The 120,516-nt window shown below is 45.1% G+C and overlaps 2 protein-coding genes across 3 annotated transcripts; both read left to right on the top strand.

Moving 5' to 3' along the window:
• Nucleotides 1-8,209: 8,209 nt before the first annotated feature.
• ANTXRL (ANTXR like) lies at nucleotides 8,210-71,262 on the top strand. 2 transcript variants are annotated; one of them, XM_076338673.1, is made up of 18 exons: nucleotides 8,210-8,578; nucleotides 20,810-20,881; nucleotides 21,014-21,085; nucleotides 23,214-23,295; nucleotides 23,399-23,432; nucleotides 25,530-25,609; nucleotides 25,725-25,793; nucleotides 25,986-26,066; nucleotides 26,173-26,233; nucleotides 32,978-33,076; nucleotides 35,393-35,462; nucleotides 36,619-36,697; nucleotides 41,001-41,096; nucleotides 41,821-41,859; nucleotides 44,998-45,096; nucleotides 46,779-46,946; nucleotides 48,138-48,218; nucleotides 66,070-71,262. In XM_076338673.1, exons 1-18 carry the CDS (start codon nucleotides 8,418-8,420, stop codon nucleotides 66,298-66,300), a joined length of 1,674 nt encoding a protein of 557 aa, XP_076194788.1. In that variant the 5' UTR covers nucleotides 8,210-8,417; the 3' UTR covers nucleotides 66,301-71,262. The 2 variants fall into 2 exon arrangements, with proteins under 2 accessions (XP_076194788.1, XP_076194789.1); XM_076338674.1 differs by lacking the exon at nucleotides 46,779-46,946.
• A 13,461-nt stretch (nucleotides 71,263-84,723) lies between these two features.
• LOC143160355 (annexin A8-like protein 1) lies at nucleotides 84,724-98,844 on the top strand. Its single transcript, XM_076338076.1, has 13 exons — nucleotides 84,724-84,795; nucleotides 84,910-84,956; nucleotides 89,155-89,245; nucleotides 89,512-89,606; nucleotides 90,832-90,945; nucleotides 91,802-91,892; nucleotides 92,525-92,604; nucleotides 93,235-93,294; nucleotides 93,833-93,926; nucleotides 95,691-95,786; nucleotides 96,034-96,092; nucleotides 96,969-97,091; nucleotides 98,459-98,844. The coding sequence occupies exons 2-13, from the start codon at nucleotides 84,936-84,938 to the stop codon at nucleotides 98,513-98,515; spliced, it is 981 nt and encodes a 326-aa protein (XP_076194191.1). The 5' UTR covers nucleotides 84,724-84,795; nucleotides 84,910-84,935; the 3' UTR covers nucleotides 98,516-98,844.
• The last annotated feature ends 21,672 nt before the right edge of the window (nucleotides 98,845-120,516 follow it).

The raw sequence follows: 120,516 nt of genomic DNA, 5'->3' as shown, positions 1-120,516 counted from the left end.
AAAGTTGAAGTGGGCTCTCTCCTGATGCATGGTAGCTGCCCCACAGACATGCAGAGCTGCCTCTCCAAAGTAGATGTGGATCGAATCACTTCTCCAAGACCACCACAAGTATGCAACTTCCACTCTTTACCTGAAGCCCAGGAAGAGAATGCCTGAGATTGAGCATCACACCTATCCTGATGAGAAAATAACTGAAATTTGAACAAGTCTCAGTAGAGTCATGTACCCTAGCCCCACTGACTTTCAGATAGCAGCTCAGCACCAAACTTCCCTATGTTCTTAGAAAATTTCCACATCGAACCCCTGTTTCTACTGCCACTATCTTCCATGGCAGGAAACGGGGTAAGCAGGAGAGGAATGGACTATCCCACATAGCAGGAAAGCCTGGTTAATACTAATTTGCTGGGGTGTGTGATGCAACAGTATCTGCATAGCTCCATGTGAAGCTTTCTTTGATTTAGCAGACCCTGTAGTAAACTGGAGGTTTTAAATCTGGTGGAACGTGAGCGACAGAGTTGCTGAGGTCTCTGTGCCACACCTCCCAGTGCTTGAATACAAGAAATGCAATGCAGGCCCTGGGAGGGCTCTTGATGTTTCAAGCCGGACAATGAGCAACAGTAACACCATGCTGCCCTAACTAGAGAGGATGAAATATCTTTATTTCTGCTATCCCAGTGGTTCAGACAGACTGGGTCTAGGAGTTTGGCTCCTTGATGTGTAAAATGTCAATACTCCTTTCCAGTTGGGTTGGCCCCAGAGGCAGAATTAGTGCTTCTGTCTGGCACTGCGTGTGATCTAATGGACCCTGGTGGATGGTACTGGCTTGTACAAGTCATTCATAAGTCAGACAATCCACCTGTGGATAACGAGGAGCTGACTACAGCTGTGTAGTCTGCTGGCTTTCAAAGACTTAATTTTTGTGTGCAGGGCACTGTACTGAAGGGCTGAGTCTTCACTGGACTACAGCTGTTCTGTCTAATGGAAGCATTACCTTTATCCACCACTTTGCTCTTGTGGTTTCAAGGCCTAAGACCTAAAAACAGGGTTCCTGTAGGATAAGGGGAGCATGTTTTAACTCTTCAGCCAGGACTGAGGATTATCAGACTGTAAATGTTATGAATTAACATAATTTTATCTGCATAGTACATGCAGTACACTGTATGGATATATTTCAGTTCAGAGCACACAGTATTTCATATTCCAGACCCGAATTGTGCTAGTGGTCACCTCAGAGACTTGGTCTGGTTTCTGCTCCTGCTGCTCTGGCATTGTTCACCATTCAGCAATAGACATAATGCCCCAAAACGTCACAGGAGTTTTGAATTTTACAGGGGACAACCAGGAAGGGGAGAAAGCAGATGTAAAAATGCCTCTACTTTTCTCACACACAAAAAAGCATAAAACAAACACGCATTTTAAAGCAACAAAGTTATTCCATGGAAGGGGGAACAGAGAAGGCAACTATTCATCTGTCAACATAGTGTAAGAAAGTTAACTTGTCACACAGATGTGTGTATCCACTTTCAGCAAAATCCTTGTTTGATTCACGTAAACAGGAGCCCCGACCGTGGCAATTTGGGCTAACACATTTGTTCTCACACAGATTTGTGCATTTGTTCCTTCACCCAGGCATCCATGCAGACAAAACCACCATTCCCTATGTGTAGCCACAGAAAATGGAGAAGCAAGCAGCCAGGCAACCAACCAACCCAATCCAAACACAACCAGACTGAACCAAACACAAACAACAGACTGAACCAAAATGTGTAACTTGTGAAAACAGTCACAAATCATTTTTCCTCTCTCTTCATACAGTTCACATTCATGTCTCCTTTTCACAAATTAAAAGAAATTACGTTATCTGATTGACGTTCGAGATCTATAAGGTACGTTCTTGTTTAACAGTCCTGCTATTTATTTTTGGTAGCTCTCAATTTAAAAAAATGTTATATCTGTTCAAATGTTTCTTTCTGACAGGAAGCTAATATATTGGTGTGTAAGCAGATACATATATATATGTACACATATATATACACACATGCATTCACAACTATACATATAGCTATACATACAGCTATATAATCTTTTGTGATTTTGCATGTTCATCATCTCTATTTGAAGAGAAATATTTTAAAACTAAGAGCAGTCACTTTCACATGTTTAATACCGGAGATTTCTTCAAAAGTACTAAGTAACATTAACTTACATTAATCTTCTTTATATTAATGCTAAACTTACTACATAATGTCACCTCCAGTAACAGCAAGTAAGTGAGCTGAAGAACACTATGTAATGTGAAATTGTGGAGAAAAACATAAACAACTTATTTTACACTACAGTGAAGCAAAGAAACCTTTTAATGGAAAGCTAATTTTGTAAATTAAAATAGGTCTGACCTAAACTAATTTGTTTCCCAACAAAACACTTTGTTCTTTGACCTGGTGTTTATTAATAGCATTTTCAAGTAACATATGACTGTGCTGTAGGAAAATTATATTAACTGATTCACAGCATTACAGACATGGAAATATCCACATATAACATGCTAGGATTTAGCCAAGTAATTTCTTCTGCAAAATCTTCTGTACAATCTATAATTCTTTACATAGAATTTATTTTTGTACTTTCTCATCTGGTTATATGTTCTATTATAATAGAAGCTAAAGTAATATTTTGACTTTACAGTAATATTTCTATGGCTATAAAGCTATTTTATCTATAAGATGATAGCTCTATAGAGTTCTATAAGGCAGCTCTACTTTGCTTTGAAATACCGGAAGGTGCTTAAATACCGAATAAATTTGCTTTCTGAAAAAGCAGCTTATGCTTTGGTGTAGTTTTACACATTAGAAGAAATAAATCTTAAATTTAACCTCTCAATCTTCCTATTGCCTAAATAAATCCCTCTCTCTAGTACCAATTATATTTAATAAATGGTAACAAGAGCTGTCAAGCACTAAATTTTGCATTTTTAAAAGCCAAAAATAAGGGATAGCTCCTGAGCAATAGTTTATTATTAAATTCCGAATTTCATGCATGAGTGCAACTGCTTTTTATTTAAGAGCAACCATATTAAAAATATAAAACTATTTAAAAATCATGCCTTCCATCAAGTTTTTATTGACATTTCTTCCAACTAGTACCTGTCTGATCACAGAATAAAGACATTAAAATGCTTCAAACATCTGTAGTGGACTGAATCCCTACAGAACCCTTTCCACGGAAGGATTTGCAAATGTAAAGATCAATGTGACATTTTAAAGTGACAACAATAGCAGTTTCTAACTTACTTAACCAGTAGGAAATTTCTGCTAAGATACAAATAGAGAATAACAACGTGAGGCATTCCAAAGAAAGTTCATCAATTTCTTAAAAGCGATTAGACCCTAAGCAGGTACCTAAAGCCGCCACGATGCTCTGATCACCTGTCGAAGTTGGAAGGATGAGGAGAGCTGTAACCAATAAAAAGGGCAACTGGTGCTCGAGAGGTCTCGGCTAGAGAAGAGGAGCCGGGAGGGAGGAAAACGGCTACTACCTTCGCGGTTGCCGAGGGGGGGGCCGCCTCCCCCCCTCTCCCCCCCGCCCTGACCCGCCTCCGCATCGCCCCCCGGCAGCCCAGGGACGGTACCCGCCGCCCCGGGGGCTCTCCCCGGGGCCCCTCGCTGCCGCACTGAAGCGGGCGGTGACAAGCTCGGGGTTAAGCACTAGTCACCGAGGGGCGCCCCCGCGCCCTCCCCTGCTCCCCGGCAAACCCCCACGGGGCGGCCCGGCCCCGGCCCCGGCCCCGGCCCCGGCCCCGGGCGCGGCAGGTCCCGGCGCTGCGGCGGCGGCCGGGCCGGTCGGGGACCCCCCCCGGGCCGCCTCTCCGCCCCCGCCGCCCCCTCGGTGCGCACCGGCCGCCGGCACGGCCCGAAACGCCGCGGCTGCCCGCCGCCGCCCTTACCCGCTCCGGGAGGGCAGCGCAGCGCTCCGCGGCCGCGCAGCCCGGGCGGGAGGGACGGCGCGGCGCTGCCCGCTTCGCCGCGCTCTGCCCGCGCTCTGCCGGCGGCGGGGCGGCCGCTCCGGCCCGGCCCCCCGGGCCCCCCCGCCGGCCCGCCCCCCGGGCCACCGCGGCCCCCTCTGCCCCGGCCCCGCTCACCTGGGGGCCCCGCTGCGACCTCTCCGCAGACAGGGGCTCTCCGGCACCGGGGTCCCCGCCGTGCCCCCTTTTCCCGGCCCGCGGGGCGCTGCCCTCTCCCCGGATCCCGCTACGGCCGCGTCCCCGCAGAGCCCTCACCCCACCGCCGGGGCCGCCCGGCCCCCCAGGAGCCGCGCCGGCAGCCCCCCGCCGCCGCACCGCCCCAGCAACGGCGGCATCCTCCTCCCCCCGCGACGGCTCCCCGCCCAGAGCAGACCCCGGGAAACGCCTACCGCAGCGCCTGCCCCCCGGCCCCCCCGCCGGCACTGAGTCGTCCCCCTGCCCCGGGACCCGCTGCCAGCCCCTCCCGCGGGGGGCGCGGAGCCCGTCCCGAGGCAGAAGCCGTCCCGGGAGCGGCTGCGAACCGCAGCGAGGGGGGCTCGGAAGACGGACGGGATTTCCCCTTGTAACGGTACTTCAAAAAGAGGAGTTTCTTTTAAAGTTTGGGGGGGGGGGAAACCCAGACAAAACAAAACCACCTCCAAAGCCTTCTTGCCAGTTGTCCTTTAGAGCATCTGACAAGGCTTTTAGAATATAAGGCTATTCTGGGAGCTGCAGGTATTGACAAGAATGGCTTAAAATGAGAATTACTCCTTCATGGAAAGTACTCGCAGGATACAAAATTAGGAATTTGTTTGAGGTAGGAAACGATTTGTGGCACAGCTGGTATATAAAATAAAACCATCAAACGTCTTGTCATAATCAAATATTCCCTAAATCTGGACTAGCGACATTGCTTTTGAAAGATGTCGTTCCATATAAATGCCTTTAACGCCTGGTAGAAAATTCTTACGAACATGTTGACAAATGAAATAACCCGGGTTATTTGATTAGTGTCCATGTGATCTGAATATTGGCTTGTATTGGGAAAAGAAACGTCAAGCCTTTAATGCTTTTGAAAGGGTGGATTTTCGCTGCAATTAAAGAGTAATCTTATACCAATGAAGAGAGTGAATCACGCTCTACGTGTTCTGTGCTACAGGGATTAAAGAGGATGAAGTCGAGTTCGTGTTTTCTTTTAAAATTCAGCTCGGGCAGAACGAACAACGTTACAGAGCACCACGGGGGTTTGGCAACTGACCCACCGCTGTGGGAAGATCTCCATCCCACCACCCTCCCAGGGACGGGTTTCTGTGCCGCTGGCACCTCTTAATATTGCTTTGGAAACACTTTCTGATTTGGGGTGCAGGTGTCAGGAAACCGAGATGAACAATCCCCGCTGCACTTCGTGCCGCAAGAGTTTATATTTTGGCAGGCTTTATGCAAATAGCTACAGAAGGCGTAGGGAGGGACAATTAGACGTTGTCACCTGCCGTACGGAGCTTGAATCACTGTGAGACAGTGCGCTGAGGTAACCTGTGTCCCAGGGTAAGATCCGCATCTGACGGTCAGCTCAGCCGATGACGGGTTTGGTTTTCCTTCCAGCAACACGCGAGCCAATGAGCCCGGGCGCCCGGGTCACCGGCAGTCCCGGGGCTGCGACCGCGGCCCGGCCCGCCCTGCCTCCCCGCTCCCTGCCTCGGACAGCAGCGCTAGCCCCGCACGCACCTCGCTCCGCTTTCGGACCGGCCGGGATTGCGCGGTGCGAGTGACAGCCACTGGCGGGGTCTTACGGCAGCTCGGAAAACCTGTTTTGTCGAAAACAGGAGGCTGCGGCGCCGGGAGGCGGCTCTGCAGAGGCAGCCCGCAGCCCCCCGCCGCGCCCGGCTCTCCTCGCAGGGGCTGGACGGGCAGGGAAGGGGCGCCGGCAGAGCGCCAGCCCCACGTTCCCCGGCGTTTTGTCGGCTCAGCACTGACCGTGGCGGTCGCTGGCCGGCGCTAACCGTGGCGGTGCCGTTTCTTTGGCGTACGCCCGACGAGCTAAGGCCGCGGCGGCTGCGGGGGAGGACGGCTGCTTCGGGCAGGGGGTAGCGAGGGCGGCCGGGACGCGGTGCCGGGGCTGCGGCTCCCGGGGACCGTGCGGGCCGCGGACGCTAGTGGGCACCGTCGAGGCCGAAGCCCGGCGGAGCGGGAGGAAGGGGGATTCCTGCTGCCCAGAAGCCGCTTGCTCATTTTTTGTGAATGTCACCAGGGAGGATGTGGGTTTCTTGTATTTCTCCATGATCTAAGTAATCGCTGGGTCCCAACTGGCCAGTGCACAACAACCTTTAAAGTGGTTAGCTCGAGCAGCGCATTCAACGTCTAGCTGTGCGTAGTTAAAGCTGGGCGAGCGGCTGAAAACTGGAGCATCCTTTAATCTTTTCTTGATAAGTTCCCGGCCGCCGCCGCGGTTGGACGTGTCTGAACTCGGTCCAGCACAGAAACCGGGAACTGAAACCTAGATGCTTTTCCCGCAGTGCAAACTTCGTTTCAGACTTGCGGGCGGCACCCTACACCGCACAAAACACGCGAGGGGCTGCTGGAGGGGTCCGACGGGGAAGGGGCTCTGCGCGCCGTCTCCACGCGTGTCCTTGTCGGGCGCAGAGGGAAAGGGCCCGCCGGCTGCGGGGGGGCAGCCCGCCGCCTCCCGAGGGAGCCGCACACCTAGCGCGGAGCCGGCAGGGCCCAGGACAGAGCTGCCGAGTGCTGCGGGGAACCACCCCACAGGCTCGCACCTAACACCCCGCAGCCCTTCCAGCGCCTCCCCGCAGGGCAGCGGGATGACCCCCGCCCGGGTGGGCCCTGCGCCCCCTCGGGTACCAGCTTTGTCGGGGGGAGGAGGTGTCACTTTTTGCTGTTGGCACGTAAAAGCGGCTCCTGGCCGGAGCGTTATCGCTCGCTTCCCGGGTGAAGAGGCCCCCAGCGAAGCGATGGGCGTTTTGGGGGCAGTACCGATGGGGCAGCGTGCCAGCACCCCTCGGGGGATGGATTCCTTCGACCTTGACTCGCGTTCAAAAGCCTCCCCCCAAGAAAGACAGAGAAACGTCTAGTCCCAACTCTGTCACGCAAAGTGACTCCGCTCGCATCCCTCCCCGTGGCTCTTGTCATTAATTAGGGGCTGCAACGGGTGTGGGGGAGGGGGAAGCGGCTGGAAGCCCCTAATTATTCAAATTTTGGCGACAGCATCCAGATGAGCTGGGTCAGCTCTTTAGGGCAGTGCTTTGTAACCTGTGTGTATCAGGCGGGGAGTGATTATCCTACTGTGCAAAGCCTCCATTAAGAGATTTCGTTTCGTCATTACTCATTGCCTGCAGGATGTGTGCAGACCCCAGTGTCAGTAAACTAAGTTTTTTCTTACCACGGAAAAGAAACAATTTGCTTGCGGCAAGAGAGAGTCGTGAAAACCTGTCCTTACGCCCACCCCCCGGCAACAGCCTTTTTAACTGCACTCACCTCCTGCAGCTCAGTTTTTCACAAGTGCCCCCTCGCCTCGTTCCTCCACCCCCGGTTTGTCACAGGTTTTGGCAATGAGGCCCATCATTCCTACAGCGACCTCTTTCCGCCCCGGCAGCTAGCGCCCCTCAGCCCCAGTCGCCTCAGGACCCCTGTCGCTCCCAGAGTCCGCGGGCGAGAGGCAGAGCAGGATCCGCAGCGACGCCCGGGGCTACAGCTAGGCTGCCCCTGCCCTCAGCCGGGCTCCCCTCCCGCCGCCGGCGGAGCCCCCCTACCCCTCTCCCCCCCCCCGCCCTGCCCCGAGGGCGGCCGGCGCGGAGCCGCCTCCGCGGGGCAGCGCGCACGGGCGGCGGGGGCGGCTGCGCTCCCTTCCCCGCTGCGGCTGCCAAGCGCCCCGCGGGCTGGCCCGAGAGAGAAGGAGGGAGGGACGCCCGCCCTGTGCCCGCGGGGAGGCGGCGGGGCTGGGGCGCAGCGGTCCCTAACCTCGGTCCCCCTCTCGCAGCAGCCTTTCTCACCTCGGTATCCCGGAACAGGAAAGTCCCGGTTCAGCTTTCCCCCATAAGATCCTGTCTCCCCCCTCCCTCTGCTCCTTCCTGCCTCTGGCCCTTGCGAGAGGAGCCGCTTCTCTCCGTGCGGGACGGGGCTGAGCCGCTCGGGGCAGCCGGCGGGGCATGGGGACGGGGCTCTGGGGACCATCCGGCCGGGCTCAGCCCCCAGCCCTGAGCTAGCAGTCCTGTGCCTGGCGGGCAGGGCTGCCTTGAGCACGCAGGGTTGAGCCGAAATCCTGAAGTTCGTAGCTTTTTTTTTTTCCTCCCCTCTTCTTTCTCCCCCCCAGCCCCCCTTCCTCTGGTGCTTCCAAAGAGCCCGTAAGGTCTGCAGTGAGAGAGAGAGAGACTGGGGGAGGAGGAAGAATTAAGGAAGGGAAAAGATGGCGAGTTGCAGGAGCAGCGTGGAGAAAGCAGCGGTTTTGTGCTGCTTCTTGCTGGCAATGGGGAGCCTAACCTCCTGCGCCCGGCTGGAGGAGGAGGAAGAGCAAGAAGAGCAGCGCTCCTGTCACGGTGCCTTTGATCTCTACTTCGTCCTGGATAAGTAAGTGACAGTCGCATTTAAAAACGTTTATTCACCCTTCAGTGCCTCCTTGCAGCAGCAGGGACGTTGTTTCCCCTGTCTCCCCGGGTGCCTTCCCCCACCTGCCCTGGTGCCAAACAAGATGTGTGGGGCAGGATCCTTATTTTTTGCTCCCCAAAACTTGCATGTTTCCCAAGCGGAGCATTTAGGGGAGCACTGTGCTTTATCCTGAGTTAGTTGCACATGCAAACCTGGGAAATCGGGTCACCTTCAGGTTGTGGTGCGTGGGCTGTGAGCGTTGGATTTGAGGGGATGTTGGTCAGTGTCCCCAGCACTCCTGGAGATTGGTGTCAAGGCTCGGGCTAAGTGCTGAGATGTCACCTGTGGGATTTAGCAGCGCCAGGGCTGTGCAGACCCACCTAAAGTTAAGATGAGACTGCTTGTGTGTAGTGGTTGCTTTTTTACAGACTCACTGTAAGGTTTTATAAAACTTGTTTCTGCTCAACTTCTTTGGAATTGTCTAAACCTGTGTTTGAGTTGCATCTATTAAAATAGGTTGGCAAATACTTTTCTTTAATACTATGTTAGCCCAATTTAGGTATGGCCAGAGGGTATGGTTAAGCTCACATTCATAGGCATGTTATAGCAAGCACTAGCAAAGTGAGTGGTAAAGTGGTACACCCACAGGTGTTTTTCAGAAGGCACAAATTTCTGTTTCTCCTGGTGCGCTGCTCCAGCTTGATAGCCAAGGGTTAAACTCAAGGAAGAAATTGTTAGTCTCCCACATATACTCAGTGTCATGGTTGTGTTATCTAATACAACCTGGGTTACGTATGTGACATGGTATTAGGAAAGACTGAAGCTTTTTCTTCGTGATTCTCACCCATAAGCCAGGTATGAAGGCTGCATTGTGCTGTTTCCTGGTTGGGAGAACTGTTCAGTCCATCAGACCTTCTGCACAGCCTGCACGAGGCAAAAAAACACCATCACTCAGGAGCCAGTATATTCCCGTATTCAAGAAGAAGAAGAAAAGTGGCTTTAAGTAGTGATTCTGGTTTTAGAGCAAAAGGATCCGAAGACCAAAGGCATTCTGCCTTTCTGAAAGATGCACTAACACACTGTGTGGTTGATTTTTGTTTTCTTTCACTAAGAACTTGTTCCTGAAGTAACCTGCATGTCTAGAAAGAGCTCTGTGGGGGGCTAGTGTCAGTTCACAAATTCATTCTCGCCAGGCTTTCAAGAAGTGACTGGTACTGTTGTTATGCTCACTTCCCCTATTGAATTCCCTGTAACAATAAATGTTGGTGATTGCAGTACGGGTTCTCTCTGTGACATGGTATCTATCTTCCACAGTGCAATTGCCTTCTCTAAAACGGCATTGTGTACCCCTAGCAATCACCACACTGCGTTCCTATGCTACTTTTCATCTGTAGCTCAGAAAGCACTTTACTGCTGTGATCGCTGTTATCATTCATGTTGTATTTGGGGAAATCAAGGCAGAGAAGAGAGTGACTTGCTCAGAGTTACTGATACGTCAAGCAGTAGAAAGTTGGTTGTGTAAGCAAGTTGCTCTTCAGCATTGTGGACGTGAAATCATACATTTTCTTCTAGCAGGCTGCAGGTCTTGTATCTTGGCTGAGGTGCTATCTACTCAGTACATTGGTCCACTGGAGACTGGATCTGATTACGGTTGAAGTAAAAGTCGTGCACTTCGGCTCCAGTGGGAAAATTCTCTTTGGCTTCAGTTGCAAACTGAGTCTTTATGCCGAAAGAGGAACCCTTCGTTAAAAAGCTGCAGTAAAAGTTACTTGGGCCCCTGGATGGTTTTAGAATCCATCCCTGCTCCTACCGAGTCAGTGGCAATGCGGTGGCAAAGCTGCTTTTGGCCTCGATGAGATTGCATTACGATCCATAGGGGTAGTATGAGAGTGCCAGATCTGAGGAGCCATAGGTCCCATGCTGCCTTCCAGCTGTAACCAAATGTATGTGGTACTCGGGGTGGGGGTGCTGGCTGAGAGGGTATTTAGTCCCAGCTGTATTCTCTGGCACAGCACAGAGCGCTTTATGGAGGCAGGGAGCATTGACTGAGTGGGTAGGCTCTGGATCTTGGGACAGTTCAGCAACTAGATAATCCATTAGTGTTGAGAAGGGTCAGGGTATTCCTGGCAGGGAGAAGGCAGGAAGCCAGTCAGAAGCAGCTGGTCAAATCTGAAAATGCAGTGGACGCATTTTTTTAGAATTGGATCCATGCTGATACATATCTGGGAAGAATTCTGGCTCTAACTTCTAATGGGAGAATCCCCAGAAAAACCTAGCCCTATACACTACAGAGTATCCCCACGTGGCCTGGGGATTGCCTCCCTTCATTGGTGCCTCACCAGTCTGGAGTTAGATGCATTCAGTCTTAATTATCTGTCTAACAATGGGATTGAAGCATTGGCTCTGTGAAAACTCCAGGCTTTAATCCTGTGACCCTGTAGCGTGCTCTTTAGCTGAATGACAGGCCTTGTCTCTGAAGTCAGCCTGGGTGAACCAAATGACTTTAAATCTGCTTTGCTTTGGTTCCCTATAGAAAGATGTAATCTCACATCAGTAGGAGGCAAATTGGAAGAAGGCAACAAACCTTTCTCCTTATGCATCTAAGCACTGCGTGTTACTGCAATGACTTTATTGGGGCATGATTTTTCTTTTTCATTCTGCCAGGCAAAGTCTGTGGGGATTTAATCCTGCAGGCAACAACTATCAGATGGAAAAGATCATCTGCTGGTGAAGTTATTGGTATAATATATATGCTGCCAATTAGAAAAAGAAACTCACTGATTTCTTACAGTTTTTCTCTAGTTGATTGCAGCCCTTTACGCTAACTCCATGGGATAGGCAAGATCAGAGCAGTGGAACTAAGCCTTGGATGTCCAAGAAGCTGGCATGGTGAAAGGGAAAAGCAGCATGTATGGGAGGGAGACCTGCCACCACCCTCCTTAGGATTGTCTGACCGTGCCAGAGCCACATCGGGACTGCCTTGTCTCTGGGGATGCTTAAATGAGCAAATCTCTTGAAGCTACGAGAACTGGACATTTGCTGGCTGCAGAAGCGGCTGCCTGGAGTCTGCAGTCTTGTGCTGTCTGTATGTCATACTTTACGAGTTATGCAGGCTTGAGCTTATTTAGAGGTGTAGTGGAAGCCTTTAAAGTAGCATACTAAAGCAGCAGAAATTTTTCTCTTTGCAGCTAAGTCACTCCCTCTGCATGAGGTGAGGCAGTGTACTGTGCAGCTGGCACACCCATCTCTCCTATGGCATGTGGTAAGATCAAGTCACATGTGATATCAAAGATCTCGTTTACCTTTAAAGAAGCATAGGTCTTAAGCCCAACATAATGGATAGCTGAGTACTTCTCACTTGCTTTGGTTGCTTGATTTGCTTTGGTTGTCCAGGTGCATGAAGAACTTGTTTCAGTCCCATCCCAAACTGCCGTCCTCTTAGGGACTTGATTGCTTGACTATTCAGGCCTTGTAGTGACAGTCTCATGCTTGAGCATGTAAATAACTCTCTTTCATCCCTGCCTTGCTGTTAACATCCAGATGTTGTTCGTAATCATATTGAAATGCACTTGCACAGCAGAAAGGATGACTGACCTCTAGTGTTTCCTAATTATAACAGTGCCTGGTAGCAGTGTTAGGATTGTTTATTAGTGCAACAAATAGAAACCCTTTTAAAGTAAGGACTTATAACTGCCATAAATATTTGCTCCTGGCGATGCTTGACATGGCAGATCTGAGCTGCAGAGCTGTCCGTATTTTGTATTTACCAAGTATGAAGAAATTTTTTTTATTATTTTTTGACTGTAGGACAGGATGGGAAATGGGGAGGAAAAAGAATGTGAGATAGTTGAAAGTATTTTCTCACTTTTCCTGCTGGGATGTTTGCTAGGAAATTGTTTGGATTTTGAGGAAAAATGAGCTGCACAGCCTTGGGAAAATGTTTTCTTTTTCCACAGCACAGACCATGGCAGTGCAAATGTCTTGAATAAGGCCCTGGCAGATTTACTTTTAGAGCAGTGACTCTAACTCTTTTGGCGGGGGGCCTCGCCTAACTACCCTTTCTCCACTCCTCATCTTCCCCTGACCTGGGTAGTCCCTCTTCATGGTACTCCTGTCTCTTGAGCCTACAACAATATTGCCTTTCACATCGGTTTTGCTTTGTCTCCTGTGCTCCCAAGAGCATCCCTGTCAACAGCAACTTTGGTAAAAACATCAGTACAATGTGGCCAGTCAAGCCTTCTCGCTTGTAATCCATTTTCCAGCTGCCCCCCCTTAAACTTGGTAAGCCTCACTGCGGAGGTGAATGTCACTGGTAGGGAGCTGGCAGGGAAGAGCACAACCTCTGATCAGATGGGAAATTAGCTACCCTGTCCCATCTCCTTCCTGGTTTTGGCTTTTGGGTCCGTGCCCCTCCCCCCCCCCCCCCCCCCAACCTCCCCTTGAAAAGACAGCTTTGTGGGGGAGGGAGGTGTCGGGTGGGAGACAGGTCGATACTTCCTAACTCACTTCAGACAAGCCAAAAAACCATGAGAACAAAAGGCATTTCAGGAGCTGCTATTCTGTGCCAGCTTTTATCATTTTAAGGCAACTATAGTGAATTGCTGATCTCCGCATACCTTGTTTTTTCACAATATGGCATATTTTAAGCAAACAAAGAAGAGAGTTTGGTAAACACGTTTTGTGTCCCCCTTCCCCCTCCCGCATTATTTCCTTGCCAATGATTTGAATTAATTTAGCACTCATGAATTACAAGTACTAGCGAGAGCAAGTATTTTTGGCCTTAGGCTCTCACTGTAGCCCTCTCCCTTTCTTCCCATGTCCACATAGTCCCAGTCCAAGAGTGTTAGGATGGAGCTGAACCTGTGGGAACTTCTGCAGCTTCCCTCCGTGCTGTCTCGGTCCGATGCTGTTCTGTGTGCTGGTTTTACGCAGCGTGTGAGAAGAGTGTGGCTAGCAATGTTGTTGTGGTTGGAAATTGGACTGCTGGCAGAGTGCCTGAACACATGTTCTGACACCTAATTTAATTGCATTTGAAAATCTCATCTTGACTGACTTAAAACACTGCTGGACTCCCTTTTCTGTAAGCAAGAATATCTACCTACTGCAGCCAGACTTCAGTTCATTGTGAGATGTAGGACCTGATGCAGGTCAACTGCCGATTGAGAGGACTTGCTGTCTGAATAAAAGTATCAGCTTTGTTCCTTAGATGGCGTTGATTACAATATATGTATATTTAAAAATAGTTGTGTCTATCTGTCTTCCTCCTTTTCTGTCTGACTTCCCCCCATCCCCTATAATGTAACCACATCATCTACATCACACCAAAAGCATGCCCAAAAGCAGTATCTTTATTGTTTTCAAAACATAATCTGTTGGTATTTTGCCTTTGTATCTTTCTTTGTTGTGGTTATATCGCAGCCAGTGCTGTGATTTTTTTCTTACAACCAGGTATAATTGCTTGGAATGTTCCAAAGGAAATTTTTATTCAGCTTCAGACCTATGTTATTGGAACCAGGTTTTATTTGTTTGTATTTTGTCTAATATTATTCTGCCAGATTTGCCTTTTGGCAGGAAAAAAAAATTCAAGAAAACCAATTCTCCTCCCCTCTGCCCCAAGAAAAAAATGCTTTATAAAGCACAAGGCAAAGCTAATGGGTAGTGGTTATTTGACATAAAATGTGTACAGTTAATGGGAAGAAAAAGCCATGGCAGCTTGTCATTTGCAGTCTATTTATGCATGTAACTAAATCTGATTTATTTGGGTCTTGAGCCAAGGAAGTAAACCGTAAGATTCCCACTGATCTGGGATTTTGGTTTGTGTGCGCTCAGTGATTGAGAATTTCGTTACTTTTGTCTGAGCTTGCAGACCAAACGCTGGTGTGAATTGCGATTTGAGTTTGTGTGAGGCGTAGTAGGACTGAACCTTTTCATCTCAAATGTGGAGAAGATGCAATGACTCCTGTGAGTTATTAACGGTGCAAGAGCTGTATCTCCCTGCTCCTGGTTATCATTTGCACCTGGTTAAGAGTGTTGCGGCGTGACTGGGATTGAGCGCTCTGCTTTGCTCCCCGTGATGTGCTGAAGAGGACCAGGATGCTGAGAATGGGTCTTCCAGGCCTGGTGCTGCTCAGAGCTTTACAGGGAAATCTGAAGCGGTTGGATGCAGTCTGAGCCCAGCTTCTGAATTTCACTTTGTGCTCTTTTGGTGGCTGGGTATGTAGCAAGAGCTATAGCACCAGGTGGATAGGACTTGTGGATTGGGTGGATTACTGTAGGAGCAATGGGCGATGTTTTGAGGACTGACTTACAGAAGTCAGTAATGTTGCTGCAGATCGTCAGTAGTTTTACAGGAGAAAAGCTATCTATAAAATTAATGGTTTTGGTCATGAAACCTTTTGGATTCAAGTACTTTGGGTCCTGTGCTTGGGGTGTCTGCCTAGGACTAAGAAATCCATTTTCCAGTCACTTCTCTCTACCTTTCCCTCCCCATTCCAGGCTTTGTCTTATCCATTAATGTTACAAGTACTTTGAAGCGAGGGCTGTCTCAGAATGGCTGTTTCCGCCACTGTTTCTAATTGCCTTTGGAGCAGATAGTATAAACTAGTCCTTCCTTGCCTGTATGAATCACCCAGTCGAGGTCCCTTCCATGCTTGCAAGAAGGATTGTTTGGGAGAGGAGGATTCTTGTCACTTTGAATGCTCTGCTGGCTCAGAAGGGAGCAGAGGGGTGGATGAACACACGCGTGTATGTCTGAAACCACAACAAACTAGATGCCCCAGGGTTTGCTTTTATTGTAGAGCCGTTATTAGCCATGTGCAGGAATTCTGTTGTCTACAATGTGGTTGTGGCCACAAAGAGTTCTCCAAATAACAACAACAAAGTGCCATGTTTCTGAGCAATGTGCTGTACGCAGGGCCGCCATTAGCTCGAGGGGATAGAGACTTCCAGGGACCTGCAAACTCAGTGGGTGTTGTACTCCCCTGACACCACACTCAAACTGAACCCAGCATCAGTAGTAATGGGTCTGTTTCTTGCTGCGGGATCTCTGGAACTGCTGCCTTCAGCTAATCTGTAACAGAGGCAGATGTGCATGGGGGAGCAGGGGGCAAATAGGACAAGGGGCAGCTCTGTATCTTCAAGGGGTTTCACTTTCTCACTTTGAGCAGGGAGGAAAGGCTTTGGGTCCTGCTGCCTTCTCTCTGTGTACGTGGTAATAAGAATATTTACTGTTTGGGTAGTGCTGGAGTATTAACTTTCACTGCTAAACTGCAGGTCTGATGTATATTGCACCAGATTGATCTGTACAGGCTTCTGACAGTGAATTTAGCTGTAACTGTGAATCACACGTGTCCTAGGACAGACACGTTACAACTGACCCTCCTGGTTTTTGCCTGCTGAAGTAACTGGGCTGAAAGTGGCAGCCCGTATGCCAGGGTTGTGCTGCTTGATTTCTCTGGGTTCCAGCTTCCACTGCCTCTGGGAGCCTGTTAGGAAAGAAGAGGAGGTTTCCAGCCTGTCTCGTGCTTTGTTGTCTTCTCAAACAGCAGTGAAATCCCACAGATTGAGGCAGATAGGACTCTAACATGCTCACTGTTTTTATACTGACAGAGAGCTCCGCTAAGCTAGAAGGAGTCACTCCAAAGTAAGCAGGAGCAGAATCAAGCCTTGCAATCACATCACTTCCTTCCACCCCCAGAAATACTCACTGACCGCCTCTTTTCCCCTCCCATCAAGCAGTAGCAATGTGAAATTCAGGAAAACAGCAGAAGCAGGAGCTGCAGCAGCAGCTGCTCCTCCAAGCTGAGTCCCGATGAGGCCGGCAGCACATTCCTTCCTATGTTGTGGTTTGCTGACTCTTCTCTTTGTCTCATGTGTAATGGGAACAGAGCTCGTGGAGCGGGGAGCACGCTCACAACAAATAGCTCCTGTGGGTTTTTTCACTTCACTTGGGCCTAATTCTGATCCCAATTGCATAGGTATGAACCTGGGGAAATTATGCTATTTCTCTGGACCCGCTCCAGGTTCACCCCAGTGGAACCGGCAGCAGAAACAGGCCCTGAAATATTTTCTGTGGCGCTCCGGCTACCCACAGCAGCTTCTTATTGCTTTGCGTTTTCCTTTGCCGTAAGAACTATGTAACCTCCGAGGGCTGAAACCTCACTGTCCCGCTTGACTCCGAAAGGCACACGAACTGCTTGTAAGCTGTGGGTCACTACCCACAGAGGTCTTTGGCTTGTGGGGCTTGGTCCTTTGCAGAGAACGTCAGGCTCACGGGGCTTCTTCAGCGGGGAGAGTGCAGGGAGGGAGCCCGGGGCTCGGCTGGGGGGTGGTGGCCATTTTGATTGATGTGAGGAGTTGAACCAGGTAGCTGATGACCTGAAAAGCAGGAAATCTCTAAGGCATGAGCCAACAAGACAGGTCCAGCCGTAACATCGTCTTTCTTTGCAGACAGCCACAGCTCTGGCTTGGTGGATCCACTGGTACAAACCTCCGCAGCAGGGTATGTAGGGTTCCCTGGCTGCATCGCTTCCCCATGGCTTCCTCCAGTTACTGGTGAGGGTGGACGAGTGTGTCTCATGCCCAGTGATTTTTCTGCACAGTGCTGCTCTTTTGTTGTGCTTCGTTTATTCTTTCCACATTATTTAGAAGTCTTCACAGTTCCTCTGAAATCTTACAGGAGTGTATTGTTTGATGGCCAAAGAGGCCAGGCAAGGAATCTGTTTGTGGTTATTTACTGGTGGCAATTAGAAACAACACGCCAGCTTTGTCTGAGGCTCCTGCTAGCACAGGTACGCTGATTCAGGAGCTGTTTGTTCTTAGTTATTGTAACTTTCTAAGGGAAACAACAAAAGCACCGAAACTGCTGTAAAAATCATGCTGTGTGCATGTCCAAGAATAACCTGTGGTGTAGAGCATCACTGAAAGACGTGCTTTCTCTAGGCTCGGTAACTGTGGAGTTAAAAATGAGTATGGCTTTCAAGTATCGGCCATGGTCAGAAAGGAGTTTAGAGTATGCTTGGAGCCTCCCACTTGCCACGGGAAACCCAGGCAAAAACCTTCCAGTCTGATCTAGCCATGAAGGGCGGCAAGTTAGTTTATGCTGCCAGCAAAAGTGATTCTGCAGTGTGAAAAATAAGATCCTAAAAGCAGTGAAATGCCTCAGGATTTTCAATAGTGTTGGGCAGCTTCTGTTTGTCAGTGTTGGGAGTAGTATTTGGCAACTTAGTATATAGTTTAGCAAACATTTTATTGTTGTAAATTTTTGTTTAATCTGCCGTTACTGGTTTTGCGGGTTCAGGCCTCTGGGGCAACAGATGAAACTATATCAGGAGAAACCCCAGAAGCCTCCAAAACACACACACACACACACACACACACACACACACACACGAAACAGCAAATAAATAGACTTTACAAACAGGGATATTTAGAGGCGAGTTTGGGGGGGAGGGGTGGGAAATCAGGTTCTTCTATAAGCCAGGCCACCCCCACTGGTGTTCATGAGGGGTTTGACGTGACCACCATCAGTGGCACTTGGGCATCATTTGCAGTGGGCGGTGACACGGCTGGTCTTTTGAGGGACGTGGTGGGGAAAGTGATTAAGTGCCGACCACTTCACTGGTACTCTTTTGAAACAGTTCGGTTTTCTTGCTAGTATGGCTTGTCCAGCCTTGTCACTTCCCAGCTGATAAGCAACATGTGGGTGCAGAATTCCTCCTAGGGGAGGAGGAGGCCCTCCGCCATGCTGAAGGGCCTCTCCTCAGCAGGGTTGTAGCTCAGTGGTGTAGAGCCAGGTGCTCTCGGAGCACAGTATGCTTCCTGTGAGGACTAGCCCGTGGCAGAGACCTCCCTGGCTTTTCAGAGGTGGGCATCTATAGATTTATTACAGCCAATTCTAGTTACTTTTAGTCTCACTGGCTGTACCCTTTCCAAGAAGGGGTGTTTCATTGTAGTCAAAGTACATGGAAGTGCACAGTATTAAGTTTACCCGTACATTTTCACTTTAAAAGTCTTCATGTTTTTCCACCATTAGCAGGTTATGATTTTCTTGAATTTTCAGTGTCTAGGCTGTTTTGCCAAGCTGTTCTTTGCCTGAGGGGTAGATAAATAAAAGGGGGGGGGGGGGGGGGAAGTAATTCTGACAGTCCTAAGAAGGTACTGGAAATGATTTGTTGCTGTTATAAAGAAAATTCGTTGCTACTTTCTTTTTTGGATTGCATCAGTGCCTCTGCAGCTGGCAGTAGAAATTTGATACCTCATCCAAAATAGGTCAGTCTTTTCCAAGTAAGAAACTGTGGCTATTCTATATAGGGAAGTGACTCCATTGGAAATTAGCGGAATTGGTCTTAAGTAAGATGGCAAGCTCAGAATGAAACTGAAAGTGTCAACCCCGGGGGGGGGGGGGGAAGAATTAAAAAAAATTAATTAAAAAAAAAAAAAATTGGGAGCTGTAAATGCATCTTGCATAGATTAAAGGAAAATCTGTTTGAGTTTAGCATGCTTAGAGATTTAGTCTGGGACTTTCAGAATTATAAGTGTTGGAGTGCCTCAGTTCCCTTCTGGAAAAGCAGTGCTTAAAGTACATACCTCACATCTGCATGGATTATTTTTTAACGATGTGAAAAGGGTTCATTTGCTAATAGTGCTGGCACCTTTCATTGGTGCTGTTCAGGAAAATATAATCATGTCACATCCGTTGCCTAACACCTATAAATCAGAGACTGCAGAGGATCCAGATCCTTGATTCGAGCAGTCTCTGGTGCTTTGTTGCCCTCCCTCAGTGCCTGGCAATTTCTTCACTCTTTGATAACCAGTTTGTTCTGTGAATGAATTGCCAGCTCTCCAGAAGAGCAGCGTGAAAGCACAGGGTTACACAAGCAAGCTTATCCTAGCTTATGTACTTCAGGGGTCTCCTTTTGGTCCTTGTCTCTTTATCTTTGCTCTTCTCCTCCACTCCACCAGCACTGTTGCAGGGCAGGCAGTGCCATGTTATGTGGGCTTCGGTACGCTGATCTCTACCTCGTGTACAGGGGCAGAGGTGACTGGCATAGGGTCGCTTGGAAAGCCCGTAGTAGAACTGAGAATTGTAACATGGGATCATTTTGTCCCCTTTTTTAAATCTTTTTACACAGAAAAATGTCTAACAGCAGTTAGAGGAAACCTACTGCTTTACAGTAGTTAAATTTCAGAATTTTTTTAGTTCTGTGTCTAAGCCCCTGCGATCCTTCTGTATGTGCTGCTGTTTTATTTATCTTTCTGCCTAAGACACCCGATACATGAGTTTGCCTGTCAAGGAAGGCGAATGAGCCATTCTCTCATAAACACCGCAGTCCTAGGGAGGGTTTTTAAAATCGTTGTCTTCTCGTGCTTTGTAGCCTATTTAAAGGCTTGAAAGTGTATGGCATAGATCCACGCGGTAGAAATCACCTATCATTTACTGTAGAGTTGCTGCGTGCAAGGCTCTGTTTGAGATCTGAGTCCCACCAGACTGTGGGGGTCCCTGAGAATGTAAGACTAAGCAGAAAAAAGCCAGGGAGCGCCAGTAATGCAGTTTTATATATTGGGAACGGCAGCACGAATATGTAAGTCTGTGCATGTAACTAAGTTGCCCCGGTTTTCACAAGAAATCTGTAATGGAGCCAGGGATTGACTGTCCAGAATGCTAGTCCAGCGAATTAGCTACGAGCACTGCCTTTCTCTTCGGAATTACTTCAAAAGTCTTCTCTCTTGAAACAAACAGTAATTCATGGAAACATTCTCCCACGCATTCTGGGAGAATAGATCAGTCAAGACTTTCTGTGTGGCTGCAAGGGCAGAGCTGCTCTAGGAAAGTAAATAAGCTGTTAGCAGATGATATAGTGAAGTCAAGTAAGATGAATTAAACTAGAAGAAAATATTTATATTTTATGTTCTAAAAGGAACAAAAGCAGATGGAAGAGTTACTGAACTTGTTTCGAAATTGTCTGGTAAACTATTTCAGACCTATTTCTACTTCTCTTTGGGTCAGTGGGTTTTGTCATGATGGTTCCTGTTACAGCTTCCAACACAACTGCTGTAGAAGCCTCAACAGAGTTAGCTGCCTCGTGTCCATAGACCTTCAGGGAAGTTGTGTCCCTAACCACCTTTGGAGTAGCCCAGGCTTAAAATTCAGAGTGGAACAAGGAATTTTGCTGTGAAATAAGATGAATGTAATCAATTATGTTTTGTATGCAGGTCTGGAAGTGTCAGAAATCATTGGACAGAGATTTACTCTTTTGTGGAAAGCCTAGCTGAGAAGTTCATAAGGTAAAGTTTTCTTAAGATGATATTTTAATTTGCTATGTATATAATTTTTTCATTCACTGCTTCTTAGCAAAAGAAAATCTGCTGAAGTAATGTGTGCCTGTGACGTGGATCTGGCTTGTTCTTCTGTTTCAGTCCAATGTTGCGGATGTCTTTCATCGTTTTTTCTTCACGTGGCACTACAGTCATGAAACTAACAGAAAACAGGCAAGTACTCCACAACTTTCATCCAGAAATACCCTCTATCCCTTCTCTCAAGCAGCGAGTGGCCCCAAAACCAGAATTCAGAGCTCTGTCTCGGTCCTCGGTGTGGCACCAACTGAAGTCTTTTCCACCGTTCCCAACTGGAAGAGGGCTTAGAAGGCCTTTGGGTCTCCCGTTACCATTTTTCAGCCTTATAAGAGAAAGGCAGCACTGGGCTGTCTCTTCTTTCTTGCAGTATTTCAGGGAGAAACTGTGTTTCCAGTCAAGGATTCATGTATGTCCTTGCTGTCCTCAACTACCCAAATAAGGGTGGTTTTTGTTTAAGAGAACTCAGACCCTGAGTTGATGAGCAAAAGACTGTATGAAAGTCCTACAGTGGCCTGAAGCCGTGAACTTTATGCCAGCAGCCAGTCATACCCAGTGCTGGAGCACTGCCTCGCCAGGCTATCGCACCCCTCTTCTGGGCTGCCTTCAGACAGCACCCGTGCCAGGGGTGGTATGCGCAGCCAAGCGACAGGCTTCTTATGAAAAGGAGAGTCTGAGGCTGGAGCAAAATTCTTGTTGCCACCTTCACAACCAAATCCTCTTTTAAAAAAAAAAAAAACAAAACAGCAACAACAAAAAAAACCCAACTCCCCAAAAAAACCACCAAAAAACCCCCCTGCCCCAAAAAACAAAACAAAAAAACCAAATAATTTTGGCTTTAATTTGCCTCACACGTGGAAATCCCTCTCATGGAGGTGTTTCTAAGTATTTTCTTTCATTTCAGCTTAAAGCCCTTGCTTTTGCTACTGCTTCTGTCTGTGTGAGAGGGCCTCAGTAGTACAGTGCACCCTATAAATAAAGGGACCTGTGGTGCAGTCTTGAAAGAACAACCCCCCCTCCATTTTGTACCCCAGGGCATCACCCAAAGCCAGAAACCCTGCCAGGGGTCTTGCATTTCTGCTGGCTCCACTGAGTTTTGGCTCAGGTCTCCATCTTGTACCTTGGTGACAGAGCTCAAACTTGCTTACTTGTCCCAGGTGGATTTGCTCTTTGCAAGGTGGAAAGTAGACAGGAACCCTGTGGCAATATGTTGAACGTGGTCTTAGAATGTTCCCTCTCCTAAACTCCTGTTCTCTGTATGGATCACCATGTGTGCCTTTTCAGCTCGTTTTATACTTAGAAAGGGTAAAAATGTGCTTTTTTTGCCCTAAGGACATCCCCAATCCCAGCTCCTGATTCTACCTTCGTCCCACATAGACTCCTGTTTTCTCTGTAATTGGGGTTGTGCTGCCTAAAATGCCCAGCTGCAAAATGGAGCTTAGAGAGGCTCTCGCTATCTTTTTAAAAAAGGATGCCCCAAAGCCTCTGGGGCTGGTGTTTGGACTTCCTACATGTTGTCTGTTGAATATTTGTTTTGTGATTAGGCCTTATTTGTGTTCCATTAATATATGAAAACTTTGCTAAGGATCAACGTCTTTTAGTGGTCAGTCATCAATTAAATTATTAATTTCCCTAAGCGATCATCTTGGTTAACCACATCTTGGTATGTGTTTGTGGAGCAAGAAGCTATGCAAGAGGGGTCATGGTATCAAAGTCCATCTCTTACCAGGGAGCAGTCTGTGCCCCAGGAAGGTTGATCAGTCCCTGGTCTAGGATAGGAAATTCTCATCATTCCCGTCCTGTTCTCTTATCTTTTGGCCTCTGTCTTTATAATGGAAAAGTCCTAATCCCAACTGTCCTGATGATTGATTGAATACAGAGTTTTTATTTGTCCTGTTTTCATGACAGGGTCATTAGTTTTTAAATTCTCATTCCGTCTGTGGTTTGTCAGAGTTTAATATCTGGTATTTGCTTTAATTCAATCTTATCCTGCCTGACAGTGTACGAGAATGGGGGAGCAGGGACAGAATTGCACCTTTAAAATGTGTTAGTCCTAACATTGTATCATATGTCCGGTTTTGTGTTCCCATGGGTGTTTGGCTGAAAAACTGTTTTTTGAAAAATCTTGGGTTTACCAATGTTTTGGCTGGTGTGTATGCACTCTGTGCAGTGTACTGACAGGGTGCGTGATCTAGGTGTGGTGCAGGAATATCTCAACAAAACAGAACTTTTAATAAAACTTTCTCCTGTTTTTTCTTCTCCAAAGGGAAGCCATAAGACGAGGGCTCGACATTCTTCAGTATGAAGTGCCTGGAGGAGACACGTTCATGCATGAAGGATTTAAAAGGGTACACATCACAGTACCTCCTTTCTTTGATTTATACATGTAAACTTTGCTTTGCCTGCTGCTGCTGTACTTAAGAGCTAACAATGTTCTACACTTCGTTGCAGGCAAATGAGCAGATTTACCATGAAACCTACGGAGGTAAGCATTGTATATCACTCATGTTATATATCTGCATTGAAAAGACAAGGGTGATGGTTCTTTATATGACCTGCAGTAAACCCGCCGAGAGAAGTGTTGGAGAAGGAATTGGTGTTACACAATCACTACATTCCATTTTGACTACAGCTCTACTTTTAAATGCATGATTCATGGCTTATTGAGACCAGAGGAGACCAGTATTATCACAGATCTGACCCAGTGCAGAATACAGACCAAAGCATTACAGCCAGAACTGCCCGTCCCGCACCCAGGGGACAGGAATACCCAGATTTTCCTGCGCCCTTCTTTCCTAACGCGCTCAGCCCTGTCTGCCTTGTGTGCCCAAGTCCCCGTTCTCATTAGTGTAGGTATGAATGCAATCAGCTAAGACTTTTGCATCAGTGTGAATGATTTGGGATCAGACTCCGAGTTCCTAAAATGTAAATTTTCACTAAATTTCAAGAGGGAAATGTATTGGTGTTTTCGTCCATGTGAAAGAAGGCTTAATGAGTTAAGCTGAACACTTCTTGCCTGGTTTGTACCCTGGTGTGAGGTTGTTTTCTCATTTGTGGGCTGATGGTCTCTTTGGAAGATGGAGAAATGGGTCGGTGCCTTTTTGATAAAATAGGCTGTGAGTGTAGAGTCTTCAGCAGCAACTCTCTGTGGCTTCTCAGACACTTCTGCCAGCGAAATCAAGAGTCTGGAAGAGTCCAACTGAAAACTATTTTACCTCTTCATAACATATAGCTAAGAACTACTCAACCATTCTGTAAGTTGATTAGGAAGGAAAAAGGAATAGATAAGATCTGGATTTATAAGCTAAAATATCAGGGAAGAAACAAGTGTTCAAAAGAAAACAAAATAAGATCTCCAATTTTTCAGCCTTTTTCAAGCATGATGGGCAGAAAAAAAAATACGGGAATCCAAGCTATTTTTCCCCCCCAAGTTGCAGGTCATTTTTTTAAGATTTATGTCTGTGTCTGACATGACATGGGAAGGACTGCATGGCATAAGAAACCTGTCAGAACTAATCGGTCTTTAATTTCAGACAGTATGGGGAAAGACACTTGAAATTGTAACAGATTATTTTGAAAAAATGACAAATACTTCCCTAAAAGTAACATGTATGTGTATTAGTTACTTTGCTTAAGAACTATGGCTGCAGAATGGTTGATTGAACCATAGTTTGCACATTAATTTGGTTTAATTTTGTTAACATGTTGCATTTTTCTAGGTAGTATTGTATTCTATACTGCATTACGTATATAGCTATCCAAAGTCTATGCAATGTTTTCACTTAAGCTTAGCTGGGATATGAAATGTCTTATCACAAGACATGAATTTTCTCCAATGGACCTGATCTTAAGGTTTTCACACACTCAGAGTTTCTATGAACTTCACTGACAGCTCTTGTTGCTCGAGAAGTGCAGGACTGAACCCCCTATAGAAGCACGTTTCGTGCCGTGTTCAGTGGGGTTGCTCTTTGAAAGTCTGCTGGAGGGGAAGGTAGGATGGCAGGAAAGCTCCTTTTGCAGAGGTATCTCTTACCGCCATCTCTGGGCAAGGTTTGTGTAGACATGTTTGTCAAGAGAAGAGAGGAAACCTCTCCCTCTCTGCGGATCCATTTTGCCGCTTCTCCATGCAGTCGAGGTGTAATCTCGGTAGGTGCTATATTTTACGCAGAACAGAGAAGTTTGTGCATGGACCTTGTTAGAGCAGTACTCCCCCTTCAGTGATGCTTATCATTCCCATCCTGTTCTCTTATCTTTTGGCCTCTGTCTTTATAATGGAAAAGTCGTAATCCCAACTGTCCTGATGATTGATTGAATACGGAGTTTTTTTTGTCCCATTTTCATGACAAAGTCATAAGTTTTTAAATTCTGTATGAAGGTGCAGAGGTTTTGGCTTATTGCATGCTATTATGCATCTGACCTTCAGCTGATATATCTCCAATAAAGTCCGTACAAATTAGGCTGAGTCTGGCCTTACGGTTTTGTATTTATTTGTCAGCAAAAAGGAATGCCTCACTTCAAACTTTCTTTTCATTGCTGAATCTTGTGTCATATGTATGCAATCTGTTAACTATCCTCCATGTAGGAGTTCGGACTGCTAGCGTGATTATTGCTCTGACGGACGGAGAATTGCAAGACGTTCAGTTTTATTATGCAGAACAAGAAGTAAGTCACCTTCACATTTACCCAGACTACCTTATGTCAAACCTGTAGGCATTTACTGTTGGCTCCACTGATTATATGGCTTTGCATTTAATGGCAATTTTTTTTTTTTATTTAGGCCAACAGAGCCAGAAGCTTTGGAGCTATTGTTTATTGTGTTGGAGTGAAAGATTTCAATGAAACTCAGGTAACTTTGCTTGCTTTGTTTTTCTGTTATACTACTGCACAAGTAACAGCATCAGATGAAGGCATTTATTTAATTACTTGAGGCATAAATCATTTCATGTCAGTATGATGTCTTTTAGCAAGTATGAAAGGGCCCAGTTTTGTTCACTGTAATTTTGTTTTCCTCGTGATTTATGATTGTCTTTCTTTGCAGCTGTCAACAATTGCTGACAGCATCGATCATGTTTTTCCAGTTACGGGAGGCTTTTATGCCCTAAGAGGAACCATTGATTCAGTAAGTTGGGTATTCTGAAACCCAGAAAAGGGCACCCTTTCCTGTATTAATAAAGCGTAGATAAAAATGATTGATTACCAAAAATGCCATTATCTAAATCTTTTAGATTCTCAAGAAATCTTGCATTGAGATCCTAGCGGCTGAACCATCGAGCGTTTGTGCAGGAGGTGAGTTTCCACAAGAACAGTGTGATAAGGCAAATGAATGACAGTGATGAAATGTCAGTAACTACCTAATGCGGTATTGGAGCTGAAGCCCGTGGATGTGTTAGAGCGTCCCCTCGGGCCATGGCTAAAGCTCTGTGTGTCCCTTCTCAGCTTGAGAAAAAAATTGTGCTGATAAACACGTAGCTGCTGCGGCTGAATGCCAGCTTGGAGAGTTGGCTGAGGTAGCACTCCGGGAATTGGGGATACTGCTTTTTGAAATATCTGAGAGAAGGAGGAGACAGAAGTGATGTGAAGTCAGACTGCCAGAGGTGTTTTAGGGTCTAAAGGCGACATCTCACAAATTTCTGGAAAGACTGCGTGCTTGGGATCTGCTAGGACTCGTCAGCAGTTAGAACAAGATTTTGCAAAACATTCACAGAAATTTCGGGTTGTTTGAACCAGGTGTAATTAACTGCATAGGCCAAGATACCTGATGCGTTTTCCAAAGTACTAATGTTTTACTTATTTGCAATGAAAGAACCGTTAGTGTATATAGTAAAGGTGAAGAATCCCCAGAGGAGCTGTTGATAACTTCATGCCTTTCATGTGCAGTATATTTAACTTGGGTTTGTTCTGGTTTACGTTAGCAATTCTCTTGCTGTGTTTTTGCCTACTTAAGAGGCTATTGCAGCAGAGTAAGAGTGACACCATAAGTTTGCTGGAAGGTACAGTTTGCAGCATGGCTATTTAGATCTGATGTTACTGTCTTGTGTTCATTTCCTTATACACTGCAAAAATGAGCACATAAAAATAAAATAGCAATGATGCTTGAAAGCTGACCTTGAAAACAGATAAAAATAGGAAACTCGGGAACAATCTAATAAATATCAGAGAAGAGAAATGGTTCACTCTTCATTTCCACTTGTCGATCGCAATATGACCTTGCCCTGAGTGTTTCAATTTAAAATGAAATATCCTTGTATCTTTTGAACTATTCCTAAATATATATTTGTGGACTAGACATTTGTGATAATTTTTCCACAGACAAGATTTTAAAAAAGGAATGATTTTGCTTTTAAAAATCTCCTTGTGGAGTTGATCAAAAACAATTTTAAAGCTTTGACATTTCAAAGTTTTTTTTAATTTCATAGTGAAAAATTCTTTCTTTTTTTGCTTGCTTATTGTATACCAGGCAACTTTTTGTGCAGCAGCTTATTGCAAGCTTTCCTGTTCAACAAAAATTGCATTTAGCTACGTGAAAATGTGAGTGTTCCAATAGGAGGGATTTCAGTAGTACTCTTGTAATTGTTTAGAACAATGTTAAGAATATTGGAAAGTTGAATTTGAAACCATTTTTTCAAATGGAAATTTGAAAATATTTTTCTAAGTATTTGAGAAAATAAATTTTCAAGAAAAGATTTGCCTTTCAAAAATGGATATATTTCAGCAAAAAGAGTAAAATTTCTTTTTTTCAAATTGAATCAGTTTGATTCCTGATTCGTGAGTTCAAACCATTTTTTGCCAAGCTTGTTAGGTAACTAGTTTATCACAAATGTCATTAAAAATACACAAGTGCGCTTAAAAATAGCTTGTCCTCTTTAAAAAAAAAAAAAATTGTTGCATTATTTGCATCTGTAAAAGTTTTTCGTTGTCTTTGTGGCTTTCAAATAAGATCAATATAAATCAGGCAGAACCAGTTTCTGTGTATTGCTGCTGATTCAGCAAAATACCGGCACTTGTGTTTCACTTAAATTCTGAGGTTTGTTCTGTCCCTGTTGACAAAGCCGTCCAGCAAAGGCTGGCACACGGTGAAGTGTGGTGCTGAATCACCCGGGCACGAAGGCTTGGATTCACGTGCTTGAAGGTTTGCTTATAGCAGCAGGGAGCTTGAAAATAGGAGGAAGCCAAAACTGCAGCTCCGAATGGTGCATACTGTCGTGTTAAATGGTCTTTAGCACCCAGAAGCAGGCCTGTAATGGCTTTTATTATGAGTCTAGTCCTGCAAGCCTGAAATGAACTCCTGCGAGAGGTTTTACAGTGTGAGGCTGCAAATACTTACACTTGTGCTTGGCTTTATTGTCCTTTATTATCACACTTACTTCACCATAGCCAGAGGTTCAGCTGTGTGCACCACTGTCTCCTGGAGGGAATCTCCTGGGATTGAACAACACTTTTCATGGTAGTGTGAATCCAGATCCTGAATCCAGTTCACTGGACAGTCAGATATAGTTCTCTATGTAATGTGATTTATTTTTTTAATGTACTTTATTTGGACTTTAATGCAAAAAGTACTGAAGCCTATGAAGTCATCTCAGAATTTTAATGCATTTTAAATTTCGGTAATTACTAATGTAGTTTACTGATAATGTATAGGTAAGATATATAGCCATTGAATCCTGTGTAAAAAATATATACACACCTGCATTTAGAACTGGCTGAAAATTAGAACATAACATTTTCTAGAAAAGCAACATTCCTCCTCCTTTTTTTCTAAGTTAGGAATTATTTTTTTTAAATACGTAATTGAAATTTTCATTTCAAAATTTTGATCAAAAAATAGTAGACCTTTTGAAAGAGTGCAAGATGTTATCACATTCTCCAGCAAAGAAGCTTGCTTGTTTACAGCCTTGAAATGTGGCTCCGTCCATGCTTTTTGTATGAAACTTACTGAGTGAGGGGGTGATAATAAATTTGGCTTTTATTTAGCATTATTACTAATTTTTAGAATCTGGCATGAGATCATGAGGGCTTTGTGTTGCTCAATGGAAGCCAGTTGTGATCAGGGCTTAGAGCAGACTCTGACCCACTCCTTGTCACTGTTCTTGCAGCTCCTAATTGCCACTGTGTTGGTGATTACTGGTGATCTTGGCTTCATTTTTGACTTGCCAGAGGTTTAGTAGATTGCTGATGAAACGATTTCCATGTGGGATTCTGTGATGAAGCTACCTGGCAAGTCCATTTACAAACTGATCTTGTCCCGTTATGACAGCTATCTGATGCTTAATGCTTTCTGACCCTGCAAATTTATCATCCTCGATCTGGAGAAATGTAGTTGGGTTCTTCCCGTTCCCTCTGATTTAAAGTGACCGAGACATGCAGCCTGTAAACAGGCTATCAGTGCAGAATTGGAGGTGCCTCATATCGTGTTTGACAGCATCATTGCTTTGATTATGCTTATGGTACGCAGATGTGATTGAAAGGTTTTGTTGGATGTGGCATCCTACTGGCCACATCAACTACCAGGTGTGGATGCAAGCCGTCAGCTTCTCATCAGAGTCACAGAAGTGAAGCCGACAGCGCAGCCAGCGCACACCAGCTTCAACCTACCATCTCGCTGCCAGCGCCGCCTGGTTATTTCAGTGCTGACCTTTTTCCCTTTGCTGTCTTGTCAAAAGCTACAATCTACGATCTGACAGTAACTAAGGAAGAAAAGGACGCAGCCAGAGCCAGGGTGCAAAATTAAATGGAATTAGCCATTTCAGCAGACCGTCATCCAGAACACATTAATGCTCCAGAGCATCCGAAGGGGCAGACTTCTTAACAGCAACAACCAAATCCAGTACCAGCTGTTTACATTTCCATGCAAGCCTGGTATTGAGACTATATTGTCAGCTTGTGTTGGTGGACAGGTTACTACAGAGTCAGTTATTCACAACTGACTGTGCAGAGTGGCAGTGACGGTGGAAAGAAGGGCAGGAGAGTTAAACTATCTTGACAAGACTAAACTTCTAAATGTAGCTTTTACCTTTGCTGTTTTGTGTTGAAAGTCTCTTACTTACTGCCTCTTTTTAAAGCCACTGCAATAGCTATCAATTCAGCTTTTGTGGATGCTGCCTTTTAAGACCGTCCGTTCAGGAGAGGGGAAGAAAAAAAATCTACCTGCAATTTTATTTCAGCAAGCTACTTTTATAATAGAGAATTGAGAGACAGAAGTTATCTTAGTTGAGTGTTCAGGTCACTGTGGAGTGGGCTGGCTACAAGCAAGTCTGGGGTAATGCGTGGTCCCAGGCAGGTAGTTCTGGGGCAGGGGCAGAGGCCTGGTTGCCCTCCGGGCTGGCCGTGACACTCAGCTCTGCTGGCAAAAAAAGGGATGCTTATCAAGAATAACTCTCAACATATCAGCTGGGTTAAATGTGGAGTGGCTCAAGGCATGAATCAGAGTAACTCCAGATTCTTGCTGGAGTAAGAAGCAGCTGAATCTGCCCTACAGTCCATTTTTATTTGTTTAAAGGAGTGCCCTCCACCCCCTGTGGGAACCAGGAGGTATAACCCTTCCCTTAAAAGAGAGGCCAAATTCTGATGCTGGCTTTGTCTGTTTGGCTCTTGATGTGCTCAGTGAGGTCTCAAATTTGATCATCTTTCTTCAGCAAAGTGCCAAAGCATGTGTTTCACTTTAATATGCACTCCAGTAGATATTTTCTTTTTCCCCTCCCAAAATATCTTCTCTGATTTCCATGTTCCTTGCAGCCTGTGTCAGTTCAGAGCACTGCTCTAAGGGAAAGTTACTATGAGGAAAACCAGAGTGTGGGTTTCCAGCGCTTGATCGTAACTTGTCTGTGCCTTGTCCAGTTCACCCGGAGTTGCATTAGACCTCTATGTAGTGAGAATGTGTTTTTGGCAAGAGCAAGCTGTTTGTATGGAAAAGCTAAAGCGCTCCACATCCTCATGCTAGCTTGCCTTGAAGTAACTTGATAGTGAAGAGCAGGCAGACTATGTCTTTCAGCCACTTTTGGGCCTCATGTAGGCCAATTACAAGTCCTTCCTCCAAAGCATACAAATAACATGGCAGTGCATCATGTGAGATGTTATCAAAAGCCAGGTCTCATATCACTAAAAATTAGGTACCGCTCCCCACAGTGCTATCAACATTGTTTTCCTTTCATTTTTAGTATGTTGGTCAAAGTATATTGATAACGCATGTGGACTTGTTCATGGCTTTACTTGCTGCTAGTGGAGAACTTCTATGCAGTTTACTCATTTTTCTATGTGTAGCTTGAAGATTATTTGGTCCTGTGTTGTGCTGGTCTCCCCCTGCTATTGGGCTGGTCTCAAATGCTGCTCAGCAGCTGGTATAAGTGAGCTCTGTGGAGGATTCAGCTAAAGCAGGAGATTTATGTGTGAAAGTGCAGCTTCTTCTGGGCTTTCCCTTGCTGTGTGCCGTGGGTCTCAGCCGTCAGCTGGCTTCTTGCGTGCAGCATCAAAGGGAGTTTCAAAAACACATTTGGCACAGAACAAACTTGCAATGTGTCTAAAGATGTCTGTGCTAAAGATGTTATATCTGCGGTTAGTGTAGCAGCTACAATGCATTTTGTGACCTAGAGGGAAGTTTCCCTTGCCATTTCCCCTCCTGGTGCAACCTGTGCCTAGCTTGGCAATTCAGGCTGGCCCCGAGAGGAAGGAGACTGCGGCTCGGTGTTGGGCTCCACCTGTGTAAAGTAAAAGGGAAGGAAGAGCAACAAACAGTTGTGTTGTGCTGTTATCAGAGCTCCAAGAAGTGTTACCCATATAGGTTACTAAGAAATAATTTTAAAAGCTTGCTGTGGAGAAGCTGAGAAACCAAACCAGGCTTCTTAATACCTTCTTCCACAAATTACCTTTCCTGTTTCTAACTGTCCTGGGTACACTGACTCAAGGGGGTTTCACAATAGATGTAAACTCACCTGATGCTACCACCACTTGTCTCTGTCCCTTCCATTCTCCTGCACATTTCTATTCCCAACAGATGCTCAACCAGGCAGATCACCTTACTGATCTCTCTGGCAACAAACAGAGGGTTACTTTTCAGGTGTGTGAGCAAGCTCAGTGCGCTGCAACGTGATCAGTGGTGCCAACGGTGGAGGGTGTGTGCAGTTGGGATCTCACTTCTGACAGCAGCCTTCCTAGGTTGGCTTTACTCAGATGTGAAACTGCTCTGTCAGTAAAAAGACCATTGAAAGGTTGGCTGAAAAAACTGACAATGGTTTTCCTGTTTGAATGAACGAATCACAGTAATGACAAAAACCACAGGTGGCCTCCCCGCCATCACTTCTGAAACAACAGAAGTTGAGAGCAACTGAAGGGCAGGTTTGGGAGTGTTTGCTCTGGCCAGCAGACAGTGTGTCTGATGTGGCAGGTCTCTTCTTGTGCCACTGGTGGCTTCTGCTGCTGGGGCAGTGGTGTGGGGGAAGAGCACAAAGAAAATTGCAGCACCTGGGTCTTTAGTTATTCCCACGCGCAGCAGATGCTAACGGGGCTGTGCACAGGCTCAGTTCTTGTATGGACTGAAAGATTGTATTTTTCCAGGACTTGTACCAGATGCAAAGCTTCCTCTCTGATTCACATGGGGGTTATGAGGGGAGTCCTGTTTGTCGGCATCTGTCTGAACAGAGCTGCTGCTGAAAGCTAAGTGCAATCTGCTGTGGAAAATGGAGGAAGGACTGGTGCTTATGGTTGGCAAATGTGTCTGGCCCAAAAGCCATGGAGGAACCGTGAAATGACATCAGCCATGTCAGGCTCACGGTATTACTGTGGCACCTTTAATTAAGGCATTGGGGGTCAATGGGATGCTTGCAGGAGCTACCTTGAGATGAACGTTGCTCTGTGAAGCACCAGTGCCACTATAGCACTCTTGACCATTGCTGCTGAATATTGAGAGTGTCAGTGTGAATGTTTTGTTTCAGGCATAGGGCAGAGAACAGCCATTGTCATGTTGTAATTCAGATCACTCTGGAAGGAAACACTGTATTTGAGCTATTTTTCATTACTCTTCTGTATTTTTACTTACAGAATCATTTCAAGTTGTGGTAAGAGGCAACGGCTTTTATCATGCAAGAAATATCGACCAGGTACTCTGCAGCTTCAAGCTCAATGACAGCCTTACTATCAGTAAGTTTGCAGGCTGGTGTATTCCAGTGCCCCCTGTGGCTGTGTCACCTCATGAGTGACAGAGGTGACACAGCCCACCTCTCGTCCACGGGGGAGTCTTTGCAGTGGATGTGGGGGGAGCTAGTAGGGATCTACACCTAACAGAAGCTTGAAATGCATCTTTATTCAACCCTGTGACCTGTAGGCATTGTGTCGTGAGGGCTGACGTGGGGTGTGCTGCTGCACAATGAATTTCAGCATCATTGTAATGGTGTACGTGGGTGATGCATACAGCCAGTGAGGTCCGGGTATCAGGATTTAAGAGGGAGAAATAAAATTGCTCCCTATTCCCTTGTTCATCACCAGTGAAAAAGAAATAATGCTATCTTGATCCTCTGGTGATATCTTCAGACTCTTTATTCACCAACTCAGGAGACGCTCACCATAAAGCAGGGCCCTCCCAGGCCTGCTCCGTTCCTCTCTGATGCCAGTTGCTGGTCTCATCGCAGCGAGCATGTAACGCCGAAACTCCCTGCCATTGCTGTGCTAAACAGGGTCTTTTGTTTGCTGTCTCAGCAGCCAGGCAAAGGACTGAATGGCCAAAAAAGATTGAGGGTCCAGTTTCTCGGCACTCCTCTCTTATTCCTGAGAAGCAGTGTATGTCTGGCAGTGTGAAGCACAGCGTGGGGAGGGGAGCTTTGCTCCTTTTCTGTATACGCTGCCCTTGTTGGCTGAGCACAGTAGAGGCTTTCATATCCTGTCGCGGTCAGACTGGTGCCTTCCCTAGCAGTAAATTCACTTACAAGAGGGAGCACATGAATTGCTCCTTCATTTCCCATCCTAGTTGCCTACGTGGAGGCTGCATTAAATAAACTCTGGCGGTCTTGCTCTCATTCCACTTACAGATGCCCTTTGCCAGGGATTTGTTTCTTGTGGTTTACCAGGTAGACAGACTTTTGGTTTTTTTCTTCCTTGTCCCTAATGCACTGGCACCTTGACTGGACTTCACACAGTGGGTGCTGACCTGGACCTGGAAGTACGCAGGAGGAAAACTACCCTAATTCCACATCTCCTCCGTGCTGTGTTCTCCTTGGGCTAGGTCTGCAACAGATGCGATGAGATGCTGATCTATGCTGGCTGGCTTTTTTCCCCTCAGGCTGGCCCTAAAACATATCACTAGAATTTCCATGGTCTCATCTCTGCCAAAACAGGGGAATGAGCTTTGTCTTCAGGTGTGCTTGGGGTGGGTGAAGCATGAAAGAACAACTCTCCTATCTGTTGTTGCTCGAGTTAATTTTTTTTCCTAGGTAGAAAGAGTAATCAAGCCTCTAAGGCTTAAATAAGCTGGCAGCTTTTTTTACCAGCCCCTAATTCACTTGGGTTGGACTTCTGTGAACCAGTCTTTCTCTGGACTAGCACCTTAGCTGCTTCGGGCCGTTTGGAGCTAAGGTGTGGTCACAGCAGTGACTTGTCTGCTCTTGTGCCTCAGCTTATGCACTTTTAGTGGAGTGGCATTGCAGGATTACTGCTGAGCCTCTTCTCTGTGTTCATGGGACTTGGCTTTCTGGATGTGGCTTTTGAAAGCAACAGGATTAGCACTGCTGACTCTTGGAGCAGCAGAGTGCAGGGAGGCAGAAAAACACCCATGACCTTGCTTTTGACTCTGCCTGCATCAGACCTCTATAAACATGGGCTGCTTCTAGATGATGCTGCCACAGAGGGGAGGTTGGGGATGGGAAAAGCAGCAGCTAGTGCAGGACAGGTCCTCACAGTAACATTAGTCATGGCCCCTCTCTGCCCGTCTCCTGTGTATGACCAGCCATGAGTTTTTTCTTTTCCTCTGGTGTCTGTCCACTTCGGCTCCACCCCGTCTCAGTTCTTCCTTTTCCCTGGGCTCAAACAGTGCAGCCTTGGCTTCTCCTGTGTGTATGTGTTTGGAAGTGGGTAGGCAAAAATTGAACCCTATACTTTTGACCCCTTGAGTAACTTGTGGGATCAGAGTATTCAGTATAAGTAGAGTTTACATGCGCTTGTCAGATAGACAAGATGAATATTGCTCAAAACTGGCTTCAAAATGGCTGATCACTGCTGTCAGAAACAAACATGTACTTCCATTTCTTAGCTGTGGTATCTCTAGCCTGATAACATTATATTGGCATCAACAAGAATGGTCATCCTATTACTGATTTGTAATCAGTACCATTGGGGAATATTGGTACTTGCCTATATACTGAATTTATCTGTGGCTCTCATTGGTGTCAGTGCTTTTCCAGGGGGTGGCCTGGTTGGGACAATTTCTCTTTTTCATCCCTGACAGTTATATTAATTTCTTTTCAGATGAAAAGCCGACCCTTGTTCATGATACTTACTTACTTTGTCCTGCCCCAGTGATAGAAGATGCTGGACAGTAAGTATTGCTTTCCAGCACGTGTCGAGAGAGCAGACTTCTGGATGAGAATGTCATTACTGAGCCAGGCTAATAAATTTGTGCGCGTGGCAGGATTACCTCCATCCCCTTTGTGCTAAATCCTCTCCTAGTATGAACCAGCATAGCTCTATTCAATGGTGGGTCTTTAGCACAGCTTAACCAAATGCCTTGTTGGACCATGGTCCCGTGTCATTGAATTATAGAATGGTGATTTCTCCTCTGTTCCTATATCCTGTTTTTTTCAGACCAAAAGGTAGTTGAATTCCAGGCAAACTTTTCATTTTGATTGAAAAGAGATGCTTGATTTGAATTCCTTTCTGCTGTTGTAGATGTTGCTTCCTGTGTTTTGCCCTGCTCTGGCTAGTGTTGGTATTTTTCAGCTGTTGTAATCCTGCAGACTCCTGGGAGATATGGCACAAGGCCCTACCTTCCCCCGGGTGATCTTGTGGGTGCCTAAATACCGTACTGGGGGTGAGGGGGAGTGCCTCCCTCCCCTTTCCTATTTGTGGGTAAGGGAAAGCTGTTTGGTGGGGTTTTTTTGTGGGTTATTTTGGTCGGTGGGTTGTTGGGGTTTTTTGTGGTTTGTTTTTTTTTTTTTTTTTTTTTCCTCAGATGATATTGGAGGATGGCTTTCTTGGATATTGGAAAATGTCTAGGGCCAGATTCTTCTTTAATTTCACTGTCATTTCAGTGTTTTTAACCCCTTGACCTTAGTGCAGGTATTCTGGATTTACTTGGATATAAAAGAAAACACATTCTGGCTCTTTAAGCTGCAGAAGGGGTTTAAAAAAAAAAAAAAGCCTTAAAGTTTCTTGTGCTATCTAGGGTAGTATTGCAAATGTCTGAGACTTTGTTATGACTCACTGTCCTAGTGCCCTTTGCCCCAGGTGGGATGGAGGTTTTTTAATAAAGAGCATATGCCCCAACTCAATTAAGCCAACATAAAAAAGGGTAGCTCTTGGGCAAGCAGAGAGACAAATGCAGGTAAGCACCTGAGGCCATGAAAATGCCTTGAATCAGCAGGACATTTTATCCATGCGTGTTCATGAGCCAATGGCTAAAACACAGCCAGAATAAAGGGAACAATGGATATAAAGATGACATTAAAAAAAAGTGTATCTGTTTTGTGCTTTAGGGTGGTTTTCCTACAAGTCAGCATGAACAACGGGCTAACGTTCATCTCCAGCTCTGTCAGCATCACCAGCACACAGTGTGTAAGTAATTGCAATGGGGCTTGACAGAGAAACCATGAGATCTTGGAAAGAGACGGTGGCTCTTCAGGCAAAGCCTCCTTGAGTGAGCATGAGCTCTCTACAGCTCCTGCATCACAGTTATTGACTGGATCCCAGCAGTTCTTTGAAAAATAACCAGAGCTAGTTAAGATTAAATTGTTACTGATGATGCATGGATCATGATAGATTTACTGAATAAAAAATTACAACAAAAGGCACCCTGCCCATTCCTGTCCCAGGAAAGGGAGATCCTCAAAGCTACGATCTGACTAGAAGGGAATCTGGGAAAATGAGGGAAGGAGCATCAGGAAGTAACAGGCTGTTGAGCTTTGGGATCCCTCATGGGATCTGGAGTGAAAGGTGCAGCTGCCAGGACTTGGATCTGGAAGGGCCACAGCATGGAAGGTCCTCTAAATTTACATGGTTATTTTTTGGTTGGAGCTTACAGCATTTGTTTTAAAGCACCACAATTTGTCTTTACTAGTTCAGGATTCGCTAAGGCATTTCTACAGTTTTAGTGACAGGAGCTGGTTGCTTTTCTCTTGGTGTCACAGGGCATGACCAGAAAGGGATAGCAGCCTCAGATCCCGGGATGAGCTTCTTGATAAAAGGCTGCTGCTTAGGTCAGCCGAGGGAGAATGTGCTGCTGCAGGACAGCGATGGCTGCGATATGACCTTCTCCTGGTCAAAAAGACCACCTATCCCCAGGTGGCGTGTCAGGGACCGACAGCTAGAAGTGATCCTTTATCAAAATCTGATTTTAGAATCGAACAATCAAAATGAAGAAGCTGACTACTAGATAGGCAGTCGTCTTCCTTGCCTTGGAGTAAAAATAGGTAACGCCCATAGCCGGTGCAGGCAAGTATGGTGGCTGAAGATTTGGCCTTGTGCTTGTGCACTAAACAGGTTTGCTGAAGTACCTGATAGCAAACACTTTGTATCAAAGTTGAGCTTTATTGTTATTAGTGTCAAAAGGACTTTTATAGCCTACACCAAATGCTGTCATATTGGTTTGTAATCATTGTTGGCCTTTTTGACAGCTGCAGAACAGAGGGGCAGGAATGAAGATAGAGGCAGTGACTGGAACTTGCAAATCTGATTATCTGATGTTTTCAGCAATGAAGCTGGGAAATCTCACACCAGATTGCTGGAACAGTCCAGGGTACAGGGACTTAAAATTTGGCAGAGATGTGTTTGCTGCTTCACCTGATTATTTTTATTTTTCCAAAACTTTCCTCCAAATCTTCTACACTGAAGACTGATATTTTCACATTTTATTCTCTCTTCTACCTCAGGTACAATAAAACCTTTTGAATCTGCAGTGAAACACAACTGTTAACTGGTGCATTTAGTTACCCATATGTAACTTACTTCTGATGAAGACTGAAGTTTTAGCCCTAGCTGGGCTTCCTACGGGCCAGAACACGGACAGAGGAAGCTTTCCTCTCAGTAGCCTTAGGATAAAGAGAGGGATCCAATCTCCAGTCCTGTCAATCTGACAATTTTTGACCAGCCTCTTGCAGATTGAATGTGAAGGAGGCAGGGAGACTGATTCTCAGCTGGTACAAAAAAAAAAACCTGTCTCACTCCAGTTATATCCCATAAGCAGGGAGGTTGGCAGTTCAGTTTCCAACTTTGTCTTAATTTCACGCATTTCGCTCTTCTCGTTTTAGAGACTCCCTCCATTTCCTTTCCTCTCCCGTTTCCTTTTCTGTGGGTGGCAGTTAGCTGGCCTGCTCAGCTCTCCTCCCCAGCTGGCCCTTCTGTCCTTTCTGTACAGTAAGTATCTTCTCTTCGCTTTACTCCTAAAGCCTCTGTGTGATCCCTGTGCTTATTTCTGTTCAGTTGCATGAAGTCTGCTATTTCCTTTTCAAATTCCAGCTTCACTACGATGCTTTGTATATTTAATCATTAAAAGAGAACTCTTTAGCTTCTTGCTGCCAGCAGCTCCCGAGCTGCTGCTAGCAAATGTCTCAGTGATTTATATGAGCACTTAGCATGGGAGAAGCAACGCCTGGGAACAAAAGCTACAAAACAAAGAGGTAATGTGTGTTTGGAGTAATAGTAGCAGTGGTATGTGCATCTGTGGCTCATGCACTGCATTGGTGCTGTGCTTGGACTTGTTTTTAAGGAGTGCGGCAATACCTCTTAAAGTTATGCTTGACTTTTACTCATCCTTTTCTCAGCAAACTGACTTCACTGGGAATTCACGCTGCCCACGTGTCTGCTTTCCAGATGCGTTAGTGCTACATGGGGCCATGGGAGGGCCAGAGAGGGGGGCGGCAGCAGCACTGAACCGCAGCCAGGTAGTGTGTCTTCTAACAGGACTCCTTTGAGCAGGGGGTCTGGCACGTGTTGCAGCACTCGGCCTTGGCTTTCAGCTGCTCCCTGACCAAATGAATGAGGTGAGCTAAATAGTGTATCCCAAAACAGGGCAGTTTGCATCTATAACAAGAAGCCACAGAGCCGTGGAGGGATGGTGGTGCTGTGACACAGAGATATGGGAAACTGGGCTACCTGCCTAAAAGCATGGAGTAGGAGCCGTGGTTGTTAGTCCTGTCTTGAACATGTCAGTCCTGACAGCTCTAGGATTTGGCCTGAGAAGGAACTAGGTACCGCACAAGTCAGCCACTCGGGATCTCACCCAGACTGTGCAAAGCTTTTACCAGCTGGTATTTTCTTTTCCATCCTCAGCCTTTTCATTGTCTGAGGGGAAAACAAACCCACTTGGAACAGTGAAGGGAACTCCTGTTGTAAGAAGGGGCTAAGCATCACTTTCTGGTGTCATGCGAATTCAGCAAGTAGTTTCAGATTTAAGAAGGTGAATCTCATGGACTTCATCCTCCATAAATCTTCTTTGGAATTTGCTTTCTTTCCATTTATCCTCCCACCTATCCTTCTTTGAAAATTTCTTACAGCTTCCTCTCTAGCCAGCTCCTATTCCCTCAGCCTGCTTCACAGACCTTTCTTCAAGCTCTTTTCACATCTTCCTAGTCCCAGGCTCTTCTCTAGTTTGCTGCCAGGTTTTGCCTGTTGTCTGGTACCCCTGTTGCTGGTGAATTGAACCTCTTCTCAAACTCGGAAAATCTACCATTGAAGAGGTTTCTTTTCCCAATATAAAATAAATGGCTGGAGCACCAGAGCTAGTCTTAACCTCATCCCAGAGCCCAGTGCAGTCCAAGGAAACGGCACATCCCAGCATGCCACTGCCTGTCTGCAACAAATGTTTAATTTCCAAAAAGCCATGTGCTCTGTATGTTCTGCAGGGGCCAAGCAGCATGAAGACCTGCTTTTCTGTAGTCATCAGAGCAATACACAGAGTTAATACCTCTTCTGAACACACTGACATGTAATGCTCTGAGTGCAAAGAATCTATCAAGATTTACCCAGGAAAATCAGAGCTGTGATTCTTTTTGGTTGCCTGGCTGCTCTGAAAAGCTAATTTCAAGTGTTAACACTTGAAATTTTTTGGATTCTAGAAATTTTAAAGAAAATTTAGCTTTGATTTTGAATGTAGACCCTTAGCTATCCAGCCCCAGAGTCCCACTGTTCTCTGCAGAGAAATAGATGGAATATAGGAATCGGAAATGCTTAAGATCATGATTACAGCATCTCATTAAAAACAGTCAAACCAGCACTAGGAAGCATACAAAGAACCAGCAGCATTAAGGACTAGTTTGCATAATCACTCAGGCTGGGGTTGTGTGTGCAGTTTGAGTCAAGAGGCAATACAGGCAGGCTTGGGAGCTGATGAGGCTGAGCGAGTAAGTTGTGATCCGTTCTGTGATGTTGACATGCGAACAGTTACCCATAAGCTCTTAGCTCCAGTATTCCCATTCTTTGAATATCAGCATTTGCATATTCTGCATTTCTAGTGGTGAAAGGTTACTCTGCACACCTGAGTGTCTGTGGTCATGGAGTTTGCAACGCCCCTCTGACAGTATTAAGGGACCTGTCAGCACCAGTTTGGGAATGGTTTATATATGAGTTTAACATCCTTTAATCTAGTGGGCTGTAAACGTACCATAAATTTATACATAAATTATACATATACACACCACAAACAGGAGGTGCTTCCCTGAATCATGACTTCAAATACAGACTTGTCACACCAAATACTGATGTGACCCTAATGATGATAATAGTGATTGACTGCACAATCTACCTGAGACCTCATAGTGAGGGAAACCTGGCTCATTTTGCCCAGTCTAATTGTGTAACTTCAGGGCTCCTGCCTTGTTTGTGACATGTGCAGATAACTCAGAAGTAATCATCTCGTTTGCAGCTGACTGGGACCATCCTTTTCATTGCTCTCCTGATTCTCTTTCTGCTGCTGGCTCTGGCTCTTCTGTGGTGGTTCTGGCCCCTTTGCTGCACGGTGGTAAGTACAGGTTTTTATTCTTTTGACTTGGTTTCATCTCTTCTCTGCAAAAACACAGAGTTAAAGGGTTGGAGTGGGTGGTTAACTTTGTTTAAGAAAAATGCTGCCAGGTTTGTAAGGCCCTGATTCAACAAATTGCTTAAAGTGCTTGTTGAAGTGACTCTGGTCTGGGTTTTTGAATGTTGCAAGGCCTACGTGATTTTGACACTGAATGGGAAGTTTAAGTGAGCTCGTGAACATGGCCCAAGTTTCTGTAGTGATCGAGACCTCCTTAGAACAAGATTTGAAACCTGCTGCAGAAAAGCGTAATGGAACTGATTTACTGATACGTGCATAAGCTGTTACGGTCCTTTTTAAAGACAAGAGTTAGGCTTTCTTTTTTATTCTGAGGAGCTGCAGATTCTGAGTGAATGTTTTGCACTAGCTTGGTAATTATATGACATTTTTAAGGCAGAACTACCAGAATATGGAGCTGTATTATGAGTTACTTAATAGGGCACTTCTTGACTAATCAGATAATTCAACGTGATGGATTTAGCTTCTCATCTGCATCTATTTTATGCCATCTGAAAAGCAATGGGGCTAATGAGAGGATTGAATGTGGGGGAATGGAGCAGGGCAACTCACCTGTGATATGAGTGAGAAAACAGAGACGACAGCGTTGAGATGGATGAACCCTACCATTATCTCAGATTTCTCCCATTGCTTATACGTTGTGATACAGGTGATCAAGGAGCCGCCGCCACCACCACCTCCAGAGCCTGTAAGTATGCTATTTTTGAGCTGTTGCACTGTCTGCAGCCACTGTAGTGTATTGTGCTGCCCAGGAACGTCAGCCCTGTAGGTGTCTTAATGACACCTTGAAGGCCATGAGGGGCAGTCTCTTGGGTCAGGACAGTTATTTCTGCCTTCTGGCCTCTTTATATACACACAGCAAGATTATTTCCATCCACAGAGAAAATAGTTGCATAACTCGGAAGTCCACAGACCAACAGTTCCCATGGTATTTTGTGCCTTCTGCCGCGCATCAAACAGGCGTGTAGGCAAATCTTTGCTTCTCAAGCTGTGCTGAAAGCTGTCCCTCCTCCAGTAAAGCTGCCGTTGCTCTCAGCAGGAGTTTAGCCCAGATGGGCGGTAAGGAACAAAGTCTGGCAGCTGGAAGAAAGGACAGCGAAGGCCACATTCTTGTGGCTTTGCTACAGGAGAGGGAGACAAGAGCCTGCCCTGGCTGTGGCTCTGCTGCAGAGTGACCTTTGGAAGGACGTTTAGCCTTTCTCCATTTAGGTTTGAGATGTTTGAGGCAGGGTTGTATTTAGCTCTTTTTGGGACAGTAACACACTGACCCTGCCCTCACTGACCCTGATCTCAGCTTAGTTTCACTGTATTAATTTCATGAAAATAATAGTAATAAATAAAAGTATCTCCAGAGAAAACTCATGCCTGCCTTTATTTCTTTCCTAGGCATAGACAGTTAAATGATGGAAAAATACTTGCCTAACCCACAAGAGAAGCTTACAGTTTGCTGCTAACTTGCTGTAACTTGGCATGAATATCAGGAGGCAACCACAGCTGCTGTTTTGAGGTTGCCAGGGGCCATCATTACTGTGTATGTGATCCTGTTGCTTGTCCTGGGCAGCAGCACTGAGACAATTTAACTTTAGAATATGCACCAAAAATCATGCTGGTTTTAGGGTGATTAGTGTTGTCATGAAGCATGCAATTGCAGCCATGCTGCGTTTGAAGGAGGCTTCGGAGAGCATCACGCCCCTGCAGCAGAGTTCCCAGATGCTTTGCGATTATTCTGATCGGCAGAGATTTTAAATGCAATCAAAGGGACTGTGAGCTGACGTAAGCCTCCAGGAATAGCACAGAATACAGATGTTATCCATCCCTTTACTTGGACTTGCCTTTATCCAGTATGGATTGTTGTTTCGTTGTACTTAGCACTAGCCTCCCTAGGTATGGTGACCTGCCCTTTAGCTGACGTAGTCTGGTATTGCTGCTATTAAACTGAATACAGTTATGTGAAACTTGTTCTAAACTGCTAGCATTAGATTTCCATTACTTTTCAAAATGTTTGTAGTAGCTGTTGATGTTGGCTTTGCTATGTGTTCAGTGTAGGAGATACTTTTCCAGCTGATAAAGGATTTATACCAAGTATCAGCCATCACTATTAACTGTGACCTGCTGCTGTCAGGCTTGCCAGCAATAAGGGTTGTTAGACATGAAGACTTGAAATCCCATGGAAGAGGCAGGATATTTTATATAGTGCTCAAGTTCACAATGAAGTCAAATATAAATGAATTAAAACTGCTGATGTAGTTCACTGAGTACTGTTTTAAATATGGCATGAAATGGGATAAAATTTGGTGTGTATTTGTTATACTCTTCAAAAAAACCAAACAAAAACAACCCAAACCAAAACAACAAAACCCAACACTAAACCACAGTGCCTTCCTTGTATATTTATTTCCCTTAGGATAAAAACAAAACAACAACAAAAAAACCCCAACCAAAAAACCAAACCAAAACAAAAAAAAATCAAGCCCAAACCCCCTTACTAGTTAATGGAAATGTCAACTCTAGTCTTGCCTGGACATACTAAAGAATTTGTTGGAGGAACTGACCCATGAACCATAGCTGAGAGATCAGATGTCACTGAATAACTGATGGGAATACCTTTCTCCAAGGCACAAACAAAAATTAAGGCATGTTTTTTAAAAGCTATTGCTGGCTTTTGGACTCTCAGTTCCTTTTACATTCCAATAGAAACATGTAGGGCAACTTTGAGAAAATGTCACCTAGTAATCTGACAATAATTTGTGTCATTCCCTAGTTTTTGGATTTCACTTGATTATATTTTTTTTCTAGTAAAAACTAAGTCCAGGCAGTGTTTCTAGAAACATACTTGTACAGATGAAAATCAGCAGAGAGCACTGTGCATGGTCAGTCACTGTGCAGAGCAGCACGCGCATCTGCATATCGGCATGAGGTGTAGTTTTGTGTCTTTATTAAAGAGTGTGAGGAATGAAGATGGTCTTGTAGGAGGCTTGTTGGGCCCTTTCCTCAGTTATGTGTGTACTTGGAGAGTGTCATGGTGTGACTTTCAGCTGCCTCGACTCAGCGTAATGATAGGGAGTCCGAGAAATCCCAGTGACTTCTATCGGCTCAAGATGATAGAGCTGGAGATGTGTTCCCAGCGTTGTCGAACCAGAAACATTTGCCAGCTTTTAGTTAAGCAAGAACAGAACAAGGAACCTGAAGTAAAACCCTGATTCAGACTCTCCCACGTTCCAGAAAAATAATCTGCAGTCTTTATAATTGCAGGTCAAAAACTCTGGATCTAGGCTTCCTGATAATCTGGAGATGCTCCAGTCTGAGTCCTGGTTCCAAACTGTACAGCTTGAGCCAGACTCTACAAAGAATCAAGCAGCGTAGAATAACTGGTTACAGCTGCCATGAGAAAAGGGTCTGATGCACGTTAGAAAACTCACAGTGGTAGCTTTTTTCCCCTGTTAGGTGACATTAAGTTCTAAAAGCGCAATTAATAAATTATTTCTTTGGGCTGATTGCTGCTTTTTCTGCATGGCATAGTGGCAAGCCAGTATAATGTACGATTCATCTCCACTTTGCCTTCCCTTACAAGTCAGTTGTGATTTTGAAGCTCAATGCATATTTGACTAAATAAAAGCTGCCTGGAGAGAAGAATAGGCAATCCTCTTTGGCTTCCCTAGTTAAAATTGCAGCTGCAGAGACAAGAGACTTTTGTTTTTTGTCAGCAAATGAGTATAACACATAAAGCCAAATATCCAAGGATTGGACCATAGGATGTTCAGTTGTTTTCCATAGTTTATGCTGTTTATGTGAGAACGGCAGTAATATCTCCCTGTCTTTCCCATAGGAATCAGATGATGAAGATGGATTGCCAAAGAAAAAGTGGCCAACCGTGGATGCATCTTATTATGGAGGTCGTGGTGTTGGTGGGATTAAGAGGATGGAGGTATTTGACTTGTTCTTTAGCGTTGTAAAAATCGGCACATTTAATTATAAATCGTAGCAATATGTTTTTATGTGATTTTTAAAAAGCTACCTTGATGGACTAGAGACTGTGATTTAATTAGGGCTTGTCTACCTGATTGCACCTGCTGTCCAAGTAACAAACATCAAGCTGCCATCATTCACGTGAATAATTAAATGAATCTAGCATTATGAGCCAGAGAAAATTTGCATGTTAAGAAATGGAATAAGCACCAAAAGAAGTTTTAATTTACTGAATCAAACCCCGTGCAGTTGGGTCCAGTTCTCTTGTCTCAGGCAGAGTTACACTGGTTTTGAGTGTTTGAGAGTGCCATCTACACTGTGCCTGGCTGGCTGGAAGCAGTTGGTTTGGGGAATTTAAACCAGTGATTTTTTCTCCCCCCCCCCCCTCTTTTTTCTTTCCTTTTTCTTTTGGGTTTGTTTGTTTCTTTGTTTTGTTGTTTGGTTTTTTTTTTCCCCAGTTAAACATTAACTCCTAATGAACAAAAACACACCTGTGTTGAAATGGGCTAATGAATCACACCCTGCCCTGGGATTCATGCGCAAGCCAGTCTTGATGTGTAAAGTGAGGTGTTACTGTGAAAGAAATTTGCCTTGTGCTGTCCTATGGCATGTACGTTCCAGGGAGTCAGTGGATAATACTGTGATCAGCTGCTAACTCCTGTAAATAACCATGTTAGTGAAATCAAGTCAGTATTCCTAACCATGGATAATATGAGGCAGGGAGTTGTCACTCACCTATATCAGCTGAGGGTCTAATGATGACTTTCAGGGATGTCACACCAGAAACTCCCACTAGGTTTAACTGGTAGCTGAGGGAGGTGGGCAAATGTAAGCCAGCTGAGGATCTGGGCTAACAGAATGAAAGCAATGGCTTCTCAGCAAGTTGCTGCAAGTCTGCAGTTGAAGTATTGCATCTTAATATCCTTAACCATTTTCCTCGGGAGAATTTTATCCTTGACGCTGAGTAACCCAATGGATCATATATTGCTCTTGAATGCAGCTTCACATTTCTGTTTGAGGTAAGTCAGACAACAAAATCAGAATTTCAGCTTGAAATGAGTAGTGTATAGTATGTGAAGATAAAGTTACTGACCTCTCTTGTGGCTGTGCAAGGTCATCTTTGGAAGAGCTGTTTTTAGTGGTAGCTGCACAAGTTTGAGGGCTGATGCTCTCAAACCATTCACGTACTTGTCCACTGACCCTTTCTTCACTTTTGAATTGAACAACAGGAGCTGCTTAGGGCTAGCTGTAAAGACTGCCTACCTTGAGCTGGTGCTGCTGCCTGCTTTTTGCGTGAGGCAATGGGAAGCGTATTACGCCTGTGTCCTAGCAGAGCTGGGCAGAGTGCTTCAGATTTCACTTGGAAATGGGTTAATCTGCCCTGGATGCTGTGAATTCCCACAACACCTTAGGTTACTGCAAGGTACAAATGCTAGTAGTTCAAGTGGTTTTTGAGTGAGACTATTTGACTCTTAAATGTGTGTTTCTGACTACAGTGGGAGTTTGGTGCCTTCATAAATTTGGCTTCATGTCTGGTGGCATTGGGTCATCTGATGGGAACTAGATTAATGTCTGTGAAAACCACCTGCTGGTGGGAACTGCTGAAGTGTCTCTACTTACAGTGTGCTCTCCTGACTTCAGGTGCGATGGGGAGACAAGGGGTCAACAGAGGAAGGAGCAAAACTGGAGAAGCCCAAAAATGCTATTATTAAATTGCCAGAACAGGAGTATGAGCCATGGGAACCCAAGCCAAAAAAGCCCCATGTGAGAAAACCACCTTCCCAGCGGAAATGGTACACTCCGATCAAGGTGATGTGTCTGCCCTTCAGTTTTACCAAGTCTCTTATGTCATGCACGTTACTACATCCCACTTCCTTAGCGCAGCCTTTCTTATGGTGGACCTGGGAGAGTCTCTTTAGAAAAACGGCCAGTAACCCGCAACTTTGCCCATTTCTTGGAACGTGCATTTCACCTGGCACTGTGTTGCCATAGTTTTTTTGAGGAAGAGTGGAGGGTGTTGGAGGGCATGAGCAGAGATCTGCCCGCCCTCAGCTCACACCTTCTTTTCAGGTACTTTTGCACAGCCTGGATTGCAACAGCAGATATCTCAACTCTTAGGGAGGGCAGATGCTGTTTTGTGCCATCTCAAGGCAGCATACAAAGAGGATCAGATAAAGTGCACCATCCTTGCTTTGATTGCACTGTGGCTAAGGCCTTGGGTTGGGATTCAGCTCTGTTCCCTGCTAGTTCAGCCACAAGAAGTAGTGCTTGATTTTGGGCAAGTCGCTCAGTCTCTCCACACTTTCATCCCCGTTTCTCCCATGTCATTATAGTATCTGGTGTCTCCCCGCCTTTTAATGTATGTATCCTCACACAACCCTTGAGGCAGGGCAGAGCTGTTATCTCCGCTTACAGAGAAGGAAGCTGGCGGGCTCGCGCAGGCCAAGGGAACAGCATACCATGCTCATCCCAGAAACCTGTGGCCACGTCCCAAACCAGTGCTTTGTGGGATGAGGTCCCTCCTCCCCACCATGCTCACAGATCAGTTTAACAGTGCTTGAATTTATTGTCTGGAAAGTACCTGTGAATTTTAAAGCCTGCCTAGGTAGGTAGTCTTGTGGCTGTTTATCCATGCCCCAGCTCACCTCCCATCAGTACAGTACTTTTGTTGTTCTACCTTTTGTTAACGTAACACCTGTCTAATTGTGTCTCTTAGGGGAGTTGTTCACATGAAACTACAGTCATCCTCAGTGAGTTTCGAGCAGGCTGAATCTGGCCTGTTGCATATCGGGTACACGTTACCCCATTGAGGTCTCTTTTCTGGCTGTCCAGATAAGCAGTATACAGAGGGCAGGAGCACAGGAGCAATGTTTGTGCAGACAGTTTAATACAGAAAGGCTGGATCAACTCACCTGTAGTTTAATCTCATGCTGGTTTCCCTAGATTTCTTGGTTGTCTCTCTTTTTTATTATTATTTTTTTTTTTTTTTTTTTATTCCAGGGCAAACTTGATGCACTGTGGGCTTTGGTTCGACGAGGCTATGATCAAGTCTCTCTTATGAGACCACAGCCAGGGGATAAGGTAAGGTGTCACAAACACACTGGCATGTCACTTCTCTGTTAGCAGCAGCGATGCTCTTCCCTCCCAACCACCCTGTCTTTTTTTTTTTGTCTTTTTTTTTTTTGAGCTTGTCTCTTTTCACATTACCCTAAGGCTAAAAATTTGTCACAAGAACCAGAGATTTCAAAATGAGCTAAAATGTTTGCTGTGGCATGTATTTAAAAGTATTGCCCCAAAAGGTCAACCACAATGTCTCCACTGTGATGATTTGAGCAGACTGAGGAAGAAGTTGGCTGGCCACAGTAGTATATGAGACCTTTTTCAGCCCTATAAGTTCTTAGCCTTTTTTTCTGGGCACACGTGTTGAAGTCAAAGGATAGGTTCTCTGTTTGTGGGTTCTGGGGGAAAGCTCGTTTTGAATTTAATATACAGTAGTTGTTCTACCACAGTAATTATCCTTCCTACCCAACTTCATAAAAATGCTTCTATAGGTAGGCAGAGAGTATCTCCTGCCTTGATAAAGTCTATTGGCCAAATATAGGTCAGGAGTATATTCCTCCTGGGAGGAGGCAGGGAGTTTGTGCCTTTCAGAGCTACAGAGATGTCTGTGTGCTGCCCCTGGGTCACTTGCGATAGCTTAGTTCAGAGCTCTCACGATTTCCCCGTGAGAGCCTGGCACTGTTATGGTTGTCTCTATCTTGTTATTCTGGGGAGACAACTCTGTAAGAATTGAGTGCTGCTGCTTTGGGCTGTTGCACCTTCAGATTTGGCTTTCTGCGGTGGCACTTTGAAACATGAGGACTGAGCAGAGACGACAGCATTTTTCTCCCCCCGTGGCCCTTTTCTGGCCAGAGTCCATACTTTTCATCACCTTTGCTCTCAGGGGAAGGGGTTATGGAGTTACAGCAGTAGGGGCCGTAAAATGCTTTTCTGGGATAGGAGTGGTGCAGAGGCCCTTGTGCTGGGCTTGTTTGCCTGGGTGACTTTCACACCTAATAACAGATTTTAAAAGTAGCCCTAATTTGCATCATCTAGGGCAAAAAAGTTGCATCCCTCTGGCTTTTGGCAAAATACCGTTATGGTATTTGTCTAGTTATTAATCAAACATGCAGCTTCAGTATTTCAAGTTTAGTCTCTTCCATTTTTCTTTTGGTGTGTAAGGAAACTAAGAGAACAAACTCAGCTTCCTATGCTACTTCGTAAAATGGTCTTAACTGTTTCACTAAGCTGCATTTTCAAGGCAGCTGTGCTTGAGACACCTTATTTACTTTTTAAGCACGATCTAGAGCTTCTGAATAGGCTCTTTAGGCCCAGCTGTATTTTGATAGCACTAACATTGTATAATATGAATCTATCCTCTGCCTTTCACTCCCTGGGTTGGTACGTTTCTATCGGTGCAGAGCACAACAGAGCCTCTGTTAGCCTGCGCAGTCAAGAAACATGCAGGGGGCTGGCTCCGAACAGGCATCCTCAGTTCCTTGCCTTCTAGCTCTGCTGCAGGGAGGACGAGGGGCTCAAAAGAGGCAATGTAAAACAGAGCGAGCTGAAGGATTATTGTATCAGGGAGAACATTAGAAAAATCAAACGTACATCTGGGAAATAGGGTGGAAAGAATCCTATTGAGCCAGATTCGGTAGAAGAATAGGATCATCTCTGTTCCCTGGCCTGTGAAATTAACTAAAGCTGAAGAATATTGAAAGTGAAACAAGAAAATGACTAGACATGCTTCTGCTGTTAATAAAAAAAAAAAAAAAAAGACATCACAGGCCTGTACTTCATGGAGAAAGCTAGCACAGAAAAGAGCGAGGTTATTATTTATTGTTTGGTTTACTTTTCTAGTAGCAATCCCTCAGTGGAGAATTGGCTCCCTGTGAGTTAGGCTTTTGGTGTGTCAGGTGGGAGTATATGAATATACACGTATGTACACATAAGTATATATGAGTATACACACACATGCACACACTTACTTTGTGGCTGAAGAATGGGGAGTTCAAGTCAGTGCTATGAGTGACTGGCAGCGTGGAGAGCCTGGAGCTCCGGCTGTGCAGAGCTGGAGGAGCCCGGCAGCCCCAGGAGCAAGCCCGCAGCTCCGCTTGACCCAGCCGAGGCGGGGACAAGGCCACTCCTGTACAGGTGTGCTGACAGCAGTCAACGGATTTTGGTTTACTGTTGGATAGACATGAAAGTACAGCCTGACGTGCCTCGGTGCATGGTGTCCTTCCAGACTGCACCATCCAGTGGCCAGTGACTGTGTGGTGATCTTTGAGAGAGGGATTGCTTTGTTTTGTGGGGTTTTGAGGGATTTGGGGGGACAAGGGGAAGAGTTCTTTGGGTTTTTTGGTTAGCCTTTTTTAGTTTGATTTTTAAGGCAATTTCACAGTTGTCTTGGTTGTTCAGGAAAACTTAGAGCTCAGAAAGCAAAAGGAACACAGTTTAACTCTGTTTTGGGAGTGGCATTTGGATTTGTAACTCAGAAAATTCCTATCTCTGAATTTCCCAGAATCAGTCAAATTTTACTATCTTTACGTTTTCAGGGATTACCAGAGATGTAGGTTGTTTCCCACTGGAACAAGATAACTCGCTGAAGTTACATTTTTCCAAATTTGTTTCACAGTTTACCTGGATTGAAAAAAAAAAAAAGTTTTCATTTTCCATTTTTATTGCTGCAGTTGGGCATATGTTTGCTTTTTGCAGCCATTGGGAGAAATTATAGGAAAACACTTTTTCTGCATAATGAAAATACTAATTATAGAGAAGAGAACATCCACAGTACAGGGAAAAAATATTTTTCACAAGGCTTTTGGGGCAGGGGAAGACAACAAAGGAGAATTTTTTTACATTAAAACATTCTTTAAAAACTCTTTTGAAAAGTGTAATTTCTTTCCTCATTTGAAAATGATTACTGTGGTTTGGGAGCTTTTCTCCCAAAAAAATATGAAAAATACTTGTAGAAAAACTTCTTTTTCTGTGATAGTTTTTGGTGGAAAACTAAATATGTTAATGTTTTTGGTATATTCACCAATGTATCTGGTTTTGTCACAGAGAAGCAAAAGTCTGTTAGACATTTTTCAGAGCTGTTCAGCATCTTCCCCCACAACACAGCCCTTTTCTTTTTGGCTCTGCAAACCATACAGTGAAGGCAGTATTGCTACCCCAGGTTTTCAAATCATGTCTTCTCCCCCACTCCCATCATGAAGTGAAGTTAAAAATGGAACTGTTTGTATTTTTTTTGAGTCTTCATGTGGTGAAGCCCATTCCAGAGTGTGCGTGAGAGCCTTGCAGTGGAAATTCAGGCTGAAACATGTATGCAGGAATACAGGGCTGACTGCTGCAAGGGATTTTCTGTTGTCCTTTGCTCTGGGTGGCCAGGGCTGCTGTCTATCCATCCTCATTTCTTCCTTCATCGTGATCCTGTTGCCTTTCCCAAACCACCTGCTCTTTTCCTTACCCGTGTCCCCCTTGGACTCCTGCCCTAGACAGTCCCTTCCATTTCCTTCTGTGGCTTCTTCGTCTCCGTGCTGTCTCTCTCGGTCCTTGTTTCCCTGCACCTCCCCTTGATGAGACAGACTGGCGCTCGGCAGTCCTGCCCTCTGGGAGCAATGGGCTGCTGACCAGCCTCCTTCCCCCGTTCCTTTCATGCTGCGGGAACCGAGCTGCTGGTAGCAGCATGCCCTGGATTACAGCCTCGCTGCGGAGCTGGCTGAGGCTCCAGAGAGCTCCTCTGCCCTGGCTCATGCCTTCCACAGACTTATCAAGACAAGGATCTCGGGATGGATGACCCATCAGTATTAGGCAGGATTGTATTAATAGGACTGGCTGTGAAAATCACAGGCGCTTTTTGGAACTGCCTATTTAAAGAAAATCAGCCAAGCACAAGCTCTGATGCCCCTTCTCCTGGGATCTGTGCCCACGGTGTTTGGCTTGGCTCTGCAGACAGCTCCTCCTCTTGGTCTCCATTCAAGATCACGTCACAGCACCACTGCTGAAATTGGTTGTTAGTTTGGCAAGTACCTCAGTAGAGGGTCACAGGACCCTGCCCACTCAACTTCTGCAGGTCACCCCTCGCAGGAGCTTCTGTTGCACCAGGATGGGACAGCAAGGGATATCTACCCCGTCATTAGCAGATAGGCTGCTATTTGTGGGATGGCTTTTTGCTGAGCTCTCAGACAGCACCAGCAGAGGGGCAAAGAGATGAAAAAGGGCAAGCGGCTCTGCTGCCGATTGCTGGGCTTTCTTCCTTGGAGTAATGTACAAAGGTGAAGCCTTCATAGGCATTTGTGCTACTGCTGCAATGATGGATCCCTTAGAGCTAGGCTGCTATTCTTCTCTTCCTCCCCCAGAAATTTGGGGCTTAGAGGGACCAGCAGTCACGCTTTTGGCCCAAGAAAGGGATTGACAGCTCTGAGGTGGGGACACTGCTGATCCAGCAACAGGGAGCATGTCACAGTGGCTACGTGGCCTGTTGAGCTATGTGTTGCTCAAGATACCCAGGCTGCCTTGAGGACTCCCCCATCACTGTGTTGGTGCCCTCCCCAGCTTGGTTCTGAGCTTGCAGGGGGCTGCTATGAAGATTGGAGTTTGGGAAATACTGATGTCAGGCTATCTTGAAGTGTCTCATAGAAACCACAGTAGCTGGTGGGGCAGGTTGTCGGTAGTCTCTGCAAAAGGGAACTTTCAAGCTCTTCCCCTTGGCCTCACGGATCAAGAGTGGGGCTGTTACCAATGCCAGCAAGTAAACATTAAGAGCCCCAATATGTGCAGAGAGGAAGGTGAGATGCTTCTTTCAAATGGTCTGCTTAGTTGCTGCTTTCAGCAAATCCATTCCATTTTGCATTTCAGCACATACTGTCACAGGAAATTCTCAGAGGCTCGGTTTACCGAAAACCTCAACTAAAAAAAAAAGACGACATTTTTCCCCCCAGGCAGAATTGCTCTTGTTTACTTTAAAGCTTTAGAAAGTGATCTCATTTTTGTCACTGAAAATTACCTGCAACAGAGAGTGAGAGTGGAGACTGGATTTTGCTGTCACCGTCACCCTTGTATACTCATGGGACTTTACTTAGAAAAAAGCAATGCTTTAGCAGTCCTACCCTGTGCTTCGCACATGTAAAGCTCTTTCCTGGGGAAGGGGGCTAGAAGCAGGCTGTTGTACAAAACCTGAAAGCCTTTTTTCCTTCTTTGTTCCATAAAACTGAAGGTGAAAAGGCTGCTGTGCAGCCAAAAATTTCACAAACTATGAGCTGCTGGTCATGTTGGAAGCCAGGACTTCTGGGTCCTTTCAAGTTCTCACCATTGAGTTACTGCATGACCTTGAACAAGGTACAGCAGCTGGAATTTTAAACACCAGCCTCTGAAATGAGAACAGGAGTATTTGGGTTCCTTATTCTGTGCGACCCTTTCAAGTGGTCACTCTTAAGGTGATAGATTTGTTAAAACTCAGAAGGCCTGATTACCCTCAAATTGTGATTCCTTGTAATGCTGACCATGACATCTCTGTGCCTTAGTTTTCCCAACTGCAAAATAATCATGAGAACACAGTGTTTACTTTCCTTACGGCTGTGAGGTTTAGTTAAGTCCTGCCAGGCACTTGGGACTCCTCAGATGAATGGTGGGACACCAAACCTATCGATTATTAATGACTAGTAATTACTTTCTGGCTGCTACCTACAGGTGGTCAGCAGTTTGAATGCAGCCCATGGGGATGGCAGCACCCGCCTGTCACTCCATGCTAGCTGCCCACTTACCAGTGCTATTTGGAGCTCATTCTAATTACTTCTTTTCAAGACCGAGTAATGTCCTTTAATAGGCTTCCCTGCCACTTGCTTGGAGATGTGTTGTAATCGCCCAAGTAGTAATTGGCAGAGCTACAGGGGGTGCTGGAAAAGCAGCACTGAGCTCCTTCAGACTGTATTCATCAGCGACTGCTGCCTGGTTCTGGGGCTTTTCTCCCTTTGCTTAACCTTTCTGGAGCCAATTACCTTCATAAGCTGCTGAAAAATTAAAGAGACGGGGACATCGCCTGCCACAGTAGGTGATCTCACTTTGTCACATTCAATGAAAATGTGACACATGTAGCTCCTGTTTTACTTCTTTTTGTAAAGGACACCAGTATCTGTAAGGTTTATTCCTGCTGTAGCAGGCATGGCATGGGGGGAAAAAAAGCTCCCTGCTGTGGGACCAATGTCCTAAAGCACAGTTCCCAGGATGTGCTGAGTACTGCAGCTGGAAACATGTAATCAGTGACTAATGAATTTCCTGTCCTGCAAGAAGCCCACATATTGGCATTACCTCTCACTTGTGCCAGGATCCTGTTATTTCTGATGTGGAAGAAGAATTCACAAATAGGCTTTGGGGATAGATGCTGCCTGTCTGCCCCTGGGTGGAACTAGCGGTCTGCCCACATCTTTGGGAGCCAGAGGCACGCTCAGTAACAACAACCACAAGAGACTCTTCTGAAGAATGGATACAAATCCCAGGGCTGGTGCCATTTAGCAACAAGAGGATGAAGAAGGATTGGCCTTGTGGTTAAGACACTGAGATGTGACTTCGGAGGCCCTGGCTGTAGCTGATGCAAGTTACTTCACTTCTGTTGTACTGTAGTTCCACAGTGATAAATGAGATGAACAGTAAATTCTAGGAGGGTGAGACCATGTTCCTACCAGCACTTTGAGCACTTCATAGATGGACTCTGTTAGGTAGACAGGGGGCTCTTCTGCTACTCTTAAAGCATGTGTACCACTTTGATATTTCTTTGATATTTATGGTAAAGGAACAGGTTCATCAGGTCTGAGTCTTGGTTTTTTATAGGGAACGTGACTTTGGGATAAGAACTGGTGACTTAGTCCCTTGTTAACTGCAACTCTGACACGTCTGCCTTGGGGGGAATAGGCTCTCGTGTGTCGTTATCACAGTTTTCCAGGCAGCACTTCATTGATGCTCCACAATCATACTCAGAGTACAGTGTGTCTAAGCTATACAGGCCTGGCTTGGAGTCAGGTGACTATCTTGGGGCTTAGGAGGAAGCCCACAACTGAAGGTACATCTTTTTTGAGACAAGTGCGCAGATGCACATGCAGTTGCTTACTAGGACTGCATGTACAGATCCACGATTTTGCACATGCAAATGAACAGATATGCTGCAGCCAATATGTTTATTTGTTTCTTGGCAGCACCCCTGAATCAATGCCGAACCCCATGTTACCATGTTTCAGTTAGATTGCTGGGAGCTGTGCATCCCTCGTTGTCTTCCGAGTTGGGTAACAGTCCAGAAATTAAGCTACCCAACCTTCCTTAGCTCTCTGCTTACATACTCCTAGTAACTATGTAGGAATGAGTAATGCTGTGACCTTCCTCTGAAGGTGTTTGAGCTCTAGAAATAAAAAACACTGTGTAAGATAATGTATTAATGCTATTATTCATACTAAAGTTATTGTACAGAGCGATAACTAAAAATCAAAAGGTATTGCACAGAGCTCTACAGAGGAGCGGTGGTTCTGGATGCCTCTGTTCTTGTATAAACTACTGTGGTTCATGTTATGGTACCAGAAGAAAACGTAAATCACTGTGTCTGCCGTTGTACGAGTAACACAAAGATACTACACAACCTTAAAAGCTTATGAGCTATGTCTGTTAAGTCTTAATCTTAACTTAATCTTGCTTTGAACATAAATATCAGGTTAATAATAAAATCCTCCAGTTTTGTACACCAGTTTAGTCTCAGACAGGAGCTGTTCCTGGAACAAGAAGACTGCAAACACTTTGCGCTCTTTGCAGCAACACTGGCGGTTTTTGCAGTGTTTTAAGATCTTCTGCGGGTTTTTTTTCCATGTGAACATATCTCTTCTTTTCCCCTCCTTCTGAGTTTCTTCTAGAGAACGTAATTACCCAAGTAGACACCTCAGTCTTCACTGGCTGATAACTTTAAGGAGTGGGATATACAGAAATTTGGAAGCGAAGCCTACCAAGAGCAGTGTCCCTTCTTGCAATGCTAAAGGCCAGGCATTCTGAGTGGAGCAGAGCTTTGAAAAATGAGAGGAGGTGTACCTGGGTTTTTTCTACTGCTGGGGGGACAGGCCACTATCTCTGGTAAGTTGACACCAGGATGTATAACAGAGTTTGTTTGAGAGAGGTGGCAATGGGGTGCTCACGGAAAAGAGTAACTTCAAAATGCAGAGCTGGTACTTAATAGACTCGTCAAGCTGCATAGGGGAAACACGGCAGGGATATATTTGCATAGAGTGTTAGGTCTCTATAGCATACCTGAAATGGGAAGGAGAGTTCCATGTCAGGACTTTGGTACTTGGGTTGCTTCCCTGGTGTGTTCATTCCTAGAAATAATAAGGTGGTTGTGTCCCAAGGAGCTCTTCCATCCAACTTAACATAGGAGCTTTTGGGGGAGGAGAGGTTTTCTGTGCTTTGTAAATATGCCAGCACTGATAATGAACTGTATGAGTCTCATCCCAGGAGAAGAAAATCCTTGTGAGATAAGCACAGAGGAACCTGGGAACTGTGGGTTTACCATCTACTTGCTGTAGGTAGCAGCAGAGCCATTTAAGGGCCAGTTACCCGGGGATGGGTTGGGGATAATGGTATCTGTTTCCAGACTCTAAACAAAGAGGCAGCTTGTCTGTGTGGTGGGCCAGGATCTTACATTTTTGGCTGAGGCAAGGAAAAATAATAACCATTTTCACCAGAAATCTCTCTGAGTCTCCAGCATTATCCTATACCCTAGGCGGGTAAAGAGCATTGTGCTCTTCCTCTGTGCACGCCATAATCCCAGCTCGCTCCTGAAGAGACAATCAAATAGTTCACCCTGGAAAGCACAATGACACTTAATTACAGTTTGAGCAAGACCAGTTATGGTCCTTTGTGGCCTAATTTGCTCCTCCCAGCAAGCCGCCAATACCTCAAGGCTGAGCCCGTTGCACCCAGCAAATGTTTGTTGCTCTTGTTGCTATGCTCCAAAGTCCTCCCCATTCTAGGTGATGGACAAATGCAATCTCCTTTTCCCTGAAAATGCCAAAGGAAAGAGAAAAATCCTTTGCAAACCAGCTAGTGTTGTTTTTTTCTTGAACCGCATTCTAGTCTGGTCAGCATTCAAGTGTGGAAATGTGTGGTGCTGTGGTTAAAACAAGGGATGTGAGTCACGAGTCCTGAACTTGTAAATACCTTTTTTTTTTTTTCCCCGAAGCTGCTGCATAACCTTGGGTAGATGACATGACCTGACAGTGGCTCTCCTCACTTCCTCCACTTTGGGAGCCTCATCCATAAAAGCTGTCAGAAAAGAGGAAGGCAGTAAATCATGCGTTGTGAGTGCAGGTTTAGGTTAAGATATTTCTCACAGGTTTGAGTGGGATTTGGTCTGGCGTGACTGTACTTTGAGATCGGTACTGAATATAAAGTATGTCTGATAGACCTTAAGTTTGATTATGCCCAGTGTTACCCTTTTCTGTTCCCTTTGCCACTTCAGCTTTTTTAGGGCTCAGAATCGACAGGCTTTGTTATGGATCTGCACTGTGTGTTACTTCAGCAAGGTCCAAGACATGTGATGTTTTGTGCATTCCTGCAAGATATCTTGTGACTCTGGCCATTCTTTCAGGAGGTGTCTGTAGCCCATTGCTGCATTTTCCTGCTAAGGCAGGGCTGTGGAAACAAGATGCTGAATGGAGCGTGATACAAATTATTTGAATAGCCCTGTCTTCAATACTGGGATGGGTTCTCCATGTCACCTGCTCCATGTCTCCATGTCACTTTCCTTGTGTGCCCGAGCTGTAAAAGTGGTATCAGGCATGTGAGAGCTGGACGGTGGGGATGTGTTCAGCACAAAGTTCATGTTGCTGAAGGGTCCTGGTCCTAGCTTAAAAGGCCAGTTTCCCTGGCTGAGCTACTCCTCCCTCAGATTCTTCATTATTGGCTGGTTTCTCCAGGGGTAAATTGGAAGTAGGCCACTTCTCTTCAGTGTATTCTTGCAGTGGTCTTCAAACTAACTGAATAGACTGCTCCCAGAGGACCCATCCGTGGTTTCAAGCAGTGCCATACACAGTTGGGACTGTGAACTGGGGAGTAGTGTCTGCAGATGTGCATGTCTTGGGAACCTATCAGTACTTGATTGTATTCAACTCTCGGTATTCTGATTAAAGAAGCTACAGTAGCCTGGGATACTGCAGCTATTAATCTTACTGCAAAACAGTTCCTATCTGTATCTTGATTCCTTAGTAGTTCTGGACACCATTTTCCACATGAGACTGTTTTGGCTAAAAACTGCTTCTTTAGATGGTCTGTAAATATTTTTGCATGTTAGTGGAATTAGCTGAGGTGGAAAAAATACCCTTGAAAAAGTCTCAATATTTTCAGTTTTTGTTTTGAAACACCTTTTCTGTCCGAAACTCAAAGAAAAGATGTTTTGAATTGAACAACGTATGTGTTTCAAGCCCAAGTGAAACTTATTTTGACATATTTCTTTTATCTGAAAAATGAAGACTTTTGGTTGTTGTTGACTTTTCCCTCGGCCAGCAAGTGAACCAAAAGATGACTTTTATTGCCGCTGTTATGTGCGGTGCAGGCCATGGGCCTCTTTGTGAGTTTGCCCTGGCAATCTACCTCCCCCGGCCCCTGGGGGACCCCCTGGACGAGGTTATCACACACTTGGTGTCAGAAGAGCTCCTGTGCTCTCTCCTCCCTTCCCCACCCCATAAATCCTACTTTCTCAGCTATTTGGCTCCCATAGCCAGGGTACCTGAGGGCATACTGGGCTTCTGAAGGTTTTCTTCTCCCAGCCCCTTTACAAAGCAAGGCTGGTCCCCCTTTGCCTCTGTGAGAGGGGCTTGGGCATCTCGGCTCTCGCCTGGGCTTTCTGGGCAGCAATGTGGGCCATGCCTCGGCTAGGGCAACAGGTTTTACCCTGAACGTGTCGGTAGCCCAAGGCATTGCTTAGCGGCGTCTCACTGTCACCGTGTGCTCTGCTCCCGGCCCGTACATAGCTATCTTCTCATTTGTGACTTGGGCGTCAGAGTTTCTGAAGCAGGGATTAACTTTCTCTGCTGTGTCTCCCTGGTGCTGCACCAGTGAGCCAGTGACTGCGGCTTGTGGGTGGTTTAGTTTGGTTGCTAAAAAGTAAGAGAAAAGGCACAAAATTTGCTTGTAAGTGTGTCTTTGTGGACTGTGTGAAGGATCCGCACGTGCCTCAGCTGTTTTTAAATATCACTGCCCCTTCCTGGGTCAGGACATGTGTCCTGTTTAAAGTTGTGTTACCTCCCACATCTTAAAGCTCAGCCTAATTCCTTTTGCGGTGTGAAGCATGTTGAGTGAGCCCAGTAGGTTACATCTCCTGGCAGCACCACCTTGCTCACGCTGTGCTGTAAACAGAGTTTTCTGCCTCTGCTTAGATCATCCTTGTGCATTTGCATTCATCATTTTGTAATTTTCAATTTGAATTTATCTGATGTACCTAAGGCCATTATAGGGTCCTCACTGTTACAGTATGAGTGATTCACACTCCACAATGCAGTGATTTCCTTCCCCTCCAATAACTCCATCACAGAAGGAGGGAGCAGAAGTGATACGAGTTTATTTATAAAGAGCCCAGATAATACACTGGATAAAGAATGGGCTGAACTGATTCTCCTTTTTAAAAGCAGCACTAAAGCAAATAATAATTATATTCTCGTTGTTGGACACTGCCCCTTTACTGGACCTTACTTTTGAAATCCTTCTCTCTTCAGTCAACCCCATTTTCTCTTATCCCTTCGTAGTTTTGGATTGCCATCATTTTACGCATCAGTGCCTAGCTGCCAAATAGATCCCCAGCAAATTGTTATTGACAAGAGAGGACTTATTAAACTGGAAGATATTTAAAGAATCAGATTCTCATGCAAACAAATATTTTATGTTGATGATATTTAATGTTTTGATTTGAAATCTAATAACTTTAAAAGGCTACATATAAAAATTAATTACAAGTAAATAAATTAATCGTTAATGATTAATGCAATAACCACAGTATAATTAATGGTAATGATTAAAATTTAATTGTTAAATAATTAGAAATTAATTATAAGTTACATATTTATCGACCTGAAAGCATGATCAGCCACCAAACTGCTGATGTGGGAATCTCTGACATTTCCAATACTTTATTTTTCAACACGAAAACAATATCTGAGTCCCGAATGTAAGAGTAGGAGTTAGTAAAAGTTACTTGAATATGCCTGAAAACCAGGCAGGCTTAGGTTTTACGTGGCAAACTGTTTCAGCGGCTCACTAATTTCTAGCCTTTATGCTACAGGGTAATCAGTGCAATTCCCAGGAAATCCGTGAAGGCTTTAATGAGCCGTGACATGTTCAGCGCACAGTCAGCATGAAGCAGCGCAGCGTGAGGAAGCTTTTGGCAAAGGCTGATGCGCATAGATCCTGGCTCCTGAGGAGCCAGCTGCTAATCCTGACAATTGCCCAGGGAACTCGAATAGTGGGAACTCTGTAGCACCTCAGTTCAGCTCTTTCTCTATAAAATTACTGTATCCATAATCTACCTCATTCATAAATACATTTGCTAAACGAGTTTCCCATACTGTTGCTGTTTTAGGATACTTGGTGTAGGTGTTTCTGCTAGAACGCTTTTGTTCTTTATTAGAGGACAGGGATTACCCTGTCCTCGAATTGTTCCAACATTCAACTTTTGCAAAAGTCACTATCTTAAAGGTATATATCCCATTGGTTTCTGGGCGTGTGGATCAAAACCTTCACTTAGCTAAAGTGATTCTGACTTTTTGTAGATGCTCACTCTTGTGGTTTTGTAGGTAGCATAAAAACCTGAATCTGTTCTCTTGCGTTTTAGAGCTCCACTTTTACACTGAACTATCGATAGGTATTTAGGAAGTGAAGCTACATGTTGATGAACCATGTCCATAGCAAGCTGGCAGAGTCATCCCAGTGACATCAGTAAACAAAATTGGGAAGAAAGGTGGCTACTCATTTGAGCCCAAGGAAATTATGTTCATTTCAGGTTTCAGTATCCTAAATGCAATACTTCTGACTGGGAGCTACTTTATTTTTTCAATTTGGTGGTCCAGTGTTTTGGATTGCTATGTTCAAACTTTAAAGGAATGATTTTATTTTAATCCATTCTAAAATGTAAAGCCAACTATTATATTCTTACAGAGTCAAAGACCAAGAAATTTCAGTAAACATTTAAGTGAAGCCAACTCTTCCTCAGTCAGATATCCCCCTCTGCTAGTCAGAATTGCAGCACTGAGACTCCATAAGCAAAACCCAGAGTGAATGAAAACTCAAGCAAAATTTGTAACAGGAAGGATATCTTTTATTAGGTCAACTGATGCAGCTAAAAATAAGAAACGGACATACTTTTGTGTACATAAATACTCTGGCATGCACAGAGATGAAACTGGATTTGATTTTTGTTAAATAAACACCAATGCATGTATTAAAGTGAACAGAGAAAAGAGGCGGCTACTGGCAGATGGGGAGAATTTTTTCAATTCTTTTTGCTGAAGTGCTCTTAGTATCGTGGGTGAAGACACTTGCCCATGTCACTCTTCGAATTGCCTGGATCCTTTTAACAGTTGTTCCTTTCCATTGAAAACTTGCTGAGTAGTAGCTAAAGGTTTTGGGGGAACAAGCACTGGGGAATGATGTACTGAGCACTATGACGAAAGTAGCCCAGAAACAAGAGGCAGTGGCTTTCAAGAGGTTCCTCCCTTCCTTCCCCCCCCTTAAACCACACACAAAAACACATCCTAGGTGGTCGAGGAGGCATTGCCTAGAAGTACAAAGTGCCTGAATTGCACATGTGATTGTTACATTGGGATAAAAGCTGGAGTCGGGACAAGGGCAGATCCCGCTGCTTCAGTATTTGTACTTTTTGAAAAGCCAATTTGGCAAGCAGCATAACAAGAGCCTAACAAGTGGATGGACATATGGGGAAGCAAAATAATTGTGCATTAGGAAGACTGTGCAGATGTGAGCTGAAGTAAGGGCGTAACTCCATATGGCGCATTGCTGACCTTCAGTTGGTGCCTGAATGACAGTACGCGGTGCGGGTCGCACCATCTGAGGGATGCTGTACTGGGAGCAGGGCTGAAACCAGACAGAACTGGATTTACGCAGATCGTCTGCTTCCTAGAAAACAATAAAGCAGCTACCGACAGCTGTTGTGCCTGAGATCACCATGGTATTACTGCACCTTGCAACTCTGACACCTTTCCTAAAACACTTAGCGTATACTGTGCTTCAGGGAAAAACATACTGTTACCACTACTAAAGTGATGGTGGCTCTTAATCCCCGTTAATCCCCTGTACAGGGAGAGCATAGGTGAGTGTGCAGGATACCTGATTTCTGTCTGTGTTCTCTATGGTTTAAAAGCCTTTATGTGCCTTTGGAGAGGAAATTACTTAATCCTTTCAAACACAGAATAGTAAAAATCCTGTGGTTAGCATATTTATTTGAGAAACATCATGGATTTTTTTTATAAACTAACCCCAGAGGGATGTGCACGTTAGGTAGAATAGCTGTGGCACCCTGTTATTAGGAAACTGTGATGAGTGGAGGGCTTAATTCTTCAACCTAGAAATCCTTTGATGAAATAAACTTGATAAATCCAAATTATGACTTAACGATTTACTATCATTTGTTCCTCCCCTTCCCTTAATCCTAACAGTGGCTAAGAGTTCGGCCTCATTTTATCAATGGCTGCTTGAAGTGCTCAGGAGGATTTGCTCCAGTATTCACCAGAAGTCTTTGACATATGAGATTGTAGGCTAACACCAATAATCTTTTGTGAGGAAGTGTCACAATACATACATCGATCATCCAAGCCTCTATCTGTCAGACTCTCCCAACCCAACCGTATTTTTCATGACACAATGCGGCGCATGGCCTTTAAATTACCCATCTGTCTGACAAATCAGTGAGTGTGGCAGAAACTGGCAGCAGTTTGACGTCGCCTGTCACTTTAACTGAAGTGAAAGTAATGCAAACAGATTTATGGGATCCCCTTTGATTATAGACTATGAATATATTTGGAATTGATGTTTGGGAGAGAGACACAACAGAGAGGCAGGAAAGGCTTGTAGGCAAAAGCACTAGTGTTGGGTTTGCAGCTTTGCGTTTACTATGAGGGACATGGTTCTGTTCTTAATTTTTTCCCTCCACGTAAGCTGCATCTCAACTGAATACCTCTGACTTTTTTTCTCTCTTTTTTTTTTTTGTCCTGGGTGATTATTTAGGTGTTCTAAATTCATAACTTTGTATTTGATAGCTCAGCCTTGATATTTATATCTGTAGTGTTCACTGCAGAGCAGTAAATACTGCTGAATTTCCAAGTCTGCTCTGAATACAATAGAGCAGAGCAGAATACAAACGGCTGTTGTAAGCTGACAAGGATGGCTGCTCGCTGCAGTGCTGGTGAGGACTTGAGTTCTCCGATGGAGTAGAGCAAAGCACTGACTTGGGTTTTTTTCATCCAGTGGTTTATCTTTGGTGCAGAAGTAACCAAGACCTTGGCTTTTGCCCTTTGATACCTCCATGCAGAGGCTCTGGCCCTAGAATAGTATTGCCTTGAACCTGGTTCATAACCAAAGTCTGCTGTAACAAGCCTGCTTTTTTTAGAAAGGGGGTTTTATCCTACTTATTGAGGCTGTTGTTTAGGTGTAGTGGTGAATTTGTGATGGTGAAAGCTGGGACTGAGAACTACTGAGTACGTCTCACGTACAGGCAACAACACACCCATTCAAACAACTCTTGGCTGCAGCTGAGCCCTTGAAGCCCTGAGCCATCCAATCCAAGTAAGTGGTAGGGTGGTACGCTTTGGGCGTTGGTACATTTGTTGAATCATTTTCTGAGCTCTCTGGAGCTTACACAAGCTTCTCTTGATACTCTGCTTGACTCTCTTTAGAGAAGCAATAGACTTAAGTGATTCCTTTCTTTTTAAAGGGATAGTTTTCACGAATGAAGGTGCAGGCATTGGAAGTCACTTAATAGAATAGATGTGGTTCAGCTGTCATGGCTTTTGCCTGGATTCCAGGGGAAATTGTGATTTGTGGGGTTGCCACAGAAACTCAGCCTATTCCCTAAACACCTTCAGAGTTTCCTCACGCCAGTCAGCACTGACCTAGCAGTCATCTGTTGCTGGTGTGTGTTCTTGTATTCCCCTGTTATCACAGCCATTGGTAGCTGTGGGGATCGTGATCTACAGCTGCTTAGCTCTGAGAATAAATCTAGAGTCTTTCTCCTGAATTTTGCTTGGGGGATGTTGGCATAACCTTGAGCTGAATTTGGTTTGTTGATTTCCAGCGTACAGCCTAAACCTCTGGCCGGGCATTGTGGCTCTGTGGGTCTTTCAAAACAATGGAGGGAATATGCCTTCTGGGGCAGATATTTTCTAAACAAACCAAACGGTTTTTTTCCTTTTCCCCCAGCTAGTGTTTGCCTTGGAAAGAGAGAAACAGGTAACATGCCCCTCCATGTTAAACTGTAGAGGCTATTTTCATTAGGATGATTGCTACATGGAACAAAAGAAGCCTGCTGCGGAAGGGAAAAGGTGCTGGCAAATGGAGTTCATCACTGATGGGAAGGATACTTTCCAGCCCACAGTTACTTATTTGGAAACCACATCCCAGCTCCTGTAAATGGGCTGTTGGCAGTGCCACTCCTGCATTTTGAGGCAACCTTTGTCTCCAGCCTTTCTACATGATGATGAGCGGCCTTTTTGACTTCCAAGCGCAGGCTTCTGTCAAGCTTGTGGCAGCTGGATTCTTGCATAAGCATCTCCTCCCACCTCCCTAGGTGAGGAGGTGGAGACAGCGATGCCAAGTGTTGCATCTCCTCACGCAACGTTGTGTCTGCAGGATTTCATGAGGCCTCTGCAGAAATAGTGGGGCAGTTTGTAACAAAACTTAGGGGTCGTGGGGAGGAACAAGTACAGCAGACAGCAGAGATCTTGGTGTCTGACTGAGGTTGCCATATAGGTTTTGAAGTGAGCAGGAGCCTCTGGCTGCTCCTCACAGGGAAGGCTAGATGGTCTTTGGGGTCTGTCTGTCTCTCTTCCTGCCTGGAACTTGGTTAGTGGGAACCTATGCAAAGCTTTGTTCTGGCTAAAGGAAACCCTGATGTATTTGCGTTTAGCCCCTAGCAGACTAGGACATCCCCAATGCTTGCTGCTTTTTCAAACCCAAGCTACTCCTGTTTTAAAATCTCCATCCACAGTTCTCCCATCAGGTCCTGCCTGCCTGTGTCCCACATCCATTCTGGAAACACGCTCATTGGAGAGCCCTTTGTGCAAGTCCCAAACCTTGTTGGTGTTTGCGAGGGAAGCCGCATCTACATTTGGAGCACAGAAGACAGATGCACTATCCCACTGTGGTGTTCAAAGCATGGACACCAGCTAGGCTAGCATCACGGTGAAAAGGAAAGCTACAGATGGTGTCTTTGCTAAGGTTGTTCCTCTGGTATAATCCTGTCCCTGCTATGAGTTTTTTTCAAGCACAGCTTTCTCAGTCAGGGATCTCACCAAGGCAGGCATGACTTTGGTGGAGCTGTGGCTTTAGGCATGTTCTGCATAGCTCTAGTAGCAGAGAAGAGGGTACATGTGAGCAAAGTCACACTGGGGTCCCTTTTGGTTTAAACCAGTCCTAGGCTATCGTCTGTAGGCAGGAGATCTGAAACCCAAAGAAAGCAGTGGTTTCTAGTGCTGACCTTCAGTACAGCATGGTCTGAATATCATGTCTAGGATGCAGTGAACAATACTGGATGAAAATCTCTAAGTGCGGCCTGGCCCCTCTGCTTGTAGTCCCTTTGGCTAGCTGCTGCTGAGTTAAAACACCTGCTTTTGATGAGTAATGAATTTTTCTTTACTTCTAGGGAAGATGCATAAACTTCACTCGGGTGAAATCAGATGGAACCTCTGCCCCTTACAGCCCACCGCCAAAGCTGCCGCGGCGCGATGATGTTCCTCTCAACAATGCTCCAAGGAATCCTTCTCCTCCTGTGTCTCTTCAGCCCCCTTCCAGGCAGCCACCTCCTGGACCACCTCCATCCCGAGCCCCTCCTGGACCTCCTCCTTCGCGCCCACCCCCGCAGCCCATGGCTTAGAGTGCAGCAAAACCCTGATTGACAAAACATGTCTCTTTGCTGAACACAGCATATTTATTGAGTATTGGTTTACAGTTAAAGATATCAGAATTTGTTGCTGGTCAGCAAAAAAAGAAGAAAGAAAAAAAAAAGAAAAATTGCCAAGTGTCAATTTTAGTGTATGAATATATTTATACCACACGTGCTGAGTAAACATTCAGTGGATAGATTCAGAGCTATGGGGTATAGAAACAAACCAAAATGATCATCTAGATACAGTAGCAGCTTTTGTATGTATACATTTGAAGATCTATTTACATATGACATTTGTCTGACTTGGTATGTCAGATCATTCATTAATAACTTTAGCCGGTACATGTGCACCAGTTTTTTTGATAGCTGCCACCTGCAAGTTGGTTAAACATAGTTCATTGAGGAATTTGCTTTCTTTTCCCCAATGGTACTGCATCCAGATGTTAATATGGAACAAGAATTGCAAAGATAACTTTCTGCCTTTGGTTCTGCAGGTGGAATTTCCATTAAAGTTTATGAGAGGGCTATAACAATAATGAGGTAAGATGAGACTATGTGCCAATAATCTAGCAACAGTAATCTAGTATAGAAGAGAGGTATCTTTTTCTCCTGAGAAAGTCAGTTTTGAGCCTGCCATCTCTGCATACGTTTAGACTTGGTTGCATAGGATAGCCACTGAAGGCCAGCTATTGGTTCTAGAAATCCAAACCTTGAACAAGACCTGTGTTCAGATTTGTCCAAAGTTCAGAGGAATTTTGAGAAAAACGTTGTGGTTAGGTGTTTATTTTTCATTTATGGAAAACATAGTCCGAAGTGGAGTAAATATACATGCAATTCGAGCATGAAAGTTGTAATATGCAAACAGCATGTGTTAGTTATATCAGCAGCATTGAGGGACTGATTCCATTGCTATTTAATTAGATAAATTTCCTTTTGATCTTACTGCCAAGCAGAACTAGATCCTCTTGTGATTCAAACATTAATTCCTCTATGAGTAGCTCTTTCTTTAGACAGACCAGATCCCACTAATATATAACCTTGCAGTCTACCTGTGGTTGAGAGGCATGGTGTGATGTGTCAGTATGAGCTTTTATTCCTGTTTATATAATGTTTGTCTAGAGGATTTCCCAAACATTGTGACTGCTCGCCCATGACCTCAATTCTGTGTGTCATCAGAAAATGATGTGAGCACCCACACAGAGGTGGGAATTTATGACGCGGGACTGTGGGACAGCCCATGAATAGTGTTCACTAAGCAATACCTGAGTGGGTTGTGCCCTGATCATTCCCTAGTGAATCAAAATAACACCTGAGCTTGCTTTTTCTCCACCACTACTTACCATATTGTATTGGAGAGGGTGGCTGCAAATCCTTATGCCGGTTCGCTTTGGCACTGGCTGTGTTATTAGGATAGCTGTAGAAATAATGTTTATGTGGCATTATGACACAGCATATACTTATCTCTCCATTTGTGTGTAGGTGTGGGTGTGTAGCACACCACAGTAGTTATTGGCACATAAGTCCAAGATAAAACACTAACTGTATAGTGCAATTACTCCGGATTTAAGGCCTCTTCATGCGGTTGTTACAGGCATATAAAGTTGCCCTGGTACAAATAGAAATCAGGCTTACTGTTTCCAGTGGAAGTCCCACTTGCAGAACACCATACCAAGCTCTCATCGGTCTATGCTGATCACTGTGACATGCCGTGTGTATGCAGCTGAGGCTGTCAAAGATAAACTCAGAAGAACCACAGAGCCTCTTTCTCCTCTTGCACTGCTCTGCTCTCTTGAGTTATGCTCTTACCTCATGTATATTGGTGCAGATAGTGGAATCACACTCATGGGTGCCAGCTGGCCTTGGAGCTGTTCCTAATTTAGGCCTGAGCCAGCAAAGCACTTCTGCATGCATTAAAATGTCCTGCAGGTCAAGAGGAACATCCTAATGCCCAAGTACTTTGCTGACCTGTGACTTCATTGTGATCAGAAAGGAGAATTGGGATGCACTCAACCCTATCCTCATTCTTTTTAGTCACTTGAATAGGGTCTGCATAATTTGGTCTATAAGAATGGATTTCTGTTTGGAGGAGAGAGAAGTGTGTGTGTATGTGTGTGCGTGTGTCTGTGCTTGTGTGTGGGAACTGTGTAGGTTTTTGTTTGGTTTCTCTTCCTTTACAAAAATTGCTCGGAGAGTAGCACTCCTGTGAATGGAAAGGCCTTTTGCAGCCAGTGCGACATACAGTCATCACTTAATTATCTCCATTTCTTTCAGTTGAAAGGTGAAGCTAAAACATGTCCAATTTTCCACTGCAGTTCTGGTGAAGCTCCGCTTTTGACACCAGTGAAAGGAACTGGGTGACTGCAGTGAGGGGGTAGAGCCCTGGATGTGGGGGAAGGTGCTTTACAAGCAGAGATCATTGGCTGACATTATTTCGGTTGTATGGAAGCCTATGTGAAATGAACTTGCTAGGTTTAAGACCAGTTGTAATGTGTATGTACAGTTGAACCTAACAGCCTCTCACGTTGGCTGTCTAATAATAACTAGCCAACAAATGCTAACCAGGAATTGAAATGGCAGAGGGTAATAAAACCGATTCCACTGCCAGGACAAAACATGGCATTTGAGGTTTAGCTGCTTGTGGGAGGGGGGCAGTCCGCTGCTCTGTAGATGCCAAGTCTCTTATCAGTAGGCAGTGATGAGATTGGAACAATGGTGGAGCTCACAAATGATGTAATAATAAAAGGGAAAACTTACTTACAGAATTAGTATCTGCTAATAAAGTTGAATTGATGGGTCAGGGGTAAACTTTAGCTAATGAAAAAGCCTGGGAGCCAGATTTTGTATTGTCTTGCACCTCTACAGATCTTGAGAGGGGTCGGTGGAGTTGTTGCAGATTTGCATTGATGTTAATGTTGGTAGAATTTGACTCACTTCCAGTGAGAATGGAGGTGTTGGCTTAGGGAAGGTTTCTCACAATCACACATCCAACATGCCTGTTGTTTGCAGTTGAGGGGAATATTATTCTTTGCTGGAATAGCCAGTCTCACGGAGATAATAGATACTAACAATTTCTGCATAACTTGCAAGTGCAGCGAGGATAGGAGTGGTTTGGGCTTCCAGGTGATCAGATCCATGTATGATAAAGCAGGAAGCCCTGAATTTGAAAATTAGATTCAGCATAAATGGAGTTCCCAGCATTTTCACTATATAAAATTAAGCATTTGGTGTGTAACTCAAGTTTTGGCTGCAGCTTCTGTGATGGGAGCGCTGCAGGTTTAGTTTGTCGGTAAAGCGGGAAGAAGAGAAAGTGAACCTGAACTGAATTGCCTTTGCAAAGGTGGGGGCAGTGAATATGCTGCACTGGCTACAGAAAGGCCCTTTGGTTGTGTAGAAATGTACCCGTTTGTAGTGATCTCAGGCACTATAACAATGCAGTAGGAGAAACTGGTTGCTATTTTAACCATCTGTTGAGCTTGATCCCTACTTGGCGTAAATCGACATAGGCCAACTGAAATCAAGGTAGTAATACTGGCATCTGTCAGCTGAGAGCTGGCTCAAAATAAAGGAAGGGACAAAATCCCTCTAACTGGCTTGATATTTCAATGTTTGTTTTGGTATGCTTATATGTCAGTTGTGATTACAGTAGTTACACTGCTAAGAAATGTTCCTATGTGGGATGATTCCCCTGTATTTTCCAGCATATAGCATCATTTGAAACTTGCAAAAAGTGAGTATCTAATGCTTCCCCAAATCCAAGAGAAAAATGTGGATTCGGGGGACCTTTGGCTCACACTTAGCACAGATGTGAAATGACACAAGGTGCAAAGCAGCAGGGAGGGAAACCCCATGTGTTTAAAGCTGATACAGAACCACATTGATCAAAGCATATTTATGGCCATCTTTCAACCTCAGTGCATGTATTGCCATCTGTGGGAGTAGCCTGCAGAGCAGACGGTCCTAAATGTAAAAAGGAAAAAAGAGAGAGGAAAAGAATCAGCTCCTCGTCTGAATGAGCGAGCATAACAATGAATGACATTATTTCATGAACTGTACCAGTTCAAATGCATGTGCACCTGGTGCTCCTAATGCTTTTTTACTCCTGTTGGTCTTTAGACAACATGATCAGTAATATGCTTTCTCTCTTTAATCGTTTGCTGTTTTTATTGTTGTTATTTTGTTTTGTTTTTTAAAAAAACACATTTCACTGAGAAAACAGCCCTACTTCTGTAAATATAGAGTTTAATTTGGAGGAGACAGCACACTTCTGGATGTTACTGCTGGACAGTTATTTATTAAAAGGGGCTTAAGGTGAATAAATACAGGTGGCTCAGGATACATGCATGCAAGTGTGATAATGCAGTATAGCGTTTTCAGTTCTCTAGTTTTGGGGGAAGGGGAATTTTTGGGTCATCCTAGTTTGTTTAGAAGTTTGTTACTGATCTGATACTTTTGAATAATGCAATAGAGATTCCTAACATATAACAGTGCTTGAACAGATGTGTAGATTATGATAGATTCTTCATTTGGGGGGGAGGGGGTAGTGAAGGAGAAATGTTTTAGTTTTTAAGGGAAAAAAATGTACTGTACTAAACTTTTTTTAGAAAAAGATGTGTGTTTTCAGAAACAGTGGGGATGTGGGCTGATAGACAGCCGGGGCATGGAGATGAGGGACAGAGGAAGCAGTTGGATTTTTGAGGGACAAAGAAGTTTTACATGGGGATGTGGGTTTGTTACTGGTACATGTGGTACAAATTTCTGTAACTGACATGCTGCTTCCATGTTATAATCATATAACCTTTATGCATTTTATGCGCCTGCTCCATTTTTCTGAGAAAACCTTGCAAATGTAATGCCTGCATGCAAATGTGGGAGATGTAGCCAAAGTCTTGTAATCCAACATAATGTAGTCTTAATGGATTCAAAATCAACAATAAAAGTGCTTACTGGTTAAACACTACAGAGAATTTCATTGCAGGATCATTTTAAGAGGGGATAAGCTTGTCTGTACCTGGTTTCTAATCAGCTCAGCCATCTAATGGTCAGGAGGAGAACGTGGGGTTGGGCTGTCAGCATTCCCATCCCCAAGTTGCTACTGATTCATTATTTGACTAGAGACAAGGGTATGTTCTGTGCCTCAGTTTCCTGTTTCTAGCCTGAGAATTTCAGTCTTTGCCTAATTCAAAGGTAAGCCATCGTTTGTTGGAAACCCTTTTAGGTCTCAGGTAGCAGGGTAGAAATGCTGAGTAAATTCCACTAGAATCAGTGCTCAAACATTGACTGACACATGGGGCAGGATCTGAACTTACTGTTGCTATCTCAAAGAGAGGTCATCTAACGCATAGAAACAACAAAGTAAAAGCCACGCAAGATAAGATGCTAGAGCTCAAGACTTTAGCAAAGAGTTCTATGGCAAATCTTACACCTGTGAAAACACTGGAGTCACCAGGCTTCAAACACAACTACTGATTTTTAGGAGTCTTGTCTGAAGGACGGAGGACTGTATCATAACTCCCTCCCTGTCTCTGAAGCTAGTTTTTTCTTCCTTCTCTGCTGGTAACGCTTCCTCTGTATCCCTTTGAGCCCCACTGAGGATTGGGCGGGAGGGGGGGGTCTGGTGGAAACATAAGAGAGGCAAGAAGGTCAACAGGGGTAGGCCACAAAAACCTCCAACCCCAGCAGGCTGCAATTATGGGTAGTCAAGGCTGCTGCAAAGCTGCTGAGCTGTGCTACGCACTCAGTCTGCCCAGCATGGCAGCCACAGCCCTGTGTGCAATGGGAAAGGAAACTGGTCCTCGCACACACACAGTCCCCTGAGCCCATGTGAGCCTCATCTGCAAAAATGGTGGGCACTGATTTTTGGGTGTCTGGTAGCCACATGAAGTCATCATGGCAAAGCAGGTGGGAGCTGCGTGGTGGCTGAGCCGGGCACCCCGCTCCCTCTGGCAGCTCCAACTGGTCATGCTGGTAATGGGAGCCAAAATCCTTTGCCTGGAGCTGTGCTGCACAGGGGCCCTGACAAAGAGCCCAGCTTGCTCTCACTCTGCTCCCCAAGCTGGCAAGACAATGATCACCCGGAATGGTTTTGCGGCCTTCGCTCTTTTTTGTTCCTCCATCTGCTTCTTATGCGAAAGGCAGGCTCAGGCTCTCGGAAGAGGTCAGATAAACAAAAGTGGTCCTGGAGCCAAGGCTCTGGGCATTTTTGTTCTGCATTAACAAAAACCCGACACTGGCTGCAGCTGTGGCTGGTTAGGTTTATGCATGCCTGAGACAACAAAATTCAGATTTGACCTGAACTTCCCCAGAGACTGGGAATGTGCAGATCCAGGGCTTTGGTTACGGACTTGTCTATAAATAGTCTCTAATGCTGATTTAGCATCTTTCATCAAACTTACTTCACAGTCTCGGGAGTGGCATTTACATGTGAACATACACCAGCATACCCTATTTGGCTGCATGGAAGTCAGCAGCAAGAATTTTACTGGCTTCAGCAATCTGAGCCAGGAACTGAAAAAAATGCTCTTTCCCCCTATCCTTCCATTCCTTAAGAAACCACAGGCAGAGCATGTTGCCCATGCTGGAAGTTGTCTGATCTTTACTCTGTGAATGTGCTTTGCCCTTTGGGTTAGGACTCATCTCAAGTTTCATCGGTTTCTGCAGCAAAGTTCCCCCCTCCCTGCACATTGAGGACCCCCCTTTTCACTGCAAGGGAGGGTATGCTGGAAGTTTCCTAGCTAGGTATTACTCTGATTTCTGACTGCAGCTCAGGAGACCTGTGAGATGATGAGATGAAAGAGTTCCCTGAAAGAAAGGGAACATCCTGCTGAAAGGTTTTGCCTGTGACATAGATTGAGAAATGTTTCCTTTTAAGCTTTCAGAGATGCAGGATTGTTGTGCATGGATAAATACTTCACTGAAGGTCCTTAGATAACCCCATCTGTGTCTCTGCCACAGAGCTCACTGAAGTGAGCTCTCCTCATGCCAGCCGGTCACTGCCATGCAGCCGCTGAGTTGCCCTTCGTCCATGCTGGTGTCTTCCTTCATCCTGCTGAGCCTCTGCGCCATGGTTTCTTGGGTGCAGACTGTCTGTTTCTTCATGATAGAAATAGGGTCCCTGCAGAAATGTCCTAGGTCCTGTGACCCAGAACACCTCACACTGGAGGTATACACTTTTCCCTCTGATGGCAGAGGGATATGGATTTAGAGCATGAGTCTTCACAGAGGGCACAGGGGAACATAGCAGTCAAGACATACCCACATGTAGTAAACACGCATGCATTTGACACAGGTTACTAAATAAAGCGACTGTTTCCTTATTGATCATGGCTCATGCACTGTTAAGGTAAAATACTAAGTGCCCTCAAATGTTTTCTAGTCTCCATTTTTTTAAGTATGTAAGAAGATGTTTTGAGTTGAAAACAAGAGTCCCAAGATTCCCCTTCATCATCAAAGGCATATTTGGCCAACCAAAACCAATGGGAAAATATGGCAAGCATATGTGGCAGCTCATCCTCTTCAAAAACACAACTGTGGCTGCTTTGTGCCTCTCTTTCCTTGTGCATTAGGAATAGCTTAGTTAAAAGTGAACATGCCTAGATGTAGGGGTTAGTCCTGGTCAGCTTTAGGGTTTTTTCCTATTCTTTTCTGGATTTCTGATCCACCTGTGTAAGGTGTGTTGGGATCTTCGGCACTAAAGGGATGCCAAGTGCAGCGGTGATGCTGTTGGGCCTGGTGCCAGCTGGGAAATGCTGCAATGTCTTCAGCAGACAGGTGCCTTCAGAAGGTAGTTAATAACCCTTAAAAGCCATCGCCATCATGATGGTAGACTTGGGTCTACCATGAGTCACCAGGAGCCACCTGCTCCAGGAATGCACGCAGCCCGTGTCTGAGACCACAAGTGACAGCCCATCCACCAGAACAGTCACAGAGACCCTGGTGGGGTCTGACTCTTCCCAAGCTAGCAGGTATGGCCAGGTACTACTGGTGCCTTGCAGCACTTGTCTTTCTCTAGGGGAAAAAGTGGGCAGGGAGAAACTACAGCTCTCTGCAGGGTCTGGAGTTTCCCAGCTCGCTCTATTTTTTGCCAATACTAATGGTTTCTGCATCGCTGAAGTGACTCACAGGTCAAAATAGGAAATAGCTCATTTCCCTCCCAGCCACGTGCAGGAGTGAAGGAGCAGGTCTGCCTCTAACCCAGGCCAGCCGGACCCTGCCTGGGAAAGAGCAGGCAGGATGCTTCCCAGGTGGCCTCAGACAGTGGCTCTGCCACGGTCTACTGGAAGATGTATCTGGAGAGTGAGTTTTCTGCATCCCCCGTGAATCCTGTTGTTCTCCTTTTCCTGAGCCATGCACAGGCGGTGGTTGTCTGCTCTCCGGGGGCCTGAGCTGCAGCCTGCTTGTGCCAAGAGGGGCTCCGAGGAGTTGATGGAGCACCCCTGGGTTCACCAACCCTGCAGACTCATTTTTGTGGGGTGGTACAGCCAGCATTAAGCCTTTCCTTTCCTTCCCTCCTGTGATGCTACTGCAGGCAAATCAGGCTATGGCTGTTTCTCTGCCCTTCATTTTGTGCCTCAGTTTCCCTTGCTGTAAGGACAGAGCCCAGCTCTGGCTGTTTGAACTGTACAGCCCAGCACTCCTGGCCAGACAGTTTCTGCAGCTGTAGCTATGGTGGCTCCTCTCAGACTCAGCAGCTGCCAGCTTTCCTCTCCAGGTACCTTTGCAGCTCCCCCTGGGGCAGAGGAAAGAGGTGGGAGAGGCTCCCGGTGCTGGCCATGTGCATGACTCACATCTGGCATTCCAGTATTTTTGGTAGTTCAGGAGCAGCCCCAACTCAACAGCAGGAAATAAGCGTAAAAATAGCCCGTCGGTGTGTTTGCAGCCAAGCAAAGTGCATGATGTCTCTCTGCCACGGTCTGGCCCCAGCAGCTGCTTTCCTAACCAGCTCTTGGAGAGCTGCATGCAGAGGACAAGCTGTGGAGAAGCACTTGCCCCTAAAAGTCTGCTGCTGCTCAGACAGCAGGCTGAGGGCAAATGTCAGCCCCCCAGAGCCTGCTGGCTTGTTATTGTAGGGTTGCCTGTGCGCCCCAAGGTGCTCTGTCACTGCCTGTCTTTCAGCACAACAAAGCAGAAGGTGATTGAAGCTGCTGTGGAGGCCATGCTCTGAGCAGAGCTCTTCCACGCCCCAGGGTGGAAAAGGGGCCGTAGGCAATCGCAGCCTCACTGTACCCCCGTCACCCTGGCTGGGCGTCGCTTTGAGAGGTGGGGACTGGAGTCCCAGCGAGGCCCCTGGTTGCCCCAACCTCCCCTGCCCCTCTGGTGAGGGGTGAATCCCCCCTGCACTTCCTCCTGCCTCATCGATGGGCCTGACGACCCAGCATTTTCCCCTCCTCCTCACCGGTGGGAATCCTGACCCTCCGGCTGCACACCGCAAGGAAATAGTTAACGTGTGTTTGTCCTGTGAGGGCTGACAGAGCATTTCCCGGCATGGATGCCGTGAGACCCAAATCAATGCCAGCCAGGAGATGCTCCTTGGCAGGGCTGTCACCTGCAGAAGGGAGGCCACCGCACACAGGCGCAGGAACGTTATGGCACATGGCACCACCCCAGAGTGGCCATTTGGGCTGTGGCCTGGTGACAGCGCACAGCGCTCTGGTAAGGGCAGGGCAGGGCAGGCCAGGGCTCTCGAGGGCTGAGGAGGGGGAGGCGGCCATGGTGGTCGGGGAGGCAGGCCTGGCCGGACTGCCGCTGGAGGGCAGGACTCGACAGCCTATTTCCCACAGCAGAGCAACCCGCTCGGACTTCTCCAGAGCAGAGTGGGAAATTGGCAGTGCTGTAAAACAAAAAAAATTTGAATCTGTTTCAAGCTGGTTTTGCTGTGGAAACCCTGCTTAAACCGGCAGTTCCAGCTCCAGCAACAGCCTCTTCTACCGCCCACAAAGTGAGCGTGCTGTCCAGGTGCTCTCTGTTCGTCTGTCCTGCCAAGGAACAACTCCCCAGCTGTAAAACCTGTGGGCCACATCGCTGCCATTCTCCCTCTGGTCCTCCCCACCTTCACGACCGACCAGCATCCGTCTGAGCCACCACGAGCATGAGGTCCACATGCTCGGCTGGGGCTTGCAGATTTACTAAGCAGGGAGCAGCTTGCTGCTGGAAATACGTGCTCACCCTGGTAGATCAGGTTGCTTTTGTCCGTAGTGTTGCATGCTTGTAACCTTAGAAGGGAGTTAATGCAGGTGTGTATCTACGTGATTGACCTGCTTCATGTAGACACGTGCGCACACTCTCACATCAGGAGACAGAACTGCTTTTTGCTAGAAATGGAAGTTGGAAATGGGAATTGTAAAAGTCCCCTGGGATAAGAGTTTTCATTTGTTTTGCAGTTACCATCAACCTGTGATAAAATGCAGTACTTTTCCTGCTTATATAGGAAATGCCCAAATCTCTGGTGAGATTCCCAAAAGCTCATAGGACCAGAACTGGACATGCTGACCTAACAAAAGCAACCCTTCAGGCATCATACAGCTTTTGCAGCGATGTGACGCTTTCCCTAATGCCCAGAATTGGAGAAGATGACTGCCCCCTAAGCCAACAGCATCTATTTTTATGCATCTTGCACCAAACTAGATCTCTGCAATTAAAAATGGTCTGATGGCTAAAGGCTTCCACTGAGGTTCAGTTCTTGGACCATGAAGGGGTTCAGCATTTCTGGGCCATTCAATAGCAGAACTGCAGCTAGGTAACTGTAGCCTGGTAATCCCACCGCTCAGTGCTCTCTGTTTCCACTGCAGGCTGACCCATGAAGGAAGATTGGGGCAGGCCTTTGGGCAGCCATCTTTCCTCCTTCCAGCATTCATAGACCACAACCTGTCCCTCCTCAGCTCCTTCTATGGTCAGTCTCTCTTTCCAGGCTCTTTCCTTCACCTTCTTCAGAGCCACTCCTTCCTTGGCCATGCCCCTGCCTCTTGCAGCCTCCATGCAGAGCCAAGCTGGTAAAGAGGCAGTGTGCCTGAGCCCGTGCTGTGTTTTCTACACTGCACTTCATACAGACACACTCACAGGTGAGCTGTGACCTGGGTGCTGTGTCACTATCAAAGAGACACAGATCAACCCTGAAACATGTGCTGAGTAAAATCCTGCAGGCGAACAAGCCCTGACTATCAGTCCTCTTCTGTTCTTGCACCTAACCGAGCTGATCTATGAGCTGATATCAACAATTCCATGTCTGAAATGTTCAGCTCTCGTTTATCATCTTTGTGACAAAAATTGGTGTCGAAAATAACCCACCGTTTGGGACACAAGGTGGTCTGTTGAGGCACGAATGAATACTTCGTGCCATTCTGCAACTGAGACACTGTGACACTGTGAGTCTGGCTCTTGGGAGAGCTTGTTTTGATTTCTTGCTCTCTCCATGACCCTGAACACATCCTCTCTGGTTTGACCCAGTAGACTCTAATCACCTCAGTATCACAGAGGGGCTGGTCTTAGATCACCCACCCATATCTGGCAGAGGTCTCCAAGGAAAAATATTGAACACTTGGAAGATTTTCAACTAACACAGCTAGACCACAGCCCTCAGCTTAAGGAGAGCTGGCTGTTTTAGCAGCACTATTCCTATTTTTAGTGCCTTTAATGGAAAAGTCTTCTCTAAGATTATTTGCCCTGTTTTCTGTTCTTGTTACCACAAAAACAATTTGCGAAATATGTTGGTTTCTCTTAGAAAGCAACAGCAATTTTGTAGGCATACAATAAAATACAAAACCAAACAATTCCCCCACATACATTCTCAGTAGCTGTGATTTCTTTAATGGTTCCTAGAAGCTGGCATTCCAGTGAGGGGAAGGATGTGTAAGTATCCACATTGTTGTGAGATCTGGCTCAGCGACCTGTCTATACCTTGAATGACAAATTGTCACAGGCAGACCCATTTATCAAAGCCTTTCTCCTGCCCATGAGCGCAAGTGAGCGCTCATGTAAACTGTCCCCAGTGGTCTGCTTAGGTGATAAAGATCATAGGTACTTCAGTAGAAACTGAACACCATGTCCCAAGAGAGGAAAGCAATATTTCATGTCTCTTTGCCTCTGTTTTCCTTTGTCAAGATTTTGAGACACAAATGCCTTTGCTATGCCCACCAAGACATCTGAGTGTACAAAAACAGAGGTCTGGATACCAATGGCAGTGTTACCGGTGCAACTGGCATGGCCACACTGACTTCAGTAGTGTCACTGCAATTCTGCAGCAGTGGGAGGGAAACCAAAGTCAACCAAAAGGCCATGGGTCTGGCTCAGCACTCACCGAAATCACTGGGAGACTTTCCACTGGTTTTACAGGTGACAGAGGAACACAGAGAAACATCTGCACCTGTTGGAAAAGTTCTTCCTATTTTCTGTTTCTTTTGATGACAATGTCATGATAACATCTTGCCCTAATAGTCTGTGAGCTCTTTAAATCAGCGATTGCCCTTTGGCTCCCTACTTCTTCAAACTCAACAGGGCCATGGTCTCAAGTGAAGTGTTCTAGGCCCTTGGTACTAGCACCCAGACATAGTACTACTATGCAGTGTTCCCAGACTGTGCCATTGAGCAATTACAAGCCATTGTTCCTAGCCTAGCCAAACTAGGAGCATCTCAAGGAGCCTGCTCCAGGATGCAGCGTAGCCAGCTCTGGGCTGGAATATGGCCACTTCAAAGCTCCAGGCAAATCTAGCTGTAGAGAAGAACGTGAAAAAGAACACTAAATGCAATCAAAATGAGACATACAAGCAGACAAGGAGTCAATGCCAAAGCTGGATGTTCCCTGAAGCACTAGTATTGCCTCTAATTTTACCAGGAAATCAGAAGTGACACCATGTTCTCTCGTTTTTTAACCTTAACCTCCTTCGGCACAGATCACTCCACAATGCTTGAACTCTATGTGGATCTCGAGTAATCCAGATGCAGCTGCTACTTTTGGGGCAGTAGTGCATGATCAACATCAGGGTGAGCCTGTGACAGGGGCTGCTGGCTCAATTCCTGCTGCAGAGCAGTCAGGGCTGCAAGGCAGTACGGGCTACAAAGGATGGCATCAAGTGGTGGCCCCTTGTCCCAGCTGTGTCCAGCCTACCCCAGACCTCAGCAGGACAGCAGGATTTCTGAAGAGTTATTATTGTCTCCTGTGCCAAACCAAAGGCTTCTCTCTCCTCTCTGAGCTAGGTAGTGTGTGATTTGTGGCTCTTGGCCGTATAATGATATTGGTGGATACCTTGGCTGGTCAGGAAGGCTGGACACCTACATTGTACGCCATGTTAGCAGTGTAGCAAACCTGCTATTTTTCTACCCTTAGTAAAAGTAATTTATGTCTCCATCACTACTAACAAGTGTGTAAAAGCTGGAGAAAAGCATATCTTACCAAGAAAGGCTGTCTGACATGCCAGTCAATGCAAGCAGTAAAGGGTATGTTGCTGCCTTGCTACAAACAGCTGGACTTCAGACACATCCAGGGACTTTTCCTCTTCTCCCTCAGGCTGCTCTGTATAAGTCTGTCTCCATCGCAGGGTCATTTCAAGCAGCAGGCCTGTCTTTAATTGTGTAGACACCTGTACTTATTCCATCAAGGACTACACAATAAACAATTCCATAGAGGTAGGTGGGGACATGCACAAAACATTTCACACGCAAGCATCCAAAGGCTCCCCAAATGCTGCCTAGCACCCGCTGTTGGCATGTGAACTCCTGGCATCTGTCATGTCCCCATCAGACCCAAGTGAGCTGCCTTTGCCCGTTTTGATTCAGAGGGTGCTTTCTTTGTTGGCCTTTGGGGTTAAACAAGAGCAGCAATTGCCTGTTTTGCGCGCAGAATGGTTGTTAGGGCGACTGGGAGGAATTCCTTGGCACCAGCGCTAGCGCAAGAAAGGAATGAGCAGAAAAATGCTCAGCCAGAGTCAGCCAGAAGCAGAGCAGAGCCAGAGCAAGCCAAGGGGCCGTGCTCTGCTGTGTTTGTGTTAGTGCCTCACCCTGGCTCTCCCACCGGCAGCAGAGGGGCCCTGTGCAGCAAAGGTGCTCTGGAAAGGTGAAGTCGACACACCCTTTGCTAACCTGTGCAAACCTCTGTGCAGAGTCCCCTGCAGCACTGGCTGACTCATCCTCCTGAGCTACCAAGGTGCTGAGGGGAATCAAGCCCTGAGTTTTTACTCTATTGCTGCTTCTGTGATTGAACACCCCCCTCCCCCCAACATATATAGACATGAATTTTCTCTTACGATACTTGGCACAAAGCTGCTTGCAGTAATAAAGGAAACTTGGACAATTAAGCTGCGGTAGTAATTTTCAAATGGAAATAATCCTATTTTGGGGCCATTTTCACTGTGATAGATGGTTCAAAGGCACAAGAGGAAAGGGCAGGGTAAGCACTGAGCTGCCAGGTATGTGAGTACAATTTTTTTAGGCTTTACTGACTTTATTTTTGCATTACAGATGCTCTCCTTAATCAAAACTGCTGCCTTCCCCATCTGCTCATTTTCCCCAGCTCACACCTCTTTCATAAACAGACAATAACTTTTTGTTTGGGTTGGCTTGCTGGCAAATTTACACAGCTCTCCCATATAATGATCTGATTTCAGGTGATGGTGAGCTGATTAGTAGATGTAAGGGCATTTGCTCTTAAGAATTGTGAGGGCATTCAGCTGCTTGTATCCATTTAAGTAGTGATAAATGGGAAGAAAAGGAAAAAAAAAAAAGGGGGAGTAGTAGAAGCAGAAGGTAGTGGTCTCTGGACTTGTTTGCACAATGCCTTAAAATATGCAGGATGAAACTAGAGTAGTTTGCACAGTGAGAGAGTGCAAGTCAGTCTGCAAACACAGCAGCTGCTGGGGCAAGAAACTGGTGTAAGCCACTGGAAGGCAATGAAAGATGTTGTTAATAATGCGTGTAGAGGTAAAAGACTTGTAAGCAAGGAGGTTGTGTCCAGGCCTGGAAAGCATAGTACTGCATGAGTTTGGTGATTTCTTTTATGTATACAAGAAAATTCTGCAGTTTGCTGAACCGTCTCCTCATCAGAGCTACAGTTCTACATGGTATTACTTACAGGCTGGATTGGAGAAAGTTATTAAGCTTTTAGCCTTGTAACAGAATACCTCTCTCCTGTTTGGTCTGAGGGGTGAGCTCTGATTTCCTCAAATTTAAGTAGTTATGTTATATGATTCATCAGATTATCACTTTGCATAAAAGTATCTGTGTGTTTGGTCTGTTGTTTCCAGAGTGATTCCACTTGATTTCAAAGTTCCTGGCTGAAAAAACAAACAAATACAAACTTTGGGGTGAAATTACCAATGGGCCGTGCTGTTCTTGTTAGGCTTGAAAAAGTTCTAATAGAGGTGAAAGCCATGGAGTAAGTGAAACTGCTGAGCAGTTGAGAACCTGGTTTCCATAAGCTTTCATGTTCCAAAGCAGTCTGCTCCTGGCCTGAAACTTTCCAGGCACAGGGCCAGACATTACCAACCTACAGATGGGAAAGGGGAAAAGAGGGCTGCCTGTGTACCCTAGAAGACTTTAGTCACCCTCAGTCTAAATCAGAGTATCCTTTAGACTGCTCTCATTTGACCTAAAACAGAGTAGTCAGAGCTTAATGGGTGGCAAAAGCTTTGTGAAACAATGCCAGTAATGCACTTTTTAAGGCTATCAGCACCTTTACTTTGTGCCTTAAATATTTTGGGGGTTTGAAAAAGGTTGAGCAAAATCTTGCTTGTGATTTCTTTTATAACTTTCCTTACACTGGTTGAGTATATATCAGGGGCAGCTCCTATGTCACTGATTCAAGCTTGGAAAGTCCCAAGGGCGGAGTCAAGAAAAGCAAAATACCCTGGTAGCTTCTTCATTTTGTCTAGCTGAAAACTGATTTGGACCAAATGGTTTAAAAACCCACGAACCAAACCTGATTATGGTGCATGTGCTTCTTCTGCTGGAGGTTTCTGCCCACTCTTGCTGGCTGATGGCTGTGCTGGCCATATTGGCAGGAGCAGGGGCTCTCTGAAAGCCTAGAGGAGGCCTGCAGATGAGGCTTGAGAAAGATTTACTGTGGAGACACTTTACAGGTGTCTGTACCCACAGCACAATTGACCTACTGCCCAGGTAACCATTTTGTAGATAGCTGAAAGATGACTGTATTTTGTGGGGTAGCACAGTACCCCACAGTACAAGCAAACAGGATCGCTGTCTGAGTCAAGTTCTAACCACTTCAATATGATGTTGGGCAGAGTTTCTATTGACAGTCTTGTTAGTGCATTTGGAGTTCACTTTCCAAAATGGAGTGTTACCTGAGATGAAAAAAGGCCTCTTGGTGGGGGGTGAGACAGTGAGGCTTGGGAGAACCTGTGCATCATCTTCTGCCCCTCTTCTGAAGTTTTGCATGTTCCTGAGGGTAATCACCGAGCTATATGTGAGGTTGTGCCTTACATAGCTTACTGCTGCTGTAAAAGATGTGTGTGTCTCTCTGGTACACAGTAGTAAAGTACCTGAATGATGGATAAGCTCCCTCACATACACAGCGAGTGTGTTAAGGGAGGGACAAAAACTGTAGTGAAGATGAGTCTGTTCATGTTTAAAGCTGCTCAGTTTAACAGCATCTGCGCAAGCAAAAGGGATATTGGACTGTAGTGTCTGCCTCCTGCTCCACTGGCCTGTGAGTGCTGACTGCTCTGGTCTGTATTAAGACTGTGCAGCACTGCTGAGTCTTGCTGCAGGGTTCAGGTTCTCCAGACCTTTCCTAGCCCATCCATATTGATTTCTTAAAATCTGGCCAGTGTTTCTCTGTATTAAAATCCCCTGTTATGTCCCTTCACAGCCAGTTCATGCTGGCAAGAATGATCACTTGGGCTTTTTCCCATTTTCTGTCTAGTTTGGTCTCTGCTCCCCTCTGTGACCTACAGCTGTTTGCTGTGACTCTGATTTTCTGTCTAGAAGGGCTTCTTTGTCCTTGAAGTCCTCAAGAAAGCTGACGTCCATGGCAAGCTGACCCAATTAAACCCCAACACAGGGAAAAAGCATATGTAGCCAGCCAGGCACAGCCATGGGATCCAGCAAAAGCAAATCCACCCTGCTTGCAAATCCACCTTACCCCCAGGAGGAGGAGGAGGAACGAAGGACTGCTCATGAACTCCCCTTGCTGTGTGTTGTTGATAAACTTGCCTGTCAAACATGGCTAGAAACCAAGCCAGTGCAGACCCTAGCGGCATGCTTTTTATGCCAAGGGTAATGCCTCCTCCTTCACAACTTGCCATATGATGGATGCGTTTGAGGCAGGAGCAGCTGGCACAACTCGTTCTCTTGGGAATAGCCAGGGCAGCTTCCCAGGCCATGGGGGACCCTGCTGGGTTAAGTGAAATAGCCGTGTGTGGGAAGGAAATAAGAGAGGTCCATAGTTTGGTGTTTACCCAGCATCTCATGTGGGTCTGTAAATGTGAGAGGGGGCAAAGCTGCTATATAGCAAGGGTTAAGATATAGCTGGTAGGAACGTTTCCATCAGGGCAGCTTTCCATTTACAATAAATAAATAAAAGTTGGCACAGGTGGATTCTGACAAAAGTCTAGACAGGAAAATATTGCTACAACCATAAGATATTTCGGCTGATTTCACAGAAGCATTTCTCCAAATTAAAGCATTAAGAGCTGTTCAGCTCTTTCTAAAACAAACACAAAAAGGGGAAAAAAAAAATTTCACACTGTACTCCTAAGCCTTAACATGTCACAGCAGCTAGTGCAAGCCCTATGACAACTTTGCTGGGGTTGGCATTACTGAAAGTTGTTAGCCTTAAATGTGCTGGTCCTATGTTAGCCTAGAGATGCTTCTTGACTGATGCCATGCAAGTCTAGGTATGGGACTGGGGGGACCTCCCAAGTCTCTGTACAGTCTGCTGCTTTATTGAGCTTTACTGTAAGATGTAGGGCATGTATGGTGTGGGGTGTGGCTGTGTTTGTTGGTTGGGGTTTGTTTGTTTGTTTTTTTAAAATAAGCTTTTTTGAAGGAAGGGAGGTAGAGGAGGGCTTGTTAAGTTTCTAGAGTCCTGTTTTGCTGTGTTCCAGAGGTAGAAAGAGTTGGTAATAATGAGTGAGTGGCTTATTCTGTTGTAGCAGAACTCACCAAGTCTCAGTGGAGTTTTATGCCAAGAAATTACCTGGTTGTAATTTGCACATTGTGTTGGTGCCAGAGGCCAAAATGTTAGCGGGGAAGGGTGTGTGTGGGGAGAAGCAGTGGAAAAATTACAATGAGCTTTAGTCAAGGGGTTGAATGTAGGGCTCCTCACAAAGGAAGCCTCATTTATTAAGCAACTTGATCTCTCCCTGTGAGATCATATGTGAAAAAACAGGTTGAGTCATGTCTGAGGGCGTTGCCCCGTGGAATTTGTAGATAAGGATGGTTTATACCTGTGTGTTCCCAGCACAGAGAGGCCAGTTACATTTTGCAGCTTCCAGAGGAAATAAGCCTCCTGAGGAGTACAGTTATTCCAATTTTCTTGTGGTAAGTTTATTGAAAAGAACTTTTCTTTCGTTCTTTCTCTTCTCCCTCCACCCCCTTCAAATCTCAGTTTCGCTAACCGTGAAGTGTGATACGTGTGGTTTTCTTCACCAACAGACCTAGGTATCACTACTGAGACCGGAATGGCATGGTGGAAGGCTTGGGTAAGTAGAGGAAATACTAAAGTAAGACACCTTGACTTATAAGTTGCATCAGGCACTGTGTGGGAATGAAATGTTTCCCTTTAAAAAACAGCCAGACCTATTTACTGATTTTTCTAACTATAAAATAGCTTTTAGCACTTCCAAAACCTTGATTAAGGAAGGTGTTAGTGTGATTGCTGGCTTTAAGAAGAAAAGCAGACTCTCCCTGGTCCTTCAGTTGAGTGCAGGGGGTGTTTGTGTGCCTTTGTACATGGGGAGACAGTATTGGGGAGCAGCAAAGTAACACAGCTGGGGTCTGCATTAGGTCTGAAAGCTGCAGGCTCTTCATCTGCTCCCCTCTCTTGTGGTAGTGAGTGCAGGGCACTGGCCTGTCCCTGTTTTGTTCCCAAGTTGTGCTGGCAGACTGTGGTCATGGAAGGAGATGTGGTCAAGCCGCAGTGTCTTTTTCCTTCGGGGTTTTTAATATTGCAACGATGATGTGGGCTTGGACACCCTGTCTATCTGCTAGGAGCCAGAAACACTGTGTATGTCTCTTAAACTTTTGTGGCTTTGGGAGGAATGTGGCAGGATGGGGGGGATGCTCGTGGGGTGTGCTGAGGCAGCCTCCAGGGTACGGCTCAGGCCAGGCAGGGGGCAGCTCTGGTGACGTGCATAGCTCTGTTGCCATCGATGGCAGCTCTCCCATGAGTCTATGTGGAAGGCCAGGTGTACCCCCGGACTTTACCTCCAGATGCCTATAAGCCAAGGCCTAGAAGAGACCTGCTGGAGACATGTGATGGAGGAATACTGGCAGAGAAGTCCTCTTTCCCAGCCCAGTCCCTTGCCCACCTCCACTGCCAGTAGCGCACAGGCTTTCTCTTCGCTCCTTTCATGTCGTCTTTGGAAAGATTTGTGTTCCCCTTCCGCCTGGTTGTGAAGAAGGCTTCATGTTTCAGCAGCCTGTGCAAGGGGTGACCTGAGCAGGGGGCCTTAAAGGGGCTTCTGCTGCCACGTGCTGGCAAAGGTGCTTGGGAAGTGTAGGAGAGCTGTCTTGCAGTGTATTGTGTTACCTCAGGTGCAATACATCATCAGGGAGTGAGAAACCACTTTGCATGAACATGACCATTTTTCAGGTTCTCGGTTATGATTTTGCAACAGAGGGGTGGGAACCGGAGAAACAAAACACCTTGGGGGTTGGGGAATACTGAGCTAAATCCTGCTTTCCTTCAGACAGACTTCAGATAGGCAACTTCCCTGATCTCAAAACGTATCATGACTTTTTTTCTTTTCCCCCCAGAAAGATTAAAATTGTGATCTTCCTTTCTGCTGACCTCCCTCTGCCTCCCTATTTCCTTTTGGAAGTTTAGTACAGTAAAACGGACTTTTTCCAAAGCTTGGAGTAGCTCTGACTTTAATTTTTCCCTTTCTGCTGATCTGTTCCACCCCATGCCCCCAAGCTGGAAATCTTTTGAGAACTTAGAGTGAGAAAAGGAGAAGGAGAAAGGCCCTTGAAAGCTCTAGCAATCTCTTACCTGTTGGTGTTGTAGGGGGTGGAGGCATGAAGAGAAGATGAGAGGGCAAAAGAAGGATGGTAGAAAAATGTTTTGGTTTTCCAAACCCTTCATAAAAATGGAGTTCAAAAGCAAATAGAATGAAAAAAATGTGATTTTTTTTTTTTTAAACATTCCACTGAAAAAAACCAGTAACCCTACCTGTCCCCAAATTCCAGCTTTTCAATAAACTACTGTTTAGGTTTGAAAATATTTTGGTAGGAAAACTTTTAATTCCCTTCCCCTTCATTTATAGGTAAAACTTTTCAGAGCATCAGCTGTAAGGTACACTGATTCCATTGCTTTTGTGCCAATTATTCGTCTTCACGTAGGCGTTACACAGATGCCTTGAGTAGCTTCAGTTAGGTAATTGTAGGATCAATCTGGGAAACAAGACCAAACTGAACAGGGTTACTCTGGAAACCTGTTGTGATTGTACCTGTGCTGGAACAATTAAATACACGGAGAATGAAGTGCATGAGTGAGTCATGAGCGTGCTACTTGAGCCAGGATGGGCTGCAAATGTTTATTGGAATTAGTACCAAAAAAAGACTATTGTTTAAGTTGTTTCTGCTGCCTCCAAATGAAAGCTCAGCTTTGTACTCCCTCTTTCCCTGAGTCACCAGGCACAGGTCCAGAGTGTTTCTTTCACATGAGCCCTTGTATGCTGGTAGAGAGGAGTGTCCATCTTTCTCAGAGCAAAATCAGATGGTTGAGCGTAACCTGCTTTCCAGGGCAGTTGTGATGGTGCTGGCTGACTTCAAAGGGAGCAGAAAAGGAGCGCTTGCAATGGTCCTACCAGCTCAGCCAAACCTCCTGTTCCAGACCGATGACAAACCTTTGGGGGTGGCAATGCTTTAGTCTGTCATTGCTCTTTCTGCAGTGACAGCTTCACCACAGCCCTAAATTTGCTGCTCAGTGGTCATTGGGACTTGAAACTTCTTACTAGATGCAGCTTTCTGTTGACGCTGTCCGCTCTGCAGCTGCTCTCTCTGCTGGGAGCAGGGTATGGTAGCACAAGAGTCTGTCTCTGTGCTGGCTGTAAAGCAAACTTCTGCAAACTGAAGACCTCTTCCAGATCTTCCTGACTGATGAACATACTGCCTCTCCTGCTACTCATCATTGCCTCTTGCTTGCTTGCCAAGCCCAGAGCTTGGCTGGCAAAGGGGCCAGCATGCAAATATGTGCCAGCAATATCTACCGGTGAAGAACTCAACAAGGACACCTGAGCTGGTTTGCTCAGAGCCAGTCTGAGCATCTGTGCAGCACAGTGTGGGTATGCTTCAGCTGTGGCGCTAGGCTAGACCTGGCATTTGTTGACAGGCACTCCTGAGCACGCAGCCGTTAACCTTCCAGCCTCTCATTAAAAACCAGGAATGCAGGTCCTGAAGGGAATTTCCACAAGCTTTTCTACCTGGCGAGGATTGCTTGAAGGCTTTTTCTCTGGGGAGGACTTTGATGAGACTCTAGGAGAAGAGGGGTAGAGCCCTCTTTAGCACAGGAGATAAGAGCAGAAGGGATTTGCACCATAGCAGGAGGCTGCTGGGTGGCACCTGGTGGTCTGTGTTATGCAAGTCAGATGGGATAACCATAGCAATTCTTTTGGGTCTGTAAGCTCTGATTTGAAGGTGCTTTTTATCTGACTCTGAGGCCACCCCCATTGAAAAATCCGTCAAGTCATACTGATATCATTAGTTCGATATTAACCATATCCCTGCAAGTAAATTTATGGGAACATAGTAGTTTCCTGGGACAACTTAAATCTCTCTGCTGCTAAGGAAGAGAAAATTCTGTCCATTATTGGAATAAAGTGGTTATGACTCTCTATGAATAACCACTCATGTACTCCCCTGTTGATAGGACCTTATTGTTAGAGATGCATCAATATATTCAAGCCAGTCCCTCGACTAACAGCTTTTGTTAAATTCAAGCTCTTAAGCCTGGGTTCTGGTTGATGGCCCCACTACCTTGTGGTGACTGGAATAAGTGTCGGTGTGTCTTTCTGTCCTGGGACTCTAGCACTGGCAGTGCCTTAGGGGTCTGTCTGGAGGATTCCTGTGCAGTTGGCCCTTGGTTCAGGGGAGAACATCAAACCTGCACTTCTCCAGATGGATGTCTTCCTTCAAAGTAGTCTCTTGGCCCAAATCCTTCCAGCGGAGATACTTCCTTCTTGAAATCGGCTGTGCACAAGTGAAGCAGCAGCAGGAGAATAAAGCTGCTACCTAGAAAAATGGTCTGTGAGAGATGACTATTCCATGAAATCTAAAAACTATGGGTAAAAACTACCCTGCACCAAACCACCAAGAAATGCAGTTCCTAATAGCAGTATACATGTTATGAAGTGTTGTATTTAACGGGTGAATAAGAAAGTCTAGCCTACTCAGCTCTTTCTACCAGACTGCCTGCACCTAATGACTGTTGCAGCAGTGTCAGTCATGCTTTGCACTTCATGTTTGTGCCAGGAGCTGAAGGCTGGTAGAGGCAGCTGGAGGCAGGAAACTTGTGTTCTCTTCGGAGCTCTGCTGAGATACTTTGAATGAACCCCTCCACTCTTCTGTGCCTTCCCCATGCGTAGGCAATGAGTAATACCAATTCACTTTCCAAAATACTTTTTCTTCAGCTGATGAAAAGCAGTGGTGAAAAGTCCCATATTTTTCTTCTTCTTTCAGAGTGAAGCAGAGGGCAAGTCCGTGACAGGTGCTTTAAACTTTGACCCCACACCTGATGCTCAGACTCTGTACAAGGCCATGAAAGGGCTTGGTGAGTTGACTCCAACCACATGCGTAAATTCTATGTTCTGCTTATAATTGCCCAGTTGAAAGCCACTCCTTAAGAAAATTGCAGCCAAAGATAACATTTTTTAATGTGGAAAATTAAAAATTAAAGTTTCCTCAATACATACTTAAAATTCTACATTATGAAGGCAATAAGCTAGGGAAGGTTGTCTAAATACTTAAAATGGGATTTTGGACTAGTCTCAACTTATTTTGTGCACTGTGTTTATGGCTTATTGTTGCTCTCCACAGGGACTGATGAACAAGCTATAATTGATGTCCTAACCAAGAGGAGCAATATGCAGCGTCAACAGATTGCCAAATCCTTCAAAGGACAGTTTGGAAAGGTTCTTCCAAAACAAAGCCATATTCAGTCACTGTTTCGCTGCATGCAGAATGTAGTAAATGGGTGTACAGTTCATCCTGCAAGCGTGGTGTAAACTATATACAGGTCTTCTGCAAATGAGTAGATCAATATTTATTTATAAGGCCTGGGGTGAATGTGTGAAATTAAATTTTCATTGGAAAAAATGGTCTTCCCCCCCAAAGATTGTAATTTTTTTGGTAAAATGCATTTTGACAAGAAATATTTTTAAAAAATCTATTTTAACTTAAAGTGTAATTTTTATCAAATCAAGAATTCATACCTTTCTAAGTGGCATTTTGAGTAAAATATTGGTTTGGTTTGGGGCCCTTTTAAATGCCAAAGAAAGTTCAATTTGAAGAATTATTTCATTACATTTGTTTGGAAATTCTGAAAGTGAAAACAAACTGTGGTTATCCACACCCATGTTTTTCTGTGTCTATCCTTCTCTCTTTGATAAAAATCTTACTTTTACTGGGAAAACTCTTCCACCAGCAAACTCTTCCACCAGCTGTACTCTGGAGCTAGTTGTCTGAGAGTCACAGTTAGAGGGGGAAAGAAGGAAATGTGTTGGGAAAGAGCAATGTAGGCTCTTGGGTCAGCATAGAAACAGGAGTCTCCGATGACCCTTGCTGGAAGAGGGACTGCCATGCAAGGGCCTAAGAAAGGGAAGCAAATGGGGGGGGAAGTATGGGACAATGAATAGAGTGTTTGCATCCCACTAAAACAGGGTGAGTCATAGCCGAAAAAACCTGCATTATAGTGAAAGGGAAGTTTGAAGTCTATCTTCAAACAGACTGCATGCCTGATTCTGCAAAAGTCCTGGGTGCATGTTTATATGCAGGCTTTGGGAATTGGCCCTGTCTGAAGCTACATCCCTTGCTCAATTCAAGGCCTTCAGCTGCCTGGTTCTGCTCGCTGAGTAAAGCAGGGTGGAGGAAGATTTTTATCTTCCCTACTTTGCTGCAGAATTAATTAGTACCTGGGAGAAGCTTGAGTAATGGGACAACAGGGAACGTGGAAGGATCTAGACAAATCCCATTTTGGAGTTAGGTGCCTTTTTCAGTCCCGGGACCTTTTCTAATAAACTGTCAATACAATACTGTCATTCCGCTTCATTGCTGTAGGCGGTGGGGATGGAAACAGCACTAGGCAGTAAAGAGATCTTCTGAGGCTTTTTATGTAACTGTGTGGTGCGTGTTTAACAGGATCTGATTGAAAGCCTGAAGTCTGAACTGAGTGGCGACTTTGAGAGGCTCATTGTAGCTCTCATGTACTCCCCGTTCAAATATGATGCCAAGGAGCTCCATGATGCCATGAAGGTAAGCGAATTGCATGCTGATGTTTAAGGAGCAGCATGGATCCAGTGTTAATTTCCTGTAACTGTGCTTATTAACACAAATTATAGTAGCTGGACTGTTGCATGACTAAGTTTGTTATTAGCAGTAGCTTTTGAGAAATAGTTAATTGTGCTATTAATGCATATCTGGGGAAAAATATTTATATCTTCATTATATGCTTTAATATTTAGGGGTGTATGAGAGTTTCTGTACATACATGTCTCACAGAGCCTGGGGAAGGCAAGAGCAAGACTAAACTCAGCTTTGGCAAGAAATGAACGTTCACAGATGACGGTTTTCAGTTAAACATCTCTTTGCTGCTTTCTGCAGTGCCTCTGGTGAATGGAGCTCAATGACACAAAGCTACTGCCCTGATGCCCCACCTGAGACATGAAACCTTTAAGAAATCAAGGAGTGGTGGTGCGAGGGCCATGCTGGGGTTGGCTGGGATCCTACCTATTGATACAGTATCTTTTCAAGTTTCAGATGCAGAGAGGTCTATTAAGATGGTACAAAGATGGACTGACTAGCCAAGCATTGGTCTCCCCACATCCCTCTTTACACTAAGATCCAGATCCAGAAATGCATTGCAGAAGTGCAGGATTATATAAAATCATCCTTTATGAATTAGACACCTCAGTAAAAGAAACCGTATTCAAACCAAATGTGCTTTGTGTCTCCAGGTTTCATCCTGACAGTTTCTCACAGCTCAGCATACAGCCTAACATTTTGCTGCATTCTGACTCCTCACTTGACCATACTTCTCTAGCAATAAATCACACTCCATGACTAGATGCCTTTCTCCACCTTTATTTCTCCACTGTGTTTTCTATTAAAGGGCGTAGGAACAAGTGAAGGTGTTATCATAGAGATCCTGGCATCCCGGACAAAAGCGCAGATCAAAGAGATAATCAAGGCGTACAAAGAAGGTAAAGTGCCTGGGGCTCTGATTTGTGTGGTCAGAGCAATGTGTGACTGCCTGACTGCACAGCAGGAATGGTGTTACCAACTAGCACTGTCAGCAGGAAAATGGGATTTTTAAAAGCAAGAAGGTGCAACCTAACTCTGCTTTCAGCCTGGCAAACAGAACATGGCTATGCTGAGAGAATTTGAAAATCCCTTTCTAACTCTCCATCCAGCTAGAGGAAAAAGTCAGCAAATCACAAATTTGGTTCAGCTTGGCCACACAGGCTATTGTCAGAACACAAACAAAACTATAGCTATGCACTTGGCTTTTTCTCCCCATTAAATACACTCTAGATGGGAATTTATCAAATGTGTATTTGTAAATAGTTGGTATCTCTCTGGTTCCTTAGAGGTAATGTTAGAGATATAGTATGTGTTTATGCCTTGGACATCAGTGGAATTAGTGACTCAGTCGGATGTGAATGCCAACCTGGGTATCACTGAGGGTGTGAGTTGATCTCAGCCCTGTTTTTTTTCCCTAGCAACCTTCTTGACTAGTGTCAGGCTATTGCGTGTCTTTGGGTGACTGATAATATCCTGACTATAACACCCAAATAACAAATCCTTCCCTTGTCCTTCTCTTTCCCTTGGGTAGAATACGGTTCTGATCTGGAAGAAGACATAAAATCGGAAACAAGTGGCTACTTTGAACAGATTCTGGTTTGCCTTCTTCAGGTAATGCTAGAGAAAAGAAATGAGGGTTTAAAGATCTTCACGTTTTTCTCTTCCTTTTTGGAGAAGGCATGCAATAGAATAGGCAATACAGTCATGATCACCAGATAAACTGCAGAGACAAACATGTCACTTGGACTGGATCTGTGTTTCACCTTCAATGTGACTGAAGCAGGGAAACCCCCTCCCTTAGCAGCAGTAAGAGGGCTGGAACTTACAGTCAGCTCTGCTGCAGGGAGACGCCTCACTCTTACATATGCGTAAAGCCGTTGCACTTTACAAGGGTCTTGGAAAACAGTGCCCCTCAACTATGATTCACCACTCTTCCAGGGTCTGTCCCCTCAATGCTGAGTGCATTCAGATGCATTTATCCTACCATGTTTTCCGAATTTTCCTGCCTAGCAGCAGAATAACAGCAATTTTTTGGCTCTGCTTCATATGATTGATTTCAGTGCCTTTCAGTGAAGGAGTTAGCACTTGTGCTGTCTGAAACATTACTGCTTGAGTACTCTGCAGAAGTAGATAGCTGAGAAGGATAATTGATCTTTGTCCAGAATGTATGCTGTGATCCTTACATATGGAAGAATCTTCATGGGACAAAATGGTTACATTCCTTTTTTTTTTTTCTCACAGGGTGAGAGGGACAATGCCACTCTCTACGTGGACACAGCACTGGCTCTCCAGGATGCAGAGGTACTATCAAATGCCTGTGATCAGTGATATGCCTGCATCCCACCAGTCTTGAACTTCAGAGTGCTTCAGTGAGCAGTAGAGTCCTGGCCAGCAGAGGGTTGGAGCCACAATAGTTTGGGGAGGGGTGGTCTTCAAGCAGAAGCAACTTGGGGTTCTTCAGTTTTGCCTGCACTGCTGAGCCTTGCTCTTCCAAAGACGAGTGATGAGAGCTGGGCTTGGGCTCAGCTGCTTTTGATACATGAAAGTATATGGGTATGGTGGAGTGGGACAGCAAAGAATAGAGAAGAAACCTCAAGAGTATTGTTGGCTGCTCCAGCTGCTGCAGGAGGGCTGGAAAGGGTGGAGCTAGTGACTGCTCCAGTTTGACTAGAAGACACGGTCAAGGGTTTTCATAATCAACCATTCTAGGAGAGTCTAGTTCACGCAGTGTTTTAGGTTACTTCAAACCCCTTTACCCTAGCAGTGCCTTAAGCCAAACTGTTCCTTTACCAGCTGCACACACAGAACATCTCTCTAACAATTACATGTTAAATTACAGACTCTCTATGCTGCTGGGGAGAAGATACAGGGCACTGATGAGATACAGTTCATCACCATCTTGTGCACAAGGAGTGCCACACACTTGCTGAAAGGTATGGAGCAGAGCCCATACTCCCAAGCCTTCGAAATGAGAAATCACTCTAGCCAAAAAGAAGAGGCAGGGCTACAGATGGGAGACATGGGTGGTCAGAAATAAGTACCTGAGTCTGTCTCCTAATCCTTGGTCACTCAGTTTTCAGCTTTCGTGAAAACTCATGAAGACTTAGTGCTGCTGAAAATCAAATGGCTTATCTAGGAGTCCTTATACAGGGGTGATGGCTGGATGGTATAGCTGTTTTTATAAATGCAAGGAGCGAGAGACAGTCCCTTTCTAACCAGGTAGGAGCATGCAGTGGACAGACCCGTGACTCCTCGGATGTGGGTTCCTCTGGGGAAAAATCACCAAAAAAGTAGCTGGTTCGGTGCTGGAGAAGCACCTTGCACTTCTGCCCCAGGTTCTTCTGAGGGCATCAGAGGCTGCTGGGAAGGAAGACACTAGCCCAGCTCCAGCTAAGGGAGCCCTCAGCACCCCACTGCCCTGTGCAGCAGAGACCTGGCCTTGTCATCTCAAGCCTTTTGAGGCAGTCCAAGGCTCTGACTAACAGATTTTGTTATGTTCACTGAATCTAAGCATATCAAGTACTGTGTAAATCAGCTGGACCTAAACTGATATATTTAGCTCATGATAAATCAGGTATGCCTGAGCTTTTTCAAGCTGAGGTCTTCTGAGGCTGTTTTCTGGGCCCTGGAGGCCAGATCACCCTTGTGTTTCAAAGTTAACCTCCCAGCACCACTTAGGAAAAAAAAAAAAAAAAGTGGTCTCTAGTCTTTGGCCGTGTCTGCTTTTAGGAACTGAATTTCAACTAGTTGCTGTCAGGATGCAACCAATCTTTGGGACCTACTGTATCACCAAGCAAGTAATTACCTCTGTGCTACGGCAGCCTGTAACTGTTTATCTTTAAAACTTGAGTGTAATTGTTGCAGCTAATTCTTTTTTAATATGGAGAGTAGGCCTGAGTTGAGAAGATTGTATCCATCTGTTTATTCTGTGGTATTACCTTTCCCAGAAGTATCTGAGCATTGATGTTTAGGTATCTGATCTTGAATGCTGCGCAAACATCATTAAGATGTCCATTGCATTACTTTTCCTTCTTTGTTAGTCTGAAAGCTAGGAATCGAAACTGAGATCTGTAATTCTGAACCCTGGAGTATCCAGCGTGTATACGGTGAACAACAACTCTGTTGCTGAGCTTTTGTTAATGTGGGAGTTCAAATATCTTGGAATCTGCACCTGTGTTTTGCTCCTCTTTTCTCAGTTGTTTTTTTTAAAATCGTGGTTGAAATAATAAGTTTTCCCAAACTGTTGTCATCATTTAAAAGTCCAAGAGCCACGAGCAGCATAGTCCTAGATCTAATTTGATTTGATTTTGGCTCCTGAAGCTAGTGATATCAACAAACACAAGACCAAATGATAGAGTGGTGCCTAACCTTCTGTTGTCTGCTTCATTTCTGTGATTAAAGACAGCGATGAAGCATCAGATTTCAAAATGCATAGGAGGTGACTGAACCTGCATTTTCAAATGAAGGCAGGGAATTAAGACCCGTGGATGGGTTGGGTTTTTGTGAACGTTGGCATCCATTTTTGTAGCTGATTTCTGGGCTTGACTGAAGCCTCCTGAAGTTGGTGCAAATGTGGCCATTGCTTTAGCAGGATCTGTTCTTTCATATTGCCACACAAGCATACCTGTAAATATTGGGCACAAAATGCCTGAGCAGTTGCTTGGTAAAAAAATTGAAATTCTTTGTGTTTCAAACAGTCTTTGAAGAATACCAGAAACTGGCCGGTAAGAGCATAGAAGACTCTATCAAGAGTGAAACGCATGGTTCACTTGAGGATGCCATGCTGGCTATTGGTAAGAGTGGCTACACTTCCTTTTCTTTTGTCTGAGTCTGCTGCCTTTTTTCCTGCAGCAATTGACTGTCATGGGATGGACCTACTCTATAAAGGTATCTGGTAGGAAGTAAAGGGTACTTCTTAGGCAAGATAAACTCAGATCCCAGGGGCACACTGAATTAATGGAAAGCGTGTCGAATCTCTGTTATCTGCTGCCCTGGACTGGAATTACCATTGATTCTTACTGAGCCTTTTTGTATGCCTAGTGAAATGCACCAGGAACGTCCATTGCTACTTTGCAGAGAGGCTGTACTATGCTTTAAAGGTAAGACTCTTCATTGTAGCATACTTGTTTTCATACTGGACTTAACTTGTAACTTGGCTTCCACCAATTCAAATTAGAAAAGACAAGGTTTTGATGAAATCCAGCAAGTTTAGTGCTATTGTTGCAAGTAATAGCGGAATCCCTTCAAACACCTTGGGTAGAAAAGTAACCTTGGTACTTAAGCTTGAGACACCAAGGGAGTCTGGCTTTTCTGACTTGGGAGTCTGCAAGGAGACCAGTCCCACCTTCTGCAACATGGACAAAAATTCTGGAAGATGCTTTTCTAGGAGGTTGATCGTGGTGGAGTTTTGCTCACAATGTTAACTTAATGGACTGAACCACAGTTCCTTTCTAGGAAGCAATTCTTTCAATGGAAGTATAAAATGAAAGAGTTCCAAATGTGGACACATAAGGCATCTGCAGATTGTGCCCCTGTAACTCTTAACTGATAGGTAAAAGATGTCAGCTGTCCCAGCTTTGTGGAAAGCTGAGATGAGTGATTATTTTCGTTATCGATATGATCTTCATTTTCCTGTGAGTGATTAAACAATATTGGTTGAAGCCAAGTGTTGTATGGGTGGTGCTGCAGAAGGACAATATGTATTCAGTGCCCACTTCCAACTCTGTAGCATGTTTGCTTTTTTGCATTTGACATCTGCAAAGACTTATAGCACACTTCCATGGCGGGCTTGTGGTATTGACAGTGGCCCCTGGGAGAGGGGTGGGGGTTGGCTCTCCAGAAAGAGAAGCAGATGTACTGCAGAACATGTGCCAAGCAATGTTTGAAAGCTGACTCCTCCTGTCCGGGACCAATTTGCAACAGCTTATCCCTTGAACACCCACTAACACCACAGACTGATATATCTGTTATTTCAGGGGGCTGGCACCCGTGATGGGACTCTTATAAGGGTGATCGTTTCTCGAAGTGAAGTTGACTTAAATCTTATAAAGGTTGAATTCAAGCATATAGCAGGAAAGTCTCTCTCCAGTATGATTCTGGTAAGCAGCACCTTGATATGATGGTTCTTAGCCATCACATACATTCCTAACCTGTCCAGCACTGTGGGATGCTTCCATGGTTGTTTTCAGTAAAAATGTCATTTCTGCTAAGATCATAGCTCTCCTTCATTAGGCCTATTAACAATCAGCTCCCTGAGAGACACATGTGCCTGAAAGGTGAGTCAGATTGTATGCTCTGTAAGTGACTTGGGCAAAGCCAAACCCGAGAAGAGACTGCTCCAGGTTTTTCACGGACCAGACTCTGTATCCATGCACTTCATGATCTCCTAGATGAATCTAGATTAAATTAATCCTCCCTGTTACACCTTTCCCACACTGCTGTGCTGTTTTCTCCTCTTTCTCTCTGCTGACCTTTACTACCCCAAGCCAGTGCCATATAAGTCAAAACAGTGCTGGGGTTTTTGTTTTGTTTTCTTTTTGTTCTTGGTTTGGTTTTTGGTTTGGTTTGTGTTTTTTTTAACTGACTTATGCCAGATGAAGGCCTGGTCTATACTGTGGTGAGACAGGTTTAGAAACTGAACCTTGTCAAAGCTTATTGTAGCTTTTGAGGTTTGAGTCTCAGCCCTGAGTGAATGACCCTCCCGTATTAGGGCTGAAATGCTGGGGTTTACCATTTGTCCTAAGGACTCTGGGACATTCCTCTCCCCCAGTGCAAATGGCACAGAAGCCCTATCCTTAGCAGTCCCCATGGGAAGTCTGGTTCTGTAATGAAGGCCTTTTCTTCTAATTGACACTGTCAGTGTCTGTCATGTTGATTAATGATCAGTCTTCAAGGGTCTGTATGGAATATTCATTCCTTCTGAGAAGTGGAACTGGCTTTACACCTGTCATCACGAAACATTCAAAGGGAGCAAATTTTTTTTTATCTAGTGATTCTCTGTAGTGCTTCTCTAGATCAAAATGACCGTATTTGTAGCTTTTTAAGAAAATGTCATGTGTCAGGGCTAACTATGCTGCCCTTTCCCTTCCTGTAGGGGAGAGAATGCCACACAAATACCCAGGGACATAAAATCTGAACACAACAGGGTCGTTGCTCTCGTTCGTGCTGACTTTGTGCCACTCTGTGGGATGCAGCCATGATCAATTGCTCACCTGCACTCCAAAGAAAAGAATTGGACTTGATACATGTTATTTCAGGTGGCGGCTACAAGCCTCATTTCTCCGTTCACTTTTGATGGCGTGTCAGCTGGCAGTAACTCTGCTGAAGTCTGGCTTGCTGTTTCCAAAGTCCTTTTCCTGTGTGGGCATATTCTATGGACTGACAAAGTCAGCACTCGGAGCATGCAGAGGAACTTCCACGCTCACCTTTTTTAAATTTTTTTTTTTTTAATCTTTTCTCCTGTCAGGATGACACCAGTGGCGATTACAAGACAGCCTTGCTGAATCTCTGTGGCAGTGACTGACAAAATCTAGGAGGAGGATCCTGAAATGGATACAGAGGGAAAATTAACAGTGATGAACAAGGGTCTGAAACTGTACATGTAGAAAATCTTTCTACTGATCCAAGTGGGGAGAAAAAGAAGATCAAATTAATGGTCAAGATTTCCAAAGCTCTCTGAAGGAACGGATGCTCATTACACATTAAAAGCTATTCACTTCCCTAACAGTTTTTCAAACACAAGTGGGAATGTTTCTTTTTTGTTTCCATTTCGTTCTGTGCAATTTCCCTTCTCTTTTAACACACTGTGAAGGGTGGCACTTAGACATGAAATTAAAAGGCTTTTTTGAGTCATTGAGCCCTCTGTAGGTGTTTCACAAGTCTGAACAACCCTACAAAGCTTGGACTGTCCTGAAGCCTTGCTAACTTCACTGGGACAAGCTGGTACAGCACCGACCATTTGATGCTAGCAGGGTGGGTCTGGAAGGAGTCCCAGATATTAATGGGGCTTTAGGGCATGGGTCAGAATGGAGAAGTCAGTCCTAGGGGGGTTGGTTTAGCAGCCTTATCTGCATAACTTCAGTGGGGGCTCCCCAAGGAGCAGGGAATGGCAGAGCCAAACTGGCTGTAAGCATGTGAAAGTTGAAAGCTGTGTGCTTGATTTCCTTCCTGCTTGTGTGAGTGTCTGAAGGGGGAGACCGGCAAGTTCAGGGAGTGACATCAGTGTCAGACTTGTGGGGAAATCAAAACTGGGGTGGATGATTTGTTTTTGGTGAATATAGGATATCCTGCTCTTGGGAGCAGACCTGTTTCTGCTCCTAGTTTCACAGTAACTTCACAGAGGTCAGTGGACTCCCTTAGAAATTCCCCCCGCCCCCCCATCTCCATGACTGCACCTACCACTTGCTGAGTGAGGCCCCAAATCTGGACAGCGATACAGAGAGAACAGGATGAAGTGCTTTGAGAAGCTCAGGTCTGCCTTGACCAACGATTCTCCACACTTAAAACAACTCATTCAAATGTGTACTGACCAAAAGCCATTGTGTTCAGAGAAGTAGCTTTTCTGATGAAGTGGGTGAATTTTCTGGCAGAGGGGTGGTTCCTCCCTTGCACTGCTGAAATGGGCAGGAACTGGTGCAGTGAGTGGTGAATTCAAAAAGTCTTAGGGAGTCCAGGACCCAGAGCTGGGGTCAGGGTATCTGCGTTCCCTCAGCTGAACATGAAGGAGGTTTCAATCTCTGATCCTTTAAGTGCTTGTGTTTTCAGTGATATCCCGGTTTCTCACCTGGACTAAAATGAGTTGGAGACGCATCTCTAGATTGAGCATCAAGGGGAAGTTCTTCGCTCAGTTTTTGGGGGACGTGGGCCAGCTCCAGGCATCAAAGGACCAGAAATCACATGTGCCTTCTGCTGGCCAGAGGACCCACTTGATTTTTCGGAGAGCCACTTCTTCTCATCGACAATGATGACCAGCCTTCCCCTGCTTTTGCTTAAGAGCGGGTTCAGGCGCTGATTTCTAGAGAGGCATGCCAGGACCGGGGATGGGATGCCTGCTGCGGGGAAAACCGTGCTTACACCACCATCTTGTGGGTGACAGCCTGTGTGCAGCCCGGCCGGCAGGACCGCGGCGGGGAGCTCACGGACCCACGCGGGACCCCGCCCGCGCACCCCACGGCACCCCACCCCCCCCACGCCCCCCCGAGACCTGTCTACCGAAGAGGGCGGGTGAGTGAGCATCCCGGTCACCCTGTGCCCCTCGCCTCCTCGAGCAGTGCCCAAACGCGGCGGTGGCAGGCCAGGGCTCCAGCGGGAGAGATGCAGAACAGGCACGGGGCGGTGAGATTTGCTCCCCTTTAAACAACGCCCGTTTTCCCTCCCAGCTCTTTTAAAATCTGCAATGAAGGGGTGCGTTTGCTGACAGGCGTCCCCTTCATGACTCCGGTTCAGGGACTCTCACCCTGCAGCCCCTTAGCTCTGGTATGGCTAAGAGGCTCTGCAGAAATGCTCTCCACTGACCAGATCTGTGTGATGAGGCTTTAAGTGAAAATATGAGCCATTCCCTCCGTTTTTTTCTGGTAGTATTTAGGAAAAGGTAAATGGGAATTTGTAACTGCCTAAGCAGGGAGTGTGACTGGTTTATACGGTTGTACATCTGCATCTCCTGAGGTTGGACAGGCAGCGAGTGAGAAGCGATCCCAGCTTTTGAGGGACTTAGAATCTGACTAGAAAAGCCTAATAAAAGCTCAGCTCTTCAAAGATATTTTAATTCAGAGTTGTCTGTTGATTTCACTGAAACGTTTGTGCTTATATCGTCTCAGAGATCCTGTTGTTATCAGGTTATTCAGGTCAGAGGTTGGCTTTCCCTGTTGGCCCATGCTTAGCACAGCGGCTTACGATTAGAGCTGTTTCAGTGTGATTGGGGTCCCAATTTATTAATAACAGCTTGGGACATGTAAGGTGAATTGCCAATAGGCTCACAGGAGATCAGTAGTAAAGCTGGGAAGGAGGAACAACTAAGGGAAGCTGATTCTATCACCATAATTGTTGGGAAACAAAACAATTGTAAAACAATCAATAAAGATTTAATTACATATTGATTGCTGCTAAAATGTTCCCTGGGTGAACAGGTGCTTTAATAAAGCAGAATCAATTCCTAGGCTGTTCTAACCAGTCTTTTCCAAATGCAAATATTGACTTAGGGCCTTTCTATTAATTCACGGTTTAATTAACATGACTTTATTGCACAAAAATCAAGATAAGCACTCAGCAAGGAAAAGGTAACAGGGGGAATGTAAAAAATGCCCAGGACTGGTGCAGGCCTTCTGTTGCCTGTGTGCCAGCCTTTTTCCACCTCCTGTGCTGCGGGAAAACCTGTGTGCGGGAAGTCTCCAGGGACTGCACTAATGCCACCTTGCTGTCCCTCCCTGGGTGGCTGCTCTGTGTCCTCAGACACAGCGCACACACGGCAGGAGCCGTGCTAACCGGCAGCGTGGTGGGGTGTAGGTACTTTAGCTCTCTGCTCAGCTCACACCCAGGTGTACATAGGAATAGCTGACTCCAACTGCTAGCTCTGTTCCTGACAGCTGGGACGACTAACAAAAATCTATTCCAGGTATGACGCCAATGCACATAAATCATGTTTAATCCCTGAAGGCTCCCATTCCAGAGAAAGCTGACTTTATATACTGTTGCTTAATTCTCCCAGCATCCCCGTGCAGATGTGGCCTGAAACCCAGACGGCTTACCACAGGATCCCCAGGCAGTGGCCAGCCACAGGCAAGAAAAGCCTCTGCTTAAGAGGTATCTCATCACTGTGAATTCTGGAGAGAAGAAGAAGATTGGATGGGTCTGGCTTCACTTACATTTCTATTTTGCAACAGTTTGGAGTAACTTTTGGATAAAATATATTTAAGTGTTCAAACTGAGTTTAAAAAAAACATTGTTCCTGTCGGGAAGTGGAAGAAGAGAACAGCAAATGTCTTAGCTGGGTAAAGTGGGAGATCTCTTTCCCATCTCCCCATGCTTAGGAATGCTTTTTGAGGGGGAGGAAATCTTTTGAGAAGGATGTTCAATCATCCTGGTCCCCTATGGTTTCCCCAGCAGCGCGCGGAGGCACCCCTGGGTGGTGTAGGCTTGTTGAGCTGGGGCTGGGGCAGGGCAGGAAAAGAGCCTGCCTGAGGCACCAGAGCTGGCACTGGGGCACCTGTGGGGCAGCCCAGACAGCACTTCTCTTCAGAGCAGAGGGTTGGTTTGCCAAAACACAGGACAGCACAGCGTGTGGCCCGGGGGGGGAGGGGAGGTGGGTCATGCTGGCACAGATGGCCCCATTAGTTTTGCTCTGGGGTGGGCTGAAGGGAGGCTCGAGGGGAGAGCATCCTCATTGCTGGGCAGACGGGACCTTTCCTGAATGGAAACCGCTGATTATTTTTTATTCTTAAATTAATAAATCAATGGTAAATTACCATTGATTTATTAATGTAGCGTGCTGCGGTGAGAAAATACTGCCTGCCACAGGCATCCAGATGGGATAATGGAGTCCCCTAGTGTTGTGGCTTATTGCCCGGCTTTCTTAAGAAGCCCATTTTGCTGGCAAGGTGGCCATCCGATGATGAAATTGTAGACCTTTCTCAGGACCTATTGGATGGTATCTCCCTTGCAGGAAAGATAAAATCAAACTGTAAGATGTTAAGATGAGACGGTGCCAAAGACATAACAGGCTTTCCTTCAACTTCTTCCCTGAACCCGAATGCCCAAGCTGGCTCTAAAGACTCTTCACTTCTTTAGTGGTTGGGATTGGTAAGTGCAGCACGTCCCCGTGCCTGGGATACTGCAGCAGCACAGAGATGTTTTGTTTGACGCAGTGCAGTGACCTCTTCTCTTCAGACCGCATGTAAACAAGAAGGCCATTCCAATTCTCCATCACTCCCATCACTGCAAACAATACTGGCCTTGTAAGTAGTTGCCGTTCAGTCTTCTGGTGTCATCCATTTGAACCCAAAGGACTCATGCCTGAGGTTCCAAGAAATTATCAGTAGAGAATTTGTTGTTTACTAAAAGCCTTATGTTAGGCTGCAGGAAAAAAAATTCATACTTTAGGTTTTATATCTGACTGTCCTCCCAGAAGATGATAGAAACAGTCACTCCTGGGGACCTGGGCTCCAGTTTGTTTGGAGGAAAGTATTGTTCAAGCTGTGCTTCTGTTTTCCCAATATCCCTTCCTGTTCCAAATCTCAACTAGCCATGGTCCGTCAGCATCATGCCTTGGACTGCTCGTGCCTGTTGGAGGCTTAGGACTGGCATTTCTGGCCGAAAGTTGTATGCCCGACACTTAAGGGTGTCATTGGTATGGGAGTTCAAAGCTCCCAGGGACTTTATCCCATAATACTCAGTATTTCTTTGAAATTAGAAGAGTGCATATGGTGATATTTTTCCATGACATATAAATCATATGGATACATCCAGGTGGTTTTATAGTCCTGAGAAACCTTTTCTGCATTACTGGCTAGATAAAAGTACCTATTACAAAAGAAATGCAGATGTCCGTAGACTCTCTACATGCAGGGATCTAACATTTGGAGAAATAAATAGCTCTGGATCACACAGAGGAACCAGTACTGTTCTCTCTGGGGTAATGAAGAACAGGATATGTTGTAGGCACAATATTATTAATAAATAGTGAGCAATGCAATACAAATCTGTAATTCAATTTAGGATTTCAGCTGAAATTGCTCTTTGGAGTTATAGATGACAGTGAGCTCTGAAATTGAGTTACAGTCCGAGCAGGAACTGAGTCATGTGTAGCAATGTTCTAGGGAAGCATAGAATCACAGTCAGCACTGGGCAAAATGTTATTGACAGTAGTATATTCACTGAAAAATGGTATTTGGTAGACATAAATGAAATTTAACTGAGCTTATAAATGAATGTCAGGCAGAAAAATAGGGGAGAAAATGAAAGTCAACATTTCCACAACGTTGTCAACATTGATTTTTAAAATGGCAACTTTATTTTAAAAACTGTTTCAAGCTGAAAAACAATTATTAAAAGGTTTCATTAATGTGAAGCTAAACATGATATTTTGGAGGGGAGAAAGTTGAATATTTCAGTTTGCCTCACAATATTCTTTTTTTACTTTCCAAAATATCTCCTAAATTTCTATTTTAGTTTAAGCCAAAGAACTACAGTTTCCCCTTCAGTTCCTTGGTTTAGCCACTGAACTGAAAGATCCCTTGTTATTTTAGCCATAATAAAGGCTGATGTTCTTCAAAAGGGAGGGAAGAGTCATTGCTTGTCACTAGCAATCTTCTCCAACAGAAAAGATGATCAGTGTTGTGGGGGCTGAATTCTGAGTTTAAACAGATCCCAAAAGGTCTAGACAAGAAGAAATAGGAAGAGTACAGCTGATGTCAACTTTTAGCCTTGCCAGAACTTCCTGGTCAAAGCTTATGAAGCATATCAGAATCACCCAACAGCTTTGCTACCTTCCTGTGTTAGTCACTTAGCCTTTCCTTCCCACAGTTTCCAGGGTTTCACCTTAACCTTACTTCATTACTTTGCTAGGAAGCAACTATGACACATGAATATGAAATATTTTTGTAAGAAATGCTAAGTCATGGTCAACTTTCTAGTTTGCAGCAGAAGAGTAGCGAAAGGAAGATGCAGAAACTTACTCACATTCTGTGCTGAACAATTCCAAACAGAGCTTCCTGTTGAGAAGTTTATTAGCTATTTAGAATTATTTTTCCCTAACCTAAAATACTAGAATATTCATTCAATACTCTGGTATCCTAGACTCAAAAAAAGATGCCTTACTAAATAAACAGAGCTACTGCTTCTCCTAAGATCATATCAATCATTCATATTAATTCAAGAAATTACTGCTTAAGTACAACAGGATCTCATGGTTATCCCCATGCAGTCGCCATCTCAGCCTTAGCTCTCTCCTTGCAGGCAAGGCAGAAAAAGGTTTCAGAGTCCATGTCATACAGATGAATTATAAAGGCTGAGCCTGGGGCTGACATGAAAAACATCCTGCAGTCTTTGAGAATCATTATATAAATAAGAAAGCTCCGAGGAGACCTTATTGCAGCCTTTCAATACTTAAAGGGGGCTTATAAGAAAGATGGGGACAAACGCTTTAGTAGGGCCTGTTGCGACAGGACAAGGGGGAATGGATTTTAGCTAAAAGAAGGTAGATTTAGACTAGATATAAGGAAGAAATTTTTTACAGTGAGGGTGGTGAAACACTGGCACAGGTTGCCCAGAGAGATGGTGGATGCCCCGTCCCTGGAAACATTCCAGGTCAGGTTGGACGGGGCTCTGAGCAACCTGATCTAGTTGAAGATGACCCTGCCCACGGCAGGGGGGTTTGACTAGACGACCTTTAGAGGTCCCTTCCAACCCAAACTATTCTATGATTTTATGATTCTATGATAAATCCACTTATTCCTCACTGCTTGTCATGCTTCTGGGACTGAAAGAAAATCCCTGAACAAGGTAGTTTTCTGTTCTGCAGACATGATAGCTCTGGATTTCTAAGCCAGAGCTGTGTTACCATGAGTAACGTGCTAACTGTAAAAGCCAGGTAGAGATAGATCTTTACTTCCTGGGACTGTTTGTAATGAGGCTAAATTGATTAATTTCAGGAAAGTGTTCAGATTCCATGATAGAAGCTGTTAAATAAATAGAATTTTTCAAGCAGTAAAGCACAAGATCGGTTTCTTCTGAAGCACCAGATATTGTCCACAGTTAAGAAACTGGTGATCCAATATGATATACTTTGTAAGCACCACACTAAGTCTATAGTTCCTTTCTCTTCCTCTTTCATCTAGATCATCCTGTAAGAAATCCACAGCCACACTAGTTATCTCTTTTCACGCCAAGTATTCTGGAAAGGCTGGTCAGACAACCTAGGATACTGAACACCAGGCTAAATTCAAAGAAGAGCTTGACAAGATCATCTGTCTTCATATATGTAATCATCTGTCTAACAGCTGATTCCCAAATAAAATGATACCAGGCAAAAAGTTGGAAGAGGTGTTGGTTTGTTTTTTGGTGGAAGTCAGGGAGAGAAGTCTCTTAAACTAGCCAAGTACCCAGCAGGCATTACTACTTCTTTCTGGTTTCCTGGTGAACTTTTCACATGGTTCTAATGATAGGTCATAACCACTTTGTTAAATGTTTCAGTGACAGTAAACACAGCAAAAATAATCGTCTAGAATACATTGTGTCTTAAAGCGCTCTCACTAGTTTAGGAAAATTGTGGTTAAAAACTGTGGCATTTGGATGACCTTCCTTTTGCTGTTCTTCCAGCTAATACTAATACTCAATTCTAGTATAAATAAAGGCAAACATTAGTGATAATAAACTTTCAAACTCAGTCACTGACTTGTTTATAGCTAGGTTGGTACTTGAGGGATCCAGTGCAATTTAAAAGGCAATAAATTGAAACAAACTCACTCCCTTTTGGAGGCTGTTTATGAACTCTTTTAATTTGGTGTCATATTTATTTGGGGAGAATTAGATTATCGTATTCATTAGATGCAGTGTCCAGTGATGAATGGAATAACATTCCACATCAATGGCATTAATTGAATCCTCGCAAGCACAGATAATATCCCTGCAGGAAACAGGAGAAGATGGAAAAGTTCTCCAAAGTAGGTCTGCAAATACTGCAGTGAAGAGGGAGCGCTACTGAATAGCCAGGATTGTTGGCAGCAGTTGAAAGCTTTTCATTTTTTGTGAGACTGCTTAAAGAGTAGTTAAGATCTCTAGGCATACAATTAAGATCAGATCCCCGTGGTGCTAAGCATTGCACAAGTGCATGTTAAGGGGAAGCTCCTGCTCCAAGGCTGAGTTCAAATAGAAAAATCACACAATGTATGGGACAGGTGGTAGATCTAGCCAAGGGGAAAATAGGTGGTTTAGGATGTGGTTTGATGATAGAGGTTAGCTGCTGTGCTAGCTACCTGATGCCCTAGCAGACCTGATGTACTTCCTTCACTCTGGCACCTACCTGACTCGGTGATGAGCTGGTTCTGGAGACAAATCAGCAGAGTACTCATCTCAAGATTTGTAGCCTGAGGCTGCAGATTTGTTTCAAGGGGTTGCCTGAACCAACTGAACAGCTCACTGATGGTGAAAGCAAGCTGTTCCACTCCCCCTTCCCTGCTCCCAACCACGTACTCTTGCCTGTCGCTGCTCCCAGGCCTTGTCTGACCACACGCCAGCCCTAACAGCAAAAAACTAGCTTAGCGCTTCTTGGCCTAGGAAGGGAATTGCATCAGCTTAGCCTGAGATCATAGCCAAGGCAAGGGAGAAATCCCCTTCAGCGGGCAGGGAGCCCTTACTTCAGCTCAGTAATAACAAACCTGCCTCTTTCCTTTCCTGCCAGAAAAGGAAAGGTCCTGTCAGACCCCTGCCCTGGTCGGATCATCAGACTGCTGGTTCCACTACAGGGGAATCAGCGGGGCGGACGGAGGGGAGGGTAGGGCCATGCCAGTCAGTCCACTGGATTGCCTTCCTTGGGTTTTGACATTGCACCCATATAGGTGCCTTTAAAAATGGGACTCCAGCTCAGCAGGCGTAGGAAACCTTTTCAACATGTCTTGTCCAGGATCACCCATGGCGTCTGAAGCAGAACCAAGAAGAGAGTACAGGTCTCCTGAGCTGCAGACAAGTGCCATAACTAAATCCTTTGCCTCAGGGGAAATTTACTTTATTTCAGAGGGAAGCCATAATCAAAAAGACTGGCAGACCTTCAAGCAAAACTGATTTAAACCTCGGGTTTGTAACAAGACCCAGATGATTTTCTCCTAGCTCATCAATAATACATGCTTGGGTCTGTTGAGGATTTCTTGGAAATGTGTCATTCTTTCAGGGAGCGTGTCCTATTGATAGAGCCATAAGCCACTGCCAATTAATCAGGGCATAATGCAGTGTTCAAAAATGAGCATGAGCTTTTCATGCCAGTCATCTTTCAGATGAGAAGCTGTTTGTTATGAGCAAATTACTTTATTGTCAGTGAAAGGTGAAAAACAGCCTGAGACATTGATGGGCTTCAATGCAAAGAGAGTAGGAATCCAAGCTTCATTAAATTCTGAGTTTCCTGGTTGCTTCCTATAGAAGAGATTCTGCTCTCGCACATCCCAATGGCACAAAGCAGTGAACAATGCCAAAATGGGTTCACTCAACTGTGCCCTGGATGTATGGGACCCCCTGAGATCCCTGAAGTGACCTATGAAGTCCCTGTATTCCTGATGGATCCTTTCCATCACTGATGTTCTTCCAGTCTGCAGGCAAGGGGCTGGTGTCCTCAGCAGTGTGAGCACCAGGACAGTTCTCCTGGGGGAATTCATGGGCAGCAGTTGGAGGGATTTTCCCTGAATGTTTTGAACACATGCCCCAAACCCTCCTGCTGGGTAAATGAGAGGGGCAGGGCAGCACATGCCAGGAATGATGATTACTCATGCAAGAAAGAGGTGCCAGAACTGTCCACTGGGAACACTGATGACTCTGAGCTCTCCCATGGCATGTCCTCTGCCAGGGGCAGGAGGGCTGGATGGCAGTAAGTAGCACTGTCCTAATTTTGCTGAGGCAGAAACAGAGGTGAATGACCAGTTCAGGGTCAGCAGTGGAGCAGGGATTAGGATGCAGTTTGGCAGAGCCCCAGGCAAATCACCCACCTGGGGACTCCACCTCTTCTCTCTGCTTATGCTGGGCTATGTTTCTTTCTGACCTGTGCTCTAAATATTGCAGTCCTGAGAAAGTGCTCTCATACAAGGTCTCAAAGAGATTAAAGCAGTAATAGCCACAGAGGGAGCAACATAGGCATCTATAAAACTAACCATTTCAGAGCACTAATTTCATCAGCAAGCTAATTGCAAATATTGTATCTAAGAACATTTCCAGCCATCTGCAGGAAGGGAATGTCACAGTGCTTGAAAGGCATCATGTATTTATAGAATCATAGAATCATAGAATAGTTTGGGTTGGAAGGGACCTTTAAAGGTCATCTAGTCCAACCCCCCTGCAATGAGCAGGAACATCTTCAACTAGATCAGGTTGCTAAGAGATTGCTTATGATTGTGTCTTGCTGATAAATAAATCTGGTGCAGTGACTTTTGGATGTCATGATGATAATCATGCAGAACAAACACCTCTTGCTGTTACTTGGAGGTATTTACACACCACCTTTACTGTGGCATATGAATACTTCCTTGTGTGTGTAAAGTCCTGTTACGTTTCACCTCTGTTCTAGAGTATAGAACTGAGTGAATATGGGGACTGTTGCTACTCCCTACAGCTGGATGTGGCTGTGCCTGTTGTCACACAGGAAACCTGCAATGCTGCAAGGAACAAAATTGCGCCTTCCCAGGTCCAAGGCTGGTACTTTGCCAGCTGCGTCTCCCTCTTTTATTGTGGACCCAGGTAAATATTTGCAGTCTCTATACAACTTTCATCAGAATCAGTCCTAAGGTGACACGAGTGTCAAAGGGACCAAGAAAAGATAGGTCTGTGTCCCATTCCCAGAGTAAGAACAGCAGCAATGTCAGGAAAGTGGAATTTTGTGCTGTTACTGTCCCTGTGCGCTCTTTATTCTGGGTAAATTGAAATCCTCACTTCCTAGAACTGGAGGTTTTGACAGACACCAAGTCTGCTGGAAGGTAAGTAATTTTTGTAAGACATAGAAGGCAGGATTCACATGTGGTACAGCTTGCTTTGGTTTTTGATGCTGCCTGAATCAGGCAATGGAGTTTGAGCTCTAAAGGAACCTGCCACCCCGTTGGATAGAGCTGTGGCATAATTTGCCTTTCTGTCTACTTGGAACCAGCTCTTGAGGTTGGGAGCCGAGTTTTCATGTTTGGACTGCCTCACATAACTCTCAAATCATTGGTGTTTGTAACCAACCCTTTTCAAGGATTTGTGTATAATGTATACATAAAGTCAGTTATGCTTACCTTTCTCCTCCTGTGCAAAGGTGACCTGTAAGGACCTGACATGTGAAGTTACCTGATGAGGTGGCAATGTAACAAATAACCTGCAAGACCTCCCTCCCACACACCAGTTAAATAGCTATATGTCTGCATATAGCCTGCAGGTTTTGTGAGTTGCCAGCCAAGGAACTGAGAGTTTAATAACACCGCAGGTCCTACTTTGCAAGAGCCAGCAGCCTTTTAAAGAGAAGCCAAAATTATTTTTAAAAATACTTGTTTGTGAGTCAGTTTAATGAGGGAGGTTGTCCCACTAATCATTGTTATAACACTTGTTATGACGCTTCCCTCACCTGATGATCAGTGGAAACATTATATTCTGAAGTCTCCAAAGTTTGTGCTGAGAAGAACATCCTACGAAGCACAACATTTCTGTCTTGAGGGCAGGGTGAAGTTATTACATCCAGGCTTAAGGCTAAATAATCCCAGGGGTTAAGACATTCAGACTGAACTTGCAACATAACTCTTTAAAACATTTCCCATTTTCCTCTAGAATAAGCTAGTTGAAAAAACACACCCATGTTTCTTGTTAATTTTAGCATGCAGCTATCAATGAGACCTTGATGTTGGGTGCAAAGGAAATTGAAACCTTCCCCCAGAAATAGCTCACTTCAAAATGATTTATTAACATCCCAGCTTGTCTGGGCTCCAATCCTGGTAGCTGATTTGTCTGGACAGATTCAATGCTAGGACTGAGCACCATGGATTTGGTTGAAGTTCTCTTGGGTTGCTGGGGTCCAGTTAACAGCTTCTCAAGATCATGACCTATGGTCGGAGCAGAGAGCTGCACAAAACTTTCTTTTACCATTGACTTTAATAAGAGGTGTGGAGGCTAAGCACCTCTAATAATAAATAAATACATGTGTATAAAGTGCTTGTCATAGTAAATAGACAGAAGTAGATGCTGAATCACAGCAATGTGAAGGGACCTTCCAGAGGAATCTGCCAGGGCAAGCTCTGGCAGATGACTACCTGGGTCCTGCTTTTCCTATAGATTGTGTTATATGTCTGCCCTATAAACATATGCAACACAAGATTTTTATTTCTGAAGGCCTAAATGATTTGCACGTGAATACCGGGACACAGTCCTAAGAGCGGTTTCCCACCCTGCAGTCTTGACCATGCTCTGAGAGCTCAGCTTCTCTTGTTTGTGGTTCCTGCGTGTTATTGTTTAGGGCAGAGGCTGGACGGTTATGCAGCATGAAGTCTGCTTCTACTTCTGCTCTGACACAGCCCAGGCTATGTGGTCAGAAGATGTTGGTGTTGTCTGGGTACACCAAATGATTTTTTAAAAACCGATATATTAATTAAGGTTGTCTTAGAGTCTCATTTGTGAGATGGGTAATACTGGTAACATACATACTGTGACTAGTTCATAAACTCCGTATGTCTGTCACTCCTCCTGGCAGAGATGATCCACAGAGACAACATGGGTTGAAGACAGTTAAACTGAAGCAGCACCCAGTCACTCAGTCTGCATGAGCAGAAGAGCAGAACCATGAGCACAAACCTAGCTTTGCCACCTGTAGCGCGCTTAGCACCAGGCCTCCCAAAATCTGAACCCAGGTCACTGGAAAACAAATAGAAATCCCAGTTCATGCTGGCTGAGGTTTCAATTCAGCAATAATGCTTATTCTAGTCTTTTATGCCTCTTTCCAAGACAACAGCTATAATAATAATATTTTTGTCACAGCACGTGGAGGAACGGGGCCCCGTTTTCCAAAGGTGTGTAAGGCAGGCAGGAAAATTCATCTCAAATTTTGAAGCTTTTACAATTTAACAGAAGGCCTGTTGAAGAAAACAGGGTCTGCACAATGTCTTTTGTAATATAATAATGGAAACATTAGCCTTTGTCCATCCTACAAGAGTGGTACTGTTAGGAGCAAACAAACTTTGATCTTTAGACTGTGAGACAAAATCTTGTTTGCAGAAAAAAACAGCAAGTTCACATGAATAGTGGACAACACTGTTAAGGTTACTTCCAAATTATGAGGTTCCTTTGAAAACGAAATCCTGATGTAAGGACAAAATTCTCAGCAGCCGTGGAATAACTTAGGAATGGAAATCTGAACAGATCTTAACTCACAGTAGGTGGAAAAGGATCACCATTTTGACAGAACAAAAATGATTCGTAACACAGATGCACTTGATGATGTATATGTAGGAAAAAATAGCCTGTTTGTTCATGCCTGAGCTCCCAATTCAGGATGCCTCAGTGAAATGAAGAATGAAATAACCTGCTAACTAAATGCACTTCAGGATGGTTCAAAATTGGCTAGGCCTGGATGGGGACTGAGCTTTGGCCCAGCTCCCCCATGATAATGACTTTGTAGAGTTGCAAAAGCCATTTCCATTCGCGCAAGTGAAGCCTGTTTCACTGACTCCAGTGGTGCTCTGCTGCTCTACAGCAGCTGAAAATCTGGCTTTAATTCAGCCAGATGTTAATTCCCAAAGGCTGGGCAAGTCCTGCCTGCCTGGAAATAGGCTTTTTAAAATAAAACACTCTTCCAGCCTCCCCTACTGGGGTAGCTGCCACTTCATCTATCATAACCTTTGCCTGCTTTCAAGATTGTTGTGAGGCTTTATTAATGCTTGCAAAAAATTGCCCCATGCATTGCAGAACATAGCTTTTTAAGTATGATGCACTTTTACTATCTTTAATGTTGATAAAAAGTCATAAAATCAGGAAACACATTGATTGAAACTTGTTGGAAAACACCTGGGTATAAAATCACCACCTGAGACATCAGGGCATGGAGAGGTGAGAAAATCAAACTTCATGTAATTCCAGCCTAAGATAATTAATTGAGGGTTAATTGCTAGGAAGGGGCCCAGAAGGCTTGCCCTTCATTTATGCTATTTAAGGGGCTGGACATGGGGCTCTCAGGTCAGCTTCTGGGGAAGGTGAGTCTGAAAAGAGGCAGGAAACTTGTACAGCCTTTACTACTGAAGCTTAGTGCATTTCCCCATAGAGTAATTATTGTTGGAGATCTAACTAAAAGTTCTTGACTTTTTTTTTTTTTAAATGTCCTATTCTGAGACACTTGTTACTTACAGAAATATTTATCTGGTGTCGTGGATGGGGAGTGAGACTGCACTTCACTCATAAGAAAGAAGCAACAATACACTTTATCGATATAAAACAGTGAGTTAGAGTTCAATGGTAGATGCGACAGTGACTTAACAAGATTCAATGGCAAGGTACACTTGATTATTTATTGCATAGAGGACAGGGTCAGATAAAACTGTTGGGGAGACCCTCCCATTGAGCCATGAGGTTCAGAGAGGACCCCCTTGCTTTCTAGAATCCTTCTCAGAGAGGAGTCTAGGTGTGGCTGGATCCAGAGTGCCAGCCTTGGTCAACAGTTTATGTCTAAAGGATCATTAATTGTGCAATTAATGTCCTCTATGCAGTAAATAATCAAGTGTACCTTGCCATCGAATCTTGTTAAATCACTGTCGCGTTTACCATTGAACTCTAACTCACTGTTTTATATCAATAAAGTGTATTGTTGCTTCTGTCTTACAAGTGAAGTGCAGTCTTGCTCCCCACCTGCAACATCTGGAAGCGTCAAGGTATGTTTCTGTCCAAAACCAAAAATTCCCTGCCCTTACCTGAAGGGAAGAGGGAGTGATTGTTGTGCTGCTGTGAACTGCTAAAAGATTTATGCTAGTTCCTTAAAAAGCAGCCTATCCCAGGATAATACCATCCTGGGGAAGCCTGACCCCAGGTAGCTTCTGCAAAATTGTTAATTTTTTTTCTCTGTGCGTCACAGAAAAGCATATCAAGGCACAGAGAGGTTAGTGACTTGGCAGGCTGGGATAAAGGAAGAAGACTTCAAGCAAGGCTAGCATTGAGATTGCAGTGGTCAGTCTGGTATCACAACTACCTGGCAGCAGAGCACAGGACTGTAGGAGCTGGTCCACAGCTGTCATCTGCTACAGCACCAGGTAAACTCTTTTACTGGCTAACCAGGTTTTATTCTTAAAGGTAACATGGTTAGGAGCTACCTCAATGAAAGCCTTCCAGTTTCAAGCCCTACATAAGCTTGTTTTCATGCTAACACTGCCCCTTTACCTGACCTGCCTTTTCTTTCTCTCTGATTTAATCTGCCTGATGCAGGTACAAATGGCAATTGCAGCCCGAATAGCGAAGCTCTCTTAGTCATCTTTGGTACATAGATTGGCTGTTTCTCTGATCCTAGTAATCTTACTTTGCAGCTTGTCCTGGTTTCTGTAGATCTTTCCTCAATGTGGGTAACTATTCTGCATGAGGTCCTTGCACAATGACACTTTTGTCAGGTACTGCAATTGTGTTGCTCTATGCATCTCAGATTGCATTTGCACTTCTCATAGCTGCCTGATGTTATAAGCTCACTGTAAAGCTGGAAGGGCAGCATTACGTCATCATCTAGCAGCACCAGCAACCATTGTTTTCTTCAAAGGACACTATAGAATCTTATAATGGTACCTCAGAAGATGGATTCAGGCAGCTACCTTGGTGTTGTGGAGAGCAGCACCTCAATGCACCTTGTGCACCTGCGTTATAAATATTCCTGAGTCTGTGCAGGGATCAGACTCTGCTTCTCAGGGATATGGTACAGAGCTTAGACTCCACATCCACCCAATATTGAACTAATGTTGAATAAACAGATATTGCAATATCTCTATAGCACTCAAGTGCTCAGACCTGACAATGGCAGGACAATTAGAGATGTAGAGAGTTGTTATACATACTCCCTGGAATAATGATTTGTGGTAGACTTTACCAATTTCTCTGTTCAATGATAATTTACCAGCTCATGGCTGTTTACATATGTATTCACTCAGTTTTTATCAGCCGACACTTCTGAGCATTTGAGCTTCATGTCGACTCCTTGTTTCTGCTCTTTTGTCACTAAGAGGCAAAAAAAAGAAAGCAATTTTAATAACTAAATATGTTCAGGTTTGTTTATCCAACTCATTACTTACTGAGAGTTACTTGACATCTTCTCTACAGTGTTGTGTAGGACAAACTAAAAAATGAGACTGTCATACTCCACTGTGATCCAGAGAGGAACTGAGCCAGCTAAATACAATTATGCAAGCTGGAACATGAACAGCATCCAAAACACACAGCAGGAATTCCCCCTGACACAGTAGCACTCAAAAAACATGCCATGCATTTGCAGTAACTACAGAAGGTCAGGATCTCAGCTCTACAGCTCATTGGAGAAAATGGACTTGCTAGTTTATTCTCATTAGTACTTACACTAGACTGTACCTGGCTTGTTGTGCTACACTGTCCTCAGTATTATAAGGTAAGAAAAGTCCATGGTGTCAATATAGGAATGAGGTTTTATTTTCAGAACTTATAAGGCAAAAGTTCATCATGGGGTACTTTTCCTTCATTTAGTATGGAAACTTTTTAGCAGGGCCTGTTGCGACAGGACAAGGGAGAATGGCTTTAAACTAAAGGGGGTAGATTTAGGCTAGATATAAGGAAGAAATTTTTTACAGTGAGGGTGGTGAAGCACTGGAACAGGTTGCCCAGAGAGGTGGTGGATGCCCCATCCCTGGAAACATTCCAGGTCAGGTTGGATGGGGCTCTGAGCAACCTGATCTAGTTGAAGATGTCCCTGCCCATGGCAGGGGGGTTGGACTAGATGACCTTTAAAGGTCCCTTCCAACCCAAACTATTCTATGATTCTATAAGATTCTATAAAACGCACTTTTGGGTGCACTTGTGATCATCTGCAGCAATTGTAAATATTGCAGCAATTATGCTAAGAACAGTCAAAATATTTCATCCAAATTACATGCGAAGTACCTCTTGCCTTATCATAACATTGTCTGCATTGTCAGTATGGTGCAGAATTTTTCATTTCCTGCTCCGAAAGACTGTTTAGTTCTACTGAACGTTGTTAAACAGATGTAGCATTTCACCCAAGAGCTGGTTGTGCTTCAATTCTGGATAAAGTGGTTCCTGTAAATAAGGCTTGCAAAATGCTTTCTGTCTGAACAAAACTACGGGCCAGTTTTTATTACATGCTATTATTATAATTATAGGATCTTCTGCTTAATCAGGATGTGCTTAATTAGGATAGCCATTTAATTGGGACATCTCCCAAGGAACCAATTTAGCTTAATGTTCTTAGTACTATCTAATCAGGGCAGCTTAGGAAAAAATTTGCTTTTAAAAAATAAGACCCCAGCAGAGGAAAAGATAAGCTGATGATTTGCTGGTCTGATGCATCCAGTCCATTCCCTAAAGGTTCGGATTGCAGCACTGCTTAGGCAGCTGCAGGGATGATCTCCTTAAAGTAACAGAAGACAAGCATCATCCTGTTGTGAAAGTACCAAGACATGACCTTCACTCCTGCTGTTGGCTGCCACGTCCTTACACCAGAATACCCTGGCAAATGAGATCTGTGAACTTCATATTGTACACAACAGGAAAAAAGTCTTCGACAAATATAAATGGCAAAGCGGAAAATACCACCACATTTTAATCATGAAGGTACTTGCAAGGATATGAAATAAAACAAGTAACAGGTCTTAAAGGGGCAGTTGTTCAAACAGAGATTCCCCATGAAACTGTTTGTCATTGGGCTTTTGTTCATATTTTAGTGAAAAAACCTATTTGTTCTATCTTAGGTTTTGAAGTTGATGTCATTGCTGTTACACATTCAGCATTGCCCAGTGAGATACCACCACCAAACAAAAGCTGCTGTTGTAAGGAAACATCGAATCATGCAAGTTAGGCCTAAATTTCAATAAGAAGTTCAAAGGCACTACCTTCTCTGATCAAACTTAAGACTCCATCTTGGCCTGTGAGCTAACATGATCACAGATGGCCAAAATGAGCCTGCAGCTGAACTAGGGCAAATACTAGTGAGGAACTTGGAGTGAAAGAAAACAAAGTAGGGGACAGACTTCCAACTGATGTAAATCAGTGACATCCCATTGTAATTGGTGCAGACATACTGGTCTTCGTGTGATGAAGACTGTAGCTTAAGACAGTGAGATGAAGCAGTGATACATTTGCTTGTGCAAGGTGGAAGCACTGGAACAAGGTTGCCCAGAGAGGTTATGGAATCTCATCTGGAGATGGGTCCTGGGTAACTATGCTTATGGTGACCCTGCTTGAGCAGGGGTTGGACAAGATGACCTCAAGAGGTCCCTTCCAACCTCAGCTGCTCTGTGATTCTGTGAAGGTTCTGACCACACTCCCCTCAGTATGGGTAAAGAACAAGTCCAGAGACTGAGGATTTAGTTAGGCACAATGTTGACCTCACAGTGATGAAGCTGGCTTAAGAAATCCCAGTCCCCAACATTCCCCCTCCTCTGCTTTTTCCCATGCTGCAAGGTCTCTGTCTCTTTACTTGTGCTGATATAACTATTTATAGGGCCACAGCATTAACTGGATCAATGATAAGACAAGGTTAAAAATAACAAGTTTTCTTTTTTTTGTAGAATGTTTATTTTTTTTGAGTGTTATTTTTAAATGCATGTCAGTTCAGCTATCCAGTTCCCAGCTCTGCTGGGACGTACTGTCACAGCACATGGGATGATGAACAAGTGCATGGGGAGAAAGCTGGGAAGAGACCAGCATGATGCCTGGATCCAACACATTGTATAATTGCACACTGACTTATACTGTCTCTCACTGAAAGCAGGGATAGCTGTTACTTGATGTTAATTAAAAAAATCAGGCCTCTGTCTTCAGCTGACTGTACCTCTTGGGTACTCTTCGTATGGGGATAGGCAGAACATACAAAACCAGGTATGCTTTCTTTTGGTGCAGTTGAGGAGGTCTAATGGTTAACCAAATAAGAATTAAAATTGCATGAAAGTATATCCAGCAAGTTCTGCACAGATATGTGTTCCTCAGGGGCTGGATGGCTCATTAGTACTACAGAGCCTGCAAGAAGTGAACTCGTTCAAACTAAGTTAATTGTAAAACCAAGTGACTCCCCAAGAAGGGAATTGTTCTAATTGTGTGACTGCCCATCCTTATTCAGGTCACCTTGTACAGCCCCATCTCCTTTTCAGTGCTCTTACTCCCCGAGTCTATTCTGGATTGAAGCTGCTGGGGCTGCAGTTTTCAGAGATTCAGGTACAGTTAAGATGGAAGCGGCTTACTGATCAGTGTGCTGATGTAGGAGTGGGTTCAACACCTGCTCAGTTACAAACTCCCTGCATGACTTCGGCATGTCACCTTGGAGCTGAATTTACTATTAGGTTTAGATGGAGCTTAGGCACCTATATTCCAAAACGGGATCCTCAGAACTCTCCCTAACCTTAGACTGCTGCATTGTGCCACTTCCCTGGTCCACGTGAAATCCTGCTGTGGCCATGTCCAGAATCCCCTCGGTCTCATCACCACTGATGAGCTGTTCACCTTCCCAGTCCCTGCTGCTGTCTGCAGAGCAGGTGCTGCCCAGCCTGTGCTTCCCCAAAGGCCTGCTCCATTAGATGTGCATCAGCAGCTCGGGCAGGGCAATACCCTTCCCCTACACTCTCATATGACTGCTGAGTAGCTGATGTATAGGCAGTGCATACGAGACCCTTCTTCCCTGCACAGCTTCCGCAGTAGCAGAGAGCTGTATTTGAAGCACAGGTAGATAAGCAAAATTATCTACCTGTGTCTTCAGGGCTCTGAAAAGAGAAAGGTAAGGTGTAAACCTATTTAATTTGTTAGTGTATTCTGTTGCCAGGAGTTAATTATCTGCACATCATTGCTGCCTCATGAGGCAAAGAGCAGGTGCTCTGTGGCTGTGTGTCTGCGGCCCTGAACGCGTGTGCATATCCCATGCATGTGCTTGTGGCATGTAGGAAAATACCAAGTCAGCGTGCTCCTGCAACTGGAAATAGAGTTCTCTGTAGCTGCCTACACTTAATTTCTGTGTACCGTGATGGCACTGGGAGGCCTGGAACTCATTGTGGGAGATGCTGCTGGTAGTTATTCACAATTAATGCATGGTGCAGAGGATACAACACAGATATTCTTTTCTAACAGGGCAGTGATTTGTAAAACTCCATTAAAACACTTGACAGTATTTTCCTGAATAGATGTTATAAATGCTAATTAAAAAAAAAAAATTAATAAAGAATGGATGTTCCTGGAAGCTGGTACTACTTATTGGCCCCACACCTCTTATTAATTTATATTTAGTTATAAAAGAATCATAGAATCATAGAATCATAGAATCATTGAGGTTGGAAAAGACCTCTAAGATCATCAAGTCCAACCGTCAACCCAACACCACCGTGCCCACTAAACCATGTCCCTAAGCGCCTCATCTACACGTCTTTTAAATACCTCCAGGGATGGGGACTCCACCACTTCCCTGGGCAGCCTCTTCCAATGTTTCACCACTCTTTCAGTAAAGAAATTTTTCCTTACATCCAATCTAAACCTCCCCTGGCGCAACTTGAGGCCATTTCCTCTCGTCCTATCGCTAGTTACTTGGGAGAAGAGACCGACCCCCACCTCACTACAACCTCCTTTCAGGGAGTTGTAGAGAGCGATGAGGTCTCCCCTCAGCCTCCTTTTCTGCAGGCTAAACAACCCCAGTTCCCTCAGCCGCTCCTCATCAGACTTGTTCTCCAGACCCCTCACCAGCCTCGTTGCCCTTCTCTGGACACGCTCCAGCACCTCAATGTCCTTCTTGTAGTGAGGGGCCCAAAACTGAACACAGTATTCGAGGTGCGGCCTCACCAGTGCCGAGTACAGGGGCACGATCACTTCCCTACTCCTGCTGGCCACACTATTTCTGATACAGGCCAGGATGCCATTGGCCTTCTTGGCCGCCTGGGCACACTGCCGGCTCATGTTCAGCCGGCTGTCGACCAACACCCCCAGGTCCTTCTCTGCCTGGCAGCTTTCCAGCCACTCTTCCCCAAGCCTGTCCATGGTTGCAGTTTTGCTGGTCCCCCTCCTTACTTCACCAAGAATGGAGAATTCTATCATTTCGTGGTCGCTAAGCCCAAGATGGCCTCCGACCACCACATCTCCCACCAGTCCTTCTCTGTTAGTAAACAGCAGGTCGAGCAAGGCACCTCCCCTGGTAGGCTCCCTTACCAGCTGTGTCAGGAAGTTGTCTTCCACACACTCCAGGAACCTCCTAGACTGCTTCCTCTCTGCCGTGTTGTATTTCCAGCAGACATCTGGGAAGTTGAAGTCCCCCATGAGAACAAGGGCTAGCGATTGAGAGACTTCTGCCAGCCGCTTATAGAACGCTTCATCCGCCCCTTCATCCTGGTTGGGTGGTGTATAACAGACTCCCAGCAGGATATCTGCCTCGTTGGCCTTCCCCCTCATCCTTACCCATAAACACTCAACCGTACCATCATCACAATCGTTGAGCTCTCTACAATCGAAACACTCCCTAACATACAGGGCCACCCCACCGCCTCTCCTTCCTCGCCTGTCCCTTCTGAAGAGTCTATAGCCATCCATTGCAGCACTCCAATCATGAGAGTCGCCCCACCATGTTTCTGTGATGGCGACTAAGTCATATCTCTCCCGCTGCACAATGGCTTCCAGCTC

The sequence above is a fragment of the Aptenodytes patagonicus genome, chromosome 5 (genome assembly GCF_965638725.1).
Source record: "Aptenodytes patagonicus chromosome 5, bAptPat1.pri.cur, whole genome shotgun sequence".
NCBI lineage: Eukaryota > Metazoa > Chordata > Aves > Sphenisciformes > Spheniscidae > Aptenodytes > Aptenodytes patagonicus.
Note: the sequence above shows the minus strand (reverse complement) of the source record. Positions and strands in the feature narration are given on the sequence as shown.

Excerpts from the sequence above, each read along its gene's own strand:
- ANTXRL (XM_076338673.1), top strand. The coding sequence starts at position 8,418 with ATGGCGAGTTGCAGGAGCAGCGTGGAGAAAGCAGCGGTTTTGTGCTGC. Across the intron at positions 8,579-20,809 it reads CTCTACTTCGTCCTGGATAA|GTCTGGAAGTGTCAGAAATC; the intron begins GTAAGTGACAGT and ends TTTTGTATGCAG. Across the intron at positions 41,860-44,997 it reads CACCACCACCTCCAGAGCCT|GAATCAGATGATGAAGATGG; the intron begins GTAAGTATGCTA and ends TCTTTCCCATAG.
- LOC143160355 (XM_076338076.1), top strand. The coding sequence starts at position 84,936 with ATGGCATGGTGGAAGGCTTGG. Across the intron at positions 92,605-93,234 it reads TTCTGGTTTGCCTTCTTCAG|GGTGAGAGGGACAATGCCAC; the intron begins GTAATGCTAGAG and ends TTTTTCTCACAG. Across the intron at positions 97,092-98,458 it reads CTCTCTCCAGTATGATTCTG|GATGACACCAGTGGCGATTA; the intron begins GTAAGCAGCACC and ends TTCTCCTGTCAG.